Raw genomic sequence first — 144,179 nt, forward strand, 5'->3', positions numbered from 1 at the left:
TTGCTAAGTTTTCACCTTTCGCCATGTTGTTTACATAGATTACGTCATCTACGTGTATAAAATAGTCTACCTGTAGAATGTGGACTATCGTTGTTCACGTGTAAACGCACGTGTAAATCACTGCTGGTAAGCCCTTATTTTCGATTTCATACGACCATCAGTGGATTATTGAGATGGATGATGCCGTCAGATCTAGACGGTGAATACTAAGAATAGTTGTCATCACTTTAAAAGTTACCGGTAATAGCAGTGCCCCAACCCCCTTGACAACTAAAATTACCATGAGGCACCAGTCTTATGCAAGGTTTAATACAATTAAAGCAAGGGGCCTCCATGATGCCTTAGTGGTAGCATCATCGCTTTGTAATCAAGGAGCCATAGGTTCGATACCCATGGAGGGCATTGAACCGTGGTTTGGATCCCAGTTTAAACTCTCTATTAGTCCCGATTTAGCCTATCTGTGCATAAAATGTACTTAAAATAACAATTCGTCAACAATTTAACTAGGATTGCAACGCTGACCCGGAAATTAGTGTGTACAAAAAAGAATCCAACACCTTGCACATCAATCCCCTAGCGTATACAGGATTTATTTCCTGATTTTGTGAATAGCTGCGTTGTAGAGAAAACGAGATACGCTATAAAATATTTGAGAATTGCTACTTAAAATTTGATTTTCTCAAAATAATAATAATAATAAAAATCGCCTTTATTGGAGCGGGCGTGTTTCGGCCTCTAGGGCCGTTCTTACAACAGACCCTTGTCTGGAAGATTAGTACAATGGAGAGTACATTGAGAAAAAAATACATTGAGAAAGAAAATAAAAATAAAAACATGAAAAGGATTACATATCAATACAAATAAGAACAATTAATATATAGGTATATAAGCTTAGGATATATGTATAGATAATGAAAAAGAAAAACAGATTTACCTATATTTGTTGAACATATGTATCTAATGTTTGTTTTCGCTTTTGTTTTAGTACACATTCATATATATTCAGTAATCTGGAACAATGAAAAATATAATAATAATAATGAAGTGAAATAAAATTATGAAATTATAAGATTTATGTGCACACAGTTGCCAAATGTTACAATGCGTATTTTTATGAATGAAAAGTTGCTCGTGATTAGGTATTTCGCTGCCTTGCCAGTAGATACTGTTTGAGATTCTTTTAAATAGCTTATGGCTGTTGATGGATGTTAGGGAGGTTGGGAGGGAATTCCATTTTTTAGTGGCAGTTACGGTAAATGATTTTCCATAGGTGGTCGTATTATGTACTGGGACTGACAATAATTTCTTTCGTCGTGTTACATGTTCATGTCTGCTCGAATTTGTGTTCAGTTTTTCAAAGAGATATGCAGGCTGTTTGTTGCCTAGTACTTTATGTGTTAAAGTTAATAATTGGTATTTCGCAAGATTCTTGGTGTTAAGCCAATTCAAATTGAATAAGTATTTTGAAATGTGGTCCCTTTTTTTCAGCTTGTAAATGAATCTTATGCATGCATTTTGTAGCTTTTGTAGCTTATTAGTTATGGAGCTGCTTGCATTGTAAGCAACCGTGGCTCCGTAGATTAATCGTGATAAAACTAGACTCTCGCACAATTTTTTTTTAACCTCAATGCCTACAATATTTTTCAAGTGATGTAGTGCTCTAAGAGATTTGTTGGCTTTTTCCATCTGCTCTGAAATATGACCTGACCATTCTATGTGGGAATCCATGACAACGCCAAGGTTATTTACAGTATTTTCTAAGTTTAACGGATGGCTATTCAATTTGGGGAGAATCATGTTATCTGTGTTTTGGCTAAGCTTTTTTACCAGAAATTTCGTTCCCATTATGACAAATTTTGACTTGGTTGGGTTTAATTTTAGGAAGTTAGTTTGTGCCCATTCACTTATGGTGTTCAGGTCTTTCTGTAGTTGTGATGCTGCATTTGAGAACTCTCTTCTATCCTTGTATGTACGTATATCTGAGTATCATCAGCATATTGGTGATACTGCGCATGCGAGAGGTTCTTATGTAAGTCCATTACATAAATTGAGAAAAGGAGAGGTCCAAGAATGCTTCCTTGGGGAACTCCATTTCGAATGTTTAACCACCCAGAGGAACAGTCATTTTTGCCTCTGATTTGTACACGCTGCTTCCTGCCAGAAAGGTACGATGCAAACCAATCATGGCTTATGCCGTTAACCCCAATGCTGTGTAATTTAGCGAGTAGAACTTCATGGTTCACGCAATCGAATGCTTTTGAGAAATCAAGGCATACAAGTAAGGTGATTTTGCTTTCATCGATAGCTTTTTGTACATCATCAGCAACTTTCAGAATGGCTGTTGTGGTGCTGTGATTTGGCCGAAAACCAGATTGATGCTTTGGAAAACTAGATGTAGCTGTTACGTGTGTGAATAGCTGCTCGTGTACAATACGCTCTAAAATTTTCGACATTATGGGCAGTATACTTATTGGGCGCAAGTCATTCACATTTTTAATAGGCTTGCATTTTGCGAGTGGTAAAACGATTGCCTTTTTCCACGCTTCTGGGAAGATACCCTGTGCTAGGGAGTTATTTATTATGATTCTTATAGTATTTAGGCAAAATGGAAGTAATAATTTTAAAATGGTTAAGTTTATGCCATCGTCTCCACATGCTTTACTACGTATCCTGCTGAATGCCTTCCGTATGTCTTGAGATGTCACTCTAGTAAAGGTAAATGAATTTAGGGGTTTGAGGGTCAAAAATGTTTTGCAAATTTTTTCCAGGCCATCCTGGTTCGCTTCACTTTACGAAGTTTGTATAAAATAGTCATTAATGCTATTTGGATCTAGTATTTTTTCGGGAATATCTTGACTGACATATTTGCTACCTATTAGGCCATGTTTACGCAGGTTCGCCCACATTTCTTTCGCATTATTTATGTTCTTATCGATTGCAGATTTATAATAGTGAAACTTGCTATTTCGCACTATCCTTTTAGCTCTGTTTTTAAAGTATTTGTAGCTGAGAAGGCTATCGTTATCGCCGGTGTTTACGTATTTCAAATGATAGTAGTCCCTAAGCTTCCAAAATTCACGAACGGTGTTGTTTATCCATGGCGTGGGAGGCTTTGTAACTTGCTGATATCTAGTTGTTTGAAGTCACGGTAACGGACAAATTTCGTTTCTGATTTTTTTACACTATTATAAACTTCAAATACTGCATACACTGTATCATGATCAGATATACCTGGCAATGACTGTTGATTTACGTATAAAACCTTTGTCTTTTTAGAACAGATTATAACGTCTATTAGGGATTCCGACGTGGCAGTTTTCCGCGTTGGCTTTTTTACAATTTGAATGCCGTTTAGTTCTTTAATTATACCCGACAGTAATTTTGTATCCGGTTCTTTAGGTTTTAAAAAATCTGCGTTTACATCGCCGATACAAATATAATGGTCGTAGTTTACGAATGTAAATTGTAATACATCGTGCAAATTATTAAATGTGGTATAAGATATGTTTGGCGGCCTGTACACCAACACAACAGCTACTTTCTCTTTATTGCAACAAATTTCGACTACTAATATTTCGATTTGTTCGTCTAGTTTAAAAAAATTGTCAATTTCTATTATTTTCTTTGATATAAAAGCAGATTCCACCCCTGTTGCATCGAGTTCGATCTTTCCTTACTATTTCGTAACCATGAAGTTCCACAACGTTATTACTTATCCCGGGCTTTAGCCACGATTCGGTGATACCTATTACATCGAAATTAGCAGGTGACATGATATGCTTAAATTCATCGAACGAGTTCAGTAACCCTTGAGTATTTAGGTGACATATTTGTAAACCTCTGCTGAAGGCGTGAATGTCGTCTGCGAAGCCATCTGTTCTGGCTGAAGAGGGGGCCAATTCTTGGAATGCTGCCTCAACTCTCCCACCTTCCTCCAGGTCACTCCTTTCCGCGTAACGGTAAGCCATTGTTATCGGGGTGGGGGGAGGGGGATCTAGCATTGGACAGCGGACAGCGGACCGTCACGAGCAATGGTTGGTAGAAAGTGAACATTTTTAGATCGTGAGATATAGCAACTGGTTTAAGTACTTTGGAGACTGAAGCTACGTAAATTAGGTTTTTAAGAAGATAAAAAGAAAAGGAAAAATATAATAATATTGGGGCAAATAAGAGCTACTTTATAAGAAAAGTGAACTTGCAGGTGGCTTAATATCTAATAGTGTAATAATAATAATAATAATAATAATGATTATATTATAATAATTAGGAAATAGTAATAAGAAATAATGAATGGGATATGTTTTTCACTACTCGCTCTGGAACACACACTTGGGATACACCAGGCGCGGTTGGCCCTATAGCGCATAGGATCAGTGAACCCCCAGTAATATACGATAATCAACTCGAGAATGAACATTAAACAACGTCTTTACATTTTCACATTATTTCAATAAAAATTCTACACAATAAGTCATGTATTTGTGTCCGTAATACGGCGAACTCTTTTGCTGAGAAGAAGAAACCGCGAATCGGCCGCCCTGATACAGACCCTCAGTTGAACCCCCACAGGACAGCTCTTGCCATTGTGAAAGCTTCGTGCGGGAGCAGAAGCTCGAGGAGGGTATAGGACAAAATACATGGAAGGTGAGATTTGCAGAACCTATGTTCAACCCAACGGTCATGCGCAGTTCGTTCTCTCGCAGAAGCCGCGGGACAAGGCTCCGTTCTCGCTGCTTCCTCCCTTCCAGTGTTGCTGTGTGCGGTTCAAGTTTGAAGCGTACACATTACATATTCAATCTTCTCTTTGTATCATTTTTGTACCGAACTTCTTGGAATAAATGCAAGATTGTGGCAGAGATGGATGAGTGGAAACAAATAAAAAGCTGGAATTAGATGCAATGAATTAAAATAAAGGATATACACTACCAAAACAGCTCGTGCATGCATTCAGAGGTTTTTCCTTAAAGGTGGAAACACTTCGGGTTCGCGAAAGAGAAAGAATGGCGCGAAGACGAGACTCGCTGTCGCTCGGTGTCAAAGTCTCAAGTTCGTTAGTTTTTGAAGTGCTTGGATACTTGTTGGAAAGTATTAAGTGATGCTGCGAGTGAAGCGAGGGATGGACTTTAACTAGGTTATGTCATTTGATGCAGTGTAGGCGTTGCTGTCCGCGCAGGTAAGAAATGACCGATAGAAATGCACATAATTAACGTAAACAAACTTCCTTGTCCACTGAAAAAAAGCGTGTGCTGGTCGACCAGCCCCAAATTTGAACAAACCTGTCGCGTATCAATGAAAGGGTCTCAGGTTCGATTTCTAGTATGCACATGCCATTAGTTGCCATTTCCCTTTCATAAATGTAGGACCAGTTCTGATTAGTCGGCATGGACGTCCGGAAGGGGAAAAGGGGGCCGCCCCCATGGAAATTGAATGTAAACCAAAAATTATATATTACAGGCATATAATTTAATTTCAGTCACAGTAATTTTTGGTAATCATTATAAAAGCGTTGCAGTAACTTCAGACTGAAGGAGTGTTTTTTGCTCCTCCTGGGGAAAAAATATATTACTTGCCCCTACTTGAGGACGTCCATGATATTCCAACAAAACTCAACTTTTTTCATAAAGGCACAATTTATTGTAGTTTCAGCCCTAAATTTATTCGCACACCCCTAATACAAAACCTTATACTCCCAGATAAAAAAAAAATTCTGGACAATTCTTTTAAGCCCTCCCTCCCCTCATCCTTTTGTTAGGCGAAGGAAGTCTATTTTGCGGAAACTGAATATATGTCACATGACTTCAGTGAACCCCCGGGTAAATAATGCACGAGCCGCGCCTGGGATACACATAACTTATCACACACACTTGCAGCAACACTGATTAGAGTTCTTCGAGCGTTGTTACGTATTTCCTTTCCGTCTCTGTTTTGATGACGATCTTCCCGTCCTCAGTCCAAACATTTCGATTCCCGTACTTGTCCTTAGCTTTCCGTAACAGGTGGAGTCGTTCCTTGCAGAGGTCCTCAGCAATGGCAATGGGCGTTCCTGCTAGCTTCCTTCGGTTTTTCAGTATCAGTGTTTTCGATCTGTATCTCACGAACTTTACTATGATGGGTCTTGGATTCTTGGATGGACGTCCTACCCCGTGGGACCTGCAAATATGCTCCTCCGTGATGTTCAATTTTAAAGTTTCTTTGAAGAGATTAACCGCGATCGAGTCGGTATTCTCCCCTTCTTTTTCCTTGATGCCAAAGATTCTGAGAGATTGTCTTCTCTGATATTGTTCCAGCCAGTGGCGTAGCGTGATTCTATGAAAGGTGTAAGGTTTCATTAGATAAACCTGATCTGAGTATTGGATAAAGAAAACCCAAAGATATCTTAACGAAATAGAATATATTTGAATGTAAGTCATGCATGGGCATACTCAATTTCAAACACAAAATGCACACAATCTATGTTAACAATAATAGCATATGTATGGATTACTTAATGAAAATTCTCATTTATACTGTAACTCGATCCGACGATGCTTTAGCCTGAACACCTCAATCACGTCGTCGTAGAATCGGGAGTTCCTGGTCAATTTCGTAAGCAGCTCCTTTTCAATGGATATCAGTCCCAAGTCAGATTTCCTTGCCTGAGTCTGTGTGCTGCGTTGAAATGTGTGAATCCTCTTCAGTGTAGAAAACTACTTTTCCACCGACGAGCTTGAGGCAGAAACAGTGAGGAAGAATTCTGTTAGTTTGTACACTTGTTCAACAACTTCATTCAAATGGGTAGTACGCAGGTACTCATGAAGTTCAAACACAGTCTTTACTCGATATTCGGCTTCAGAATAAATTACCTGTAGCTCAACTTTCAACTGGTAGCAATTGACAAATTTCGCATACAGCTTAGTTAAGCACACAAACTCTTCTTCTGGAAAGGCCATGTCATATTTTTATTCTTATTATTCTTTTTCTTTCACTAAAAAGCCATTTGTGGAAAATGCGTAAGATACAATTTGCAAATGCAAATGCATTCGAAAATATTACTCATTATCATGGTTACGATATTTGCGCACATTTTGAAAAGCATATCAAGCAACTTAGACAAAGGAAAAGGTAAAAAAAAAAAAAAATCTGTAAATCATAACGCTAAGTATTACGCGCATGCTTTTAACATTACGGGCAACTGGGATGCACGCGCCTAACTTTGCGGGCGCTATCGGATCTAGAATTGCCAGACATTCCTCTTTTATCTTTAACTTCGCTGCTTCTGATGAAGGTAATATCCAACATTAAACCATCTCTTTGTGAACTTAATAGTTAGTTTACACATTTAAAATGACACCCGTTTTGTTAGCTACACCGCACGTCAAGCATTGTTGAAACAACACGGGAGTCGATTTTCTTGGTTTTCTTCTGACCGTGCAAACAGACGCAGCGGGGACAGAAATCTCGCCAGATAGCAGCACCCACTCGTAATGCGCATTACAGTGCGTCAGAATCGGGGCGCCCTGTCATTGGTTGATAAGATACTACGTAAGCAAACACACCCGCCATGGGCGAGTCCAAATCATTTCTTCCATTCACCCGCACGTAAGTCCTCTCAAGAGGCCTTACAGAGAAACAACTCGAATCAAAACAAGTCCTCAATTGTTTCGTTAAAAGTTCTACTTGAAGTCTGATATTGCTATGTGTGTTCAAGCGATAAATACGGGAATGAAATACATTTTCTTCAATAATTTCAGCTTGTAAGGTGGACTTACAAGCCTTACGTGGACACTACGCCGCTGGTTCCAGCTCAGTTGTCTTCAGCGTATGAGCGAATTCACTGTGATAGGCTTGTCCCACATTCATCCATTCATCCCTATTTACATTCCAGAATTGTCCCTAACTTCCCACAGTATATCAAACCAACAAACCCGTCTTAATTCGCCTAACCTGTAGCATAGGTAGCAATGGTAAGTGCCACGGACGAATCTTCTTCCAAATTTTAATTAGATTTACCAAAAATTACTCCGAACCGCTCTCATTACTTGATGATGACTCGCATAGATTTTTCGTTACCTTAAATGACCAGTGCGAACTAGAATTCCCCCCCCCCCCTTTCTGGAAGGGAAGACAGTCATTAGTACACAACATACATAATATACACTGGGAAAAACCTTTAGGTGGAATACCACACCGCGATTCAAAAATACCAGTTTATTGACAAAAAAGAGTATTAATCACTTTTAGATACACAGACGTTGACCCCCAATGATACTGACTTTCCGTCACTGTTCATGTAAATGTTCCACATAAGCAACTGCTCAATAACTTACAGATTTTCAGAAGGTACACCTGCACCTTTATGTATAACAAGCATATCTGAATAATCACTCAAGTTGGAATGTTCGTACAACTGCCATCCAACATTGACTTCCTTAAAAAAAAATCAGACGGATTTCAAGATTAACTATTACACGAAAACATGCCATCAAACAATTTGTCTTACATTTCAAAGTTGTCATTAACTATGAGAGGTTCCATGCCTCTACTAATACTTGTTTTAACGCTCGAGAAAAGTCACATGACCTAGAGCGAAATTCAACCTTATTTATTTTAACATACAGATATAAAAAATATCAACTTTTTCACAACATGAGTCCAAATGTTACTCCTTTCCAGTGATTTATAGTTCATCCAATCTTGAATTAGCAGCGTTTCAAAGAAATAAACAGCTCAATGCCCTTTGTTATGTTTCAAGATTTACGCGGAAAGTACGCGAAATATGGCCATAGTCGCACCAAACATATGCCGGCATGCGTAGAACACTAGGACGTGGATTTTTCAAAGTTCCAAATACAACCCTCCAATTGACATTCAGATATAAGTAGTATTTTGTACTCACATGTCTTCATACAATACAAACCATGTGACTAATGTCGCCCGTTGAAAATTCCGTTCATCTTCCCATCTGTTGGACGTTCGCCTTAATATAAGTACATGTACTTGATTCTCAAAGTATAGTGATTAAAAGGCGATAGGCTTAAGAATTGGCACTATCGTTGCATTCCCGATAACTTTCGATTCCTGTACCATCATCTTCTTTGACAGCCTTTCCTTCTGTTTACTTTTTTCCGGAAGTCCCCACCTCCAGTTTCCGTTCCCGTCTATCCTTTTTCTTCTTCTTCTATTTTCAAGAGATTTTATGCTCACTCCTTCTCCCTCATGTCAATCACTTTTCTTTCCAATTTAAGTTCGCATAAACGACGTAAAACCTTAAATTTATCACATAACTATTGCCGCAGCAATCATCACACCGACCATCAATAAAATGTTGTAATAATTCGTTTAAATACCTCTACCTGCTCTCTATGCACGCAGACATAGCAAGAGCCATCTATTGAGTAAAATCACATTATTTGTGACAGTGCCACAAACTGCTGCCACCTAGTGAGAAAATTCTGAAATGCTTCAATATACCGATGTACAGTTTACATCAAAATCTGTGTTTTTAACTTACTCCTTTTTAACCTGGACTTAAAAATAAAAATAAAACACATCATAAAAATAAATACAGTACACAATTAAAGATATTTATAACAGTATTCGTTATAATTGGCGCCCAACATGGGCAGAACCCATTCAAATTACCTCACACATCACACTACATCATTCGTACCCAGGTCTCTAATACCGGACCAGACTATTTACCAATTACAAAGATTAAATTACTTTACATATATCCAAATTACTCATTATACTGATCAAATTATTCGAGATCTTCCCCGAGAGTTGGGATTCTCAGTTCGTACCGGTCATTTCTTGCTAGAGCATCTCAACAAGCATTAATTCAGGAATGGAATATCCAGTCACGTACCGCTCCTCCGCAAGCTGATGTCCACTTGACTAATAGTCCGCCGCGGGCACTATCTAGCTTGAAACTCGCAACTGCGTTACCCCCTTCACAAAGAATCTAGTCAATTTTGCCCCTTAAGCTTCAAGGACCTTAAGTACCTGAGTATGCGTTCCCTAATTTTCGAAACAGAGGAAGAAGATCCGTGGCCTTCATTGAACCCATTGCAACCATACATAGACGGTGCACTACACCTCTCATTTCAAGTTTATGATTTAGTTCGCTTCACAGTTTAATCATTTTACAATACTTAGCTCCAAACTCTATCATACTCATAACAATTATTCTCTCAATTGTATAAAATCTTGCATTCCCTCATGTGCAAGAACTTCAAGTGCTCATATGACTTATGAATATTGAAGCACTGGAATAATTGAGAGGAAAGGAGCCAGACCACCGATCTCTGTGCTAGCCCACCGCATTATCTTCCCTACTTGGTTACTAACCCGCCGCAGGTCAGATTTTACTTGGCCCAACAGAGTCAGTAAACCCACTCCCATCCTTGTCTCCTAGACCTTACTCCGCATCATTTCTCAAGTGATCCTCTGACTTGACAAAGTCAATTACCACACGATCACGATCGTCTATGAAACCCGAATTCAACATTTTGTCAATCCATTTAAGTCGTTTTTCCTGAGAACATTTCCATAGTTTACTATTTTCTATGGATTGGTTCGTGATCCGCTCACCTGTGTTACAATCCACCAATTCCAAAGTAGAATTGTGATTGTTTACTATGCATAGGTAAGGACCAAGGAACAACTCGCAATATTTTTTAATTACCTTTTCACCGAAGTTCCCAAGAGCATGACTTTTGATAAAAACTAGATCGCCTTCCCTAATGATTGAATGATTTACCTTTTCCTGGTTGAGTTTTTGGAGCCTTTTCTTCCGTTTACCAGAACTAGTAAGATTTGCCATCAATAATTTAGCGTTCCAGGTACCATTGTCTGGTACATGATCTACTATTGGCGAATCGAGAATCCCCCTAGTCACGTTCAATCGCAGCTCTTCCGGAGAATATCCCGTTTGGGAAGAAATTGAACTATTTAATAGATGCAAAGCTTGAGCCACCCTTTCTGGCCATTTAGCATGATTACTTGAGCAGAGCACTCTCATAAGTCTGTTCAGCTCTGAGTGGTATCGCTCGACCATATTAGTACTAGGGTGATAAACCGGTATATATAAAACATTCACCCCCCAAGTTTTCATTGATTCTTGAAAGTAGTTTGATCGAAATTGTGGACCATTATCAGCAAAAATTCTTTTCGGTACTCCCAAATGCACAAAATAAACATTTACCAATTTATTGACAACAGTCTTAGCATTACTGTTAACTATTGGGTAAGCAACGAGATACCTAGTGGCCGAGTCCAAAATCGTGAATAGAAATCTCTCTCTCTTTGGACCAGAAGCAAAGGGTCCCTGTAAATCTACGAACAGGTCTTGACCGGGCTTGTCAGTGACATGAGTTCGGGCTTGGAACTTAGCTGGGTGCTTATTGGGTTTTGTACGTTGGCAAATCTCACAATCCTTAACAAAAGACTTGATATCTGACTTCATTCCTTTCCAGAAAAACAACCTATAGACTTCTGCCAAGGTTTTTGCCACCCCAAAGTGTCCCGCATCATCATGACAACTTATGAGTATTTTACCAATTAAGATAACCGGTATACATATTCTGAGCTTCTTATGATCATGGTAATCTCGTATGTATAATATTTCATCAAACAAGCAATAGGTTTGATCCCAAGTTCTGGAACGAGGATTGACCACTGAACCATTTCCTTCCAGGTAATCTATTATTTCCTTGAGTTGAGAGTCATCCCGCTGGGACTTAACAATTTCCGCATTGGATAAAACTATTTTTCCTGGAAACAACGCCTGGTTTTGATTTATTCGAAACACAAAGTTTGAATTATCCGGAAACGTGCGACTGAGCAAGTCCGCCAATTGGTTATCGGAACCCTTACAATATCGCACTTCAAAAGAATACTGCTGGAGTTGCAAAAACCATCTAGTGAGTCTAGCATTCCACGTGTGGGCTGACTCCAACCACGTGAGTGACTTATGATCTGATATCACCACAAAATGCCTTCCTCGAAGAAAAGATGAAAATTTGTCAATAGTGAAAAGAATCGCCAAGACTTCTAATTCAGTGGATGTATACGACTTTTCATATGATTTCAGTAACCGGCTGACATAACCTAAATGTCGTATCTCACCCTCATTAATCTGATAACAATATCCGGCAACTCCAATTAAGGAGGCATCCGTTTGTACAAAGAAATCCTTATTGAAATCTGGATAGTTTAAAGTGACTTCCTGAACTACCAATTCTTTTAATCGTTCAAATGCTCGCTCAGCCTCTATGGTCCATTGCCATTTCGTTTTATGTTTCAAAAGGTCATACAAAGGTTGGGCAATCATGGCAAAATTATGTATGTACTTGCTCAACCAGTTGAAGCATCCTAAGGTCTTTTGCAACTGCTTAATATTATAAGGCACAGGTAAATTTACTATACTTTGCACGTAAGCGGGGTCTTTCTGATAACCGTTTGTAGTAATTATGTGACCTAGGAACTTCAACTCCTGAACACAAAATTTACACTTTTCGAGCTTCAATGTAAAACCAGCTTCCTTCAATCTCGAAAGCACTAATCTGACGTGTTCTATATGCGAATCCAAATCCTTTGACTTTATAATTATGTCATCTACATAGATTACAGTGAACTCGTGAAACATACCAAGAACTCGATTCATTACATCCACAAATACTGCAGTACCATTAATTGAACCGAAAACTACACGTTTAAACTGGTATTGTACACCGTCAAAAGAGAAGGCTGTATACTTTCGGCTGTTCGGGTGCAAGGGCACCTGCCAGTATGCATTCCCTAAATCTAAGGATGTCAAGTAATTACAGTCCTGAAAGGATGATAACAAATCATTTATTTTCAAAGGAGAGATCTGCTTCAATTTTACGTGTTTATTGATTTTCTTCAAATCTACGCAAAGACGAATCCCGCCATTTGGCTTCGGTACCACCAACAAAGGAGAATGGTATTCCGAATTAGATCGCTCTATCACGTCCCATTTCAACATCAAATCAATTTGTTCCTTCACTTTCTCACGGTAAGCGTAGGGTATAGGGTAATTTTTCTTGACTATGGGACTATCAGTATTTAGCTCCATTTCATGTATATACTCTTTGCATAATCCGGGTTTATCAGAAAATACACCATCGTACTCTTTGAGCATATCAATTAGTCGAGACTTTTGTTCTATTGATAGCTCAACTGATTCCTCAAACTTTATTTCGAAGAGAGACCTATTAATTACCCCAACGTTCTTACATTCAGACACCTGCACATTTTTGACAAGTCTAGGTTCCTTCGGGTCACCCACTTCCTCCATTGGAGTGAATTTTAGAAAGACTCTGCCATTTTGGGTCTGATAGAACAACGCTTCCGAATCAAAATTCAACTCACCCTGAACATTGTATATCACATCCAATCCCAAAATGATAGGAACGCTCAATTTTTTCACTACAAGAAACTGTACATAAATGTCATAACCTCCTAAATTTACCATTACTTTAACTAGTCCTTCAACTGACTTAGTTTTCGTACCAGAATAATCCGACAACTTAACATTTGATGCTGGAACCAACCTAGGTCTAGAAATGAGTGAGGAGAGACCTTTCCATACATCCAGTGACATCAGACTCGTTTCTGCGCCCGAGTCACATAAGGCAGTCAATTTCTGATCTAAAATGGTAATTTGAATTAAAGCCGAAGGGCGGTTATTATTATTTTGTACATTAATAGGTATCAACTGTTTGTCAAATTCATCTAACTCCCCGTCTCCCGAATCATCTTGCATATTTACAAATAGTATGACAGGTCGCGTTACTTCACTCTCCCCCCCTGTCCTTTGTGAAGAGTGTACTGGTCGTTTCCCGTCCGTCCATTACCTATTTCAATCTCGTTGAAATTTGGAGAAGAATGAACCTCAGCTTTCACTTGACAAGTTTCCCTCATTGAAGTGTGACCTACCGGTTCACCCAACACTCCCAAGGATCTCAAAAAGTTTAACATGACCGACATTCCCTCCCTGGTCCAATGAACTTTGTCTACTCTACCACGAGACGGATGTCCAATGAATTCTTCAAACAACTCAAGTTTAATGCAATCCCTGTCATCAAAAAACAATGGAGAAATATTAAATACTTTTACATTATTACCATTATGTAATGACATAATGAAGTCATTGACTTCTTCCCAATTCCGCCACGCAGTAGAACCCTTTGAAGACATCAGTTTCGGAATAGGTGGCAATGTTAACAGATTTATATCCTTCGTCCTGCTAGACAGTTCTTTGACTGTTTCCACCAACCCCCTTTTTATTTCTTCCACTGATCGATATCTAAGTAAATCATTAGATCCAATCATAACGAGAACAAAATCAGCAAGTCTATGACATGACCTTAGTCTTTCATTCAACTGATCAATTGTTTGCCCACTCACCGATAGACCAATGTGCCTATTGCCATCTGCATCAAATGAAACTGGGTAACCTGCAAAATTTTGAGCAACCCTCACAAACATACTGTCACCTACGAGCTGTCTACCCTCAAAGATGGGGATATTTCTACCCATATTTTGATTACCTGCCCGCGGTGTAGAACCATTGAAGCGATTAGGAGGATTCATCTTGACCCCACTCACATCACCTCCCGCGATGTGAGTTCCGACTCGTTTCCCGAAACAGACTCTCTCGCTGAAAACGACGTAGCCTGAACTCGTCTCATACTACGCGGACTAACCTGAGGCTTCAACACATTCCCAGACGAAGATGTATTAGCATCTTTCAGATTCATTCTACCTGTGGTATCCTTCGCTTGAGATACCACAGAGACTCTACCCAAAGTATCACGGCCATTTTTGCTCTTTTGAGCATAACCCTGTTCCTTCTTCGTTCCCAGATCCCTCAAAGACTCATAGCTTTCAATGGCATGAAGTGCTTCTGAAAAAGTGGAAACATCCTGCATGACGAAGTGTTCCTTTAGTTTGTAAGGCAACAAAGTACCCAACTGGGCTACTAGATGAGACTCTTCCAAGTTGGGTTGTATAGATTTCAACAGCTTGAAATTTTTTGAGAAAAATTGGAGGACGCTTTCCTCTACTAACTTATTGTAAGGCGAATTAAGTATTCTAGTAAGGCAAGAGCTGCGCCATCTAGAATTCTCATAATGTGAAAGAAATCCCTGTTTGAATTCCACATATGAACAAATCTTACCCTTATTTTCCCCGTACCATACTTTTGCGCTGTCAACCAACAACTTAGGTACATAGTTAAGGTACTGGTTCTCATGAATCCCATATAAATCTAAGAGTTCCTCAGTTTTCTCCAAGAACTGAGACGGTGTCACATCAGAAACTATCCCATTAAATTTCGGGAATTTTAATAAGTCCTGCGGTTTAATGTGTACGCTGTTCGGACGCAACACTGGATGTGTTCCCCCACCCTCAGCCGGTACACTGCACTGTCGGTCTAGACCAGTTTCCTCTTTAGAGATCACATTACCCTCGTTTAACAACAATTTCTTGTGTCGCGTTTTCAAGTAGCTTTTCTTGTTTCTTTTACTGTCAAAGTCTTTGTAGACATCTTCCTTACACGACGTTCCAGAACTCGCGTAACCATTTTTAACCTTTACATAACTACCGACACCAATACGTGAAACGCTTTCTAAATCGGAGTCATCTGTAGCAGTAGCCTTATTAGCAAACTTCTTGTTCAAACCTCTAGTTTCCCCTCCCAACAATCTATTATCCGCAGTGTAACACGATTCCTTATTTGTACTATCTACACACCTGTTGTCCCACCGGGTAACAACTTCATTCAATTTACTCATCGTCCCTTCTATTGACCTCAAAGTAGATATTACGACAAGAGGAAGTGTAACCTCTTTTGACAAATCTTCCCCATTACCAGATCTTTGGTCTTTCCCCACTGCAAGGTCAATTAAATTCCTTTCCCTTTTTACACAGCTATCCACCATTGGAGTGTCATTAACATTTTTTGCGACATGGTCGTGATCAGTAAAATTAGTTAAACCTTTGTTTTCTGCAACTACACACATTTTTTGGGTGACCTCCTGCCTCAATGCTTGGATTTCCTGAGCATTGTCTAATTTGAGCTGCTCAATGTTTTCACGAACACCCTGTACCTCCCCTGCCAACTTGTTTAGCAAGGAGTCATATTTCTTTTCCACCCCTTCTGCTCTGGTAATGCACTCAATACGGTATTGAGCCACGCATTTTTTAATTTCTTCATTCCCATGTCTGACTTCAAGGATACTTTTATCGGTTTCAGCCTTGAATTGACACAATTTGGTCTCCAAGTTGCTGACCATATCCTTAGTTGAAGCGAGCTCACTTTTGAGAGTTTCATTATTCTCCTTGAGTTCACTCTTAAGTTCCTTGGTGGTACTCATGAGTTTATCAGCAAGTTCACCTTTGAGAGCTTCATTACTCTCTTTGATGAACGCAAACAGGGCATCGAGCGTCACTGGCTCATGTTCAGTGCCCATCTTTACCCACAACTGAAATTTCAATTTTTTTTTATTTTTTTTATTATTTTTTTTTTTTAATAAGACACCCGCAGCCACTTAGCCACTGAGTCTCATAATCTTATATGAGCGAATTCACTGTGATAGGCTTGTCCCACATTCATCCATTCATCCCTATTTACATTCCAGAATTGTCCCTAACTTCCCACAGTATATCAAACCAACAAACCCGTCTTAATTCGCCTAACCTGTAGCATAGGTAGCAATGGTAAGTGCCACGGACGAATCTTCTTCCAAATTTTAATTAGATTTACCAAAAATTACTCCGAACCGCTCTCATTACTTGATGATGACTCGCATAGATTTTTCGTTACCTTAAATGACCAGTGCGAACTAGAATTCCCCCCCCCCTTTCTGGAAGGGAAGACAGTCATTAGTACACAACATACATAATATACACTGGGAAAAACCTTTAGGTGGAATACCACACCGCGATTCAAAAATACCAGTTTATTGACAAAAAAGAGTATTAATCACTTTTAGATACACAGACGTTGACCCCCAATGATACTGACTTTCCGTCACTGTTCATGTAAATGTTCCACATAAGCAACTGCTCAATAACTTACAGATTTTCAGAAGGTACACCTGCACCTTTATGTATAACAAGCATATCTGAATAATCACTCAAGTTGGAATGTTCGTACAACTGCCATCCAACATTGACTTCCTTAAAAAAAAATCAGACGGATTTCAAGATTAACTATTACACGAAAACATGCCATCAAACAATTTGTCTTACATTTCAAAGTTGTCATTAACTATGAGAGGTTCCATGCCTCTACTAATACTTGTTTTAACGCTCGAGAAAAGTCACATGACCTAGAGCGAAATTCAACCTTATTTATTTTAACATACAGATATAAAAAATATCAACTTTTTCACAACATGAGTCCAAATGTTACTCCTTTCCAGTGATTTATAGTTCATCCAATCTTGAATTAGCAGCGTTTCAAAGAAATAAACAGCTCAATGCCCTTTGTTATGTTTCAAGATTTACGCGGAAAGTACGCGAAATATGGCCATAGTCGCACCAAACATATGCCGGCATGCGTAGAACACTAGGACGTGGATTTTTCAAAGTTCCAAATACAACCCTCCAATTGACATTCAGATATAAGTAGTATTTTGTACTCACATGTCTTCATACAATACAAACCATGTGACTAATGTCGCCCGTTGAAAATTCCGTTCCGAGTCTCATAATCTTATATGAGCGAATTCACTGTGATAGGCTTGTCCCACATTCATCCATTCATCCCTATTTACATACCAGAATTGTCCCTAACTTCCCACAGTATATCAAACCAACAAACCCGTCTTAATTCGCCTAACCTGTAGCATAGGTAGCAATGGTAAGTGCCACGGACGAATCTTCCAAATTTTAAAATAGATTTACCAAAAATTACTCCGAACCGCTCTCATTACTTGATGATGACTCGCATAGATTTTTCGTTACCTTAAATGACCAGTGCGAACTAGAATCCCCCCCCCCTTTCTGGAAGGGAAGACAGTCATTAGTACACAACATACATAATATACACTGGGAAAAACCTTTAGGTGGAATACCACACCGCGATTCAAAAATACCAGTTTATTGACAAAAAAGAGTATTAATCACTTTTAGATACACAGACGTTGACCCCCAATGATACTGACTTTCCGTCACTGTTCATGTAAATGTTCCACATAAGCAACTGCTCAATAACTTACAGATTTTCAGAAGGTACACCTGCACCTTTATGTATAACAAGCATATCTGAATAATCACTCAAGTTGGAATGTTCGTACAACTGCCATCCAACATTGACTTCCTTAAAAAAAAATCAGACGGATTTCAAGATTAACTATTACACGAAAACATGCCATCAAACAATTTGTCTTACATTTCAAAGTTGTCATTAACTATGAGAGGTTCCATGCCTCTACTAATACTTGTTTTAACGCTCGAGAAAAGTCACATGACCTAGAGCGAAATTCAACCTTATTTATTTTAACATACAGATATAAAAAATATCAACTTTTTCACAACATGAGTCCAAATGTTACTCCTTTCCAGTGATTTATAGTTCATCCAATCTTGAATTAGCAGCGTTTCAAAGAAATAAACAGCTCAATGCCCTTTGTTATGTTTCAAGATTTACGCGGAAAGTACGCGAAATATGGCCATAGTCGCACCAAACATATGCCGGCATGCGTAGAACACTAGGACGTGGATTTTTCAAAGTTCCAAATACAACCCTCCAATTGACATTCAGATATAAGTAGTATTTTGTACTCACATGTCTTCATACAATACAAACCATGTGACTAATGTCGCCCGTTGAAAATTCCGTTCATCTTCCCATCTGTTGGACGTTCGCCTTAATATAAGTACATGTACTTGATTCTCAAAGTATAGTGATTAAAAGGCGATAGGCTTAAGAATTGGCACTATCGTTGCATTCCCGATAACTTTCGATTCCTGTACCATCATCTTCTTTGACAGCCTTTCCTTCTGTTTACTTTTTTCCGGAAGTCCCCACCTCCAGTTTCCGTTCCCGTCTATCCTTTTTCTTCTTCTTCTATTTTCAAGAGATTTTATGCTCACTCCTTCTCCCTCATGTCAATCACTTTTCTTTCCAATTTAAGTTCGCATAAACGACGTAAAACCTTAAATTTATCACATAACTATTGCCGCAGCAATCATCACACCGACCATCAATAAAATGTTGTAATAATTCGTTTAAATACCTCTACCTGCTCTCTATGCACGCAGACATAGCAAGAGCCATCTATTGAGTAAAATCACATTATTTGTGACAGTGCCACAAACTGCTGCCACCTAGTGAGAAAATTCTGAACTGCTTCAATATACCGATGTACAGTTTACATCAAAATCTGTGTTTTTAACTTACTCCTTTTTAACCTGGACTTAAAAATAAAAATAAAACACATCATAAAAATAAATACAGTACACAATTAAAGATATTTATAACAGTATTCGTTATAAGCGTCAGGTTGTTGGCAAGGCTTTGAAGCTTTTTCTCATAATTTGATAATTTACTTTCCATGTTATTTATTACCTTGGCGTGTTCATTGTTTATTTCCTGACAGTTCTTTTCAAGGGCGTTGAATTCCTTTTGGAGGTCATGGACAGCTTCAGAATTAAACTCGATTGTGTCACTCAACGCTTTGATCACTGCAGTAGTTACCCGTTCGACTATTAAATCAGCAAGACATTTTTGAAGATATTCACTACTGATCTGAGCCTGGTGTCCGAAAGGTCACCAGCGCACACGGCGCCGGTTAATTTCCTCGGGCTTACCTGCAGCTTGCTGTCGGGAACAAGCGTGCCTCCTTCCCGTCTCGCAGCGTGGCTCGACGCGCCTCGTTGGGATCCTTTTCCACTCGGCATGTTTTCTTCTATATCTGCGCTTTCTACACTTGTAATCCCACTTCAACTTTCACACCACGAACAGGAATAAACACATAACGTCTAGGTAAACTTCTTGCTAAACATGTTTGCGTTGTACCCAGGTGGTTCAGAGATTGAGTCGGAGTAGTTTTCATAGCTGACTGGTGCGTCCGCCATCTTGCTAATATTGGAGGGAGGGTATGTAGCCCTTCATCAGCTTCTCTTTGGATATATCGGTGCCTTAAGCTTGAACAAGTAGGGAAAAGATCCGTCTTCCCCCTCCGCGGATCGAACCCGGGTCTCTCGCATGTTAGTCAGACGCACTAACGACTGAGCTACCGCAGCCCATTCCAACCAATTATTCCCCTATGTTAAAAAATAGAAAGTATTGTACATGCGCTGCTTAACAACGTAATTTCGGTCAACAAATTTCAGGAAATGTGTATTCATTTTCAGAACAAAATAATATTTGTGGGCTCATGTTCTATAATATAATCGCTTTTATGCTTAAATAATTACTATATCAATGTGTATCTGGCATTTTTTGTTTATAATATCGTATTTGTTATTAATGAAATGAAAAGCATTGATTATGCGTAAAATGCCTGGCCTTAGGCCCTTAGTACCCTTAGAAAAATAGGTGAGGCGGAAAGCGAACAATGTGGCAATGCGATAGTGTTTTGTCAACCAGTTCTCTCTTGCGCACTCCGTTTGTCTACTATTTGTGGGCAATAGATGGATTGCAGAATTTAAATCCAAGGTCCCTTGGTTCAATTCATACACAGTGCCACGGCAAGTCATAGTTTTTATTAATAGATTAAGAACAGAACATGTACGTACTCCAGCACATTTAGCAAAAATAAATATTAAAATTCAAGAAAATTGTAAATGTGGCAACAACAATCCTGATGCTCAACATTTATTTCTAGAATGTCCAATTTTTTCAGATCAACAAATCACACTTTACAAAGGTTTACAACGTTTAAAAATTCCATTTCCAATATCACTCTCATCCATTCTAACAGATTTATCCCCTTCATTAATCTGGATGCTGTATACATATGCTCGGAAATGTAGACTCGAAATATAAAGTGATTTTTATATATACTGCTGGACAAGAAAACGGACACCTTAATATTTGACATCTGAATTGCAATTACTTATGAATTACGCTCTCAGTTAAGTATTGAACAATTGAACATTCATTATTGAACATTTTCCATAGTTTTTCCGTTTTTTATTTATCTATTTATTTATTTATTCGTATTTACTTATTTGGAACACCTAGTAGGCTCAAAATTAATTTCATGCAATTTCGTTTTAATTTATTGATTTTCAATTCCTGTTGATGTTATTTTGTTTAATGTCTAGAGAGGCATGAATTTTGGTTCATAGTAACAGATATTATTGACATTGTCATTGCTGGTGTTTTTCTTGCAAGTGTATTGTAAGTTTGCTAGCTTGAAAATGAGACGTGAAGAGGTAGTAAAAGCAGTAGCTCTTGGTGATGATGGTCGTATATTGCTAGGGTGCTAAATATAGCACGAAGTACTATCCATGAAGCTCTCAGACGGTATGATGCAACTGGTTCCTATGGTAGAAGACCGGGTTCTGGTCGGAAACGATGCACAACAGCACGGGAAGATCGTTTCATGCGTATCATAGTCTTAAGAGACCGTCCTACGACTTCAAATATTATAACACAGCGTTTGAGGAAATGTTCATAGAGCTGTGGTTTCTTCACAAACAGTTCGTAGAAGACTGAATTAAAGTGGTTTATCATCTCGGTGGCCGGCTACAGGTCCCAGGTTGTTAGCATGTCACCGGAAGCGAAGACTGGAATTTGCTACACAACACTTACATTAAAATGTGGAGCAGTGGGAAAAGGTTTTATTCTCCGATGAGTCAAAATTCAACCTACGTTCATCAGACGGGCGTGAACATGTGTATAGAAGACCTAATGAGCGTTATGCACAATGTTATTTCGTTGAAATAACACCCTTTGGAGGCGGTGGTGTCTTGGTCTGGGGAGGTATTTCTTTACAAGGATGTACAGAGTTGGTTCTTGTAGAGAATGGGGCAATGACAGCTCGCAGGTATATTACAGAATGTTTGGCAGATCATGTAGTACCATATGCACCATTCATAGGCCCAGATTTTGTTTTTATGCATGACAATGCGCGTCCTCACATTGCGAATATTGCCACGGAGTACCTGGACGAAGTTGGGATTACGCGATTAGAATGGCCACCACAAAGTCCGGACCTAAATCTGATAGAGCACGTCTGGGATCAACTGAAACGACATAACAGAAACCGCGCAATAGTTCCAGAAACAATTGAAGAGCTAAGACGTGCTATTCAAGAAGAATAGCCCCTGACCGCCTTTACCCCCCAGGGTTTCCCCCAGGTACCCATGTTATTCGACGCTGGATGGGCGCCGGGGCCGCTTCCATCGTTAGAAAAGTTCCCGGATTTGAACCGGCCGGGGATCGAACCCGGGACCTTGAGCAAGGTAGTCAGACGCCTTACCGACTGAGCCATCGCGGCTAATTAGTATTATTTATTTTATAATTTGCTTAGGTGAAGGGAAAAATTGGTTCAAAAAGGGAAATATTGTCCCTTGGAAAGGGAAATTGTGACCTCATATTGTGGCAACACTGCATATGATCTGTTGCACACGTTTTCGTTGCGTTTTTCGTAGCCTTGGGTAGTGGTTGCTTGTTGCAACAAGTGTAACAAAGTATTTACCTCGGTTATTCGATTGTGTTGAACTGTTAAGTTATTTCAATGTGTTAAGTTATTTCAATGGAATATTCCAAGAGTTCATTTGTTACCCATGCACTGTTTTGTCCAGAATGTGGAAGTATTTTGCCATCTTTAAAGTCCAGCTCTGGTGTTAAATGCTATCGGTGCAACTTCAACGTAAGTGCCGAAGTATTCAGAGGGTACTCTGCCAGTTATACTATACATTTCAAGAATAAAGACTCTTATATAACGCCAGGGCGTCAAGAGAAGACTAATGAAGAAAATAAAAATGATCAAGAGGAAGGGCCTGTTGTGGAAAGACGATGTGCGAAATGCAACAACGATAAAATGTCGTATGCAACGCTACAGCTTCGTTCAGCAGACGAGGGACAGACTGTTTTCTATACGTGCACTAAATGCGGCTTCACAGAAACTGAAAATTCTTAACCCGGGTCGGACAAAAAAATAACTTTTGAGGCTCGCTTTTCAGGAGTAGGTTTTAAGGGTCTACCAAATGTGTACATAACGAACAATTAAAGATTTTTTTTTATCGTTCTATACGTTTTTCTCTTCTAGCATAACACCATCATAGTAATGTAGTGTAGATATGGCCCCATCTACTTTCACCAGGTGGTGAGAATAGCATATCGGTTTACTTTCACCAAGTTGCGAGAATAGCATACGGGGCTTAATTGAAGATGACTGTGTTTCCAGATTTGTTTGAAATTTTGTATACTTTCTACACGAGACCTCCTGAACACGAATTAGAATTTCCCGGTCACCTCTGTAAATTGAAAATTTCACGTTACGTTAGGTACACTTCAGCAATGCAGTTGCACAACATTTACAATCTTCACACTCTGCTGTCCTGCCGTTCTCAACCGGTCTTCCTCTTCAAGTGACAAACACACTGTGTGGCAACACTGTAGACAGCACAACTCAGTGGCTACATTCCACAAAACATGGCTTCCTCACTTCTTTCCGGAGAAATATCGCCATTACACACGTAATATCCAAATTTCAAACAGTGACCGGGACATCGTAACCTTTGATACTTTATCCAGAAAACTTATTTGGTTAGTACATTCTGTAGTAAATAAATCGAAGAACACTCCCGTCACCTTCAATTGCTCCGCATATGGGGCTATTTTCACCAAGTGGCAAAGCTAGCTTTTGAGCTATTTACACCAAATTTTAAAGTACATGTGCATAATCCACAACCTGTCGTGGCCTGCTACATGGATGTGTGTATTCTTTAGTTCCTGATGTTTACGAAGCTTACGTTGGTGTGCAATTATTTTCGTGCAGAAGACAAGTACTTTTTTTTCTGTATGCCATGGAGTTTGGAAAATATCGCACGGTGTTCTGATATGGACTGGTGCTGCTAATTTGTCACATGGGTATGAAGGTGTATTACGTTCCTAAATGCTTTCGTTGTTAGGTATAGCAGGTCACATTTAGGCTACTAGCATTAAAATTTTTTTGGTGAATGCTTCCCAACACTTCATAATGTAATTTCTGGTCTTAAGCATTTGCTGCTTTTCTCACTACCTGGTGACAATAGTAGTCACACCCATTTTTAATATAAAATAACTTCTTATCAAGTTCAACAAAACACTGCCAATAAATATAATAAAATAAGATAAAAGACAATGCTATGGTATGGTTCAGGTAATTATTTTGCTGGTTAAAATAGCATACATAATGGTATTCTCACCACTTGTTGAAAATAGTTGTGGTTTTTTTTTTCTTCCCGGAGCGAATTTACAATACCGGCAGTATCTTCAATTGCTTTCAAATTCAGCATACTCACTAATTTTGGCCTCGTAATCAAGAATCTGCAGTTAAAATTTGGCGGTCACGTTTAGAAATTGCAAAATAAGTCTAAAAAAGTCAACGGAGTAAACACCCTATTTTTTGCAATGATTAGCGTTTCAAAACTATGTTTATGATGACCCTTAATTTTAACTATGCTTGCCTAACCTAACCGTGAATGGTTCTTTGGGCAAACATGTTTTCCACCTTTACGCAAGATGCCATTTTCTCACATGCAAATCAACGCTCTCACTTATTGCACAACACTTGAGCAATGGTAGCAAGACCATTGTGTGTAAAGGAAGATGTCTTCATATTGTTTCCATGTTAGTGGATGGAGAATCATAGCGGTAATTGACAAGGTTATTTTGCAATTTCTAGACGTGACCGCCAAATTTTAACTGCAGATTCGTGATTATGAGGCCAAAATTAGTGAGTATGCCGAATTTGAAAGCAATTGGAGATACTTCCGGTATTCTAAATTTATACCTTTTTTTCTTCATGGTTCGATTTCTCTTTATCTCTTTTAACACATACTTCGGAGTTTTAGTTTACTTACTGCGTATTTGTTTGAGAATGGTTTTTCACTTCCATATTCTCCTATGATTTTTCTCTTGCAACTAGCCATTTGTGTACTGTCATCTAGGTTGCAGACTGCTGCTGCCTAGTTCACGTGTGTGGTGCAAATGAGCTTCGTAGTTTGGTTATGCAAGTCTGGTTTAGGGCTCTTAGTATTCAGATAACATCTAAATATTCTTTTTGTCGATAAATAGGACTAACGGTTCAGACTGTTTTCTGATATTTTTATTTCAAATTCTCCTAGCAGGAAGATTAATTATCGTAGAATTTCGGAAATCATTGGCACATGAAATTTGAACCTTCCTTGAAGTAATAAGCATTGTTTGCATTTTGAAAAAGATATTTATGTTAAGCAAAATAACTTAAAAATTACTTTACGCAAGCACGTGCACTTTCTATGGACAATGTATTTTCCGTTGACAACTGGCTGTAAGTATCGTAGACTAGTGGGAATTAATGTAGAAGTAAATCTGAACCTTAGTAGAATGCATTTAGGGACTATTTTATTGCTAAGAGAACAAAAACCTAACTACAAAAGCATATATTGAGCAAAATCGTAAGTAATTGCTAAACCTCCGCAGTATGTATTAACAGGAGTAAATCTATATCAAACCATGATGAAATTGCAATAAAATATAATAAACTTGTGCTAATAGGACTTTTCAGAACTGCAAACCGTGCTCATTGCTTTCAGATTCTGCAAGACTTTATTTGTTGAATTTATTTATTGAAATTTCCAGTACAGCAGTAGCCATTTTTAAACCAGAAAGAAACAACAGTAAAACAATAGACTAAGCTTAAAAACACAAAAGAAAGGATAACATAAAATAAACAAAAATAAAACAAGCCAAAAAAAGTACAGAGGTAAATAGATCAGTTTCACAAAAGCAATGTACAATTTTTTCTTTGTTGGTGATAAAGAATGAATATGAAGTGAATATATCTATTTGGTTTGAGATGATATTGAACTGATTCGGTAGCCTATGGAATAGTGAACGTTGTATGAGTGAGAGCCTGGGAGTTGCAGTGTGGAAAGTTTCCTTGCTCCGTGTTTTATGTCTAGGCACTCTGAGTGAGAGTTCGTGGAGTGGGATGCTGCATCTTAAGTTTCCATTTATGATCTTGTATAGCAATTTCATATCTGCAATGTATCTATGAGTTTCTGGAGTATTAATATGCAGATTTACAAGCAGATCTCTCTTAGGTAGGTGTCTCATTGCAGGCACTCTATATCGAACAATGGAGAGGAAAAGGCTGAGAACACTGTCGATCTTGGAGGTATGAGAATGGGAAGCCATGTTCCAGATTGGTGAACAGTATTCTAGAATGGGGAGTGGGGACACAAATGTCTTGAAGTAAATGGAAAGTGATTTCGGTGAATCTGTAAATTAGGCCTAACATACGCATTGCCTTTTTTGTGATGGTTGATATGTGATTATCGAAATTTAGTTTTGATTCTACCGTGCGTCCATTTCTATCTGCAGCCGAGAGATCGGGCGAAGCGTGGCGGGCGGCACTGACGGAGATGCCGACATTTGCAGCCTGAAATGCCCGCTTATTTTTATGGACATATGCAGACATTTATATAAATATTGCAAAACGAGCACTAACCTGTGTTATAAGAGTATGGTTTTAATTTTAGTAGCTTAGTGACTGTATGTGCCGATGATTTTGACATGCCCACCTCTTGTGAAACACGGCGTAGAGGTTTGTTTGGAGAACGTTCTAACGCTGCACCAATATCATCGAGTTTTGCTTCGGTTAGAATCCGTCGTTTTTGCTTAGGTGTTTTAAAATTTAACGATACAGTTTCTCGTAATTTAAGGACAAGATGTCTAACCGTATCTCTATGTGGAGTTGAAACGCATGGGAATTTCTGTACAAATTACCTACACACGTCTCGACACGAGTTTGTTTTCACGTAGGTACGTGTCATACATAAAAAAAATCTTTGTTCTAACGTGAATCTTGCGGCTGGCATTCCAATCGTCTCACTGACACGTCACACATACACACTACAATAACACAAACAAGTAACTGCAAGTAACCAAGAATAACACTCTTGCGCACAGTACGAAATTAACACGCTCTAGGTTTACATTGCTCGCCACTATATTTACAACTCTGTCTTCATCTAGTCGCGAAGGAACAAAGAACTCGAGCTCGGATATTTCGGATTGCAAGGAAGCTCACGAAAACCATTCACTTTTATCGGTTTCGTCTGCAGTGTAATCCTGATACAGTGTTGCACATTCGAAACCTCCAAACGATTCCCATGGCCACAAAACTCTTTCAAGGATATAAACTTAAACAGGACGTTACTGGTCAAAACTATGATTAAAATGCTTTATTATCTGTGGCTCTTAACATCGTTTCTATAGCGTATTTATTTGTGTATATAAGAGCAGAACTTGGATGAATTACAGAAGAACTTTTGCGTTTTATAACACAGGTTAGTGATCGTTTTGCAATATTTATATAAATGTCTGCATATGTCTATAAAAATAAGCGGGCATTACAGGCCGCAAATGTCGGCATCTCTGTCAGCGCCGCCCGCCACGCTTCTCCCGATCTCTCGGCTGCAGATCGAAATGAACGCACGGTATGAGGTTACCTAGATCTCGGTGTTGTGCTTCTTTTGCTAGAGGGAGGTTGGTGAGTGTATAATTGCCTTCAAATATGTTTTGTTTCAATGAAATTGTTATGTAAGAGCATTTAGAAAGGTTTGTGGACAGTTTCCATTGCTTACACCGTTCAGAGAATATGTTAATGTCATTTTGGAGAATTTGCATGTCTGATGGCTGTTTTATTTCTCTCATACTCTTTCAATCATCGGCAAACATGAGAATTGTGCTTGAGATGGGGGAATTAAAGAGGTCTGTGAGATCATCCTGATATAATACAAATAACAGAGGGCCAAGGACGCTTACTTGCGGCACACCAGATATAACAAGAAGCCAGTTAGAATGAGTTCCAGGAAGTATAACGTGTTGTTGTCTATTTCTTAGATAGCCTTTCACTAATTTTAACGTGTTTCCAGTGATGTTAAATCTGTTAGATAATTTATGCAGTAAATAGCGGTGATCCACTGAATCAAAAGCTTTGGACAGATCAAAGTAAACAACATCTAACTGATTACGATTAGTAATTGCGTTTATGGCACAGGATTGCATACAAGACAGATTGGTAAGGCATGAAGAATTTGGAAGAAAGCCATGTTGTGTTGGGTAATGTAAGGGGATGTGAATTTCAGAAGTCTATTTTTCAGAATTTTTTCATAGACCATAGCAAGTGTGGAAAGGAGAGAAATGGGCCTATAACATGTAGTATAGTTAGCATTTACAGATATAAAAATAGGAACGATGTTTGCTTTCTTCCATTGAGTGGGAAAGCAACTTTCAGAGAAGCACCTATTGTATAACATTCAAGAGGAGTAGCTAGTGAGTGAGCTGTTTTTGAAGGACAATAGTAGGAATATTGTCTGGTCCGGATGCTCGGTGAGAAGAAAAGGATGTAAGGAAATGCAAGACTTCACCTGGTTCTGTAAAGACTATAGAAAGAGAGTGAGAGCAGATAGATTTGATAGGCGGGTGATTTGAAACAAAATTATTTTGAAATGTTAGATTGGATAGTTCAGCTCTATCATTACCAGCAGCTGAAATGTCATTGCATGTTAATTCTAAAGGGATGCACTTGACTTGTCTCCGTGAATTTATTAATGTCCAGAATCTCTTTGAATTAGTAAGGAGTTCGTTTGTGACTGTGTTGACATATTCGGTGTATTTCTGTTTCATAAGGTCTTTACTATGCTTTCGAAGTGCTTTGAACGTGTTGTGTGTGTGGGGATCGGGGAAACGTTTCCATGTTTTGTTATGTAACAGATGCTGCAACTCTTTATCAAACCAAGGCGTGAACTTTTTACTTTTCATTGTTTTATGTGGCACATAGTCCTGAATCAGGGCATGAATCATGTCCGTAAACAGTTCAACAGCCTCGGTCACGGTCTCTTCGGAAAGCAGGTTCCAATTGAAAAGGTCAATGGCTCGACGGACAGCGTCCCATGGTGTTTTCTTCCACAACAGAGTCTTATGCCTGGGGGGTGCAGAAGGGGAGCTTCGCGCTTTCACTGGAATTTCGAAAATAGCACAAAGCGACTCGTGGTCTGGCCGAACGAGATTCAACGAGGGTGTGACCTCACAGTTTTCAAAAGAGGAGTGAATGTAATCAAGGTTTTTGTCATTCCTGGTGTTAGGCATATTGTGCTGAAGAAGACCTAGTCCATGAATAAAATTGTCTATGAACCAGTCTTCGTCTCCATTGGTTGGTATGCCATTCACAGGATTATTCCACTTTATACGCATATTAAAATCTTCACACAAAATAACTTCGTGGCTGGATAGAGATGCCAGAGTAGATTCATAGCAACACTCTGAGAGTTCTTTGGGACTCTGCCTATGAGGCCGATAGAAACAACCTACAAACATTTTTCTATGGTTGTTTGTACTTACTTCTACCCAGAGTAATTTGCAGTCTCGTTGTAAATCCAGTCGTATCTTGCTTGGCCACTTCTTGTTTAAACACACCATAACACCACCACTCCCACGCATTTCATGATCTTTGCGATAAACATTGAGCTGCTCATATATATCGGAATTTCAGCACACGAGATATCAGAATTGAGCCATGACTCACTAAGTTCATTAGTTCACAGTCCAAAAACTTGATAGTAAAGGTGAAATGCACTATCACTTGATGTTGTTATCCCTGTAGACGTCCCTGGTCCAGGTTGAAGTTCGACGTCTCCATGGAGCAACAGCAGGAGAAAGAGGTGCTGGAGTATGCACTTTATGGCGGAGGTCCCGGGCGAGGTTTTCCTCAAAGTGCCCTTGCACGTGCTTGCCCCTCGAATTTCTCAACAGCGATAGCAAAAAATCAGGTGAGGCCAGGCTGGCTCGGTAGCTCAGTGGTTAGAGCAATGGCACGATATGCCAGAGACCTGGGTTAGAGTTCTGGTCGAGCCTCCATTTTTCGCTGAAAATTTCTACGTAGTACATCTCCTGTGTGTGCCTAATCATCAATTCATTACCTGTTTCCGATCGGCCGAAAACCTGTCACTCATTTATTTAATCACTTTTTACACTTCGTACTTACCTGTTGTGCATTGCGAAAGATTCTCTTTAAGGTTTGATTTTGCTTTTCTGATGAAAATAATGTCCATAACAGTAATTATTGTTCGTCCTTTTTTCGCTTGCTTAAGACACAATATGCCAGGTACAGCTTCAGTAGCGTCGATGATCAGTGGGTATACAGTGTTTCCAACCTTCTTAACCGAAAAATGCCCCACGAACCATTCACGGATAGCCCCAAAAACCATTCCCGGATAGCCCCACAAAATATTCATGGTTAGGTTAGGCAAACATAGTTAAAATTTGGGGTCTTAGTAATATTGGGAATGTATATTTCATTTTTTCATCCTCTTGCAAAACAACCGCATCATTGGAAACACTGACAGGAGGTTACGTCATCAATATCCGGTTCACGTTGAGCAAGCAAGGAACAGCAACGGCAATTGTGCGTCGGGGAGATATTTTTCGTGAAAAACACATAATTTTCCACTCTAGCAGATTCTACGATGACAGAAAATACTTCCAAGAAGTATCCAAATGCTAAAAAAACTCATTCCAGTAAGTACTGTCTTGTGTAAAAATGAAGAAATCCGTATTCCGATCAGAAACTGTTACCCTTCAATTCATCTTTCTCCTATGAAACTTTGAAAATAAACATTAAACATTCAGAACTGTTACCACAAAAAGTGCTCCACTCCAGAGATCACATGTTCGAAGTATTTACAGAAGTAATTTTAGTGCTGACAGCCTAAACCTCACACACCTAACCTGACAATGAAAGCATTTAGGAATGCAATACACCTTCATACCAACATCATGTGGCACATTAGCAGCAGCATTCCATATCGGAACACCTTGTGGTACAACTCCATGGTGTGCCGGAAAGAAAGTACTTGTCACCTGCATGAAAATAAATTCACACTCACATAAGCTTGATACACGCCAATAACTAACAAACATGTACATCTGTGTAATGGGCCAGATGAGGTCGTAGGTCATGCACATGCACAGTTTAGACCCTAGCGAAGCTAGTCACTAGGGGGGGGGGGGGGGCAAATCCAGATAAGATTTTATATGGAATTCGAGTAATTTTCTCTCTGCATATCTGAATTGTCCGGATACCGAAAATCTGGATTATCCAAATTTTTCGAATTTGTACATTATCCAGACAGTTTAATCGTTTATCGATTTTAAAGGCTATCCACATTTTCGTACTTTGCTGTATGGATTTTGTATAAATCCTTCAGCATATCAGATAATTTGAAATCTAGATATTGGGTATGTGGATTTTGTGGGCCTGGGAGCAACCCAATTTTCGATTGATTAATTCCTTTTTTTAACTTTGATTTCTATTCATGTCTGTACACAGATACTTCACTCATTGGGATTACTTTCTTCATGTTTTGTGGAGAATAATTTGTATTGTGATGATGTGTATTGTGAGCAACCATTCATTTCACATTGTCTTGTATATGAACTGCTGATGCCATCCACATGTTATGCTTCAGGCCTCTTAACTGCATCTTGAGCTGTTTTCTTATTGAGAGTTCTTAACATTACAATGCCCCTACATGCCTTTGCAGTTTGGTTAGACATGTTACGGTTATGACCCTTAGCATTAAAAGAACTTCTCTGTGCTTTTGTAGTTAGGTTAGGCTAATATATGAAATACGCAACAGAAGTACATGTCCAAGATGGCAGTAAACAAGGAAGTGCGGATGTTTGTGTAAGCTATTTTTAAATCATAATTTCTCTGATAAATATTTCTTTGTGAAATTTTGAACTTCGAACTTCTTTTGGCCGATGCAGGGGCAGCTTTTTTGGCGTTTCCGTATCCATCATGAATTTTCTTCTCATTTCGAAAAACCACTATTGTCTAGATATTGTCATTAGTTTAATAAACTTATGTAGTCATGCAACTATTGATAATATATAGTTAATAGTGAAGCAAATCACATGAAGATTTATGTGAATATTTTAAAATGTATTCTAAGCAGATGTAATTTTTTGGATTTCGGAATACCATAGCAGTTTTTCGAAATGAGATAAACATTTTAAAAAAGTGCCCTTGCATCGGCCAGAGGTCCAACAGAGCTTTAATGGTCCTTTAAAGCTTGCGAAAATTATTAAATATTTGATACAATTACCAATATAACAAATTGCTTATAACAGAAATACTCCCACCTCTTGCAAAAATTGGTCATTTTGGTGTCAAATTGTGTATGTTATTCTGGTAAATTATAAGGGAGGAAGTGCTAATTATCTGTAAGACGAGTAGCGGAGCAGGAAGTGATGATGTATAGACCTTCATACACAATAATTAGATGCTGTTTCATGGAATAACAAACTAGCTCCTATATTTTACACAATATTTTGACATTTTAACTGAAAAAAACTGGAGTTACTTCTCAGTGTGTGTATGGATGTATCATTTTGGATGTGCTTGTTGTTCAGTTTACAGGTTCTCTGTACAGATACAGAATATTCAGTGAGGAGGTTGCACCTAAGTAGGTGAGGAGTTACAAGCAAGCTCCTGGGGCCTCCCCGATGGGGTAGTGTTAACGCTATCACCTTGTAATCAAGGGGTCCCAGGTTCGATGCCCGTTGGAGGCACATGCACAGTCCGTGCTTTCCAGAATTCACCAGCGGGCCTCCCCCATGGTGCAGTGGTAGCGTCATTGCCTTGTAATCAAGGGGTCCCGGGTTCGATACCCGGTGGAGGTACAAGTGGTTCGGATCCCACTTTAAACTGTAGGTTCAGTCCCGATTAGCCTTACTGTGCACAAAGTGGACTTAAAACAGCAACTCAAACCAAACCACCAGCGTGCATCAGACTGGTTCATAAAAAATGACGTCAAATTCGGTGAAATCCGGAAAGCTTCATACCGCAAGAAATGGAGGCTAGATTCGGAATGTGCATGCATATTCACATTTATTAGGAAGAAGTCACTGAAGATATTTCATGAATATTATATACTTTCACTTAACGACATCTCATTTTGCATGTGCACTATGAATTTATGTGGAATATTTTTGTAAATATATTGAATATTGCGAATGGGTGCTTTCCTGCATGTTGCTGCCATCGACATACATTATTTCACTTTGCATGCAAGTGAAGGAGCAGTATTATTAAAAAATGTCAACAGTTTCTGCCTGCATCCAGTTTATTCGCCTTCCGTATAACAAAATTGGTGTGACATTCCGTACTATTGCGTACAGAATGCGTGTCATGAATCAGAACAAGTTTCAGTAGAGACAGCACCATTTTGATTCACCAGCTGCACCACCTCTGGAGGCTGGTGGAAAGTGATGATGTCATGGTTTAACCTGGTGAAAGCTTTGGTGCGCCCTGATGAAATATGGATCTCCGAAACGTGCATCAGCCCGTTTTAACATTCAAGTTTTGGGGACTCCTTCCCTGATGTCGGCCTCATGTTGCCCCCATCTTATACACATACTTCTTCCAGTTTGTCCAATGTACTCTTTGTCACATTCACATTTAATCCTATATACGCCTTTGGCTTCCTCAGAGTTTCCTTTCTCTCCTTTTTATATTCAGTGAAATATTTCTCCATATTCCGTGGGGCCTTCATCCCACATCTAATCCCATACTCTCTTACTGTTTTCTCAATTTTCTCGGATAACCCTTTAAAATATGGGATCCTTACAAAACTAAATTTCTCTTTGCTTTTTGATTTTCCCCCTCTCCCTTTTTTTCCTCATTCTTATCTTTATTCATCTTTCGGTTGATGATTTTTTGCACCTTCCTTTGTATGCGTTTCATTTCATGGTTCTTAAATCAATTTTTCCTTCCTACTTCCATTATCCATTCCTCTTCCCTTACCTATTCTTTCTCTCCACTACGTAGTCTTCCTGCTCTAATAAAGAAGTTGAGGTATACTTTCCTTTTAACCTTACTCGGATGTTCCGATTCTTTATTGATGTACAAGTCCCCAGCTAATTGTTTCTGATATAACCCCCTTCTTATTTTCTTACCTGTCTTGGTAATACTGAGATCTAAGAAATTTATCATCTACAAGGTTTTCTCAAGTGAATTAGATCCGTTCGTCCTGTGTCCCCAAATATTCAAATACCTTATCCAACCCTTCCTTCTTCCCTATTATTAGAATATCCCGTAGTATTTCATTCCATCTCTTACCTGTTCAAGAGCCACCTTCTTTCTGTAATGCATAAAAATGCCGGCGATGATTCCAGATACCGGGTTACCCATTGACAACCCTTCCTTCTGCTTAAATACCTTATCATTTACATAGAATTAGTTGTACCCTGTTACTAAAAAGAACCACCTAACATATTCCCATGCTATTAAAATGTCCACCCCTTTTTCTAACAACCACCTCTGTAGACAATCCATGGCCCTTTCCCTGGCTACACTCGGGTATAGATTAACGACATCGAAACTGCTAATTTCATCCCCTTTACTAAGTTCTAAGTTTTCTATGTTTTTTTAAACTTCCAATGAATTCCTAATGCTAAACTGTGTAACTTCATTTACCTTCCTAATCTGTTTTACTAATACCTTGGCTAAACTGTATCCTGGATGTGCGTACATTGCGATTATGGGTTTTAAGGGGATGCCTACTTTGTGTGTTTTGGGTATGCCAAATGCTGTTGTAATACTCCCTTCTTTAACATCCTTATTGAGCTTCTTTTTACCTGCACTTCCTAATGTAATACTAGTTTCTATCACCCTCTTAACTTCATTCTTAATTTTATTGGTCGGGTTCCCCAAAATTTCCTCGAAATAGTCATTTTCAAAGCTCTCCTTCAATTTCCTGTGATACTCTTCCCTTTCTATTACTACCATCTTGTTCTCTTTATCTGACCTAATTATATTTACGTCATTGTCCTTTACCCATTCTTTACCTTAAATAATCTCTTTCTAAAGTCCTTGTTCTTTTTCTCTTGGTCTGAATTCCTATCCTCTTTTCTTACTTTCTTTACATTTTCTTTTCGAATTTGCTGCTCGATTATATCGTGCATTTTCTGCCTAACTTCTTTCTTGTCATCCGTATCATCTAAACACCCCATGATCTTTTCCGCCGCCATGACAAATTCCTCTTTCTCGATGTTTTCACTTTTTATAGCAAACTTCTGCCCTTTTTTTATAATTTTCATTACATCTTGCAGTAGATTATATTTTGTTAAGTTCAGAAGGTTATCCTCATGTTCCCCCCAATTTTTTCCTGACATCTTAATCGTCCGGTTATTAAATTTTGTATAGATTGTATTATACAGTGAGTAACTCGCACAACACGTAAAAATAACATTTTATAAATACATTCAGTATTAACATTTCAAGAAATTAAAATGTGGTTTTTAATGATAAAACTAATTGAATATTAAGTTTTTATGATGTTATCTGTTGTAATTTATGACACTAAGTACTAGAGTACTGCCTTCAACAACTTTTGCTCGCTCAAACTCGATCGAATCTCCCACACTAGAGCATGATTCACTCGAATATATAGAATATCATTCATTCATTCATACTTTATTGGTTTTAGCTGTTATACCAGCTCTACACCAACTGTCCTAAAAATATGTCATGCATGACACTGTTACACAAATTACAAATTTTGAATATATACAGTTTTCTTATACATAATTTATCTACATCAATCATATAAATTTAAAATTGATAATAAATACAATTGTTATATCTGGTGACTATATCAAGTTACACATTTTGAATATTTACAATTTTCATATGTCTATATTAATATCATGAAAAAATCTACAAATGATAAATACAGTTGTTACATCTGGTGAAATATAACATGATTAGCATCTTCCTGATCTAGATTGCACTTGCACATAGGTGAATTTACTAAATTAATTTTATATAAATGGTGGTTTAAACGTATGTGACCTGATCTCAATCTTAGTATTAAAACTAAAAACTTTCTGGGTATATTAAATGTATAAAACCACGGAGTCTTATTGTTTAAATTTAGTACATTTTTATATGTAAATTTTTGTTTGACCCATATCTCCCAATCTTGTTGAATTTTGTTTTTAACTCTTGGTAACATATCTATATATGATAATAATATATTCGTTCTGTGATCCATAATTCTTGCTTCTTTAGCATTTTTATCTGCAAGTTCATTATAATGAAACCCTGAATGTGCTGGTATATATGCAAAATGAATTGTCCTTTCCTCTGTAGTTAACTTTTTTTCAAATTGTTGTTATAGGTGAAACTCTAGTTTTATGTCCTTTTTTAAGAAAATTTATTTTTTTCCAAATTGTGTTTGTTTTAACAGATGGTGATAATGATTCACAGAATTCTTCCCATGCTTGCCTTTTTGCTTTATTAAAGATACGTTTTGCTTTAGCAATTACTTGTTTTAAATTTATCCAATTATTTGGCAAAGGTTGTTCAGCAAATATTTCAGACAATCTTATTCTTTCTTCTTTTGCATCTTGACACTCATCATTCCACCAACTTATAGTAGGAAAGTTGTTTTTATTATTAATTTTCTTCCGTTTAGCTACAATATCCATTGCGTATGTTATTAATTGTAAATAACGTTGACACGTTATGTTTTGTTCCTGCTTAATATCTTCCATTGAGATATAAGAGTCCAAAATTACAGAATATAATTCCCAATCGATGTTTTTAACCTGGCACCTTCTAATTGGTAATGAATATATTTTAGGTACTGAGTGTGCATCATTTAACAGTGTAATGAAAATTGGCAAATGATCACTACCCCTATTCACAAAATCTACTTCCCAAAACAATTTATTTATTATATTATTTGACACAATAGTTAAATCTATGGCTGTTGGTGATTTACCATTCCATGGATAATGAGTAGCTGACCCATCGTTCATGAAATGTAATGATCGATCACTAATCCAGTCCAAAATACTACATCCTAATGCATCTCTATAATTACAACCCCATGCTTCATGATGAGCATTCATATCACCTGTGATAATGACATTGTCGTGGACATAATATAATAATTCATTAAAGTGTGTTACTTTAATATGTTGAGATTTATAACTCGATGGAATATAAATTGAAACTATTGTACACTCTAATGTGTTCATCTTAATTTTCACTGCTATTAATTCTACATTAAATAATTTTATCAACCCTAATGATTCTCGTAATGTTACTCTCTTAAATTTTATACTTTCATGTATATATAAACCTACACCTCTTGTATCTTTAGTATGTAAATTAGATATTAACTCGTAATGAGGTATTTGATAATCCTGATGCTGTCTACCACGAAATTCGGACAAACTCAATATACCTGGATGATGCTCATCTATAATTTGTAATACTTCTAATCTTCTAGCTTTAATGAATTTATATTCCATTGCACTATAAACGACATACCTATTTATCCTCTTTTACAAGTTTAACTTTCTGATAATATTGCAATTATCTTTCCTATAATTTGTTGCATTGAAATTAAAATCATCTGTTTCTTCCTGGAATCATTTAAATCACGAACTGATTCAATCATGTCTGGTAAAAGGTCCAACAATGACTGATATATTTCCTTTTGTCTACAAGAAACTGATTTACGATCCGAATATCTTCTGCAATTTATATTGTCCATATCTTGTTCTTGCTTACTATAAGGGGATTCTCTCAAATATACTGGATATTTGTATTTTATTTGTTCTTTTTCTGTGTCTGATGAGGATGAAGAATCCACATTCACATCCTTTTTGTTTTCTCGTGGGAGTTGTACAATACGTCTTGTAGCCGTTTTCATAATCTTCTTTGGAGGTGATGTAACAACTTTGCTGTATTGTACTCTCATTTTTTGACCACTATTCTCTTTTGATATTTTCTTTTGTTCCGCCATTTGAGTTACAAAACTCGCACAATAACTCTCTCTGCCCTCCTTGCAACTATCACTTGTTGGTGCATTCTTCTCATTCACATAACTCTTTTTGATGGGAGGGAATTCCAGTCCGATTCTTCGAACAGTTTCATGTTGAAATTGATCCATAAATGATTTAATTTTTTGTTCACATCATGTATTTCTTTAAATTATTTCCCGTCACCATACCTTTTGCTTCATAGTATGAGATGTTTTTCTCGGCCATAATAATTTGAATTTGCTTTTCATCCTGATATTTTGAGCCAGCACATTTTGTTGCAAGCGTTATGATCTCCTTTGCAATTTATACATGTTTCACTCATTTCGCAGTTTCCTCCGTGATAATCTTGGCCACATTTATAACAATTTTTTACCCTTGCACTGTTGACCTGTGTGAGCAAATCTGAAATATCTATTACATTGCAACACTGGTTTCACACGTGGCACTACCTCAACTATTTGTTTTCCAACTGCTATGTATTGTGGTAAAACTGTCCCCTTAAAAGTTACACATAAGACTTGAGTAGGTTCAAGCTTAAATGACCCATCATTCCGCCATATTTTCTTCTTCATTCTTTCCATCTTAGTCACTAGCACTGGGCTTTCTATACTGCTTTCCAAATACTGCATTTCAAATTCTGTGGGTATTCCAAACACAAGGCCTTCCTTCTCCACTAAAGATTTAGGAATTCTGGCATTTACTCCTAACTTGTCTAATAACACTTTATTTTTCACAAAGTTATTAGCTTCTTGTGACGTGTTGAATAATGCTCGAACTCTATTTCGTCCACTTCGATCTACATACTTTACTTTCACATTATTATCCATCAACATATATCCAACTTTAACTGGATGCAAATTTCCTAACTGTTGGTTTCTACTTTCTATTATCACTAAATAGGGTTCGTTGGCACCTATGTCATACTGGTATATTTTTTCTTCATGATTGGTAGTGTGTTCCATCCTAGAACTTTTGTTACCTATTTCATTTTGTACTGTATTGTTCTTTCTTTTATTCGGCCCATTTACTTTGTGTGAAATGTCCATAACATCATTTACATCATTTTCTTCATGTTTTGAATCAGATGATATTATATCAATATTATCACTGGTTATAGTATTATTGCATATAGCACTATGTCCGTCCTCAACAATATTGCTTTCCTTTTGATCCATTATGATAAATAAACGAGACAGTTAAAGCACATCTCTAATACAATCCAAAGGGATATTGAACGTCTTATATTGTAATCGATTTGATTATTATCAATCAACTTTTGTCCTTTTCTATCACAATAGATAATAATCTAAACACTACTTAATCTTACTACACAAGTCCTTCAATTAAATCCACATAACATTCGATTCAATCTAGCGAATAATCTTGCTTATTGAACCAATATGCCATTTTTTCACTCGAGCCTGGCATTGCAGACTCTTCTGAATCTATAGAATTTCAAATATCATTTCAATGTAACAATAATCATACAAATATGTGTAAAATTAGTGCTTGTAGTTTCAGCCCATAATCATCTATGCTATGTATTGGTAAGATAGACTAAATTACAATTTAATATGGAGATGATGACTATGAGTCACTTGAGTTTCAATTTCACTGCGTCTTTCACTTCACTAAGCATATTTGAAGGCCCACTACCACAGACAAATTGCTGTTGTATGTGAACTACTGGGCTTCGAGCATATACAGATCGTTTGCCTGTTTGAGCGAAGAAACCGTAAATTCCGTAAGCCATCTAGCATCATCTGTGCGAACTATTAGACAATTGAGCAAAAAAGCCTCGATGCTGCACTCTACTATTTTTTTTTTTTGACCCTATCAACTGTTAGTCGATTTTGGTCATCTTTCTGAGTTTTTTGCAAAATGTATTTAGTTCACTATACACATATTTTTCACAAGAATGAATATATACTGTTTGTTAGATTGTCAAATTTCATCTTCTTGCACGTCCATACTGTGTTGCAATGATAGGCTAATTGAGCAGATGAGGATATTACATCATTAGTGCTACCTGGTGGCAGAACCTCCAAGCTAACTTGAGCGAGCTCACCTTTATTTCTATTGACCCTGCTGGCCTGAAAGTATAAAGAAAGTTGTGCCTTGTCTGTAGAGTGCAGTGGCAGATTTGGACTATTTTATAATATGGAATATAAACTACAGTAGCGAATGTGGTGAGATATTTAAACTACATACATACTTACTAAATATTTTATTGAAGACAATATTTTTGTTGTTTTTTCTTTGGTCCTACTTTGTTTTCCACTAAACATCCACAGGATTGTGCTCAGGAATCTGAGGTTGTAACTGCAGTCTTATGCAGAACACAACATGCAAATTGTCGAAGTTTCTAGTACAATTTTTGGGTGCATGGTTCAATATTAAATAATGTGTTTACAGAAGTGAACTTTCTTTATTATGTATAATAACTAATAATGTACGTTACAATATACATTAACCTAATTAAATATTTAATATTGGAAATTTAAAGACGGTACATTAAGAATATTTGCATTATTTTGTACAAGACTTGATAGTTTAATCAGTAATGTAGCCAGCAAAATATGAGTGAGTGGATAATGCAAAATATATATTTTCCTTGCGCAGTACATTCATCATTCCTTATATATTATGTGTAAGATCCATTCACTGAATTAACAAAATTTTGGAAGTTTATTGAGATGCAATAAGAAGCAGAATTGCTGATGAAATTTAATATTTTATTGTGAAATCTACAACTTGTCCTCTTTCCAGAGATACATAAATTTTCTCAAATTTGTTTTTTTCTGTAACAATTTTTTTATAGTAAAAATAGTGCATGAAACTTACTGAAAACCTATTTTGGTAAGGTAATACAGAAAAAAATAATTAAATTAATCTAAAAACTTTCTATTAGGTTCGAAATTTTTACTAACTGCGGAGAGCTTGTAAAATATTCCTGCAATATGCATATAAATTATTCAATGCTATTCTCAAGAGTATAAACAAAACTGCAACATAGTTTGACATACAGGTAAAATTCAGCAATGAAAAAAAAAACACTACATGATAAGAGGTTGGAATTTGAAAGAGGTGTTTGCAACACACATGCACAAGAGACACTGTGCGATCACAGCCCATCCTTCATCACAATAGAATTTTAAAGTTTTTTTTACCTTGCACAGTGAGTCCAGTCCAGGTTATCCTATCTGATAATAAAGTGGATTTTAAAGGAACTTATAATAATTTCAAGGTTAAAGCATTATATCCACACACAGTTTTTGCTATTATACTGTAATATTAAGCTCACCCTGCACATGAGCAAAAGTTTAGTTTAACAGGGTATCTACCAAAATTACAAATCCAAAATTTTTGACTTTTTCAGGACTTTTTCTTGACCTTTTTTTCTATTTTTCTTAACATTTATTTAATCGCCCTCCCACCTACTTACTTTAGTTGGAAATTAAGCAAATATATATTTTTATCCAATTAAAAATTCCTACCTCAAGGCCGGTTAAGATGAAAACTCAAGCTGTACTTTAACAAGAGATTTAGACTTGCTTTAGTTATTAATGCATGTAAATAATGCTTCAGATTTCACCCTCGATGGGGAATGGCCACATTACTTTATATAATATTTTTACAAAACTTCATTCATACAAGCATGTAATTGTTAAGAAACGCTGAACAAATCTTAACCAAAATTCAATACAATTTTAGATTTCCAAATATTCAATTTTATGAAATCCAAGTAAAGGTATATAACAATGTTTATTTACAAAAAAAAAAAAAAAAAAAATTGACCCCAAGCATAATTTTTTGACTTTCTTGACCTACCTGTTGATTTCTTGACCGGTAGACACCATGTTTATCTAAACCAATTCTGTCCTATATAAAGACTTTAGGGAGTTTGGTTGATGAATACAGTTTTTTTTTTTTTTTGCTAATTCTAAGTAACTTATGAAGGGAACTTTACTCATGCACAAGTCAAACCACATAGATTGAGTCAGCAAAATATTTTACTTTCAAGAAAAGGAGTTTATTTTACTTCACTTTTCTGCTCCTTTTGGCTAATCGCGGAGATGAGGATGATGGTGGTAAGATAAGATGGATCACAAATAAATACAGACGACAACACGAAACAAACCCCACGTAAGATTATATTGGCTGAGAGTCCAAATGCCAGAACCTTGCTAGTGTGCCAAATGCCTTAATATATAAAGCAAATCTAATTATCTTGTTAAATACAGCTTCAGTTTTCATCTTAACTTACCTTTTGGTAGGGGTTTTTCATTAAATAAATATTTGTTTTCTTAATGGCTAATTTCCAACTTTACCTAAGTAGGGGCCAAATAAATAAAGGTTAAGATAAAAAAAAAGGTAATGAATTTTGGATGTTATTTTGGTAGACACTCTGTATAAGAGAAAGCAACATGGCTGGTAGTTGTACTGATTATGTGGCATTTGGATTTTGTTTGATACAATTTTGTTCGTGTGACCGATTCAATTATAAGAAATTAGTATATCACATATAAAAGTGTAAGCAAATTAGTTTAGTAGAAGCAGGAAGGTGGCCACGGTGGCTCAGTTGGTAACGCATCTGACTACCATGCTAAAGGTCCCGGGTTCGATCCCCAGCTGGTTCAAATCCGGGAACTTTTCTAACGTTGGAAGCGGCCCTGGTGCCCATCCAGCGTCGAATGACATGGGTACGGGGGGAAACCCTGGTGGGTAAAGGTGGTCAGGGGCATGATGCTGATCACATCACACCCACTCACGACCGGATCAAGAAATTGTGGGGCATTACCCCCACACCCCCTATATGCCTTCATGGAGTGGGGAGCACTTTACGTTGTTTTTTTTTAGAAGCAGGAAGGTAAAGTTCTCCTTGCTCATTACTATAATATTTCATGTCTCTTGGAAAGAAGAAATGTCAACAATTACAATTACATTTCCAAATTAATTAATGGTAAAATTGATGTACCATATTTTATCTAAAATTACATTAAAGACACGTCATTATGTATTCCGAACTAACTGCTCTGCAATTTCTGTCACTTCTTATTTTAGACATAATAGGTATTTCAATTTTCTTATATCCCAATACGGCCATAATCTACTGGAGCCCAGTAACCTTTATTGTGATAATAACATGTGTAATTTTACTTTTAACTGTTTTTTTTTTTAACATTTTTTGTACATTTTTTTTGCATTATACTTTTCAAATTTGTATTTTTCTTTATTTTAACAAAATTGGTCTTCTCACTATATTTTTCAAGTAGTACACATTTTCATTTTTTTAAAAATTGTTATATTGTGTATACATAGTGCGGCAATTTGAAATTGAGACTGGTGCTGTAGAAAATATACAAGTCTTCATAGAAAGTTACGTACCTTGGATCATTCAAAGTAGGACCCTCCTGCATCCACACATCGCAATGCCTATCAGTGCATAGAAGGATTGCTGGAATTCGTTTTGTGTAACCCCTTTTTAAAATCTATGTCATAGCCTTCTTGATTGTTGGTACATCATAAAAGTAGGAACCTTTCAGTGCAGATTTTGGTTTAAGAAATAAAAAATAATCACTTGGAGCCAGATCCGGTGAGTAGGCAGGGTGTGACAACACAAGAGCCAATTTAGGATCAAAAAGTTCTTCGCAATCACAGTCTTGTGTCTTGGGGCACTGTCATGAAGCAGACGCCAGCTGCCATCATCCCAATACTCGGGCCTTACAGTGTTATTCCATGCACCAAACGTTTCAGTACCTCAAGATAAAATGCAGCAGTAACAGTCTGTCTGAAATTTCAGTCTTCAGTAATGGTATCCTCACTTTCTCAACCAATTTTCGTGTTCTCACCATCCCTGTTACACCTGGATGCTCGTTGTGTTCAATTGGCTCCCGTCCTTCACTGAAAAGCCTGAGCCATTCAAATACACGCGTACAGGATAAACAATTGTCCCTATAGACTTGCTAGAACATGTCAAACGTTTCCGCATCAGTTTTACCCAAGAGTGCACAAAACTTGATGTTTGCTCTGTTCCATGTTGAAATCACGATGCACTTTTACGACACGTGCCCACATTCAACAACGCCACAAGCGGCAATGTCGGTCAAGGTCAACGAGCTCTGTGTTGATTGTTTGTGAGATACCCGTTACTTGTTCGCACCACAGAAAGCTTGCACAGTGGCACCACCTACCGAGAAAAAAAAATCAGTCTCGATTTCAAATTGCCACACTGTGTATGTCATATGTCATCACAAACTGCTGTATTAGGCATGTACGCTGTTTTTCAGCAGTAAAATCAAATAAATCAAATCAAATTACACTATGCCATGAAGGCACATATGTAGGGCCCCACACATTCACAACATCGGCCATTTCTGGAGGTGATGTGATCAGCACCACTCTCCAGCCACATTTACTTCTCAAGGATTGTGCATGGGTACCCATTTATTAGATTCTGTGTGAACCTCAGAGCCGCTTTATGCAGGGACAAGGTCGGATAATCATGCATCCCAGAAATTGAACCCAGGTCCCCTACGTCACAAATGGATGCCCCAGGACATAGGTGGGCAGGCCATGTGGCACGAATGGGAGAGGAAAGAGGAGTTTACAGGATTCTTGTTGGGAAACCTGATGGTAAGACACCTGTAGGAAGGCCAAGACGAAGATGGAGGGACAACGTTGAAATGGACCTAAAGGAAATCGGTAGGGATGGAAAAGAGTATATAGATCTTGCTTAAGATAGGGACAGATGGAAGGCCTGTGTTGCTGCAGCCATGAACCTTCGGTTTTAAAAAGGCTAGAGAGTTAGTTAGGACTGGACCACTGCAGGTATTAAATTAGTGGAGATATATGAAATATAGACAATTTTATAATCAGTTGGTTTTGATTTTGTTTTTTAAACCTGTTTTCGCAATTTATTTTCTATTTCGTTTCACAGATGGACAAAGATCTGGCAGAACCAGTTAAGAAGGCTGAAAAAGGCAAACAGAGATGTTCAGAAAAGAGTGAATCAACTGGTCGGGCTTCAAAGAACAAGAAAATCCAAATGCTACCTTCTGTGCCTCATTCATCAAAGTAAGAAACTTTCTTTTATTAGTGTAGAGTTGCTCATTCCTAATTCACAAAACTAAAGGAATATATGGCCGTGATACTTGACTATTTTTTGTACTCTTTTGAAGCAAAATGTGATGATGGCTCGCCTGCAATACTTGTTTTGGCTGAAACATGGGAAATAAATTAAGCATATGTCCTCCTGCAAAGAAACCAAACATTAACATACAAAAATATACGATATGAAAAGAGTTTCCAAAATTTCACAGTTGCTACAACTACTTTCAAAAAATGGAGTGAGAAGCCTTTATACCACTCGTATAACAAGCAAATGCAGCAACGTGGTAATAATATTCTTTAGCATAGGTTTGCAAAGTGTTGAATATTGAAATAAATAACTTGCATGTGAATTTTTTTTGTTTGTTTTTCAGGCAAGCAGATGGAACCACTGTAGAAGTTAACACAATTCTGAGGGAACAAGAAGAAAAGGTACTACAAGGGTTACATAGTACTGTCATTAGAATGCTGCCAGTTTTGTTTACAGATGCTAGCTGTATTGTTGCATTATTTAAAAATGAGAAATATGCACCATTTTAAAATAGCATACAAGATGATGAAATAGTTTTTCTTGTATGTACGCATTGCTTGCATTGTAGAATTATTTCTCGTGTAGTCTACGGTTATTACAAGCATAAAAACACAGTTTTTTATTGTGACATTTCAGGAGAACACACACTCCCTTCATCAGACATTTATTTTTAGTTTGACTAAAGATACAGTTATAACAATGGTTAACCATTGTTATGCTTGTAATAACCGTAGACTACAAGAGAAATAATATGGTGAAATGTCATTAAAGCCAATGTCATGAATATAAGCCACACCTTAACTTTTCACAGTTGAAATTTGGATAAAAAGTACAGCTTATTTTCGAGCCATAAAATGACATAAAATGATCATAAAATGATTTTTGGTCCCAGTTTTCAAGATTATCTTAGATTATGTGACTTGAGAATCATAGCACCCAATCATAACTATAACATAATCATAGCCAAAGAAAAGACTGAAGTAATTTTAAAGGAATCAGCTATCAGCACTGAATCTGTGCTCTATCACAACAGTATTTATATTCCTCTTGTAGTTGTGTGCCTTTGTTTATTATATTAGGTAACAAAAAGTATAACAACAGCAGATTGCATAATCTAAAATAATAAAAATAGTTTACTGCATAAGTAATAACACATGCTAGAACATTACCAATAATCTGTAACAAAAGATTATGATTTCTTCCAGAAATTTTCCTGTCCCATTCAGGAATTAAGCCAACTGCCTTTCACCTCTATGATATTCCCTGGTGCATGTAGTTTGTGTAGTTTAATGTTTCAACGATGTGGAAAAAAAACATGAAACTTTACCTTCACAGGGTTGTAGTATGTCCCGTACCATTTCCTAACGCTTAACATAACTTCTTTAGATTGATTGATTGATTGAATTGCTTTATTTTACTTCGCTTTTCTGCCACTTTTGTCTAATTTGCGAAGATGGGGATGAATGATGATGATATGATGAAATTGATGATTGGACACTCACAAACATACATGCCCAGGCTGGGATTCGAACCCAGGACCCCTTGCACTGTAGCACGATGTGCTAACCACTCTGCCACGGGGGTCGGCATAACTTCTTTAGAAAATTGAAGTTTTTAAAATGGAAAACATAACAAAACATACTCTAATGTGAGAGATAATCACATATTTATTCCAGGAGATAAAAAGTAATTAATTAATTTTTAGAATTAAATTATATTGTTACATTACACATTAATTACACATGCCATGAATCTACTCACAATCTGAATATTTTAGACCTTATTTTCCTGCAGGAAGAAATCTCTGGATAATTAAGTTTGCTTTGCTAAAATAAGTAGCATCATGTGCAAAAAAGTGCTAAATAGTTAGATAGTTTCCAACAGCTATGAATGTGCACTTCAAAGATGCTTCGAATAACATCTCACAATTTGAGAAATTTATCAAGTTTTCAGAGGAGCAGAGTTCAGAAACACTATAAACCCTGCATGGCATAATAATAGTGTTCCTCACACAATTAATAATATAGCATTCATGTGAAGCATATATGAAGGAAGAAATTCTCTAGATAACTTAATTGGGAATCTGTTATGATGATTGTTTCAACAGTTTTTCACCCGAGTCACTATTAATAGTTCATTTATATTTTCGACTTGTATTTAATTACATTTATTTATTTTTAATCTGTGTTGTGCTCTTTAATGAACATTTGGGAACAGAATGAATGCATGATGCTTATAAAGCAATGATTAATTTCTCTATTTTTTTTTCAAGGCACAGTTTCATGACCACCAACTGGAAGAAAAGGAAGAAGTGACGAAAGCAGCAGGGCACCAACATGTCCCCGTTGGAAGTCACAGGGAGGAAAGGTACGAAACATTTACCTTGCTTGCATGTGTAAGTGCACAATACAATGGCTCTATTTGAAAGTTATATTATTTATTGATTTGCTTTATTTTACTTCGCTTTTTCTGCCACTTTTGAATGATGATATGATGAAATTGAAACATCCATGCCCAGGCCAGGATTCGAACCGAGGACCCCTGGCATCGTAGTGTGATGTGCTAATCACTCTGGCATGGGGGCCGGCCCGAAAAGTATAAAAAGCAAGCTTGAAGTATGCTCTTCACGGAAGTGATGGCACCTAGTGTAGATCAAAATGCCAATTAAACGAGTAATCGAAACTGTAGCTTGCAGCACGCGAGATTACAGTTTTCTTTACTAGCCTTCTGCACTCATTCACTTCTTCAAAATTATGAAAGTCTAAAGTCAGCCAGATATTGGTTGTAGTTCTTGTAACATGTGCAAATCTAATTACAACAACTTTTAAAAATGCTATGTGATTTCAATGGTGAAAAACAAGTGTTTAAAACTTGGCAAAAACAATGTCTTGTTAGTTTTATCTACCGATCGTGTTTGGCGCTGCAGTCGAAGTGCAATTTGAAAGATTACCGCTTCCAGTCCAACATTTCGAGACTGAACCGTGAGACCATTTTCAAAGGGTGTTCGCTTAAAGTATGGTCGTGCACCTTTTGGACACGGCCAATGTAATGCTAAACATACAAAATGTCACATTGGCAGACCTTCATACTTTATAACCGTTTCTTCCATATTGATGCAATTAACCAAACTATATATTTTTCTCCCGGATTATGAACCAAACCTTGGTGACATAACATTCTTTTGAAGGTCAAAGCTTACCAAACAGCTTTTCATGGGTCAATGCAAGAAATACAGGTCCGTAGGCAGGCAGGGGCCAGGGGGGCTCAGCCCCCCCTGGAACTGCCATCAGCCCCCCCCCCCCCTGGCACAGAGGTCAGCCCCCTTGACATTAGGTAAAACTATTTTGTGTAATTTGTTTGCAGTGAAAAGTGAAAATGTAGACAACATAAATTATTTTGCTCACAACTTTGGTGAAGGATAAATTCAGGGAACATGAACAGCAGCTATTAGGTACATTCGTTCATCTTAGTTATAAGAAGAAGTCTTAAGTAGCGGCAAGTATTTTAGGAGATTCTCTTCTCTAGACTTCAGAAAGTTTATTCACAGGGGAGCTTCTTTATCTGTACCTTCGGGGTGCAAGGGGCGATTATTTCACGTAATACACCCAATTGTCAACCTCACTTCCACATAGCACACTGGACTGCTTTTTTGTAGACTAACGAGTCTCTGGCGACTGACCCTATGGCCAGTATAATTCTGTATGTTGTCCCTATATGTGCTCAGTTCCTCTTTACAGCCTCAGCTTTTAACCGGTCAGAATATTTTAAGATTTTAGTTATGCAACGTTGCAACTATGTTATTTGTTATAGTAAGGGGATGGACTCCGCATAACGTGACGGGTGCAAAATAGCCTAAGTGCTGACGCACCCAAAATTTTAAATTTCAAATTCAATCAAATTATCTGTACCTTCGTTACCCCTGTTGAGACCTCCCATTTATACAGAAATCTGTGACTTTGATCTCATTATGCAAATTCGCTCCGCATCTGCGTCAAAGGTTAACAGTTCCCAAGTTTTGGGAACGAAGGGGAGTTTTATTGTGTCGGCCGGGGAGTGGAATGTACACTAGGCACTATGATTGAATATTGTCCATCTTTTCTTGTTTAATATAAATATCTGTATCATCAAACGTAGTACGGAGTGTGTAGTAAGGGATGATTTCAGTAGTAGTCAATTAACACCTCAAGTGATATTTTAAAATATATAGAAAAATGTAGTATTTGTGTGATATTTCTAAACTTTATGTAACTTAATGACCTCCCTCACCCACACACATAATTTACCTTCATTTAACACTGTTAAACTTTTGAAAAATGGACTTGATATACAAAGCCCCTCCTGATAACCCGTGAGCCCCCCCCCCCCTCCTGCCTAGAGATCAATTCTGGCTACGGGCCTGAACAAATACCATCACATATCTGTTTTCTGACTTTCTCCAATGATGTCTGCTGCTGTTTCTTTTTAAGTACCAGTCAGTCATAATTAAAGTTGCCCTCCTCAGGGCCGTACAGAGATTATGGAGAACATGGGGAAGCTAATGCTGCCAAAATCTGGTGCACAATGAACAATATCCCTGGAAATGCTTCATGCACCACTGTCTTTTGCTTCCAAAGGGTCATTCACCTTGACGGCATGCATATTGGACACTGATGTACCGACATAAACTAAAAAAAAAAGTTTTGCGTGTTGGACTTCCGGTTATTATTTCAGTGCCACATTTCCACCTCGTGGTGAAAATTACGACAATTTATTCTCATCAGCATTCCCATATGGTCTTCATTTTTCAGGTTTATTAAAAGTTAATTGTACTTTTCTTAACGTTCCGGGAGCTGAAGAGCATAGCTATGAGTAATTTTTATGATTTCGCAACCGTACCAGTTACAGTGGAATCCTGATTTTACCTTCCTAGATTTTACATTTTCCCGCATTTTAAGTTTTCCAGCTTGGTCCCCTGAAAAAATGTAAAAAATGAGGTACTGTTGTACTTAGCAAAATATTTTTATTGGGTTGAAACCTTTTTCATTCTTCCCCCTCCAAAGTTAAGTCCATGTTTGATTCTGCCCCCTTTCCCCAAAGCTAGGTCCCTTACAACCACTATTCTTTCATGGAATATGCTAACAAGGTTGACTTGTTTTATTTTAACCTATTGTAGCTATCTGGTAGAGTTAGAAACGTTTGCAACCATCTGCTGGAGGTACGAGCCAAGTGACGTCAACTTCTACGATAATGAATTAATTTGCAGCAGCATTTCAATCAATCATGTGTTGTGGTGCTAGCAAATGGAGAAAGTGTTTAATAGTATGCCAGAGTAGTCTGTGTGCTATACTTATAGTTGGCTGTCTAATGGTTTCCCTATTAGAATGCAGATAACTAACTAACTCTCTAGCATTCTTAAACCCGAAGGTTTATGGCTGCAGCAACACAAGCCTTCCATCTGTCCCTATCCTGGGCAAGATCAATCCAATCTTTTCCATCCTTACAAATTTTCTTTAGGTCCATCCCAACACCATCATTCCATCTTTGTTTTGGTCTTCCTAGAGGTCCCTGATCCATCTTCGTCTTGGCCTTCCTAGAGATCTCTGACGATCAGGTTTCCCTACAAGAATCCTGTAAACTCTTCTTTCCTATCGCATTCATGCCACATGGCCTGCCCATTTAAGTCTTCTTGATTTAATCATTCTAATATCTGGGCATCATTAGAATGCAGATATGCATAACAAATATTCTGATTCAAGTATTAACATATCATATCACTGAAGCTCTATGTAACTATATATGTTTTGTATCAATCATTCTCTGTTATATAGAATGGACTCTCTTTAATTTGAATTACTTGGTAATTTGAAGGGAAGTTTATTCCTCTTGATATTATCTTTAATGATACATGTTTTTATTAATTTGAATTTCACGTAATTCAAATTCTTTTTGTACCCCCTTGGAGTTCAAATTAAAAAGTATCCACTGTAGTTTTTATTATTTATTTTTAGAAACTCTTAATTTTTGTTCAAAACCTTGCATGTATATTTCATTCCTTGTTTTCAGAGAGGCCGAGGAGCCATGTGCAACTGGAAAATTAAAAGCTGGGCGAGGTTTCATACAAAGAAAGGTATGGGGCATACTACAGAGCATTCCCTGACATTCGCTACAAGACTCGGCAGCAAGCTGCCCGGCATCAGCGCTTGCCTTTACCAGTGAATGGGTCAGCGATAGTCGCTAGAGTCGGCTATTAAAATTTCATATTGTGTACTAACCTTGTCTACAGAAGGTGTTGAAAATTATGTTCCCCTGCTGCAACACATTCCTGGCATCTCCGAAGGAAATTGGCATTTACACGTGCAAGTTTGTCTACTGTAATTCTCCAGACTTTTCGTACAATACTCTCTTTTAACTTACGGATGGTGTGCGGATTGTCTTTGTATACTTTATTTCCCCATTTTTCTTTCCACCTTTATTCAGAACTGACCCTTTTACTCTAAACTTTTTTACGAGGTTTAATATAAGTGACTGTCACGGACCCGTTCACCGGGAAAGACAAGCGCTCATGCCGGGCCGCTTGCCGCCTAGTCTCGTAACGAATGTCAGGGAATGCTCTGTAGAAGTAGAAACATATATATGTACTGCTGGAAGTAGTATTTGATATGCTGCAAGATGGAAAAAACAAACTTTCATTCTTGTTCGTTTGTACCAGGAACTGTAGATGTTACTGCTCTACCAAGAAGAGAAAGACCCTTTGGTGGCTATCATTGAATTTTCTACACTAAGGGAGCGTGGGTGATGCAATCAGTTGCTTACCATGTAATCCTGCCCCTGTGTTGCCCAAATGTGTGGTATTCTTCAACACATCATCATGCACAGTGAGAACAGAGATGTATAATATTTAATGTTAATGTTTTATTATTATTATTATTATTATTAGAAGTGCCCGCGGTGGCTCAGTTGGTAACGCGTCTGACTACCAAGCTCAAGGTCCCGGGTTCGATCCCCGGCCGGTTCAAATCTGGGAACTTTTCTAACGTTGGAAGCGGCTCCGGCGCCCACCCAGCGTCGAATGACATGGGTACCTGGGGGAAACCCTGGGGGGTAAAGGCGGTCAGGGGCGTGATACTGATCACATCACCCCCACTCTCGACCGGATCAAGAAAGTGTGGGGCATTACCCCCACACCCCCTATACACCTTCATGGCGTGGTGCTAAGCACAGGGGAACACTTTACTTTACTTTTTTATTATTAGAATGAAGCAAGGTAGGGAAGTTATAAATGTAGCAATGTAGAGCTACTTAGACACAAGTGAAGGTTGAGGGCCTTATGCCAGAATCCCAGCTGATATCACACAGTTGTTCTCTTAGTTTTAGTGTTAGGTTTTTAAGACACAGTAAATAAATTTTCGAGCTCGACTTTGCGAACCACCAAATGCCCCCTCGGGACCCAGCAGTGGTTCGCACCCCATAGGTTGAGAAACAATACTCTAGAGATAAATGTGGTGTATAGAAGGACCCTACAAACTACTTGCATGAAGTTTTAGGATTTTGACATGCATAATTGAAGCTTGAAGAAAACAACTAATTCTTCACCACCCAACCCTCATTGACTGACTGACATTAAGCCACTAAGAGTGGCATAGATGTTATTAGTATCAATTTTTTATCATGAAATTTCCCTATTGATATTTAACAGGGTGGAGCATAGCCCACTGTGGCCCACCTTTGATGCTGTCATTGCTTCTGATCTATCAATTGGAATCTATAATCACCACACATTCTTCATGAGACATGGCTGTCATATTTTACCCAGGGTAGCATTTCAATTCTGTCCCCTCACATTTCATATTAATAGCCTCTAGAACTGCAGTGACATTACTGAAATATTTTTGTGTTGAAACCAATAGTAAGTGTCCATTCTTCCAATTTCAGACAGTAAGTTTATCAACAAGAAAATTCAGTGTAACTACACAAATGGGGAGTTTCATCAATGCAGTGAACAAGAAATTTAGCCAAATTGATAAGAAATTAGGCAGGTTTTTTGATGAGCTTAACTTGAGAGTGGATAAACTGGAAGATCAAGTTGGTAAGTTCATACAATTTGTTTATAAAATATGTAGACTTAATATGTAAAATATGTAGAATGTGCAGGTTAACATTTTGAAATTGTTTAATTGAAATTTTATCATCAACCTGCTGCACATCAGTGGTGTGCGATGACATTTAAACTAGGGTACGCAACAGGGGCCAACCGAAATGGATTGTGGGGGCCAGAACCCCCCCCCCTCCCTGGCCATCATGTTATTCCGAAAATAATTTCTTTTAGCAATTTTATAATGGGAAATTTCTCATCCTTGTATCAATATCCAAATGTAACGAGGTAAAATATATGTATGATATTTTATATATGCAAATATATTCTGATAGTAGCTACGTAGAGTCCAACAATTCAACTTCGATTATGTCCTTCATGCAGTGCGATGAACATTGAACGGGAAGGAAATTCATGTAATAAATTTCATAAATCTCAGTATCCTCTACTATTTCACAACACCTTTCGCAGAGGAAATCAACGAATAAGGCCAACAATAAAGTTTCACTGTTATTCTACTCAGTCAATCACTCTGTAGAGATATTTTTTCTTCTTCTCAAAAATCAAGGTAAATGTCTGTTATATCGGAGACACATTTCTATCGGATGTTTTCAGTTTTAAATGGTTCGTACTTACCAATTGTGTATTGCGGAACATAGTTGAAGGTGCCATTATGCTTTTTACACGAAAATAACTTCGATTTTTCACATTATGAGTAATTCTTTTGGGTCCTTTCTTCTGTTGCGGAACATACAATATGGTGTGCACAGCTGTGGATCATCGCACGTCGTGCTTGTGTTTTGTCGATTTGGAGTGGGTATGCAGTGTTTCAACCTTCTTAACCGAAAAATACCTACTTTCGTGTTCATTATGTCATCACAAAGCATTGACGGAGAGCCCCAAAAACCATTCACGATATCCCCACAAACCATTGATGGATAGCCCCAAAAACCATTAACGATAGCCCCAAAAACCATTCATGATAGCCCCACGGACCATTTCCGGCAAGGTTAGGTTAGGTAAGCATAGTTAAAATAAATAAATAAAATAAAATTCTCGTAAAAAAAGGCACGTCTGGAAACACTGGCGAGACCGCGTGACTTTTGACGCTCACACCATCTGCAGGTACATAATGGAAACAACAGCATAATGTTGTCGCTTTGCACAAAATACAAGTTTATTATATCAAAAGTGCTTATTTCTTGTTGTGCAGCATTCTACGGTGAGAAAATACCTCCATGAACTTTCGAAATACTACAGAAACTCATTTCCGTAAGTAGTTTCTTCTGTAAAAATGAAGAAATGTGTCTCCGATATAACAGACATTTACCATCACAATCATTTTCCGTCATTTCAAATTTCATGTAATAAATTTGATAAATCTCAGTATCCTGTACTATTTCACACCTTTCACAGAGGAAACCAACGAATAAGGCCAACAATAAAGTTTCACTGTTTTTCTACTCAGTCAATCACTCTGTAGAAATATTTTTTCTTCTTCTCAAAAATCAAAATGCCTAATATACTGCTTACCATCCTTCACAACTCCTCCCTGAAACAATTCTTCCAACTCAGGAACAGACCTCCGAAAATCCCTTCTCCAGAATGTCATCAATAACTCCCGGTCCCCCTATTTTATCACTTCACAGCACCGACAAACAATAGAGATCCTGTAATGTAAATAATATGAATGAAACACTCACTGCAAATTTCACACGACAGAAGAAAGCAAAAGTCAACCTCCCACGGTATGTTGTGTCTGGTCCCGCTATGCCCGAAAACCACGCGTTCTTGTGGACGAATGAATCGGAGTTGCCAGTCGACAAAGTATTTTGTAGAAGGGAGATAATTAAGGACAAGTAGAAAATACGTCAGCATACATCACAGAACACTTCAAAAACTAAACTACCGTACATCACTTTGCAATGTCTGCCAGGAAGGTTCATTCGAATCCCATTGTAAGCATTGTGTTTTATTATGTTTTTCTTTTATCATTCATTCATATCGTCGGGTCAACAATCAACACCCATGCTATGGAACTCAAAGGATATGTTGATCCCGAAAGGAGATAAACAGATACTCTCATACTCTGAGAATTGGGCGAAAGTTGCAAATTGTTAACATATTTTCCCCTCGACACAGTGACAGTCCATTCTGGTCCTCACCTCCCTATACGAAAAAAAACAACTTTAACCTCACATAAATATTTTATATGTGATAGTTTACGCATATATTAAATATGATCTTCCACCACTACATATTCTTGCTCTCCTCTCTGATTCCTGTATCACTTTTTATAATGTATTTTTATTGCAACCCAACAGTGATCTATCTAAGCGTGGCTGCTAAATGCTAGTAAGCTAAGCATTCCACAAAAAAAATATATGTTGACTACTGCCAACACTGCATACGCTGTCAGAATCTTGGGTACCCTTGATGTTTTGAACTGGGAAAGAAGTGAGAGAGAGAGGGTAAGTGTGGGCAGACCCAAACATGTGGTCGGGGCTTATATGAGCCAATGGGGTTACCTTCCGAATTTCTAGGGTACCAAGCAGAAGAAACAGCGTCTTTCTGCGGAAATCGGCAGGAACGCAGATCGGGTGAGTGCCGAAGTCACAATCGGGATCATTCGGGACTGCCTTCAGGAAGGCAGCAGCGTGTTCGTGGGGAAATTGGAATTTCTTGCAGTGGAACTGCTTTCGGAGCGATAATTGTTGAATTTTCATGTTCGGGGAAGATGAAAAAATGTTTATTTTTTCTTATTGTGTTGTGGGTACGCAGTGCGTACCTTGCATACCCCGAATGCACGCTGCTGCAGCACATAACATACATTTTTTTATGTATTTTAACATGCATGGCCCAAATTAAATTTAACAACCTTTGTGGGAATGTAAATTGCTATGAGTGAGGACCAATAGACAGGGGAAGGATTGTGGGGGTCTATGCTAATCTCATTTAAAAAAATAAAGTGTTGAATGCAGGAAAAATTGTAAAAGTTATAATCGTTAATTTCAATTTTTCCTTTTCGTTATGTTAATTCTCTGCGGTACTCTCCCAGCGCTGACAATGACACTGAGATGGAGTCGAATGCTTGGGGCAGACTTTTAAAGTGTCTTGTATCGTGTTGTTTATTTGTTTTGTGTTTTTATTTTTAACAAGAATGTTGCCGGCACGTGAAGTAAGAAGTTTTTTAATGTCAGAGTAAACTCTCTTGGGGAGCATTTAGACTAAAGCAACAGGCAACAAGTGATAAGCTTTGGAAGCAAACAGTCAGTAATCAGTGGAACCATTTGAAAGGAAGTGACACGACAAGCTGCTCATGTTTCTTGTTGCTTGCATGTTGCTTGGACTGTGCCATGTTCTCAATGGTTTGTATCATGTCACTTTGGTCTGTTGTTTGCGCATTACTTCTCACTTACCCTTGTTGTCCCTTGTATGTCAAATGCCTGTAAGTCAATACATTGCAAATCATGTGCTGAAAGTGCACTTTCAGATTATATTGAGGTGAAATAATTTTATTTCAGATATTTTGGACAACTTGACTAAAGAAGAACAACTTCGTACAGAATCTTATGAGTACCTTCGACAGGTAAGTACTAAGGAAGCTAATTGTATTTTTTGATGAAGGATAGAGTTGTTTAAAATATGCTGTAAGACCGAACTTCCTTTAACACTTTTTTGAATAAAAATAAAATAATATTCCTACATCACATGTACCATGTGTGGCTATTTTTTTTATAATTGATTGATTTGGAGTTTTAAGTCCGCTTTATGCACAGTGAGGCTAATCGGGACTGGACCTACAGTTTGAAGTGAGATCGGAACCACTATGTGCCTCCACCGGGTATCGAACCCAGGTCCCCTTGATTACAAGGGGACGATGCTACCACTGCGCCATTGCGAAGGCCTATTCTTTTATAAATCTCTATGTTAGAATACATATATTTAATATTATTGTCCTTTGAAATATGCACTAATCATTTGCTTCCCTCAAGCTATGCCGATTTTGTGCAATAATTCAAGGTGAAAGTGTTATATTATTGAGCATGTTTTTATGTGTATAAATATGCTACATAAAATTTGAACCAACTGAATACTTTCAAAAATTGAAATTTTAAAATCTTAGAAGCTCACAGTTTTCTCCAACATTCTATTTGTATACATATGTATACAAAAACTTTATATTTTGGTTCTGAAATGTACTTCCATGTAATATATAATTTATTTTACTTTTAGAAGCATGCCTCATCTGACAGTGACTTCGATTTCAATGATGTCCTTGGATGGCTATATCAACCAAATGTAAGTATAAGCAACTCAATTAAAAAAAAAGATAAATTTTAAGTATGAGGGTAATTTCAGAAAAGTCATTCTCATAAGTCATAAATAGGACTTGGAAGTTGATGAAAAAACGTTTTTTTAATTTTTTTTTATTGAAGACAGTGCCAACCCTGATACTAGTCCATTTCCCTTCAGTTAGAACCAGAAAACATTGATTTTTTTTCATTTTGTTGCTACCAGTGAACATATTGTTGAGTAATCACTTTTTTGTAAATGATCCTCATATAATTTCATGTTTTCCAAGTGAAATTTTCATAATTTTAAAGTAATAATTTGAAATTGTTTTTACTAAATCTTGCCTTGCACCTTAAAATCATTCACTTCAAGATGGAAATAATTAGTTTGAACAATGAGTAAAATTTCACGTACAAGGTGTTCCAAAAGGCACCATCCATTTGAATAAAGGAAGACCCATGATTGAGGAACATATTTATTGTACAGCTCGAGAAATATATCATTATGTCCATGAATTAATGAACATGTCTACTTCTGTCCAATAAAAATCCATTATAATTTTTCTTGTATGTACACATTGCTTGCATTGTAGAATTATTTCTCTCCAAGGCTGAATCTCGCTCTGTAGCAAATAAAAAGACTTTTCAATTCAATTCAATTCAATTGTACTCTACGGTTATTGCAAGCATAAAAACAATTTTTTTCATTGTTGTCACATCTCTACCAGATGTGAAAACCACAGGAATATATAATATAAGTTGTTCATGCTCAAAGGATTATGTAGGACAAACAGCAAGGAAAATGGCAATAAGATGGCAAGAACTCATAACTTATGGTTGTGCGAATTACTCACAATTACGGAATAACACATATTCTGAAATAATATTTAAAAATACTAAATCTTATTGTACTTACGATTGGTGAGTATATATATTATTTCCGAACAACGTTTCGGGAAACCACTGTTTCCTTCATCAGGTTCTATTTTGACTATCGGAAACACTCCATAGCCATGTCAAGTCGATTCAAAACCCAAGAAAAAGGATATAGGTATGACTCTGGTAAAGGAGGAATTTAGAAAACTTGCCAAAACCTGTTAAAACTGCCAATACCATGCTACCATTCGGCGAGAAGGCATTCTGAAGTTGCCTCAGGGAAGTGAAATGGCGTGCGCCTTTTTAACTCTCGTAAGTTGAAATACTTCTTTTAGATTGGTTTTTTAATGTTTGTGGTTTTAAATAGTAGCGTGGGAATGGCAGTTTTAACAGGTTTTGGCAAGTTTTCTAAATTCATCCTTTACCAGAGTCATACCTATATCCTTTTTCTTGGGTTTTGAATCGACTTGACGTGGCTATGGAGTGTTTTCGATAGTCAAAATAAAACCTGATGCAGGGAAGAGTGGTTTCCCGAAATGTTGTTCGGAAATAATATATACTCATCAATCGTAAGTACAATAAGTTTTAGTATTTTTAAATATTATTTAAGAAAACGTGTTATTAAGATGGCAAGAACACGATTTGGACATTATAAATCTAAACCCAAGAACAGGCTTGTCAGCTCACATCATCAAAGAGAAGCATTTGATTGAAAAGAGAAGGGTTTTAAAAAGAGTGACGGGAAACATAGATTTGAATGTCTGGGAAGCTTCGTTCATTGGAGAACAACACTGGAATAAATTAAATAATGAAAATGGTAACATAGACCCACTATGGAGTTTTGTTTTTCACAATTGGAGTAAGCCAATATCTCTAAAATTTAATGTAACGGAAAACATGAAGGAACTCTATAAAAGCAAGGATGATTTTGAATTGCCTCATGATATTTGGGATTCATAATTTTTAAATACAAAATAATGTGATCAAAATTTTTATCTGAAATAAAAATAAAACGGACTGCTTGTTTTCAGTTAAGTTGCTATATTACAACAATGTAACATTGACAACATCCATTATATAACTGATTTTTTCTTGTTTAAAAATTTTAAACCATTGTTATATCTGTATCTTTAATCAAACTAAAAATAAATGTCTAATGAAGGGAGCATGTGTTCTCCTGAAACGTCACAACGAAAAACGGTGTTTTTATGCTTCTAATAACTGTAGACTGCAAGAGAAATAAAAATCCATTGTTTAATGTAACACCACATAAGATCCACACATGTCAAACTACAGCAGTGTGGCAAAACCTGAGCTGTCTCACCCTACTGTAGTGTGTGATTTTTTTGTAATGTGCTGGTGAACAATGCTTGTTCACATTTCAGGATTTTGAAGTGATGTAGCATTGTGATTCCATGATAACTCATTATTACTTATCTAATGCAAATAACAATAAGGAATGGACTTAGCATATTGCATTTATAAAAAAATAGCGTATAATGTACAATATTTAGATACGTTAACATGTTATACAAATCACCCGCAGGATTTTTTCTCAGGGGGCATGTCATAGAAAGTTTTATTATTATTATTGCTATTATTACTACTTTTATTGTTGCTATAATTTTTATTATTACTATTACTACTACTACTACATGTTTTTTTTAATAGGAATAATTGCTGTAGCTTACGGCCTGTAAGTTACAGAAAACATTTTTTGTTCTAAATTTTGCTAGAATTTCACCATTCTATTTACATTAACTCTTTCCAGAAATCTCAGGGGGGGGGGGGGCTTGATGTTATAAAATATTGTTCATGATGGACATAGTGTTAACATCGTCTTCTTGTAATCAAGGGGTTCAGTATCCAGTGGAGGCCACTTTAAACTATAGGTCCAGTCCCGATTAGTCTATCTCTGCATGAAGTTAACTCGAAAGAAAAACTTGAACTCAAGAAACTGATTCAGTGGTCTACTTTTGATCTTGCCACCAACGTTCCTCGGTTCAAATTCCAGTGTGGGCATTGGAATTCTTTGTGAGCGTCCCTTCATTTTCATCGTTACGATATTGTCACTTATATTCATCCTTGTGATTAGTCACTGCGTACATAATATGACCCCTGATAACAGTGACACATGGTGGAAGCATCAAGATTTTCTCCTCCTGTCCCAAGAAGTCCTTGTAGAACATGTATATACAGCAGGTCCCGGGTTCGATACCCAGTGGAGGCACATAGTGGTTCGGATCCCACTTTAAACTGTAGGTCCAGTCCTGATTAGCCTTACTGTGCATAAAGTGGACTTAAAACACCAACTCAAATATATAGCAGGATGGATTAAAATCATCATTTTTATTAAAGAAATCATTTTGGATGATTTTTTATTTAAATGTTGTTTTTTTTAAAAAAAAACATGCTTAAAATTGTTTGTATGTTTTTGGCACTGTAGATATCTTTTTTAAAGAAAGGCTCTTTCTGGTAAATAACGCTGTAAAATATTTGAACAGTTTGATTAAAGTAATTTAATATATATATATAAATATACACTCCTTGCAAAAAGTTTGGAATACTGTTATGTTAAACAATAGGTGAAGGAATGCAACAAACAACACATGGTATCTGTCTGCTGGACGTTCTCATCTTTTCGCCAACATATGCCACCGTGCCTATCACCAATTGCCTAATATAATAATATTCCAAACTTTAATTGAGGAGTGTACATTTTTCTATGTGTGATACTGCAATGGAAATGTTTGTTGAGTGTTAATAAAACTGTAATAATTTCAGTAACTTTTCTTCCAGTGAAAATAATACATTCTGGATGTACTATATAATTGTAACTTACATTTCCTTTCGTATAAGCTTCAGTCAATCAGTGCATATATTTGGTTTCCTTTCTTAGAGCCTAATTAGCACTATTCAATGATTAATGTGCTTTCACCAAAAGTGATTCCGACATTTACTAATTCCTTATTCTATAAATTATTCATTTAAAGTGATTTAAATCAGTGATTAAAAAGAACACCTGATTTAAATCAAACCATCTTGATATGCAGACACCATACCAATGCCATACTACATGCTTGTGAAGATCTTCCTTCAGTGTTGGAGACAGTGGAGTATGTAAGGGGGGGTTATGGGGTTTAAACCCCCCTCTTGAGCTTTTAAAATATTATGAAAAATGCTGTAGAAAAAATTTAAAATGGCCAATTTATCACAGTCAAAGATCTGCGACATTACTACTACTTCTACTAATAATAATTTGAATTATTATTCCCATGCAGCACAGAGAAAAGCATAGCGTTTCAAACACAAGCATCTTTCAGAGTGAATGCCTTGAAAATAAAATATGACTGCAACTATGATTTAAAAAAAAAAAGTTGTTTTGTATCTCAGCTGCAACAATGTTCAATGAACATGTATTTTTGTATTTTTTGTGTGAACAATGAGCATTAACTAATAAAAGTTCTTGGTTCGTTGTAAGCGGCTAATATATAGACAAAGGCCAGACAGACAAGAATACACTGTAACCAGTCCGCCTTCCCATTGTTTACCGCAGCACATTTGAATTTCTGAATTCAATTGACAACAATCTTAACTATTGTAAAATGTTTTGTTGGTAAGAACAGCGAGACAATCTAGATGTGAATTATCGGGAACAAAGCTGGAAAAATTACAACAATTCCAGGAATCGATCACTGATCTTCTGCGTGGTTGTCAGACGCCCTACAGACCAGACTACCGCAGCTCCTGGGATGAGTTAGATACTTTAATTATTCCAATTTATTTTAATATATTTTCTTGTTTTTATGGATTTTTTTCACACTTAAAATGTGTCACCTCGTTGACTAGACAATTATTTCGTAACAAAGAAACAAAAAAAAATGCTCCTAGAATTTGTTAAAAATCAAATCACTAGAAACTAATTTCGGTCTATTGCTTTCATAAATACTATATTTATGTAGATCTCTACTACTTAATAATAGTACTGGTATTAGTAGTATTATTAGTAATAAACCAACTAATTAGTTCATTATAAGTATTATTAATTAATTATGAGTATTTTTATTTAATTAAAGTATAATAAAACAATGGTAATGTGAATTTGGATAAAGTTTTAGAAATAACCCCCCTTGATGAAATCCAGCATACACTACTGGTTGGAGAGCACTAATTACAGCAGGTTTCCGGAAATTTGGAAAGTTCTGAATGAACTCTGAAGTGCAATCTTATTTTGATGACAATTTTATGCACCTTACATAATAGTTTTTTCCCTGCGTGTTAAGTCTCTGAGCTTCAAACTTTACAGATAGCCTAACTACCTTGCATAGAATATATGGTATTGCACTGTAGTATTCAGTTTAGGAGTGTTGTGGAACATTTTGTAAGTAAGGAAATGAACCAAAACAAATATGCTGCTGTAATAAATTATATATTTTTCTCATACAGGAACAACCACGTACCGAGTGTGTGAAACAGCCAATACATACTGCAACAGAGTATGTTGCATTGCAGCCGGAACCAGCCAAGATGCAATCAGAGGTATATATATCACATTTGGAATGTATTCAGAACTATTTTGTGTTATAACTAATTTTCATAATTGAGTGGTTTGGGAGTAAAACTTGATAATCCACACTCAGTTCAAACATGAGATAACATTAGGTGTAGTTGCTGCACAGTCTTTAGGGAGAGGGTCCATGGGTTCCACCCCAAAAGACTTGGCAAGTAAATAAATTAAATAATAAAAATATACTTTTAACAGCATTTCTTTTATTAATGGTTATTAATTTCCTCTGAACTTATTGGAAGGCAAGGATGGCTTTGAATGACAATACCAAAGATTTATGCTTGCATACCACTATTTATAATATCCATAAAACTGGATCTAACATCCTTTTTTGTTATTCAATAACAAAGTCTGACATTAATTTCCTTCCCAGGGCAGTTATTTTTATACAAATTTTGTCGATCCACATGTAAGCTACAGAGCATTCATTCCCTGACATTCGCTACGAGACTCGGCAATAAGTTGCCCGGCATCAGCACTTGTCTTTCCCAGTGAACGGCTCCACAACAGTTGCTAGAGTCGGTTATTAAAATTACAGTTTTCATATTGTGTACTAACCTTGACTACAGAACGTGTTGAAAATGATGTCCCTCTGCTGCAGCACATTCCTGGCATCTCCGAAGGAAATTGGCAGTTACACGTGCAAGTTCGTCTACTGTAATTCTCCTGATTTCTCGTACAATACTCTCTTTTAACTCACGGATGGTGTGCGGATTGTCTTTGTGTATTTTATTTTTTAGATTTACCCATTTTTCTTTCCACTTTTATTCGGAACTGACCCTGTTACTCTAAACTTTTTTACGAGGTTTAATATAGTGGTCCTATGTGGAACGGGAACACCAGGAAATTTCGTTGCAAAACGTCGTCGCACTTCTCCACAATTCCTCTTTCCGAAGTAACACTCGACAACATAAATCCTTTGTTGTAATGTAAACTTTTGTGGTGCCATATTAAGCCACAATCTTCAACACACGGACACGACACAACACAACTTCCAAGGGAGGATTATACTGGTGTCAGTCTGCAACATCAACAGAAAGGAAAAGAGAGCGAAAAAACAAACTGTAGCGTGCAACTGTCGCGGACTCGTTCACCGTGAAAGACAAGCGCTGAAGCCGGGCCGCTTGCTGCCAGGACTCGTAGCGAATGTCAGGGAATGCTCTGTAGATAATGAATATGTGCTGTCCTATCTATATTCTTGTACAGTCTTTTTACCTATTGGTGTAATAATAACAATACAATATTATTTTTTAATATAATTAGTGCCTGTGAACAAGGTCTATTCAGTAGCCCCTCCTCGAGCCATGAAATTTTTTGATGCAAACCTACAAAATTAACATGGATAATTTTTTACGATTTTGCAAGAATTTAGATTTTGTTCTTGTATAAATGAATGGGTTGTTTCTGGATAGAGGCAGACTCCAGAAGTCTGCAGTCTACTATATTTAGTAATTTTAGTTTTAAAAACATTTATGCGAAGCTACTAAATCTTCCAATTTGGTCGGGACAATTCACCATATTTACTCCCTGTTTTGACTTTTTCGAACTGCAGTCTTGATGAGAAAATGTCCTATTTTTGTGGTTAATTCACATTCAGACATGTTCTTCATTACAAGGATAATTCCATAGCGTTGGTGATCACATTCAGGGTACGAATTCCCATAGCGGATTCCCACCTTCCCACCAATGATGATGTTCTTCCAAAAACTTTCCGAGGGTAAGAGTTTGTGTTCTCTCTCTGTCTCCTCCTCCTCCTCCTTCTTCTTCTTTTGTAACAGCATGGGGTAAAAACGTACTTCTACAGTCATAGATAATTTTTTTAAATTATATCAAATTGGGCTAGTAAGAAATGGAGCTGTAGCTGCAAAGGTGGTTGTAATTGTCACCCTAGGCCCCTGGAACATAGAAATTAGACCGACCTCTTATTTCTCCTCCATTTCTCACCTACTTTTGCCGGGAATAAAATATTGCATTTACATTGCTGTTTTTTTGTTGCATAACTGAAACAATGAACCTTAGATACCAATGGCCCATTCCGTTCAGTTAAAAGAAACCTACAAAAACATGAGACTACTTCTGAAGTAAGTGTATTGGCTATTCGAACCACAAATGGAAAATCTGTGGTGATCACAAAGTTCTGGGGCTTGTGCTGGGAATGCAGACTGGTTACACAAAACATTGCTGTTTCTTGTGTCACTGGGACAGTAGGGTAAGGAAAGAGCATTATGTAGTGAAACAGTGGCCATTGAGAGAAAGCTTCAATCAGGGTGAAAAAATGTGTCGCATGAACCACTTGTGGACAAAGACAGTGTGCTGTTACCACCGCTCCATCTGAAATTGGGCTTCATGAAGAATTTTGTGAAAGCAATGGACAAAGATGGCAGGGGTTTTCAATTTTTACTGTCCAAATTTCCTGCGATTAGTACTGCAAAAATTAAAGAAGGTATTTTCATTGGGCCTCAGATTCCTGACTTGATGAAAGACATAACCTTTGAAGAGTTGCTGACAGATACTGAGAAGGCAGCTTGTCTTGTCATCAAAGATGTATGCACAATTTCTTGGGTAATGTCAAGTCTGACAATTACAGGGAACTGATGGAACACATGCTGGACTGTTACAAGCCTATGGGGTGCAACATGTCTTTGAAAATACGTACATTTCCTGCATTCTCATTTGGATTTTTGCCCGCCTAATCTCAAAGATGTGAGTGACAAACATGGTGAGCGATTCCCCCAAGATATCGCTGACATGGAAAGACGATATATGGAAAGATGGTCTGCCTTTTGGCAGATTACTGCTGGACACTCCTACAAAAAGTTTCACCATCCACCCACAAACGGAAAGTTTCCAGGACACGTTTCTAACTTGTAGGTACATTTCAAGCTTATTGCAGCTTTCTCGTACCTTTTTTTATGTTTTGTAATACAAACAATTAATTTTTTTCCATGATCTGCATTTAATCCAGCTACAGGATCCTCCTGTACTGTAATGGAGTCGTTTCCAAGTGTCGCGAAAGTTACTACTTTGTTTTTCATGAATTACAATATATTGCTAACTACATGAAATATAGGCTAAGTGGTACACGTGGCATATCTTTTCCAGAAAAATTGGTATGTGATGGAACATTTCTGATCTCATTTTTGTAATCAGCGTATTTGATTTAGTAAAGAACACCTTCTTTCATCTCGGGGCAAGACACAAAGTTCAAATTTGTTGCACTGTGTAATTAGACTCTGCGAAAATGTCTCATGGCATTTTTGCAGAGTCTGTCAGAGACCAAAATGTCGAAAAAGTATTGGCTGGTATCGGTAAATACAAGGTGGCACAATAATCAGTTTACCCAAGAAGCACATTGATAATAGTATACAATCTTATCTCGAGATGCTGCAGGATGTTGTGTTAGTTGAACTTGAAAACAACCCCACTTATTCAGATCACTGTTTTGTATTGCAGCAAGATAAAGCTCCTCCACATTATGGACATGATGTTAGATTTTTTTTATATGACACATTTGAAGAGTGGCTAGGACGCTGTGGTACCATTGATTGGCCTGCATGTTCTTGTGATTTGATGCCATGCGATTTTGCTTTGTGCAGAATTATTAAGGATATGGCATACTCATCATCACTGGCAGATTTGGATGCACTGAAAGACTCAATTATCATTGCGTTTCATGTCATCAACAATGATACAAGTTTACTACATCGTATTTGCAAATCTGTTGTTGATCGTTGCACACAATGGAGGACACTTAGAAAAAACCCACTGAAACTGGAATTTTGTGTATCTACTTGTATTTTGTATGCATACTTGAATTTTGTGTGTGGGTAAACTGACTTTTGTACCACCCTGTAAATTCAAATCAATACTGGTTCCACTGGTATTCACCAATCCTGATTCATCGGTTTTGACTCAGCCCTATAAATAATAAATTTCATTATTTCATCAACCAAGAAATTATGTAATAAAAGAAACGCCCCTGGTAGCTCGCCATGTATTATCAAATGTGGGAATGCAGCAATCTCTGTTTAATACAATAGTGTGGTTACAGTGTAACATTTTCCTCTGTATGCATTAATATAGTTTTACAAATGAATCATGCTAAATCAAAATTATTATACAATGTTTTTGATTTCACAGGGTGAAAAGCCATCAAAGGTTAATGGACAGATAGGACAGTGTGCCCATACCAAGCGAACACGCAAACATTTCAAGCACAAGGTAAGGCTCACTGCACACTGTGATATACTCTGATCACGTTCTGTTGTCATGGACAGCATCATGAACTCTCTGTTGCCTCCCCGATGGCACAGTGGTAGTGTTGTCACCTTCTAATTAAGGAGACCCGGGTTTGATACTCATGGAGTCACATAGTGATTCGGATCCCATTTTAAACTGCAGGTTCAGCCTCAATTAGCCTTTCTGTGCATAAAGTGGACTTAAATCACCAACTCAATCAATCAACCATGAAAACTCTCTCAAATATTGTGGTATTTCCCATCTCCAAGGCTTTTTAATAATGGGAAAATAGGAAGAAGAAAAAAAACAAGAATCTGTACAGTGCCCACACGTTACCTAATAAAATATCATATGTTGAACTGTGGTTCTTGAGGGGTTTAATTTCTAAACACACAATAATTTACTATTATTATTACTAATCAGTTCAGCACAGAATACATATCCCAATTATGTTGATCATAATATACTATGTACAGAAAAAAGAAAAGAAAATATAAAATGAACATGTGTATACACAATATTTACACTAATTTATGCACTTGTTGATGTATTTTTTTCTTCAGTGCACTAGATGAATCTGTAAATATATCAAATTCTACAGTTTTTAATAGTTCGCTCACTGTGTCCTGTATTCGCACTGCAGGTGAAAACCTATGCACATTGACTCTTGATCTTATAAAGAGAGCTTGAAGTAATGCTGCAATTTACAATTAGTGCTTTACTTACATTCTCCTTTCCCAACACTTGATTAGTGTCTGTATTCATGCATAGCTAAATCTGCATGTGCAACAAATAAAGTAGAAATACAATAAAATATACATGGGTTGGAAATTTAATAGTCACAACTATTTATTCTCAAATGATACAAAAGGAATAAACTGTGAAACTTTTACAGCCCTTCAATTTAGCCACCAGCATTGTGTACAACTGTTGCCATCAATGTGGAAGTCGTAGTATTTCTGTAGCAGTTTTGTTTGAATGGAGCAGTCTATTGCCTGAAGAATTTCTGGAACAGTTCGGAAGCTTCATCTTAGGGATCAAATCAAAGTCACAAAAGCTGGAAGAGCATCTTCCAGCCCCATCGAGCTAACAAATTGCATTACATGTGCCCAAGCATTGTCCTGCAAAATGATGGGAGAATCCAGCAGAAAGTGTCACCTAACACAGGTCGTGGGTTATGTTCCAAAAATGAACAGTAATACTGCACATTGACTGTCTGTCCTGGAGGTATGGTGAGAATCACCAGAACTTTCACATTAGTTGGGTTCTGACTACACAACTTTAGATTGCCAATTCCAACGATACTCTATTCGTCTCCTCACTGCGCATGCTCCTAGTGTTGGAAGGAAGAGTCCATTTACTGGGAGGTAGCTTAGGTATCAAACTAACATGTGGTATAAGCGAAAAGCACCAGTTCCGTTTCGTGGCGTATATACAGCAGTGTTGTCACTATTAAATTTCCAACCCATGTATTCAGTCCCAAGGAAATTCAACATAAAATGTCTTGTTGAAAATTAAAACTTACATATTCTGATTGGGAAAAATCTGGGCAATAGGGCAGATGTCAAACTAATTCTTTATCAGTGACTGGTATTTCCATATGAGGCGTGAAATTACATGAATTTTACTTTCAATTTTTCAGAAAACTACAGCTAAAGATGACAAAACAAAAGACACCTTATGCAATTCTTTCCCTGTACAACCATCTGGACAAACTGCAGAGGTAAGGAAAGAGCTTGCATTTAGCTACTGATAGGTAAAAAGGAGGAAAAGCAGTCATGATGGATGCAGTAAACACTGTTTTACTATTGTGTACAAGAAATTTCGGGTAGGGGCATGCATATTTTGTTTTTGATGAAAACACAAAATGTGAAATAACACATTGTAATCTCAATTTGTCATGTTTTTGAAAGCCGTACAGTGCATTTTGCTATCATGTTTTATCACGAAATGAACTGCAAAATGTGAAATAAACTCTTAAACATGAAATTTAGGGTTTATTTACAGACACTGCACCTTTAGAGGCCTGAATTATCCTTTGAGTTATGCAAATCGTGGAAAATTGATTCTGTTATAAATATGTGAGAAGCAAAAATGGACTCCTTTACCCAGGAATAAACTTAATATTCTGATAACTATATAAATATGCTATTAGAAGTGAAATGTTAATTTTGTGTAATAAGTATAGTTTTTAAATCAAATTTCGGTTTTTATTCACTATTATTACACCGAAATGCCATTTTATATACTGCTTTTGATCCCGAAATATGGTAAGTTTTTCTACCGAAATCTTGATAGTTTATTCACCATAAATACATGGCTCCAGCAATGCAGAAACCCAAAATTTCTTGTATGCAATAGGAAAAGTAGTATTTTCATGCAAATTATGAAATTTATGAAATGTTTTATGAGTGACTACACTAAACCTTGAGAAAATGCCCTGCATTCATGGTTTCCCATACTTGGAAAGTAATACAGTTTCATTTATGTCTAAGGTAGAGTTCACACTCAAGTGGCAAAGTACGTGTGACACATGTCTGTTTAGAATGATGCACTCGGTTGAAACCTTTCACAGCATAGTGTGATAGTCTGCATAAACCTGCACTTGATTGAGCCATCTTGGAGTAACATGTGACATGTATCACCTGTCACTCCACTGTGAAATCTGTATTATAGTAAAAGTTTTACAAGGTAAAGAAAATGAAGTAAATTTTTAGTTGTCTGATAATGCAGGTTATAGTATATATTTTTTTCCAGTTTGTTGATGTGTTTATTCATCTTTTCATTATAAAAGAATGAAGATTTCGAAGGTTTTGTGAGATACCTTCACAGGTGAAGTCCAGAAAGGACTGCCCCCTTCCCCCTTTGATGCACCTGTGGATGCCTTAACCATTTTTATTGGGGTTTGTTGATTTGATAATTCTCATTGCATCTCTTTCTGAACATTTGAATTTTACCTTATGTTGAAAGGTTTTTTTAGGCTGTGTCCGAAAGGTGTAACACCATACTTGAAGTGAACATACTTCAAGTTCAGTCTTGAAGCCTGGACTGGAAGCAAAAATCTTTTGAATTTCACTTCGACTGCAGCGCCTAATACAATCAGAAGATAAAGTGGCCACTCTAGGACCTTGATAAAATTCAAGTATAATTCCCAGTTTTCAAAGCGAACTTTCGAAAAATTCAAGGGTACAAGATGTTTTCTCTCTTTCAACCTTATGTATTACTGCCTCTCACCACCCACACATAGACATACACAAATATATTAACAGTATAAAGGGTCTATATGATTCCAATTTATCCAAAAATCTAATTCAATTCAATTAAACGGTGTATATATATTTAATTTAGGTGCAGAGTTTACTTTTGACATTTCACATACTCAGACTCGAAATACATCTAGAAACACAAGTCACAAATGTTACAGGATATGCTATTAATCTACGAAAAATTGTTGATGGTATAACAATTTCACACTCTAATTTACCAAATCAACTTCAAGGTATCTTACAATATAAGTACTTAAAAAAAATACTATAAAAGTGATTACTTACGGTTCGTCAGTGTATGTTTTATAGAAAACACAACGTTTTGAGACACAACTGGTCTCTTCCTCGGGTGCACTTCCTGGTAATCTGAATTACTTCATGCCTATGTCAATTTACACAAAAGAACAAGGAATAAGGTGATAGTAAAAGATCATGGTTAAAAAAGGTATTTGTTAAAACTGCCCTTTGTGCGCATAAAAACTCACTTTCTCACATTGCCAAGCATGAACCTCAAACCTAAAAACGACCATAAAAACATGTCTCCCATTACACGTTAAAACCCCACCTCAAGCAACGTTGTCTACATGGTAACTGTATCTTGCAATAATCTTCCGTCTGTCGTAGATTGTTCTGCAATGGTCACTAACAAAGCAAACGGATTGAGAGAATTCTGTTTCATTTTCCACACAGCTTTCTTTTCTTTTCCTTCCTCGATAAAAATAAAACTTAAACTGTGAAAAGCTTGCCTCAGGGCATTAATAAATATGTATAAATTCAATGGAATTGGGGTTAATAAAAGTTGCCATATTTTATGTCTACGGAGAAAAATTCATGCATAATTCTCGGAGCCAATAATTCACGCATAATTCCCGGTGAGTAGCCACCCTGCATAAATACTTATTTTTCTCCATGATTTCAAACAAGTGCACAAAAAGCAAACAAGTGTAGTAAAAGAACTTGCAATGTCGCATAATCCATGCTGTGCGTTTGATTGCTTGTTTAATTGGCACTTTCGAACTGCACTAGTTGACTTCCCGTCTGACAAGATGAAACTTCAAGCCTGCTTTTTGGACCTTTCAGACACAGCCTTAGATTTGAAGTAGAGCTGTGACCATCCTGTATATTACAGAAACAGCAATCTGAGGTATATGTGAATATATTCTAGGAAAGATCAAGGCATAATGCATGGTATAATACAGGGTTGGGCACAAAAAACCAGCCCACCTCATATCACTTGGTCTGAAACGAAACTTTCCCGAGAGTAGTGGAATGGGGCAAATGTAGAATAAATAATAATTTGAGAATGTCGGACAAGATGAGGCGGGTCAGTTTTTCATGTCCAACCCTGTATTAGCGTAGTACAATGTAGAAAAACATTAAAAAAATATATAAACTGAGTTTTCTTGCATTCTGCAGCTACATTTGCCTGCAACCGATAAATCAGTGGCTCATCCGTTATTTCAACCTCCAACAGCTAACAAGGAACATCACTCAAGACCAAAAAAGGAAACAAACAGGGAAAAGGTAAGAAGCTCACATAAATTCTCTTGAAGATTGACAAAGACTATGCAGAAATGTCCCCATAAGGTTTTGCATGACAAAACACTCCTCTCTTCATTTGTTAGATCTAAGATATCAGAGTTGGAATATTTATTCAATTTCTGCTTAAAATTTAGTTTATTTCTTTTATTTAACCTTTGGTGGGCAGATGGGACGTGGCAGCAATTAAAATGCTATTTCTTGAAAACTACACAGGATATTTCAGTTCTGCCATTTTTGTTTATTAGTATACATATGAAGTACGACATACCCCCACACCCCCTATACGCCTTCATGGTGTGGTGCTATGCACAGGGGAACACTTTACCTTTTTTTTATGAAGTACGACATACTCGAATTACAAAACAATATATCCATTGTTACTAGAGCCGAGCCGATGCATCGGTATTGGAAAGTATCCGTTGGAATTCATGTACCAATACCAGCTGATATGTTTCCGGCATATTGGTCTTCCACGGAGGTCCACAAAAATGCCACACCACATTTTCGTGGAATGTGATTTTCCTGGAAATTATGCAAAATTCAAACCACTTTTATATTTTGCACAAAGAACTGTATTTTTGATTACATAGCATCTACTTTAATACTTGGATGTAATTCTTGAATATTCTAAAGCAAATTTCTTGTTAAATTCTTGAATAAAATTGGAGAAGAACATTTACACACCAATATTGATCAATATTTTGAACAAACTGTAATTGTTGCAATTATCAAGTATCGGTTGGAATCTAAAAGAATCAGCATTGGTATCAGTTCAAAGTTGTATCGGCTCGGCCCTAATTGTTACTATTATAAACAAGCAGCATTTGTTCTCCTCTTGGTATCATGAGGTCGATTTTATAAAAAGGGCTATAACTCCTCAAGCCTTTTTCTGATATATTTCACTTTTACATATAATAAGGAGAACAGAAGAACATTTTAACAATGTGCGACAATTAGATGACCCAGGGGAAAAGGCCCAATGTTTGAAATTTGCCAAAAATTATGCAACATTTCCGAATTCTGTAATTTCCATTTTTTCAGAGTTGTGGCACAGGCATTACATATCTTCAAAGAGGGGTCTTTTGACGTGCATCCCTTCAAATTTGGTCCAGGCAGTGTCCATAGAGTTGCTAGAAGCAAAATTCCGGATTTTTTTCCATGAGATGGCAGCACTGCCACTCTTATACACTGTTATTAGTTTTATTTCCCCAAGAAATATCAGTCTGTTTTTAACAATACTTTGTATGGTTGTAGGAATGTACCAATGCTACATACTATGTTTTTTCATTCACTTTGGTCTATTGTGAGGCGCCACAGGGACGTGCAATATGCAATTTTTTTGAAAAATTTCAATTAACATTGGGAGGTAAAGTAAAGTGCTCCCTTATGCTTTGTATCATGTCATGAAGGTGTATATGGGGGTGGAGTTAGGGCTGCACACAGTCTTGATCATGGCCAAAGGTGGGGCTGATGTGATCAGCACCATGCCCCTGGTTGCCTTTACCCCTCAAATATTCCTCCAGGTACCCACTTTATACGACACTGGGTGGTCATAGGAGCCACTTGAACAGGTGGAAAAAATTCCTGTTCTCCCCCATGGGGGATAGAACCTGGGTCTCTCGCATGATAGTCAGATGCCCTAAAAACCAAGCTATCGTGGGTGGCTCAATGTATAAAGTTCATGCCTTGTAATTCTGAAGTAAAACAAAACCGATTTCATTTCTCTACAATAATTTGTTTTTTGTACTTTGTGCCAACTTTGTAAGGATCCTGTCTGCAGAGGGTTTATCCTAATGCATCTTACTTTTAAGGTTAATAATTGCAATACATTGTGTTCAAATCACAAATAAATGAAGTTTTCTACCCGACCATCTCAGATTTTCATGAAATTTGGTTGGATGGTAGAGGTCTGAAGTAACTTACAAGTGTAAAATATTAGTCTGCAATGATACACCATATTCATACAGCAGGGTTGCCAACTATATAAAATGACAAATTTATGCAGGTCAACAAAAAACTTTCATTATTTTTCTTCTAATTGTGGTAAGACTTCCATCTTGAACTTGTTTTGAAGCTAAGGGAGCATAATTTTCCGTGAAAATAGTCTGTCTTACATGAAAATATTGAAATTAATTTCAAAGTTACATGATGTGACCTTTGACCTAGAATACCGTAAAAAATATATCTTCAATTTTGGTGGGAATAAGGAAATGTTATACAGTTAAATGTAATCTCTGTTTGGTGTAAGTTTCATTTTGGGATGGCTTTGAGAACACTAATAAAACAAATCTGTGAGTAGTATAAGAGTCATTCCATATGAAATCAACACAGCCCACAATCTGACCAACTCTGATTTTCATGAAATTTGGGGAGTTGAAACTATGCATGGAACTTAGTAACTATGGAAATTTTGAGTCTCGTGCTTCTTGTAATTGTTAAATTATTCTAGGCCAATGTTCGCATAAATTGCCCTTTTTGAGCCTGGTTAGCTGTACTAAATGTGTTGTAACTTCGCCCCTATTTCACGTAGGAAGATCAAATAAAGCTTATTGTACAGGGAATTGAACAAGCTTTCCAGTGATATATTATAACAAGCCTACCTTTTGGATAAAGATATAATTTTGACACGGAACCTTGACCTTGGACCTTGAATACCTCAAAACATGTCATCACCAAAAATCGTGAAAAAAATATATTTGGTCCCTCATGCCATACTCTAAAACATATCAAAAATCATTCTGGGACTGCCTTCAGATGGTCAATATCACGGACCTTTAGTGCATGCACCATTCTCTCCAAATGTTTCTGAAGGTAAAGATCCTCCTAAGTTGTTAGATCTGGGGAATGTGCAGGCCTTTTAATACATCCCAATCTACCTAGAAATTTACCATGAAGAAATTGCCACAATGTCCACATAGTATGGTCACACCCTGTTCTGTTTCAAAACTCTGGAAAAGTGCCATATCCCACAAGCATGGATGAAAAACCTGTTCACTTAACAAATCCAAGAAGTCCTCACCATTTAAGGTTCCGTTGTTGAATATGGATTAACCATTCCCGTTCTCCATACACTATACCATATCATTAGCTTACGAGCAACACAAATTCGGCTGGGATCTGTCTACTGTATTGCATATTCTTTTTATTAACTTCACCGTGAACATAAAAATTAGCATCGTCACTGAAGAATTTTTCATTCAAAGGAAATGTCACGTAATTGTTTGAGATACTTTTCCCAATATTCTTCACTATTCAACTATTTGGTGAATGTTGCTGATTAAAATCATATGCAATGGTGTGTATACTTCTTTCTCTCCCGAGATGGCAGTGTGGTCTCTATGAGTTCCTAACACGTTAGGAGCAGTGGCGGCGAGTAGGGGGGGGGGGGGGGGCAACTGCCACTTTTCACCACTTTTTCCTCTGCACTATGCTAAATATGTCTATCATCAGTGGTATATAAGATGTATATGAATATATTGGAAAGAAGGCTGAGAAATATCATAGAGGGAAAACTTGAAGAGGAACAAGCTGGATTTAGACCTGGGAGACAGACTCAAGATCACATTTTTATATTAAGAACAATGATGGGGAAAATGCTGGACAAAAATAAAAGAATATACTTAGCATTTCTAGACTTGAAAGCGGCATTTGACTCGGTACCTAGAAAATATCTATGGGAGACATTAGAAAGTAAGGAAGTACCTGAGGAACTTATTAAAGCAATAAGAAGTGTATATAAGGATGTAAAAGGAATAGTAAGAATAGAAGGAAACGAGTCTAAGGAATTTCAAATAGAAAAAGGAATTAAACAGGGAGATAGTCTCAGTCCTTTACTTTTCATTAATGTAATGGATGAAATAACTAAAATTTGCAAAAGAAGAACCCCAAGAGTACAAATAGGATATTGGAATATGAGAGTAGTACAATTGCAAGTACTGCTATATGCTGATGATATAGTCTTAATTGCTAGCAGTGAAGAGAATTTACAGAGGAGCGTAATAGAATGGGCAGAAGAACTTGCGAGAAAAGGGATGAAGATTAATATTAAGAAAAGTAAAGTTATGCAGGTGGCAAAAGGAGAAAAAGATCATGAAATAGCAATTAGATATGGAAACGAGAACTTGGAAGAAGTAGACGAATATGAATATTTAGGAACCATCATAACAAGTGATGGTAGGTGTGATGAAGAAATCCTAAATAGGAAAAGAAAAGCAAATACAGTATATTTTCAGTTCAGTAAAACAATAATGGGAAAGAAAGAAGTGGCAGTAAAGACAAAAATGCAGCTATACAAATCAGTATTGGTCCCTACATTAACATATGGAATGGAAAGTTTACCACTTCAAGATAAACATCTGAGTAAAATTCAGGCTAGTGGAATGAAATACCTGAGAAGAGCTGTTAATAAGACTAGGAGAGATAAAGTGAGGAATGAAAGAATAAGAAGAGAAGTGGAACAGGAGTCGCTAGAGAAAATAATTGAAAAGAGACAGCTAAAGTGGTGGGGACATGTAATCAGAATGAATGAAGACAAAAAGGTAAAGCAAATTCTAGAAGTAAAGGTCCAAGGTAGGAGAGGTAAAGGAAGACCAAGGATAATGTTTGAAGACAGAATGGAAAAGATTGAAAGAGAAAGGAATAAGACAATAAATATGATGAAGAGAATGATGAGAAACAGACAGGAATGGAGGAGATGGATCGAGGCAACCAACCCTACGCTATGATGGCAGAAGGGAACTAGAGGAAGTAAGTAAGTAAGTACTATGCTAAACCTTATCTACAAATTGAAATATACTGTATTTGCCCCCCAGTTTTGGCACCTTGCCCCCCTGGTTTTGGAACCCAATCGCCACCACTGGTTAGGAGCTTTGTTTTTAACACATCAAAAAGGTTACAAGGTTGCAGTAATAACTTTTTGCTGGTTAAATATATGTTGGAAAACTTTCGTCACTTCATTTCTCGTGAAATTCTAGCCTGATTTGATATATCACATCACCGCCTTTCCTTTGAAATTTTTGCATTGAATTTAATATGGCGGGCAACAATGCCGGACCTACGCTTGACACACACAGCTAGGGATCTCCCTGTGCCTAACATATTTCTTTCATGACCAATTATACCCAGGATAACTTTTTGTACATTTTGTAGGGAGTGTTAAGGGACACTTGACTTATCATAGTTCATGTAATGAGGCATTTATCAGTCACATAGTTACACATATTATTTTGTATCTTCTGATCCCATTGCAGTCCCAGAATGATTTTTTGATATATTTTCGAGTATGGCATAAGGGACCAAATATATTTTTGGTCAAGGTCACGTGACAAAATTATATCTTTATCCAAAGGTAGGCTTGTTATATATCACTGGAAAGCTTGTTCAATTCCCTGTACAATAAGCTTTATTTGAGCTTCCTAAGCATAATAGGGGCGGGAGTTACAGCACATTTAGTATAGCTAAGTGGACTCAAAAAGGGCAATTTATGCAAACTTTGACGTTGAATAATTTAACAATTACAAGACAAATGAAACTAAAAATTTTCATAGTTACTATGTTCCATGCATAGTTTCAAGTCCCCAAATTTCATGAAAATTGAAGATGGTCAGGTTGGAAATTGCACATATTTGTGTTGATTTGGCATGGAATGACTCGTACGCTACATTCAGTGAAACACCTCCTTTTAGTCTGTGTCCAGTGTCTTTAGGACGTAAATTACATAGTTTGTTACATATTTGCTGTTATTTCTGGCAGAAACAAACTTTTACTCTAATTCTAAAAATTAAAGGAAATAATTGGAGCTTTCTAATTCATTGAAGATTTAAGGTAGAGCTCTATCAAACAGAAACCATAATTTATCAAATTTTCTGCTCTTTCATTTTGATTATCTTCACATTTTCGAGATATTAATCTTTATTAATTTCCAAGGTAAATTTTTGGCACCATTTGATCAAGATGATGGGAATCTTACAGGTCACTGTGTGGTAAATTCTTCAAAATCAGTTTCATCATTTTTTTAAATTTTTTATTTTTATTTTTTTTACTATAGAGGCAGTTGGTTTCATTTATGTTGCAATTAGTTCCCCAGACTAGGCGTCTCGCTAAATGTAATCTAAACAACTGTCAGATTGGTTTAATTCCTGTTCCAAAAGCCATCCCAAAATGAAACTTACACCAAACAGAGATTACATACCTTATTACCACGAAATTTGAAGGCTAAATTTTATGAAAACTATGCTCCCTTAGCCTCGAAACAAGTCCAACATGAAAGTTATACCAATAAAACATATAAAAAAAAATTGTTGACCTTGTGAACATAAATTGACATTTTTACATAGTTTGCAACCCTGCTGTATGATCACAGAGGGCAAAAACTTTACACATGTAGGTTCCTTCATATCCTTTACCATCCTACCGAATTTCATGAAAATCTGAAATTGTCAGGTTGGGAACTGTGATGATTTGGCATGGAATGACCCTTCTACTACTTCAATTTCCTTTCAGGTGTAGAGTACATTTTTAAGAACTGCAAATTCTAAATTAGGTTTTTTAACTACAACTACAAGATCAGACATGAAATCTTCAAGTGTGAATAAGAAAATAAACCTTTTGTCTATGATATTGTTTTATTTAATGTGATTTGTAGTTACTGGTAATCAGTCAACTGTTACCATATTAGTGGAAAGTAATTACCATAAAACAAATTAAGGGTAAGGGGAAAAACGAGGAATGTCACAAAACTGGTTTTAGGAAAAAACATTTTAATACTAATCTTTCTACACATTTCTCATTTCATTCCAGTGAGTGGTGTACAGTTGTTTAGTACCAGTTCCAACCAACAGAATGAGCTGTAAACCTCAAAATCGAAAAAAATTGACATTTCTTGTTTTTTCCCCCCCATACCCTTCAAATGAGCCAACTGGTTACATGCCACCGTTTAAGTAGTAGACTATTAGCTGTAAGTTAGCATACCCAGTCTTGTTTTTTTTATTTTTCCTTAGATACCTACAGGCTGAAATGCACTATGTGTTGCCTAATTCCACAGCGATGACAGAGGCTTCTATTGAAAAGCTAAGGATTGAAGGTTGCTCATGGCCTTATAGGTATGCAACACATGCAGTGTAGGGACAGCATTAGCACCTTGGGAAATACATGGTAACAGAGTATGGACCTGCCTAACCTATCCACGTATGCATATAATAGCTTAGGTTTGGTTCTGTTAGCATGCATTTCAGTCGTTAGTGTCACATTTTTACAACAGGTGATGTAAAACACATCCATATCTATCAAAACACTGAAGTTTTGAATTTTTAAAATCATAACAAATAATTCATGCTCTACATAATGAGTTTGGTTTCTTTTATGTTACTTTTCACACAACATGCTATGAAGCCAGGGTCTCGGGTTCAAATCCCAGCCTGGGTATGGAATGTTTGTGTCATTTCATCATATCACTCATTCCTATCTTCGCAAATTAGCCAAAAGTGGTTTAAAAAATGAAGCAAATCAATCAATCAATGTCACTTTTCTCCCACTTTTGGCTAATTGTGATGTGATGAAGGGACACAAAGAATGCCCAGGCCAGGATTTGAACCCAGGTGCCCTTGCATTATGTGCTAACCACTCTGCCAAGGAAGTTGGCTACTTCTTGTAATAAAAAGCAAATACATTTTTTTCAACAAAATAAATTCTGCAGAGATATTCTATATCCTCACTGCCGCCCCTGGTGTTGTTGACGTTGAACTATCGTTGACACATAGATGTTCATCAAAGCTTTTGTACTTGGAAGAGGTGACTTGTTCTGATATGAAATTGCCTTCATGATGAGGAAGTAGACGATTTCCACAAGACTGAACATGCTGAAGCCAAGAAATAGTCCCAGTAGGCCTCCACAGCTTGCTACAAAAGAGAGATGATCTTGTCAGGGTGGTATGCATACAATCTTCATACAAGAACATTTATATTTAATATTTAGCACAGTACAGGGGCTAGAGAGTAATTGGGATTCCAAAAGTAGTTCAGTTAAAAAAAACAACAACTGATGAAACAGCAGTTCAACCTATACTCAGATCCTTAAGAGCTTGGTGCAGTGAATTTTTGTGAAGTCCGGAGGGCCCAGTTCAGTCAAATCTGGTCTCCTCACCTCCTAGTTGGGGCCATGGGATATTTCACGATGAAAAAGAAAGAATGGTGTCTCAAATGTAACCGAAAGCTACAGCACTTTTCTTCCCTAGAAAAAGTGCAAATGCCATGATGGGTCTCTTCAGGGCAAAAGATTCTGGCTCAGGTTCAAAACCTGGCGAAGACACACAGTGATTTGGACCACACTTTAAACTGTAGGTCCAGTCTCGATTAGCTTATCTGTGTATAAAGTGGTCTTAAAACAAAAGCTCAACAAAAAAGATTCTGGACGTAAACTATTACTGCATTTGAATGTCTGAGAAGGACCCATTATGACACAGGTAAAAAGTTTTAAGAGAAAACTAAACAAGGGAAGGCTAAGGTTTGGAACAGTGAATGTCAGGACACACTTGCAGGTGGGAGATTGATTACAATTCTTTTATAGTAATTTACTTATAACAACACTAAGAGTTTGTCTGAGCTTTTGTTTCCATCTGTGAATCATCATCAGAGGTCGTCGAGAGAGAATGAAGGAGAGACAGCTGCTTGTGTGTTGCTTTAACAAGTAATTTACTTCTTGCAAGAAATGGAGAGAATTCACAAAACTAAAGTAGATATATAGACTTTATCCTCAACTCATTGATAAACTCATGAGATACACTAAAAATCCCATGCTTTCAACAACAGACCTCCATAAGTTCAAATGGTCCAACACTCACTATTTTAGTCATGTATAGTCATAGTAGATAAATAGCAATTAATCTGCAAAAATGGCAAAATGTTGATGAAAATATGGGCTAAATGATACAAATTCTGTGGCAGAAGTCAGGAGATACCCCCGTACACCTCCCTCCCCTCAGACATAGGGTGTACTGTATGGTACTGACAAACTCTCTCAGTGTGTAGAGGATTTCAAGACTAACACCTTTTCTAATAGCGCTCGTTCGTTACGATGCTACAAAGCCTCAAACAAGCAGCATTTTCTATCCTTGAAGTATGCAGCCTAGACATACAGGGCCTCCCTGATGGCATAGTAATGCCATTGACAGTTTGAATTTGACTTTATATTAGCCCAAAAATTACTGTGCAATACTGCAGAACCTTTAATGATTGAAAATAAAAATTTAATGTGACCTACATGGAAGATTTACAGATCAAATTGCAATTGATAAAAGAGGATATGAGAATTCTTTCCCTGCCAAGTACCAATGTGAGATGTAAATCACATGAAACGCAAGTTATTTATGTACCTAAATGCCAGGAAACTGCACTTAGTTATTAATGACAATTTACTAACTACAGTTTCACGGTGTACAAGTACTAAAGGTTGTAATTGCTGGTATGAAACCATCATTACCGTATCAAATTTTCGCAGAAATGTTAATGAATCAATTACTGTGTGTTAGAATTGATATTTCCCCTTTCTCACCTAAATCAGATAAAACTAGAGAAATGAATGTGTTAAAGCAAAGTATCGAAGTTCACAATGATACAGCATTACAATAATAGTAACAACAAGTTAATACACTAAAACATAATACAAGAAGTTGCTCAATCAAGTTATGACGCACTTAAAAAGTATCTCATATACACGCATCTGAAAAAGTGCAAAAATTGGGACATGACATTTTGTGATAAGGTTGATGATATTATCGCTTGTACTATGTTATCTGGCAGAAAAGTACATTACACTGCCAATTATGAATCTGTGTGTCATGACTGCACACATACTGGTCAAGCTTCTAAATGAGACCCAACGAGAAAAACTTACTGAGAAAATTTGTTTGTCTTAATGTCCTCTACACGCTACGAGTTTCTTGGTGTTGCATACTTTCACATATACAAACACAATGCATACCATTTATGATAATTATGACTAAGGCTCGGAAGTTGATGACCTAAAAAAGCTAAAAAATAAAATGACCTTAAAATTATGACCTATTAATTGTAAAAAGTGACCTAAAGATAATTTTCACTCTTAAAATGAAAGCTTGTGATTTTTTTTTACAAAAGAGTAGTTTAATACTTATATAAAATCCGTTGCTTGGTGATTCTAACTACCAAATAACAAAAAGTAGCCTTGAGGGCTAAAGTCTACTTCACGACTGCCAGCCACGCTCCCACATGCCTCAGCAGAGATGGGCAATCATCCAACCAGTTAGGGTGTCACTACATGGTCACCACGACAAATCCTCAGTCGTTATTGTAGGTTTCAGTGACCAGATTAAACTACGAAGCAAAGGGCAAAAAGCAATTAAGTGCTAATATAGTTTTATTTATTTTTACTTCAAGAAGAACAAGTTTTTTTTTCTGTATAAGTCATTCACTTCCTTTCAAAGTGGACCTAGTCGGTTACCATCTAAAAATACAGTTGTGTTTCGCGTACATCAGATTATATATAGTATATACAGGGTGATTCTAAAGGTAGGGTACAAACGAAAAACCACAGATACCTCCCATGAAATAGAGACGAAAGTGCCCCTTCCACTTTGCCGAGAGATGCCTCTGTGAGGAGCTAGACAACGCCGAAAATGTGTGAAAATGAACTTCACACCGCTGTACAGCCAGTACCAGTGAAGATAGAAAGACGAAACAAAAGAAGTCAAAAGGAACACCAAAGTCACCCATCCGAAAAACATCAGGTGGCAGCTGCATGGGGTTCCACAAAGGAAATAGGAGTGTCCCGCAAGACAAGTGAAGGGAAAGGGTAGCGATCGACAACGGTAGGGACAGAAGAAGCAATGAAGCATGAAGTAACAATTGCACAGCAGGAAAAAAACACCATGACTGAAGCAGTGCAGTCGAGAAAAGTAGTGCGAGGTTGCAGAACCACGGGAGGACGACATAGGATGAAGAAACACAGAATGCAAGCAAAGTGGTCCGTGACACTCGACAGGCAACAGACGCGTACATGGTTTGGGGCAGAAATGGCAGCACTGGTGGTGCAGCGCATGAGGAGTCCTCAAACACAGTGGGGAGACACCGCAGCAAGAACAAAGCACAGTGCAACAAAAGAGAAAGAGGACCGGACAGGGAATGGTACCTGCCAAGGAGACAACAAATGCGGGATGAGGAATTCCCCGTAGCAGCACCAAGGGGATGTCGCAGATGTCGTTCGCCAGCAGGACAAACACAGCAACTACGGACACAGGAGGTTTATTGCCACGCAAATGTGGACTTACAGATAGGAATAGTACGTAGTACATAGTCGTACCCCGGACTGACGTTGTTACAAAAGTTGCTCAAATTGACAACCACCACATTCAATGCAGGCATTGCAGCGTCGCAGGAAATTTTGGCGAACCCTGTCAAAAATCCCTGACATGGTACACACCTCGGCCGATGCTGCAAGTATCCTCGCTACCAATGTTTCCTGGTCAGGCACCGGGGTCTCGTAGACGAGTGTTTTCACATGGCCCTACAAGAAGAAATCCATTGGTGTGAAGTCAGGCGAACAGGCGGGCCAGGGGACGGGGCCCACTCTGCCGATCCAGCACTGTGGGTAGGTATGGTGCAAAAGGTTGGCACCCATAAGGAGGGGATACCCCTCAGACCCATCATCCCCATGTATGCTCATCCAGGATATGGTTTAGCTAAAGAAATGATTAAGAGGATGGGAAAAATGAATATGGACACTCCGTATAGCGTCAAAAACTCTCTTATGGTCAAAGAAACTATTGAGAAACTCACCATAGGAGAACGGGACGTAATCTGTAGTTTCGACGTTATTAATCTGTACCCCAGTGTCCCCCGGGACAAAGCTGGGGATTGTTTGTATAGATGGTTGATTGACCAAAACGTTGAAATCTTGGTCGCCTGGGAGTATGTCCGGTGGTTTTTTCTCATTACGGGGTACAATTACTTCTACGTTAACGATAAAATCTTCCGACAAAAAGAAGGGTTGGCCATGGGCAACCCCATCTCTGGCCTTGTGGCCAACATCTTCATGCACTACGTCGAAAAAGCCGCTATAGAGCATGTAGGGGGGAGGGGGGAGGTAAAGTATTATGGGAGATACGTAGATGACATCCTCATCATAGGGAACGAAATCAAACTTGACAGCATTTTCGACCAATTGGGGAAGCAGGACCCCAGGATTGGGTTTACTAGGGAAGATATGGCCAACGGAAAGATCCACTTTCTTGACTTGTGCCTTACTAAAACCGGACAACGGATCGTAACCGGGGTCTTCCATAAACCGTTAGCTGGAGAGTTGTACCTCCATAAGAGATCCCAACATTCGAACAGGACTAAATTAAATGTTTTTCTTAACTTTTTCATTCGCGCCGAAAGACTGTGCAATGACGAAAAAGAGAAAGAGAAAGAAGGGGAATGGATAAGGAAGGTGGGGGTAAAGAATGGGTACACTATCCGCGACCTGGAAAAAGTAGCTAGGAAAGCCAAAAGGATTGTTAGGCAAGAAACATCGCAAAAAGACAAAGAGAATGAAAAAACTGAGATAAGAAACGGTGAAAAGAACACATTTTTTGTCGGGATCCCGTATTTTAAGGGGGTCTCAGAGAAAATTGAAAAGTCCGTGAGGGGTTACGGAATAAAATGCGGTGTAAGAGCGCCCCGGAGTATTGAAAAGCACTTTACGTCCTATAAGAAAGGGAGGGGGGATAGGCGCAATAACCCTGAAGAGCGGAAGGGAGTATACAGGATAGTGTGTGAATGCGGAAAGGAATATGTGGGACAAACCGGGAGAAGCATGCAAGTTAGGTGGGGGGAGCATGATAAGGACGTAAAGGAGGGCATACCCAAAACTGGATTATCTGAACACATATTGGTTAACCGACATAAGATTGCTAAAAGGGAGGTTATTAGGGAGGTTAACAATAAATTGGACAGAAACGTATATGAAGCTGCCTATATATGCGCGAAAAATTGGAACAAACTTAATAGGGACGATGGGAATTTAGAAGACGGCTGGGTTAATTTCTTTAAAAAATGGGATAAAGCCGCAGTGATTAGGGACGAGATGGGCTTCCGTGTTACTCCTGAGGTTAGGAAAGCCGCCGAGGTGGAGGTCGACTTCTCCTTGGATTGGTGACTCCCGAGCCCCAGTTCGGAAAGATTGAGGAGGGGAAGTTCTCTTTCCCCTGGTACGGGCCGACACCGTGCATTCGCCTACCCTGAGCATTGGTCGGCAGTCCACCGACTTCAGCCTAGGATGTTCATTTGTTTTTATAGTATTGCGCGGTTTTAGATGTGTAATTTATATTCTTTTTTAGAAAGTGTCCTTCAAGCAACTTTTTAACCTAAATCCTTAACCTTCACTTTCACGACGAGGCACCATGTCAGGTGTCTGAATAACATCGTTTCAACCTGAGGAAGGAGGTAGTGTAACCTCCGAAACGTAGTACGAAAAATCTCATACTCACACACGTAAGTTGCTGATTTTTAATCTTTTAGCCTAAAGTTTATAATTCATTGTGAGTAATTCGCACATTACCAGTATGTTACATCAAAATGTGCAGGCGCTCCATCCAATTGAAACCACATGCAATGTCGCACGTTGAGGGGTACATCTTCTAGCAGCTCTGGAAGGACTGATGCAAGAAAGGTGCAATAGAGGCGGCCATTTAAACGTGGTGGCAGCAGGTATGTACGATAATCTGTTCATCGATGATACCTGCCCAGATATTCACTGCAAACTGGGTCTGATGGTGCACCTCGACTGCTGCATGAGGATTTTCATAATCCCACACATGGCTGTTTCAGCAATTGAAGATGCCCTAACGGGTGCATGATGCCTCGTCCGTGAAAAGCACATGGTGCAAAAAACGGGGATCATCGGTACAAAACTGCAACAGTGTTGACAATTCCACACGTCGTTGGTAATCCCCAGCCAGCAACGTGTGGACTCACTGTGGATGATAGGGATACAGCAGATCATCATGAAGGACATGCCACACTGTCGACTGGGTGCTAGTGGACGGTGTGTTGTCCACGCGAGCAAGTACGTCCTCCTCGACCATCATGGTGCGCACATGTCTTGGGTGACTGACATGATGGCCTGCACGTAACACACCCGATTCACCAAGGTATGGTGCACGTTCGAAAACAACCTGCTGTCGGGGTGGCGCCTGTCCGGATACCGTTCGCGATAGAGGCGTGCAGCTGCTCGTCCATTGCCATCTGCAAGGCCGTAGACAAAATGCATGTCCCTCAGTTCTACAAATGTGTAGCGTTTCATGTTATGGTGAGGACAGTGCCAATTATGGAATACTGTACTCCAGTGCACAGGTGGCACACACACACACACACACTTGTCACAATGGCTTCGAAACAACGTACTCAACTGTCGTATGTCAAGCACACCACCACCGCACCGGCTCTTTCACTGACACGCTCCCTGACGCTGCATTTCCAATCTGGCACTTTGTACGCAGAACAGACGCCTGCAGCCCACATGTCTGCATGGCGCTGTGGTACAATCAGCTGACATTCCCGAGCCACCCGTGCCTGTGCTCTTCACTACCTGACCACTGCCGTCAGGTGGGGCCATGTACTCTGGGGGCTTGTCATCGTGGAACACATGTAGCGTCCTTCATTCTTGCCCCATTCACCCACAACACGTACTTCGTCCGTCTTGTTCGAGCCGACGGGGAGCACTACGTACGATCGTGTGGTGTTTGTGTACACCAATGTGGGGTGACCCAGCAGTTGAACAGACGTGCATACCCCTACGTAGCTTCATTCCACGGCTGTCCCATGCAGTTTGTCTGTACAGCCTCACTCGGCCCGGTCTCACACCCACACGGCAGTGTGCGGCAGCGGTGGTGCAAGGCCATGGTTGGTTTCGGAGCGGTAGGGTGCGGCCGAGGAGGGACTCGAGTTGTTCGGCTGGGGTTGGGCTCGGAAGCAAGCAGCCACGTCAGGTCTGGGGACGATAGACCTGGTGATCGGGCTGGACACTTTCCGACCTCGTCCATTGGTGTCGTCCACCGTACTCCAGCAGCCTTTCGCCCCTCCCACCCAGCGATGTGCCTCCGGCTTCATTTCTAAGAGGCTCTTTGGGCCCCATCACGATGTTTGTAACAACGTCTGTATGGGGTACGTGGTCCTATCTGTACGTGCACCTTTCATTGGCAATAACCTCCTGTGCCCGTAGTTGCTGTTTGTCCTGCTGGCGCACGACCTCTGTGTGACATCCCCTCGGTGCTGCTACGGGGAATCCCTCGTCTCGCATTTGTTGTCTCCTTGGCAGGTACCATTCCCCGTCCAATCCTCTTTCTCTTTTGTTGAACCGTGCTTTGTTCTTGCTGCGGTGTCTCCCCACTGTGTTTGGGGACTCCCCATGCACTGCACCGCCAGCGCTGCCATTTCTGCCCCGAACCATGTATGCGTCTGTTGCCTGTCGAGTGTCACGGACCACTTTGCTTGCATTCTCGATGTGTTTCTTAGTCCTATGTCGTCCTCCCGTGGTTCTGCAACCTCGCACTACTTTTCTCGACTGCACTGCTTCAGTCATGGTGTTTGTTTCCCGCTGTGCAATTGTTCTTGCATGCTTCATTGCTTCTTCTGTCCCTACCGTTGTCGATCGCTACCCTTTCCCTTCACTTGTCTTGAGGGACACTCCTATTTCCTTTGTGGAACCCCATGCGCATACGTTGTGCAGCTGCCGCCTGGTGTTTTTCGGATGGGTGACTTTGGTGTTCCTTTTGACTTCTTTTGTTCCGCCTTTCAATCTTCACTGGTACTGGCTGCACAGCGGTGTGAAGTTCATTTTCACACGTTTTCGGCATTGTCTAGCTCCTCATGGAGGCATCTCTCGGCAAAGTGGAAGGGACACTTTCGTCTCCATTTCATGGGAGGTATCTGTGGTTTTCGTTTGTACCCTACCTTTAGAATCACCCTATATACAGGGTGACCTGTAATTAGATGTATTCCCTGAAAGGGGTTAAAGTAGAGAAAGTTAAAAAGTTAAAGTACAAGAAATAATACTTCATTCATCTTCATGTGAATGGAATCAATGAATAATACAATTAAAGAACATTATATGTCTTGCTCAAAGTGGGCACCTCCATTATGAAAGCAGGCACACAGGTTTTTACGGACATTTGGTCTCGTAACTCGTGATGTGATGGTGTCCTTGATGTGTTGACTAGCTGTTAAGATCCTCTCCCTGAACTCTTCTTGCGAGTTTACCGGTGTCTTGTAAACTAAGTCTTTCATCTGGCTCCAAATGTAAAAGTCGCAAGGTGTCAAATCGATTGGGGGATCGAGCTGGGCAGCCATCATGCTGGTATATCATGTCACGTCTTGTAGCTACAGGCACATCCTCCAACAACATTGCCATCCCGTTCCTCAAAAAATGTTCATAAGTGATGCCATTTAAGATTTGGGGCAGGAAAAATGGCTCGATCAAATGATTGTTGATGACGCCCATCCATACTTCTGCCTGTGCGTGCGACAGTGGCTGGATGAAAATTATCCAAAGAAATAGATTGGCCGAGGTGGCTCGATTTCCTGGCCGGCTCGATCCCCCGATTTGACGCTTTGCAACTTCTACATTTGGAGCCACATGAAAGACTTAGTTTACAAGACATCAAGGACACCATAATATCACGAGATAAGAGGACAAATGTCCATAAAAACCTGCGTGCCTGCTTTCGTAACGGAGGTGTCCACTTTGAGCAAGGCGTATAATGTTCTTTAATTGTATTGTATTGTTCATGGATTCCATTCACATGAAGATGAATGAAGTATTATTTCTTGTACACAAATGTTAATGTTAGCAACATTTGTACCTTGTTGGATAGCTGATGACACAAGGAAGTAATTTAAGTAATTTGTACGCTTCGTGTCATACCATTTTTGTTATTAATACCTTGCCAAGTAAACTAAAGAGTGCATTTTTTTATCATCACTTGTAAGTTTAGACTCACCTGTTACTTATACAAGGGTCACTATTTATATTTTGAGCCTAACAATGAAAAAACAGGAATTTGGCATTGAAAACTGCTTTATTGTTTTTCGAAGTATTCTCCTTTATGGTCAATACACTTTTGCATTTGTTCGAACCATTTGTCAAAGCAGTTTTTCCAATATGGTTTTTGAACGCATCAACGGCATCTTCCGCCGACGAAAATCGTTGTCCACCCAATTTATTCTTGGCATTCGGGAACAAGAAGAAGTCATTGGGTGCCAAATCAGGAGTGTACGGCGGATGACCCATCAATTCGATTTGTTGACTGTTCATAAAGTCGGTTGTTAGACGAGATGTGTGACAGCTGGCATTGTCTTGATGAAGAATGATCCGACGGCGTTTGTTTGTTTTCCGTATTTGACCGAAGACCTCTGGCAAACAAATTGTTGTGTACCATTCAGAGTTGACCGTTCTACATTTCTCTAAAGCCACAGTTGCCACATGACCAGTTTTCCCGAAAAAACAGGCGACCATTTGTTTCGATGTGCTTCGAGCGCGAACAACTTTTGTTGGATTGGGTTCATCTTGAAACACCCATACAGTCGACTGCTGTTTACGTTCTGGCTCATATGCATATATCCATGATTCGTCACCTGTTACAATCTTATATACGTCTTTTGAAGCACCACGATTGTATTTATTGAGCATTTGTTTGCACCAATTGACGGGAGCGTCTTTTTGAGTTTTTGTCAAATTGTGGGGGTTCCAATAAGAACATACCTTTGTCACAGCTTAATGATCATGTAATATTTTATATATGCTTGTGGAACTAATGCCTATGGTTGCCTCAATCTCACAGTATGTCACATGACGATCTTGCAGTATTAGGTTTTGCACAGCATCAATGTTTTCTTGAACAACATCTGATTTTGGACGACCTTCGCGAATCTCGTCGGTGAGCGAATGGCGGCCACGATTAAATTCGTTATACCAGCGAAGTGGCACAGTGGCAAAGGATGGGGCTTCATCGCCAAATGTGGAAGTAAGTTGATCGATGCACTCTTGTCTTGATAATCCACGTCGAAAATGTTCACGAGTTAATTCCATTTTATTGGTGTCATGCAATCTCCAAGGTAACATAAACAACACAAATGAAGCTATTGACAAAACATTTCAAGTACGTTATGGTCAATAATGCCAGACGATTCCGTGCAAACGTCAAATCGCGCCTAACTTCAATCAGTGTTGCCAAGGCTCAAAATATAAATAGTGACCCTCGTATGTGATTGTTATTTGGGACAAACTATTTTCCAACCAACCACTTATTTGTTAGTTATCGGAAGGAGCTGAAATATGTGCCATACAATGAGCTGTCTTTTCTCAATTCTTATTTATTAATGTGGAAAATTGTCATTAAAAAAAAAAAAAAGCAATAGAAATTCGATTATCTCAAAAACTACTAATTTTCGGATGGGATATCATATGGTCAAATTTATTGCAATTTGCCTCTACTTTAACCCCTTTCAGGGAATACATCTAATTACAGGGCACCCTGTATACCTATATATTTATTATTGTGTCTAAAACCACAGATTAAAGTGATTATAGTGGCCAGCAAGAGAACCTTGAAGAAGGCTTCATACAAAATATTTTAAATTTGTTGGCAAAAATAAATGTACCACAAATTAATTATTTAATTCATTGCCAAACATTCCGGTTAAAAATAATATAGAGCTTTTGCGGTGGTTCAGTCAGTAACGTGTCTGACTACCATGCTAAAGGTCCCGGGTTCAATCCCTGGCCTGTTCAAATCCGGGAACTTTTCTAACGAGGGAAGCGGCCCCGGCGCCCACCCAGCATCGAATAACATGGGTACCTGGGGGAAACCCAAGGCGGTCAGGGACGTGATGCTGATCACATCACCCCCACTCACGACCGGATCAAGAAAGTGTGGGGTGTTACCCCCACACCCCCTATACGCCTTCATGGCATGGTGCTATGCACAGGGGAGCACTTTACCTTTTTTTTAACCATTGACCGTATTATGGCAAACCTGCTAAATAGACCATGTCAGGAAATTTAAATATATAAGTTTACGTCAGCAAATGCATTTAAAATTTACGAAACAACAAAGGAGAAGAAAAATAAACAAAAATGTATAAAATGCAAAATAAAGCCAGTGCTTTCTGGTTCCAACTTAAGGGAAATGGACTGATATCAGGTTTAACATTCCTTTCAAGGCTCAGAAAAAAAGATGATTTGTCAACTTCCGAGCCCTAATTATGGCCCTCCTGATCTTTTATGGGCCCGCCACTTACAATGACAACTATGAGGAATATATTTTTACAAAGTTATTTTTCCTAAATACCTATAAAATCAGTGACAGTGTACAATTCCCCACGGCGGTATCCTAGAAATTGCTTCTCTTTGAAGAAGAAAGTGACCGTTGCATAATCCTTGCTGGAAACAAAGATATTAAGGGTTATTCACAATTGTCCATGTTGTGACATTGAAAAGAATTTATAATATACCATATAGAGATGTGTTTTGTAGTCTGGAGTGAGTATGCAAAATACACTACCACAAAGCATGCTATAAATTATTTTATCACAAATAGATATACATGGTGTTACACTTCCTTTTCTTGAATTTTACATTAACCTAATAAAAGATCTGCAACTTGAGACATGTAACTTGAAATTAGGCATTGTCTATAGTGGAGTGCGTGGATGTAACCGATTGGTTTATTTTACTTCGCTATTCTGCCACTTTTGACTGTGAAGATGACGATGAGTGATGAAGGGACACTTGCAAAGAATACACATGCACATGCACAGGCCAGCCGAACCTGGGACACCTGACATGTAGCATGTTGTGCTAACCACTCTGCAACAAAGGTTGGTTGGTAGGCATTCTCGTCTTTTCACCGACATCACCGTGCCTATCACATACTACCAAACATAATTATATTCCAAACTTGTGCCTAATATATCAATATTCCAAACTTTTTGTGAGGAGTGTATATAAAAAGGGATACATTAAATTTCGTATTAATGTATAATGTTTTAGATATGAATGGTATTATGCTTTCATTTAAAATAACATTTTAAAGTGGAGTCTAAAAATAAACCATAGTCATTTTTCATTTCCTTTTTTTAAAGGTAAAATACAGCGAATAATCTTACTATCCGTTTCGGTGATATTTTCCTTGCAATGGTTTACCACATTGCATAGCTTTCTGCCACTTGTACCTGGCTTCACCATTTCACTGACACTCAATACTGTCGTCACTGTCACAGAGTTAAGTTAAAACTCTTCTAAAAAAACTTCACAATAAAAGTCTAAATCTAGCAGATAAGTACACTTGCTACCCAACAGGCATGCCACTTACAATGCCTTTGTTGCTGCGTATGCCCAGATTGCATTGTTTCAACAATCACTACAATGTACTCCCAACACTCATGGAGGGAAGGGAAGGTAGAAGGCGCTTGTTCTTTCTTTCCTCTAAACCAAACTTTAACGAGAAGACTTAAGGAACAGCCAACTGGCATAATTCTTTTGACACATTAAACTCTAGTGATTTTTGGAACGTGCCATTAACATGAAACAGCAACAATATTAAAAATAATAAAAGTACAAACCTTATTCTTTCTGGTGTGGCTATCAATCCTAAGCCAATGAAGATCATCAACCCTTTATTTCTCGGGTACGTGTTTGTTTCCACAGAGTAGTTGATCTCTGCACACCCTGGTAAGCAATCACAGGGAACCTTGCTCTCTTTATTTCCGGAGGACAATTCCTCTTGGAGCATTACAGCTGAAAAAGGAAGAGTACACCTTTTGTGATTGCGATAATATTTTATAAATATGGAATGTTTTTATTTAAACTTTTCTGTAGAAGTTAGCGTACATACTACACTAGGAATGGGCAACTCGAATGCACTTGTGCAGCTTTGCTAATCCTCTGTGCACTCAAAACTGCCCACCTACACAATGCACCTCAAATGTTCATGCCTCGCTCATTCTAGTCCAGTGTTGCCCATGTATGTGCAAATTGTGTGTATTATCGGTTCCCATGTCTAATGGAATGATGCAAGGTGTGGCAGAAAAGTAAGGTGACTGGCAACATTGCACACGAATCGAGGATGCTGCTGCCTTCCCCTTCACAAGGCAGTTAGGTTAACCCCTGCCCTTGAATCAGTACAACTTTGAACTTGCTACAGTTGCTACGCGATTGTTGAGAGCATCTGAAAGTTGTGTTTGTGAGGTGCGTTACAAAAATGGACTGGTAATAAGTTTGAGCAACGTTTTAACATAAAATTCTGTGTAAAGCTTGGTGAATCCGCTACTGTGACTTATAAAAAGTTGCAAAGGCCTTATGGAGAACATTCCCTATCCAGGGCACAGGTGTTCAGATGGCACAAGCCCTTTCTAGAAGGCTGAGACCAAGTAGAAGATGAACCTTGTGCGGGAAGACCTTCAACCTCAAAAATGGATGACAATGTGGAAAGAATGAGGTCTCTTGCTAAGTCAGATTGTTGATTGGCATTGAGAATGATCAGTAATTTAAATTTGAACCAGTTTATCGTCCATCGAATTTTAGCACTTGGATGCTGCACCACGACAATGCCCCAAGTCACACGGCAGTCTCCATCAATGAACTTTTGCAGAAAAAAAACATTCCTGTGGTTCCGCCGGATCTATCCCCGAGACTTCTTTTTATTCCCCCATCTGAAAAACAACTCGAAAGGATGCCATTTTGGTACTTTGATAATATCCAGACGAGCGTAACCTATGAGCTGAAGGTCATTCCAGCACTGTTACGAACAATGGAAACAACACCTCTGTTGCTGTGTAGCTGCCCAAGAAAACTATTTTGAAGGGGATGACCTTGATTTGTAACACGAATATTCATGGTTAAAAGAAAATCAGTCTCATTACTTTACTGCCACACCTCTTATGTGAGTTATTTGTTGATTGAAAATACCGTAATCTATAAAATTTTATGGGCATTATTATTATAAGCTCTGGGCATCACCACAGTTATTATCATATCATTATTATTATTTGTTTCACCGATTGAAATATTTTTAACATAATTTGAAATCCTCGGCGAAATCTGTACAATCTTTAGTATCTTACTTTATGCTTTCCCTATTAAGATACTGTCTCAGCACACACGAAGAAACAGAAGTTGATTCAAGGAACATGGACAACTTTAGCAGGGGAGATGCTCAAAAACAGCTTGAGTAGAAACATAAATTTTCTAAAATTGACAGATCTAAATTCAATAACATTTCAGCGTGTTTTTCGCTTCCTGGACTGCCAAACGAACTATTTATCGTACAAAAGTTAATCTTATCCATTATTTCCGTTTACGTGCCTCCCCGATGACATAGTGGTAACGTCATTGCCTTGTAATCAAGGGGTCCTAAGTTCAATACCCAGTGGAGGCACATCCCACTGGTTCGGATCCTACTTTAAACTGTAGGTTCAGTCCCAATTAGCCTATATGCACATAAAGTGGACTCAAAACACCAATTCAAACAAACAACTACTTTCGTTATTTTACTTCATTTTTCTACCTCTTGGATACTTTCAACGATGAATGGTGAAATGAAAACTGGGGTATGCACAATGATACATCCACAGAGCTGACTCAGTGGACAAGGACATATGCTAGCAAAGTATCCAGGTACGAGTCCTGTCCTGGTCTCAATCATTCTCATCGTTCCTATTAGCCAAATGTGACAGAAAATGCATATTTTGATACTACCTTGCCACTCTTGTATTTGTAGTGCATTGCACTGACCACTAAAATTGGGAATTAACGTCTATGCTTAACCCCACTCCCTTGCTACCCTTTCAAGACTACATTAGCTGGACCCCATGGCAGAGTGGTTAGCACATCATGCTACAATGCCAGGGGTCCCAGGTTCGAACCCCGGCCTGGGCATGGATATTTGTGAGTGTCCATTCATCAATTTCATCATGTCATTACTCATCCCCATCATCGCAAATTAGCCAAAAGTAGCACAAAAAGCGAAGTAAAATAAAGCAAAGCAATCAATCAATGAAGACTCCTTTAAAAGACTACAAACAATCACCAAGGTAAGTCTTTACAAATTTGTATTATAAAATGTATTACTTTTCTCCTGATTTTAGTATGGGAAATTATTTTTCCTATAAAATCATAGACATAAAAATGAATATTTTACACTAAGTGTAGAAAACACTGTTAATATTTAATTTCATAACAAACGTGGTGTGTTAGGAAAGTAATGAGACTGATTTTCTGTAAACGATGAATTTTATTATTTTTACAAATCAAGGTTATCCTCTTCAAAATAGTTCCCTTCGGCAGCTACACAGCAATGGAGATGTTGTTTCCATTGTTCGTAGCAGTGCTGGAAGGCTTCTGCTGGAATACCTTTTAGCTCGGATACGCTCTTCTGGATATTATCCAAAGTATCAAAATGGCATCCTTTCAAGTGGTTTTTGAGCAAGGGGAATAAAATAAGTCACAGAGACTGAGATCCGGCGAATAAGGGGGCTGAGGAACCACAGGAATGCTTTTTTTTTTTTTTGCCAAAAATTCATTGACGGAAAATTCATTCATTCATTCTCCATAAGCCCTTTGTAACTTTTCATAAGTCACAGTAGCAGATTCGCCAAGCTTAACACAAAATTTGATGGCACAACGTTGTTCAAACTTTTGCCAGTCCATTTTCGTAACGCACCTCACAAATACAACTTCACGTCAGACATTCCCAACAATTGTGTAGCAACTGTAGCAAGTTGAAACTTGTACTGAGTCAACGGCAGAGCGTTTACCTACCTGCCGTGTGAAGGTGGGGGCAGCAGCATTGCCGGTTCGTGCACAGTGTTGCCAGTCTCATTACTTTCCTAACAAACCATGTATATCATTACTTGACTTTGGGATATTGGTGCAATGGATGTGAAACACGACTCACTAAGCACTAACATGAAATTGAGTTATCTGCATTCTATCCCAAACAAGATGACTATTTAGCTACATCACAAGATCAATCTTTCTTTAGGATTACAATAATGTTTACCTAAGATAGTAAAAATATTTGTCAGATTAACAGGGGCGTGATGCTGATCACATCACCCCCACTCACGACCGGATCAAGAAAGTGTGGGGCGTTACCCCCAAACCCCCTATACGCCTTCATGGCATGGTGCTTTGCACATGGGAGCACTTTACCTTTTTTTTACCAATGTTCCTGTACTTACATTCAATAGAGTTGTAACATGATGCTTTGGATGCTGTACAAATGGGCATACCGCTAGTTCCTGCAATATAGAAATATTAAAAGATATATTATCGCAATAAACGATGCAATTACAGAAAGATGAAAAATTCTTTAACAATACTAGAACTATATAATTTACACAGTTTAACTAAGAAAATAGAAATGTAAGTGAATAATGAATAAAGTTACTGTTTGGAAAAAAATATTGTCAAAACTTTATTGATATATAGAAAAACTGTTATTTTCCTTATGTACATTATTACACATTTAATCATAGTTTTACTGTAATTACCACGATAAGTATGTTGTTCAAAAAGTATGCAAGCATATCTTATAATTGAACATTCTCATGTTAATATGTTAGACAATATTTTTATATTTGTCAATAAAATTGTAATAAAATTATGTTATATTTATTATATTTTAAACTGATAATAGTGCATCCTGGATTGTGTGTTCCTAAGAAGGTGTTACCGAAAGGAAAGCATGGTCATAGATAAGGAAAGAGCTTAGCTGGTTCAAACAACTAGTTTCTTACAATAAATATTTTATATTGTTTATATAATAAATAAAGGCCCAAAATTGAACATTGTTTGAAATTAGTTACATAATAATTTCATGTTAGTATTATTGGGTGTTGAAATCTGAATCCATCCTAGATTGAGATACAAGGTAAGTCAATAGATAAACAGACAGAGATATAAGAACAATGCATGTTGCTAGTAGAACATAGTTGACAAAGGAATCCAAACCAATTTTGAAAAATCGTTCTTCTGACCTATTCCTGAACACAGAAATGCTTACTGAAGTATGCATTAATCCCAGGAGGAACAATTTCAGTGGAAAGTCCCTAAACCACTCATCCCCCACAAACTTTTCCCCATGGCGAGATGGAGAAAGGTCTATGCGCTGGATTATTTTAGGAGTGGGAGTTAAGGGAATATTACTATACTTGTTCTCTTGGGAATACCACGCTTCCAATGACACAGAAAAACACATGAATGGAAAGAGGACACGTTGAAGTTCTTATTTGTTGTCCAAAAAGTCAAAAACTTCCATTTGACTAGTCGTAACTTGAAGATGTTGCATTTTCTTTTCTCCATAAGGAATGCATGAGATTCTGTAAATACTTATTCATCATATTTTTCAAATATCGTCACTAGCTTAATTATAAACTTGAGAAAGCTTGCACTTGCAACATGGGGAGAAATCAAGGTGTTGACAATTCTATAAAAACAAAATTCCAAGCAGCCCCGGCACCCACCCAGCATCGAATAACATGGGTACCTGGTTGAAACCCTGGGGGGTAAAGGCAGTCAGGGGCTTGGTGCTGATCACATCATCCCCACTCACGACCGGATCAAGAAAGTGTGGGGCGTTACCCCCACACCCCCTATACGCCTTCATGGCGTGGTGCTAAGCACAGGGGAAAACTTTACCTTTTTTTTTTACCCTGACTTTTCCAGGTTTTCCACACCAAGAATTTAAGTTTTCCATATATTATGGAAAGCACAAAAATTAACCCCTTTTCCTGTAGTATTTAATATACAATTTCTACTGTAATTTCCAGTAATACTCAGTATATCAAACTGAAGTATATTTTGCCACAACAAATTTAAAAGTTCTTGCTTTTCCTCATTTTCTTTGTTCAAAAATATACTACTACAAAAATGTTGATTTTTCCAGAAAAACAGTAAATTTCCGACATTTTCAGAAAAAGGAAATTCCCTGACTTTTTTAAAGGTTTTCCAGACTCTTAGACTCCCTGAGAAATTCATACTCTCTTGTATAGTCGGGGTTATTTTTACTAGTAACATTACCCATTCCGATGACATTGAAATAAATGCATGCCTGGTGCGAAACTGTCACTCTTTGCCTTAATGAGTGGTGTACTCGTGCATGTGTGTGTGTGAGTAAGGACGGATTTAGGAGGTTGGCGCATGGAGCTCTGACTTGTCATGAGTATGTCATTAACAAAAAGTCAGCTATAGTATGAGGGGCATTCAAATTAAAACCGAACACCCGCTACAAAGTGACAATTGAGTTTGTTTTATTCAAAAGTAATTGCCACAAGTGTTAAGACATTTATCCCACTGGGAGACGAGATGATCAATTCCAATCTTGTAGAAAAAGGTAGGTCGTTGACGTATCCACCTCACCCACTGTTGCACTTCCTCGTCCGAATGAAACCGACGTCCACAAATGTCTTTCTTCAGGTCACTAAAAATGTGGAAGTCACAAGGGCAAAGATCGGGGCTGTACGGAGGATGTTCCCAGCCAAATGTCTGAAGCTTATCCCTCACCAGATTGGCAGTATGGGGACGGGCGTTATCATGCAAAAGGATGATTCCGTCCGACAGCATTCCAGGGCGTTTTGACTTAATGGCACATCGCAGTTTCTGCAACGTGTCTGCATAGCGCTGTGCATTGATTGTGGCTCCACGCTTTAGGAAGTCGACAAGCAGAGGGCCCTTGCAGTTGAAGAAGAAGCTCAGCATGACCTTACCAGAACTCGTATGGACAGCCTTGAATTTCTTTGGCAGGGGAGAATCAACGTGTTTCCATTGTTGGCTTTGCCATTTGCTCTCGAGCTCAAAATGGTGGCACCAAGTTTCGTCCCCTGTGACGATACGTGACAGAAATGCATACTCTTCCTCGTGGTACCGCTGCAAATGACTCAGACATGCAGTCATTCTGTCAATCTTTTGTCCCTCCGTCAGTTGATGCGGAACTCATTTTTCGGAACTGCAGGTGATCTTTGATAATGGCATGCACAGAGCCATGACTAATGCCAACCTGAACACGAATTTCTTCCTCTGTGATTTGTCGGTCTTCCCGGATCAGACCATCGATCCTCGCAATCACATCAGGCGTAATGGCTCGATGGGCCTGTCCTAGGTGCGGATCGTCTTGCAGTGATGTGTGTCCTTCGCGGAATATCTTCTGCCACTCGTGCACACTTGTCAGGGTCATGCAGTGTTCGCCATACACTGCAGACGTGCAACGATGAATTTCGCGTGTTCTAGCACCCTCAGCTACCAAGAAACAAACTACACCTCCATTTCCAGTGCTGGATGAACACACTTATCACTATGCTCACCTCCTGAGCAATGACAAAACAACTGTGTGGACTACGCATTTCTCCTACCCTACAGATGGCAGTATCGATATGTAACAACAGTGTTGCCAACTTTTGCGGGGAATGTGTTTTATGGTGGGTGTTCGGTTTTCATTTGACTGCCCCTCATACTATCATGGCAATATGCATGAAGTAGGTTGAAGTTGCAAATTAGCCAAATAACCAATCGCAGTACATGTAGATGAAAAATAATACCTTTTATTGGGCGAAGTTCTGAATTAGGAATTAAGAAAAAGAAAAATTAAACTGTACGTTAACAAGAGAATTAGACTTGCTTTGTAATAAATAATGTTCCCTTCCATGTAGTACACCCTGCATTTGGCAGACTAGTAAGGCTCTCTCATTGGACTCATGGCCAGTATAATCTTCTGTGGGGCTCCTGTTGTCATCCCTACATGTTTGTGACCATCTCATCTTAGAACCATTCAACCTCATCTTCGCAATTAGCCAAAATGCAAAATAAAATAAACCAAACCAATCAGTCATTTTGATAGCAAAAATCCTTGACCACAAATGTAATTTCTTTACTCCTTGACCTACTTGTTGATTTCTTTACTTTTTCTTGACTTTCATGACACCCTGTTAATAACCACAATAATTATTGGATCAAGTTTTTTTTATTTTATTTCTTTTGTAGTCTACGGTTATTACAAGCATAAAAACACAACTTTTTGTTGTGACGTTTCAGAACACACGCTCCCTTCATCAGACATTTATTTTTAGTTTGATTAAAGATACAGTTAAAACAATGGTTAAAAATTTTCAACAAAAAAGAATCAGTTATATAATGTATGTTGTCAATGTTACATTGTTCTAATATAGCAACTTATCTGTTTTATTATTATTTCAGATAAAAAAAAATGATCACGTTTTTTTAAAAATTAAACAATTCAAGTCAGAATCATTTTTTCATAAATTCATAATCATAAATTCTTTTTGGTTAATCTAACTAATGTCTGATGAAGGGAGTGTGTGCTCTTCTGAAACGTCGCAACAAAAAACTGTTTTTTTTTTATGCTTGTAACAACAACAACTACAGACTATAAGAGAAATAATTCTACAATGCAAGCAATGCATACATACAAGAAAAAGTATTCATGTTTTACAGGGAGTTTCTTTTTCTTGGGATGGAAGGGATATGGTGGTCCTCAGGCCCTGTAGCACCCCCATAAATGTGCTACTAGCAATGTATTAAAATAGACTTACGTGGCAAGAAAAATGCAGTGCAGTTGCAAATGTCCATGGTGCGGTTTGACAGACACTCCATCTGACAATTCTTCCTGCTGTATTTGGTGAAGAAGCGTAGAGTGCGTTCGGTAGCAAAGTAGCAATGACGCTTCTGAACGGAGATACTCATCAGAGACTGATCACTCGTGATCACTTTGGCTTCCATGCCAACGTCAGTCTGATGATTTAATGGAACCCTCACGAAATTCTGACTGGACCTTGGATACTCCATTGGACTGTGAAATATTATCTTGTAAAAAAACAAAAGTTAACATTGTGGTGGTTGTGCGGGAAAAACTCACACATCACTCATCGTGCAGATCACTATTGTGATTCATAGAATATTATTGTTTTAATCATTACTTGTCAAAATTTATCTGGTTTTATACCGAGAATGTTTTTTTTTAAGTATTCTGGTTCACTTAACAAAAAAATTATAAGCTATTTCACTCAATGCACTACAGGAGGAAGGACATTCTAAATCTAGTACATTGCAGTTGAATGTGATTAATCTACACAAAATTATGTATCTTAGAATCTTACTTTTGCTATTTTCTTTCCCATAATTTCGCAAAGAGGTTTTTGGTAGTCTGGACACAGCCACTGCTTATATTTATAACAGATTTTAGAAAAACTGAAATACTACGTATCCGAAAACACTCCCGTCAATGGCCGCACAGATCAGTTTTGAGCTCCAGTCAAATATGGGCTCCAATACAAAGTCAACAATGAATAAATTTCAAATAACAGCTGAATGAACATAGTCCCTAGACTGTTTATTTATTTATTTAGAACACACAGGCACTTACAATGTTCATAAGCATTATGTAAACAAGAAAATTATATAATCCATATAAAATGATTTGAAAAATATGACATTTCAATTTACAACGTACTTATAAACATGACTGATTTCATAGCTACATTGCTTGAATTAATGCACTTCAAAGTTATATTTGAATCTAAATTTCAGAGGTATTATTATATACATGCAAATAGCAGTAGTGTAATGGAGATATTGAGTAATAATTTGCACATACTGTATAAGACACAAAGGTAAACATAGAACAGAGAAATTAAAACAGTATTTTATAACAAATAAGGTAAAAAATATAGACAAAGTCTAATTTAGGGTGAGATTATCAACATAATGCGAGGCCCTGGGTGAGATTAGAATGGGAGGCCCCATCTCAATGTGATTAGTTTGTTTGATTTAGTTTATTTTACTTCGCGTTTTGTGCCTCTTGGCTAATTTGCGAAGATGAGGATGAGTGATGAAATGATGAAATTGATGAATGGACATTCACAAACAACCAAGCCTGACCAGGATTCGAACCTGGGACCCTTGGCATCGCAGCGCGATGTGCTAACCACTCGGCCACAGGGCCGGGCCAATCTCAATGTGAATCGATACAAAATATTCAGGGATGTGTCAGCAATTTATCATATTTAAATAATGATTATTGCTGACGAAAATTATAATTAATAATTTCACTCATGTAGCCATGCTAGCTCATTCATTAGGGTGTCTGACTACCATGCAAGAGACCCAGGTTTGATCCCCGGTGGGGGAGAACCGAGACTTTTCCAACCTGTTCAAGTGACTCCGCCACCCACCCAGCGTTGTATAAACTGGGTACCTGGAGGATACTCTGGGGAGTAAAGGTGGCCAGGGGCATGGTGCTGATCACATCACCCACAGCTCGGTTGAGATCAAGAAAGTGTGGGGCCCTAACCCCACACCCCCTATACGCCTTCATGGCATGGTGCAAAGCACAGGGGAGCACTTTACTTTACTTTACTTTTTTTTTTTAAAAAAAATTCACTCCCCTAAAAGTCTTTCCCTGAAATCTGAAGCTGTAGGTCAGGCCCATACCCAGTGGAAGTGCCATGGGGGTCATGACCCCCCTCCCCCCCTCGATCTATGAAATATTGTAATGTGAAGATATAAAAATGTACGAAAAGAACAGTGACGATTTTTCAGATTGTGTACGAATTTAGATTTCATCCTTGCATATATGAATGGGCTGATTGGGGAGAAAGGCAGGCTCCAGAAGTCTGCAACACTGAGTAATTTTTGTTTTATAACCATTGATGCAAGGCTACAAGACATCCTGATTTAGTCGGGACAGTCCATTCTTTTTAATCCTTGCCCAGACTTTTTTCAAATTGCAGTTGTGTTGCGAAAAGATTTCGTCTTTCCAGCTGTGTGTTACGCTCCTGATTTGACGTATTCATTCAAAATATAACGTTTAACTACACTAGTGTGGCAACAAACATAAATCCTTTCGTCATGTGATTTTTTTTGTTGATAAATCCTGGCAGGTGTGCCCACAGGGGGGTTTTATGGTGCAGGTTGTGCCATCGAGATTGTTGGGGGGGGGGATTTTTCCCTTCAAATTATATAAAATTCAACATTTATATCTTTTCCAAAATATAGGTAAAAATTTTATGCCTTAAATGCACCATATTTAATCCATTAGATGAAGATATGAAAGTTGATTGATTGATTGATTTGGTGTTTTAAGTTCACTTTATGCACAGTAAGGCTAATCAGAACTGGACCTACAGTTTAAAGTGGGATCCGAACCACTATATGCTTCCACCGGGTTCAAACCCGGGATACCTTGATTACAAGGCAATGACGCTAAACCTGCGCCATCGGGGAGGTCCAAAGATATGAAAGTGTTTAGGGCATTATCGAAAGGGGCTGGGTTCGAACTCCTATATATTAGGCCTTAATTGACACACGGGTTCTGAGGGGTATTCTGAATTAAACTTTGGGGTGGGGGGGAGTTACCAACTGTAAGTCTTAGATTATGGCGAGTGCTTTAGTTAGAGGGGGATTGAGCATTAAATTCAAGGGGATATCCAATTCTTGTGTATTACTATTGTCTTAGACTGTTGCGGAAATTCTGGTGTGGAGACTGAGAATTAATCTTTTGGAGGAGGCAATATCTACTCATCAATATTAACAGTAAGTCTAAAATTGGCATGGAAATTTTGGTGGTAGGATTGAGTATGAAATTTAAAGGGGGATATAGAAAGCTCTTGATAAAGTGTTAAATCTTAGATTGTCAGGGATTTCTGTAGTGGAGAGAGAGTTCGAACATTACATTTTGGAGACTGTATTTAGCGATAAGGCATCCACATGTTTTTGACCCCGAATGTGCCAAAGGAAAAGCTGGAAAAGGAAAGGACTAAATATCTCTGGATCTTAAGAAAGTATTGACACCCCATTAAATTAATATTCTTCAAAGCCTGCAAAGAAATAGATGTAAAAATTTTCTTGCTCGCTTCGCTCGCAATAATTTGTTCCTACGATGTGTGTTTCGCACTTTAATGAGATGAAGATGAAGTTTTTATACTAAAGCTGCGTTACAAGACAAGCGATATTCATGATTGATTGATTTGGTTTTTTAAGTCCACTTTATGCACTCTTAGGCTAATTGGGACTAAACCTACAGTTTAAAGTGGGATCCACGCGGTATTCTTGATTATGATGAACGATTTTAGGGGTGGTCTTGAGTGATGGCACCCCTGTTTAGGGTGGAGGGACAGATCAATTATAATGTTCAGTAAAGCTAAGAAAAAAGTTACTTTCGGTAGACACGCTGTCGTAATTAAATATTTTATGGGGATTACGATATGGTTTAAGGGCGCCAATGATATGATTTGGGGGAAATGCATGACATGATTTTTGGGGGGGGGGGATTGGCACCCCTGAATCCTGGCACATTAAGGTTAGTTTATTTTCTATCTTAAACCAGTTGTCTATGAGATCATAAATATTACTATCACCTGATCGTATGATGCGGTCAAATGGACACACGGGAAAGAATTTCCGTTTATTGCTTTAATTTTGGACATTAGTATAGAATTTAAAACCAGAAAAACAGAATGTTGAAATTTTATTGCCCACAAAAATTAGACTTTTCCATATTTTTTCTAACTGCCATTTATTATATTTCTTCGTATCAACCATTTGGAATGCAAGGCCCCTTTAGGCACGAGGCCCCAGGCAGCTGCCCACTTTGCCCACCCATTGCTAAGTCACTGATCAACATAACAATCTTAACACGTTAACTGCTGGATGAAATTTTCAATATTCACTGACAGCGCCGTTAATGCCATTGCGTAGTGTTTCTGTTGTAAAATAACTTCAATGTTATAAAATTTCGAATTTGGTTTTTATTATATCGATAAATCGAAATTATAGTGTGTCGGTCCCATGGGACCAACGCGACGCCAAGAGGAAAATATTCATTCACTGCTCCACTGGCGATTGAAAAGCAACAATGAATTTCGCGAAAATGCATTCTTTACTTTGAGCTTTATATTTGACCTACTTAGTGAAAAGTATTCTAAACAAATTGGTCTCTGAAAAAGAAGGCCGAAAAACAGCAGCGAATAAAGTGAAGAAGGTTGTTACTTTTTGTGAAGGGTGTGAAAGTAAACCACATATGTGTATTCCTTACTTCAATAAAGTTCACGTGGAGTCATCACAGTTTTCAAGTGTTGACTGAAACTTTTCAAAATTTTTCAAAAGTTTTGTGAAAACATTTGCAATTCAGTAGTGTAACTCATTTCGTTTACAAAAATATGAATATTATGTACTGTATGTGCTGTATTATATTTTTTCCCAAAATATATACCATTGTATGAATACATGTTTAAAATGTGTGCTAAAGATTATCTAGTAAGTTAGTGCATATTATAAAAAATATAAAATAATACAACAATATAAATAAAAAATTAAAAAAATAAAATGAAGCATATATTTCACATAATAGGTGAAAATAGCATAAAGGCAACAAATGCAAAATATTGTACCCATTCTTATAGGGATGTTACATAGGTGCAAATAGCCTCAGTGTTGATGCACCAATACCACTGTGGGGTGTAAGGGGTGCTCCTTCCACGTAGTGCACCCAATCGTCAACCTCACTTCCACGTAGTGCACCCTGGGCTTGACTGACGAGGCTCTGGCGACTGGCCCCATGGCCAGTATAATTTTGTTTGTGTTGTCCTGTGTTTTGTCCTTATTTGTGCTGAGTGCTCCTTTACAGCCTCAGTTTTTAATGAAAGTCAGAACATTTTAATATTTTATGATTTTAGTTATGCAACGTTAGAGTTGTTATGTGTAACGATAAGGGGCTGGCCCCCGTATAATGTGACGGGAGCAAAATAGCCTAAGTGCTGATGCTCCCAAAATTTTAAATTCAAATTCAAATTCAAACCAATACCACTGTCTAATTATATATACAAATACCACAAATAAATTAAAAATAAATAAATATATTAAAATGCTGTATTTAAATAATGAGCGAAATCAGGTTACTTACCTATAAGACGTTCTAAGGAATATACATGCTTCATATCAACAATAATAATAAATATAAAAATAATTGGCTTTGCTGCTTATAAGTTGCCAAAAATACATGTGCCTTTGGATTCTAGGGCACCGTGCTGGGCCTTTCCAAAATGAAATATGCTTGCACGAAGGATCGTTGGCCTGCCAGACTGATTCGAATTAGACGTTACATCGTCGGTCCCATGGGACCAACGTGGCCTCATAAGAAATCTTGCTGTCGGGCCCATGGGACCCGCACGGCAGTTAACGTGTTAATGGTGTCCTGGTTATATACAGTTTTCAGAGAATACATGATTTTCAAATCTGAATAGATCGATACTAGGATTATTACTAGATACTGAGTTGAACAACTTGCATAACCTCCTCAGGGGTTCCATTTTTGCCGTGTTGGTTCTTCCTTGTGAAGATTGTTTCTGGATCTTAACATAGCGTTCGGAACATAAATGTTTAGTTGTTAGTGTAGAGCTGGAGAAGATATTTTTCTGTTGACAAGTTGAGATAGGAGCGAGTGACGGAACACCAAACAATCCATGCATGTTATCGAATGACTTCGGATATTCACCATCGAGTTTAAATAACAAATTACCTCAGAAATTTATTTTGAAGTTTCTCTATTTTGTCAATTATAATGACTAGAGGGTCCAAAATAACCGAGGCATATTCAAGTTTCGATCTAACAAACACATAGTACAGCAAGAAGAAAGTTTCCCTTTTGTGAATTGGCTGTCTATTCTCATTAGGAATTCTAAATTTCAATGGGCTATGCTGAGGATGTGCGTATGTGTGATTCAAAGCTTAATGATTGGTCAAAAGTCACTCTTTTTAGAATTTCCACACCAGAGATGTTATGTGAGTATTGTATGAGACACCAGTTACGCGTAAATTACACTACTTTAAATTTTTTAGGGTTCAGACTAACTTTATTATTCTTGCACCAATTAAGTAATTTCTCAAGTTCTTCTTGCAATTGATTACTGTTACCATTGTTTGTGATTATTTCAAATATTTTTACATCGTTGGCAAAAATTAGTTTTCCAGAGTTTGGGAGCGAGCACATCTGGAAAGACGTTAATGAAAATTAAATATAATAAGGGATCAAGGTTCTATCCTTATGGGACCCCTGAGTTAGCTGCGTAATAAGAGGACTTGTGGCCTTGGTACATGACATATTGTTGACAATTCTGTAGGTACGAAGTGAGCAGCCATATGAGTGGAGGTGAAAGGCTTATGTTGGCTAGTTTCAGCATCAAGGTGTCATGGTGAACCGTATCAAATGCCTTTGAAAAGTTGGTATATAGAAAGTCAACTTGTCTTTCATTATCTGTACTAAATGAAATATAATTCATTAGTTCAACAAGGTTGATGACATTGAGTATATTTTGATAAATCCATGCTACTGAGCAAAGTGGATAGATTGGATTGAGTTGGTGTTTTTAAGTCCACTTTAAGCACAGTAAGGCTAATCGGGACTGGACCTACAGTTTAGAGTGGGATCCAAACCACTATGGGCCTCCACCGAGTATCGAACCTGGGACCCCTTGATTACAAGGCAAAGATGCTACCACTGCACCATCGGAGGCCCAGCAAAGAGGATAGGTCTGACGTGAGAATAAATATGTTTGCATATTATTTGCTCTAGAAGTTTTGCAAGAGCCGATAGCATTGCAATTGGTCTGAAATTAGATATTTCTGCCTTATTAGCAGCTTCCGGAATTGGACAGATTTCAGTTGGTTTCCAACTTGCAGGAAATTCTGTTATTTTTAAGGCTAGTTTGAAAAAAGCGTTGAGTGAGAACTTAAGCACTTCCGAACATCCTTTAATTCCAGGAAGGTAGACTGGGAGCCAGGTTCAAGAGTGTTGCAAAACTGCAGTAGCACGTGAAAATATATTCGAATGGATCACTATTGTGATCTGCGGAACCACTGCAGTGTTAATAAAATAAGGGAACAATTAGTTTTTATTAGGGATGAGCTGATACCATCGATGGTGTTACGGATTTCCACCAATACCACTTGAAAATTGTAATAGAAGTTGTTCCAACTTTTGATTAATATTAGTGGGTGAGTATCCAATTATAGGCATCAATTTACCAGAGTTTTGCTTTAAAATATTTAAAAAAATATATCAGAATATAAAAACACCTATCATGTAATCACAAAATAGAGTTTTGAACAAAATATTGGTATAATCAATGGAAACATCTAATTTTGCAAAACTCCGGGATAATTAGGCTCCGTGAAAATGTCATGTGTCATATTTACAAACTCTGCAAACAATCAAAAGATCGGAAAAGTATTGGCTGGTAATGGTACTGATACATCGGCATTATTATCGGCTCGGTCCCCACATTGATCCAAGTTTTTACCCTAAAATACCAGGAGCTTCAAGCTAAAAAGTCACAACAGTCACTACTTGAAATCAGAGTCGTATAGTGCATTGAAGCATTGTAAGTAACGCACTTGCTGCTTCGGCCAGATAGGATCATTGCTCTCTGCTAACCAGTGCCACGCCACAGTATGTGAGTACACTAATTGTGTAAGAATGGTTACAGATTCGAGAACTTCACTTCATTGATTGAAATCAAGTTCACATTTACCATCAAGAAATTCCTGGTGACACTACCATCGTCGAGAACAACTATGATATTGGTCAATTAGTTGGATGTACAGTCATCCACAATAAACCTCAACTGCTCGGTTCCTTACCATGTGTGTTACCTAACTTAAGGGGATGGGCTTTTCGAATGGGCAACTCAAAAACTACAACTCCCTCTTGCAATAGCCCCATCTAGTTTGCTGCACTCCTTTTGACTCTTTTGCACTCAAGTGTCTAGTTGGTTACAAAATGCAACACAGAGTTCTTTACTTCGTTAATTTGGCGTCACATTGTATATCTAGTGTTTGCATCGTTTGCATTACATTCTGCAGTGTGGTGTATGTATGGTGACCAGATTTATAAAACAACAAAATGGGGCATTTTTCAATTTCTCCGAAGGAAAAAAAATGGTATGGTAAAATATACACGTTGAAAACTAAATAAATACTGTTTAAGTAGATTACATAATATTGTGCTATGCACTGCACTAAAACCAAGCAGTCCTTTAAAATGAGAAGTCATTCATTGATATTTTACCGATGGATTTCTTCAGTACAACCTTCTATTGAAATAACATTTTGTAAAAATGTAACCACATGCGAGATTTGTTCATCTTAATTAATCAACATAGCCTTCAAAGTTTCTACTGAAAGACAGTTCTTGTGAATTATCAGCATGCCATTCATGTATGGTTCAAATTGGAATATGGCATATTGTTGACAATGAAATGTGAAATAATTTCTACAATGCCCTAGTTCATAGTAATAGTAGAGAAAGTGTATTGTTGCAGTAATTCTATCCCGGTAAGTCGCTGTCATAAAAAGGGACATTTTGGCATCCTGTTTTATGTTCAAAAGAAATCGGAACAGACTGAAAAAAAGGGACTGTCTAGTCACCTCCAAATGGTAAGGGCTAACCAAAATGTGTACAGCATCTACTTGCTAGCATGCATTTCCTTGCACCAGTCAGTCCAAGAAGTAGCTTAAGAGAAAACCCAAGTTGAGAATTCCTACTGACACAATACTCTGGAGTACACAATTCTAAAATTTTAAATAGAAAATGTGTTGATATTTTTTATTTTTCTAACTTCTTTACTACATAATTCTGTGGGAAAGACACTATTTTGGCAACTTCACAAAAACATGCAGTGTAACTAACATATATGCACAATAGTCACAACTGCAAACTTGAAAAGAAACAATTTTATCAAGTCTGGTCTTTACTTGTTAAGTACAATTCAACCAAGATGAGAAAAACCTCAACAAACTCATGAACTAAAGTGAACATTTATTTCTTTTCACATTTTTTTTGCCAGATTTTACCCTGTATGATGACGTCAATACTTGGCACTTGATAAAAGTGATGACAATGTGTTCAAGAACGCCACATATTTTGGAAACGCAGGGGCAGGATAATATGGCAAGCAGCTGATTGCATCGCACAGTTAACTCAGGTTGAAAATTCAACGACAGCGCCACAGGGTTTTTCTCATCTTGGCCAAGCTCTACTTCGAAGCGCATAGTGGCCCTCAATGCACCACACTTACCTTGAAGCCCAAATATTGAGAGTCACACAGGTCTGGCCCACGAGTGTCCACATTTAACCAAAGTACCAGTCCATTTTCAGGTCCAATTTGTGACAGGCTTCTTGGATACGGACTTTTGTGATTCGAATCCACAGTCTTGTATCCTTCTTCAGGTGACCAATCAAACTCATTTGTAGATTCCACGTCAGTGCCCTGTTTGAGGTACGATCTGAAATCAGAACAAAACCAATGATATTGTAAATTTCATTGTGTGTGGCTCTCTAATGCTGCTCATTCAAATAAATCACTGAATAAATTACCGACTGAGCCACCATGGCCAACAGAGAAAAATCTATATTATTTGCTAATTGACAATAATTTTAACAGGTCGCCACAAAGTTCATTCTTTACCAACTTTTATCTCTTGTTGCTCCATCGCTGTTCCTTTTTCCCCCCATGTTCCCCAGCGACCTCTATCCTTGCCCCCTCATAAAACCCTGGTTGCTTAAGAAAAGAACGCCACTATTTTTTTTTTTATTAATAAATACTTGTATAACCATTTATAGTTTACATTAATCACAAAAGTTAGACACATCCCAATACATATTTCTGGTAGCAAATATAGAATATCAAGAGTTTCATCTTTCAAATCATGTGTGCGTTATACTTTTTGTTGCCTGTCAGGAAGAAAAAAAATACATCTTTGCGGAAAAAAAAGTATCAGCACAGATCGAGTGGAGTAATCAAGTTGATACTCTGTGCTTGTATTTGATTTGTAGTCATTCACTTCTACATTATGGGGACAGTCTCTGTACTTTTATGTTTGCACTTCGTATATAATCATTACATACAGCATTCTAATTTTATCATATATTTTTGTAAAGTTGAAAACTGCATTATAATATGAATTCTGTGACAATATACAAGGGTGAATCAAGAAATAAGACAACAAAACAACATTAATCAAATGTATTGTGTATTGTAAAGGGTGTTCAAATTTCAATGTTACTTTTAATTGTGCCTGTTTTTCTCTTTTTTGTAGGAGAAGCAGCAAGAAGTTGTGTGAGTTGGGAAGGAGGGACCTTGTGGTGAGTGAAAATGCAATGCTACACCATTGAACAACGTGTCTTCATAGTGAAACAGTATCACAAATGTGGGGAAAGCTGTGCAGAAGTTGGTCATAAATTCCATACAAAATATGGAAGACAAAGTTGTCCATCAAACATGCAAATAAAGAGAATCTGTGCCAAGTTTGAAGAAAGTGGTTCAGTGAGGGATGAAGTTAGTCCAGTACACCTTCGTCGTGGTCGCTCCCAGGAAAATATCGCAGCCGTGAGTGCAAGTGTTCAAGAGTACCCAAACACATCAATTCGTCCCCGTTCACAGCAACTGGACATTAAAAAAAAACACCTTAATCAATATTTTACACAAAGATTTGCATTTAAAGGTATACAAAATACAGTTAACCCAAGAGTTGAAACCAAATGATCACACACTATGTGGTTAATTCGTGGATTGGGCCCTAGGGAAAAAAAGACAATGGCAAATTTTTCAACAAAATCATCTTCACTGACGAAGCCCATTTCCACCTGGGTGGATATGTGAACAAACAAAACTCCCGGAAATGGGGTACAGAAAATCCACGGGGAGTATTCCAGAAACCAATGCATCCACAAAGAGTAACAGTGTGGTGTGGGTTGTGGGCAGAGTGTGTGATTGGTCCATATTTCTTTGAAGATAGTGCTACTGTCAATGGAACTCGATATTGAGCGATGATTACACACTTTTTGTGGAATGCATTGGAAGCCATGGATGTTGCCACCATGTGGTTCCAACAAGACAGTGCCACTTGTACACTGCGACCGCAACAATTGATCTTTTGCGTGAAAAGTTTGGGGTGCATAATTTCATGCAGAGGGGACATAAACTGGCTGCCTAGATCATGTGATCTGACACCCCTAGATTTTTTCTGTGGGGTTATTTGAAAGAACAAGTCTATGCCAACAACCCACAAACAATGCGGGACCTTAAAGACAACATTATCGCTGTTACCGCGGCAATAGACGTGCGTTTAAGTACAAATGTCATTGAAAATTTTGATAAAAGACTGATTGCTTGCCGCAATTCCAGAGGGGGTCACTTGTCTGACATCATCTTCCATTGTTAACCGCAACATATGTTCTTTCATTCCAATATTAAAGTTTCCACTTTTCCATTCTTTTGTGCGTTTCTTTAGCAAATTAAAAGTAACATTGAAATTTGAACACCCTTTACAAATACATTGTTTAAAATTCGGCCAACAGAGGCCACCACCTCTAATGTATAAAATCAAGAACAGTGCTCTCATGTCAGTGGTATTTGTTGGGCGAGAAATAATAAAAAACAACTTCCTGAGTGCTAAAAACATAACATAATTCTGATCTTGATTTCTTCTACTACAGAATAAACATGGTGGTTACAGAAGTGAAAACTTTGGGATGCTAAACACAGTAGAAGGAGAGGGAAGGAGGTGGCACATATTAGTGACCCATCATATACCCAAGATGATATTCTCCTCTTGGTCCACACAGCAACAGCTTTACGACCTACAATCAAAAAAGCCATTTCTTGAACCTGAATTGTACTGCACATTATATACGATATAATTGTTTGTCGCTTCTTCCCCATCAAAAACCAGGGTGTGCATTATACATGCATGAGCTTATACATTCCTAAATACAGTATAATTATAAATGTTGTCGAGAAACTTACAACATTTACTTACACTGCATCCGTGAAAATCAGATGAAGAGGCATCATGTTGAAGGTCATACACAAACCGTCCTCTGTAACTACTGGCCAGAAGGATGCGTGATGTAGGTTTTGTCCCATGAATGTCGAAACATTGATAAGTGTGAAGTTAGTTGTGTATGCTGTCTGCAAGTGAAAAGATAAAGAAAATTATTATATGATTCTCGATTACATTTATGCACAACCATAAATGCATACAATACTCTAAGTGTTTCACAGTTTATGGTTTTTCTATGGAGCAGTACTTCTATAAATATGTTAACTAGGGAGAGATAGAGAGAGAGAGAGAAAGAGAGAGAGAGAGAGAGAGAGAGAGAGAGAGAGAGAGAGAGAGAGAGAGAGTGAGTTGAGTGTGTGTCCCAAAATAGTGTTTACACTCTTTGAACGTTAATACCAGCAACACTAATAACAGCAAGTAGAACAGATAGACAAAACAACAACAGCAAACATGGTTTCCATGGGAAGGAATGAACAGGCTGTGTCAATCGCATGTCATCTAGTGTCGTCTTTGTGGCTTACACATTCTTCACAGTTCCCCAGAGGTAGAAATTTAACGGTGCTAAATTAGCAGATCTGAGTGATCATTCGACACTTCATACGCTCCTCAAAAGATAAATTGCTTGCCTCTGCCATTTTGTGTTCACTAATCCCTAACTCCTGGCAGGCTGTGATGCTAAAAGCAATGGAATGCCTACATATGCTTACACACACGCAATGTAGACATTACAGTTTCAAATACAAAAAGTCCAGTAAAGTTATCTTTAATAGTTTCTCTGTTATTAACATTCAAATAGTGTAAACACTATTATGGGACACACTGTGTGTGTGTGTGTGTATGTTCATAAATATATGTTATATATATATATATATATATATACACGCATATACATGCCCATTTCCTACATTTCTCATTGTAGAATCATTGGCTTGTCGATGAACAATAAATTGAATAATCTCCACTAATATCCATAACATTTCTCCATACTGTTGCGTAGGTTAGATTCTGTGAGTAAATAGATGAATGTGAGCTCTCTAAATTATTGAAATAAAGAATTAGAAAATGTTCATTTGTTGGGTTAAAATATACATATCATAATTTTTTTATATAATTTTTGCTATCATTTAAACCAATTCAAGTAGCACAACTACAAAAGAAATGAGGATATTAAAAGAAAGTATGGATTCTTTTTTAAATTTTAGAACTCAAAGATGTAGATCTTTTACATGTCAGGTTCTAAAGTTTTATTAGTTGCTGATATCACTGTGCAACAGTCATTTTGCATCTGAGAAGCGAACATCTGTTCTTTACTAATTTTGGTGTGCTGATTTCTAATACGCAATCTGGTTTTCACCTACACATACAAGTTCAGAGATACAACCCAAATTACAAGGTAGACTTACTTCAAATTCACATTAAATTTGCAATGCAAGTCGCATGAACTTGCAGTACATTTTCAGAGCAACTCTACAAATTAAATGAATTTTTTGCATTTCAGTTGATGTTTTAACACCACTTTATCCACAGTAAGGCTAATCGGGACTGGACCTAAAGTTTAAAGTGGGATCCGAACCACTATGTGCCTCAACTGGGTATCGAACCCGGGACCCCTTTATTACAAGGCCGCCATCAGGGAGGCCCGACTACAAATTAAAAGCAAAGGACAAATTACTAACTAAGTTGTAACTGTAACCTGCAGCTAACTTGCACGACAAGTCCCAAAGCTTGCTCCAAGTTAACATGAACACACACTGAACACGGCACTTGCGAGGCAGGTGTTAAAACTCTGTTGACCTCAATCTTGCTGGCAACTACCACAACTCGCAGCAGGAAATCCAAATCCCCCCCACACAGAACCCAGTCACATATTAGACAAATATTTCAAGTTAGTTCCAAATCTAACCACAAATGACACATGTAAAACTGACAGAATCTACTGTGCGTCCAATTCCTAGTGAGGCCGAGAGATCAGGAGAAGTGTGGCGGGCGGCACTAGTGCAGATACAGACATTTTCGACCAGTAGGCTAACGCCCCGCTTAAGTTTACACTCGAAAGCGTTTTGCTTCGCTCAGAATCATTTGGAGGTTTCGAATGTGCAACACTATATCAAGATTTCGTTGCAGACTAAACCGTTAAAGGTCAATGGTTTTAGTGATTAATTGCAATCTAAAAGCTCCGAGCTCGAGTTGTTCTTTCCTTAGCGACTACAGGTGCCCTGGACAGAGTTGCGAATAATAAACTAATGAAATAAACAAATTATATTCTAAATTTATTATTATTATTTATTTATTAATGCAATTCGAGTGCATGTCCAGCACAACAGTTACAATACTGAAACGCACAGTTATTGTATTTTATTATTAACTTTTGCAAGAAAAGACTAGAAGTTAGCAAAAAATTACTAATAATGTTTAGGGGAGATGCGGGTAATGGCGGTCACCTGAGGGAAACCTTTTATTACATCCAAGGAAAGCTACTAAATGTCTGCACAAAAATCGCACCCCATACTGCATTCTGTGTACTACGAAACTACCTAGTCAAATTCATCGAATTCTTTCTTACTTTTTTATCAAAAATAAAAATCTTAACAAACTGCTTTAACCGCAATTCCCAACACATGCAGGTAATAACGGTCACTAGGTTCCTGGTAGTTACAGTCAGAAAACATTTTGTTCTTCAATTTTCAAAACATGTATTTTAATTTTACTCATTACAATTATGATCTATATAAGAAATTACTTGAATTTATAGATATAAAAATAATAAAAACTTTGTCTCTGTAATCAAAACTGATAATCAACAAATAAAATTACGTCTTCTAAAGAAAAATGTAATGTCCTTTCGGAAGTTTTCAAATAATATAAAATAAGTTTTGAAAAAAATAAGTAAAAATTAACCTACATAGAAGAGACAGAAATGAAAATAAGTTTACTGACAACATTCAATGACACTTTTTCATACAAGAATCACACACAAAATCTGCAGGATCTTCATAGCCACAACACTCTGAATGAGCACATATGCCACACTCCCTGCACCAATACCACATTTCATTATTCCTTCCGAAATCTTCACAATAGAAACACGTCACATACTCACCATCTGAACCATCGGCAGGCAAATCATCATCGCTGTCGGCATCACAGAGTGCTACTACTCCCAGATCTTCATCCGACGATGACACAAGTGATTCTTCATGAATTTTCTGGCTACGCAGTTTTGTTCTCCTAACCTTAGTTTGAGTTTCTTTTTTTCTTTTCTGCACAATTCTTCAATTTATTCTCCTTTTTTTCCTCTAATATCTTCTTGATAGGTGTTCTAGTGATGATCTCAGAATGTTGTTTCCTTGGTCCACCTTTTTTTGCTTCTTCATGGACGATGGAGGTTGAAGGAATAGGTGAAATATTTTCGAATGGACAAGCTACTTCTCCTGAACTTCGACCTGCTGGTGGTGTAGAGGGAGACTCCTTGTGTTGATTTGGTGTAAACTGGTTCGGTTCACATATACGAGGGTGGATCATTAAGTATCGCACAACAATTTAAAAGAAAAAGAAGTTCAATAGGTAAGACAACCTAAATTATACACATTGAAACCACATCTTTTAGCTACATTTCGACATAGGAGCCAAGTCTTTCAACACATTTTCCCATTGTGGCACTAGTTTCAATATACCCTGTTCATAGAACTCCGTCAATTGGGAATACAACCATCTGCGCACAACCGATTGCTCTTCTTCATCGGAATTGAAGCGTTGGCCACCTAGGAATTTCTTCATTTGGCCAAACAGATGGAAGTCTGAAATGTTGAACCGCCCTGACAAGGTTCTGAGATGGATCCGGCGGTCGTTGAGAATTGCCTGCTCAATGGCTGTAACATTCCGTTCCGTTGCAGTTGTTACTGATCGCCCGGAACGTGACGAGTAAACAAGGTTCACACGGCCTCCTTGAAAGAATGTGCACCACCTGGAGATGTTGCCACTGTCCAAACAGTCTTCCCCATACACGCCAAACATTTCCCTGTGAATTTCACTAGGGTTTTGTCCTTTCGCCCACAAAAAACGAACTACATCTCTGTGTTTTTCACAAGTTGACGACAATAACATGCGCGCCATCTTTGTTAAGTACTTCACGTTTCTGCCGTAAGAGTTACACCTGATCGAACAAATGTAGTCTCTAGCGCAAACTTCAAACTATGCATCTGTAAAATTTCAACGTCCCAGCCACAATAGCATTGCGGGAAAAAATTGTTGTGCGATACTTAATGATCCACCCTCCTATATCTTCAAGAGATCTTGCTACGTTGTCCTCCTGAACATTAGAAGTGCATGGCTGGGAGGGTTCAGCTCGTTGTTCAGCATTGGATTCAGCGTGGAACACAGAATCTTCATCTGAGAAGACATTCCGATCCAGAGGGTAAATTCCTGCCGTTCGGAAACCTACTTGAAAGCATTGCCTGTGTTAATAAAAAATGAATTATTTTGAAAATTAATTTTTTTGAAACGAAAATGTATAAGTACACAGAGTTTTACATGATTCCTAAATATTTGGTCAACCAAACTTAAAAACAGTAGACACTAGCCTACAGCCATCATACCAAATATTACACTTTCTGGTTGTTGCAGGGAATTACGGTCACATGCAGGGAATGTCGGTCAGTGTGACTGGGATTCCCTGCACTGACGCCATTACAAAACAAAAATCGAGGTTATGACAACTATTAATATTTTCTCACACTAACACCTCCACATCATAGAGCACAGTAGAGGAAGTCAGGGAGTTCTGGAACCGAAAATGAGGCTCGGTGAGGCTCGCCTTAATGGATTTCTCTCGTAAGGCATGAGCCTCATTTTCTGGCAGTGTTGCCAGCTCCTCACTCGAAAAAATCACCAAGGTTTTTTTTTGGGTCTAACCTAGCCTAAAGCAAGGAGCTGGCAATTTTGCTTGAGGCTCGCCTTAATAGTTTGCTCTTGTAAGGCATAAGCTCTATTTTCTGGTAGTGTTGCCAATATTTTACTCGAAAAAATCACCAAGGTTTTTTTTTGGGTCTAACCTAGCCTAAAGCAAGAAGCTGGCAATCTTGCTTGAGGCTCGCCTTAATAGTTTGCTCTTGTAAGGCATAAGCTCTATTTTCTGGTAGTGTTGCCAATATTTTACTCGAAAAAATCACCAAGGTTTTTTTTTGGGTCTAACCTAGCCTAAAGCAAGGAGCTGGCAACCTTGCTTGAGGCTTGCCTTACAGTGCATAAAGCAAGAAGCTGGCAATCTTGCTTGAGGCTTGCTTTACAGTGCATAAAGCAAGGTTGCCAACCTACTGGTATTTTTGCCATAGCTTTTTACAAAAAAGAGAGAGGAGAGAGAGAGGGAAGAGTTAAACAACCGACAGCTGCCAACATTTACCTACAGCTTTTTTTTCTTGGTCTAACCTAACCTAAAGCAAGGAGCTGGCAACCTTACTTAAGACTTGCCTTACAGTGCATAAAGCAATTTTTGCCAACCTACTGGTATTTTTGCCATAACCTTTTACAAAAAAGAGAGAGGAGAGAGAGAGGGAAGAGTTAAACAACCGACAGCTGCCAACACTCACCTACAGCTTTTTTTTTTCTTGGTCTAACCTAGCCTCAAGCAAGGAGCTGGCAACTTTGCTTGAGGCTTGTCTTACAGTGCATAAAGCAATTTTTGCCAACCTACACACACTAAACAAGGAGAGCCGGCAACAAACACGCACTGTCGTAAAAGAGAGAGAGATGGGTGGATGGTAATATAGTATGTGTGTGCGTGTGTGCGTATAATATGTAGCATTATTAACTAGAGTGTGTTGGCAATTTACTTACAACTAAAAAAAAATAGAGATGCCAATTTTGCTGTAAGATGAAGAGAGAGAGAGATTTATGGCTGGCAACAGTGGTGAGCGAATGCACCTTATTGTAATTTTCCAACTCCGGCAATGTTTGTATATCGTGATTTTTGTAAACCTCTCTCGGGGGAACGATGTGCCACACACACACACACACACACACGCGTGCGCGTGTATTGTGACGCAAGCAAACAGACAAAATAATAATAATTGTTGTTTTTTAGGATTCCTGGCCCCCATAACCCCGCCAGGAGTGCGTGGTGCCCAACCAAAAAAGTAAAGGTTTTCCCGTACGGCTTTCGAACGTAAAATTGATTGACGTGGGGGCGAATCTCTTCGGGGATGTTTTTCAATTTGTATATTTACCTGTGCATACTATTTATTATTAATTTAGCCGTGTTCTGTTTGACGTCTATTTCGAGCAGTTTGCCCGGCGGTAAAGTCTTATCGTTTTTTAAATTTTTTGATTTTTTTTACGCAGGGCCATGATCTTGCGTATGCACGTGGCGTTGAGCGTGTCTCGCGAGAAATACATGTGAAGATCAGCTTCCGTGCAGCCGGTGTGGGATTCGTGACGCCGCGATAAACATTAACTTCCGTACCGGGCGGAACGTCCGTTCCGGCGGCGTGGAATTCGCGCCTCTCGACAAGGGGGGAGATTTTTCGATAACTCTCTCACTGTTTCCAACGTACTTAGGTTTTTTGATAGACGACAACGACGGAGTCATCAATGAGTAAACATCTGTGAACTCGGTGAACAAGTCAATTTTTTTTTTCAGTACGTCAATATTTTTTTCTTATTTCTTAGTGAATGGGTTATGGATGACTTGCAACGACGAAGGCCTTCTAGCAACACGTACTTAGCTTATGCCTCTTCCACCGAATATTCAACACAAGAGGGCTGTGTTAAATATACAGAACAGCGATAACAAGTGTTTTTTTTGGTGTATATTGGCTGCACTGCATCCTGTTTATTGCAAAAATAATCCACAGTGGGTTGGATATTACAAACAATACGAGTCCGAGTTTTGAAAGTGTAATGTCTGGCATCGAATACCCGGTGACTATTTCTGATACATCAAAATTCGAAACACGAGCACGAGATGTAGAAGGAAAACGCTTAATTATCAACGTGTATTCCTATACGTTGGATAAACATGTCGTGCATCCCCGTCAGGATAAGCGATGTCGACGATGATGATGCTCGTGTGATTAATCTTCTTCTAATTTCAAACGACAGTGTTCACTATTACTGTCTCAGGAATGTTATGCTTTTTTTTTCTATAAAAAAGAGAGATTTGTGTTGATTGTTTGGTTAAAAAGAATTTCCTAATTATTTGTTTTTTTTGTCACAAGAATTGTTTGAATTTCAAACATTCCTAAGTGTTTGCTTAAAGATTGATGCATTAACCTGTTAAGAATGTCACATTAATAATACCGGCTCGGAAATGTCATGTCCTCTTCCTCTATAGAAGGTCATATAAATGTGCTAATTGGTTGGTTAGGGGGGATTTTTTTATTAGTAAATTGAGGTTATAAATACGTACGTATAAAGGTTTTGCTAATATGGCATGCTAAAGCTTAGTACTTGGTTTTCTCAGAGATTCGAATTCTATTAGGTTAAACAGCATAGAAATTTCACAGCAAGAATTCTCATATTTACTGACGATATTCTTAACAACCTGTGTTTTGATTCCACTACAAAAACTGTATACAAAATATGCAGTCCCTAGAATGAAATGGATGAGGCTTATGAACCTCGACCTATACAGTTGTACAACCTGGCAATGAATAGATGTTGTTTTTTATTAAGCATAGCAGAGTGTTTTCGCTTATTTTAATATCAGGCAACAATGTTAGAAAGTGGCCCCAAGAATAAAATTTAAAATCACTAATGTGATATGAATTTTTTTACTTGTGTGTATTTGAATATGAAAGTGAGGTATTTTGAATAATTGAGGGGGGGGGGCAATCACAAGTAAGCTTGCAATGGTATTGGGAGGTGTCACGAGTTCAAATTTTAGACGATTTCTGTTAATCTGCTAAGGCGATATCAGTACGAAAAAATTTGTAAAAAAGAATTGGCTAATGGCAACGATGAGGATGAATAATGATAATTATGATGAAATTGATGTGTGGCACTTAGAAAACAAAAACTTCAAAGTGTATTGCACCAACAGCTACAATTGTCCCCCTCCCCCCCAAAATACAAGGCAGTTAACAGAGGTGTGTATATTTGTTGGTTTACGAGTCTGAGGGCTTAAGTTAGTATATTCACTATAGCTATACATATTAAAAAAATGAAATGACCTGAGCAATAAAATATAACAATACCGATTCTGGCTTTTTGTCGGATGACGTAGTGGTAACGTTTGTTGCAATCACACCTCTGATGGTGTATAAAACTTAAATGTTTTGCATAACATGAAATATTGTTAATGGGAATGTGTTGTTTCTAATGTTAAATATAGAAAGCAGATAACAAGAAAAAAGAAGAAAAGAAATAATGTTGCAGGTAGATACGGAGCCTCAGCCCAAACACATATATGATCAGACAGGATGTCAACGATGCATTCATAACTAACATGTGATTATTCAAAAATTGAAATAATACAGTGGGAAACAACTAACTAACTAACTCTCTATGTTTTTTTTTAAACCGGCACGAATGAGAAAGGAATAAAGGAGATTTTTACAGGAATCTTGTTGGGAAACCTGATGGTAAAGGGCCAAAACGAACATGGAGATGAATCTAAAAGAAATCTGTAAAGATTGGAATAGAATATATATAAATTTTGCTCAGAATAAGTACAAATTGAACTGTAACTACGAATTTTCAGAATCAAGAGTGCTAGAGAATTAATTAATTAATTAATATTTAATATAATGAAGGTAGTAATATAGTATTCTTATTGAGAAGAGAATTTCTAAAAAACTTATTTTTCCTCGTACGTTTACTAATAGCAGTTACATTTGACATGTTTGACTAATCGCGAATCAACGTACGGAAGCCGTTGGAAGCAGTTTGAAGACTGAAATGGCTATGGAAGGACACTTATTATAATGTTAATATCTTAGTATAATGTTTTGAGAATTGCTTCTCGATAATGTTTGGTATATAATTTAATCTGTTGTTAGATAAAATACATAATTATCAGAATTTAAGGATGGAAAATATGAAGAGCGAATGAATGATACGTTTGACTAATCGTGAAGATAAGTATCACAGTACGTTTTATCGTTTCTTATATAAACGTTGAAACGTTTAAGAACGTATAAGAACGTTTACTGAAACGTTTCAACGTTGTTACCCTGAGAACAAAACTGAGAGCAACGGGCGGTGTGGGTTTTTTTGCCTGGAGTCGTCGAACAAGTAGCAACTGAGGAGATTGAGCGGTGGATCACAATTCGATTCGATCAGCTTTCAGCGGAACTTTATCATCAAAGACAGACAGGTATAGTCCATTCCAACCATGTTGATCTAGACTTGTAGGTATAAATCCAAATGTTCGTGTTTTGCTATTTCCAAGTGTGTAGTTAGTACCTCTTGCTCGTTACTATTAGACTTACCATGAAGAGCGAGTGCTCAAATCAAGAGAATGAATAATACCTCGAGTTGCATCACCCACCTCAATAGTTCAAGGTTCTTGGTTCGATCTCACGAACCTCGGAGTTCGTTACGATATGCCTCCAACGGGCATCAACCCCGGGACCCGTTGATTATAAGGCGACGACATTACCACTATGTTCTCGAGGAGGGCCCTTACCCTGGGACAGTTCCTAGCACTGTGTAGTCCAGTGGTTCCCAACGTCCTCCTTCTCACGGCGCACTATAGTACTTTGTAGTAGATCCCGCGGCACACTAACGTACGAGTTGGTCACAGTGCGAGTGGTGACTGACGTTAGAATAACATGGCACAATATTTTCCCTCCATCACTGTCGACAATTATGATTGGGTGCGCAATCCATATGCTATGCCCCCAGCATCAACCACCGAACTTCCTCTGGAGAAAGAAGAGCAGCTCCCAGACCGAACACTTCAACTGAAACATGGTGTACTACCACTTACCAAGTCTTGGATGTTAGCAAAGAATGAGTACCCACCAATAGCAGCGGAACCAGTTAATACCCTGTCTAGCGTAAGACGCATTCTGAAGGGTGCACAGTGGAAAGTGTATATTCCAATACTGCTACACGCGATCAACGAGGACGAACCGGATAGTAGGGTCGAATACTGCGAATGGTTTGAGCACATGGTTCGCGAGGATAGAGAATTTGCAGGGACAGTTGTGTGGTCTGACGAGGCGCAATTCAAACTTAACAGTACTGTGAACCTCCACAATTGTGTCTACTGGTCGCCCGTCAATCCTCACGTTTATATGGAGAAGGCGGTGAATCTACCGGGGGCTTAACGTGTGGTGTGGTCTGTCATCGCGTGGTTTGATTGGTCCCCTTCTTCTTCGAGGGTACCGTAACCGGTGAGGTGTATCTCGAAATGATTCAGTCAAGGATTCTGCCTGCCATCCGAACCCTATTTGGCCATGAAATGTTTTACCTGCAGCAAGATGGAGCCCCCCGCCTCACTATCATCGCGATGTCAGGTCGTACCTGGATGACACACTCCCCGAACGGTGGATAGGTCGACGCGGTGCTATTGAGTACCCACCTCGGTCCCCCCTGATTTGACACCAGTGGACTTCTACCTGTGGGGGACTGTCAAGAATGATGTGTATCGGCAAAACCAACTACACTCAACGAGCTACGTGAAAAAAAATAGCATAATGGCAGCACATGATGACAAACAATCAACACAAATCTCTCTTTTTTATAGAAAAAAAAGCATAACATTCCTGAGACAGTAATAGTGAACACTGTCGTTTGAAATTAGAAGAAGATTAATCACACGAGCATCATCATCGTCGACATCGCTTATCCTGACGGGGATGCACGACATGTTTATCCAACGTATAGGAATACACGTTGATAATTAAGCGTTTTCCTTCTACATCTCGTGCTCGTGTTTCGAATTTTGATGTATCAGAAATAGTCACCGGGTATTCGATGCCAGACATTACACTTTCAAAACTCGGACTCGTATTGTTTGTAATATCCAACCTACTGTGGATTATTTTTGCAATAAACAGGATGCAGTGCAGCCAATATACACCAAAAAAACCTTGTTATCGCTGTTCTGTATATTTAACACAGCCCTCTTGTGTTGAATATTCGGTGGAAGAGGCATAAGCTAAGTACGTGTTGCTAGAAGGCCTTCGTCGTTGCAAGTCATCCATAACCCATTCACTAAGAAATAAGAAAAAAATATTGACGTACTGAAAAAAAAAATTGACTTGTTCACCGAGTTCACAGATGTTTACTCATTGATGACTCCGTCGTTGTCGTCTATCAAAAAACCTAAGTACGTTGGAAACAGTGAGAGAGTTATCGAAAAATCTCCCCCCTTGTCGAGAGGCGCGAATTCCACGCCGCCGGAACGGACGTTCCGCCCGGTACGGAAGTTAATGTTTATCGCGGCGTCACGAATCCCACACCGGCTGCACGGAAGCTGATCTTCACATGTATTTCTCGCGAGACACGCTCAACGCCACGTGCATACGCAAGATCATGGCCCTGCGTAAAAAAAATCAAAAAATTTAAAAAACGATAAGACTTTACCGCCGGGCAAACTGCTCGAAATAGACGTCAAACAGAACACGGCTAAATTAATAATAAATAGTATGCACAGGTAAATATACAAATTGAAAAACATCCCCGAAGAGATTCGCCCCCACGTCAATCAATTTTACGTTCGAAGGCCGTACGGGAAAACCTTTACTTTTTTGGTTGGGCACCACGCACTCCTGGCGGGGTTATGGGGGCCAGGAATCCTAAAAAACAACAATTATTATTATTTTGTCTGTTTGCTTGCGTCACAATACACGCGCACGCGTGTGTGTGTGTGTGTGTGTGTGTGGCACATCGTTCCCCCGAGAGAGGTTTACAAAAATCACGATATACAAACATTGCCGGAGTTGGAAAATTACAATAAGGTGCATTCGCTCACCACTGTTGCCAGCCATAAATCTCTCTCTCTCTTCATCTTACAGCAAAATTGGCATCTCTATTTTTTTTTAGTTGTAAGTAAATTGCCAACACACTCTAGTTAATAATGCTACATATTATACGCACACACGCACACACATACTATATTACCATCCACCCATCTCTCTCTCTTTTACGACAGTGCGTGTTTGTTGCCGGCTCTCCTTGTTTAGTGTGTGTAGGTTGGCAAAAATTGCTTTATGCACTGTAAGACAAGCCTCAAGCAAAGTTGCCAGCTCCTTGCTTGAGGCTAGGTTAGACCAAGAAAAAAAAAAGCTGTAGGTGAGTGTTGGCAGCTGTCGGTTGTTTAACTCTTCCCTCTCTCTCTCCTCTCTCTTTTTTGTAAAAGGTTATGGCAAAAATACCAGTAGGTTGGCAAAAATTGCTTTATGCACTGTAAGGCAAGTCTTAAGTAAGGTTGCCAGCTCCTTGCTTTAGGTTAGGTTAGACCAAGAAAAAAAAGCTGTAGGTAAATGTTGGCAGCTGTCGGTTGTTTAACTCTTCCCTCTCTCTCTCCTCTCTCTTTTTTGTAAAAAGCTATGGCAAAAATACCAGTAGGTTGGCAACCTTGCTTTATGCACTGTAAAGCAAGCCTCAAGCAAGATTGCCAGCTTCTTGCTTTATGCACTGTAAGGCAAGCCTCAAGCAAGGTTGCCAGCTCCTTGCTTTAGGCTAGGTTAGACCCAAAAAAAAACCTTGGTGATTTTTTCGAGTAAAATATTGGCAACACTACCAGAAAATAGAGCTTATGCCTTACAAGAGCAAACTATTAAGGCGAGCCTCAAGCAAGATTGCCAGCTTCTTGCTTTAGGCTAGGTTAGACCCAAAAAAAAACCTTGGTGATTTTTTCGAGTAAAATATTGGCAACACTACCAGAAAATAGAGCTTATGCCTTACAAGAGCAAACTATTAAGGCGAGCCTCAAGCAAAATTGCCAGCTCCTTGCTTTAGGCTAGGTTAGACCCAAAAAAAAACCTTGGTGATTTTTTCGAGTGAGGAGCTGGCAACACTGCCAGAAAATGAGGCTCATGCCTTACGAGAGAAATCCATTAAGGCGAGCCTCACCGAGCCTCATTTTCGGTTCCAGAACTCCCTGACTTCCTCTACTGTGCTCTATGATGTGGAGGTGTTAGTGTGAGAAAATATTAATAGTTGTCATAACCTCGATTTTTGTTTTGTAATGGCGTCAGTGCAGGGAATCCCAGTCACACTGACCGACATTCCCTGCATGTGACCGTAATTCCCTGCAACAACCAGAAAGTGTAATATTTGGTATGATGGCTGTAGGCTAGTGTCTACTGTTTTTAAGTTTGGTTGACCAAATATTTAGGAATCATGTAAAACTCTGTGTACTTATACATTTTCGTTTCAAAAAAATTAATTTTCAAAATAATTCATTTTTTATTAACACAGGCAATGCTTTCAAGTAGGTTTCCGAACGGCAGGAATTTACCCTCTGGATCGGAATGTCTTCTCAGATGAAGATTCTGTGTTCCACGCTGAATCCAATGCTGAACAACGAGCTGAACCCTCCCAGCCATGCACTTCTAATGTTCAGGAGGACAACGTAGCAAGATCTCTTGAAGATATAGGAGGGTGGATCATTAAGTATCGCACAACAATTTTTTCCCGCAATGCTATTGTGGCTGGGACGTTGAAATTTTACAGATGCATAGTTTGAAGTTTGCGCTAGAGACTACATTTGTTCGATCAGGTGTAACTCTTACGGCAGAAACGTGAAGTACTTAACAAAGATGGCGCGCATGTTATTGTCGTCAACTTGTGAAAAACACAGAGATGTAGTTCGTTTTTTGTGGGCGAAAGGACAAAACCCTAGTGAAATTCACAGGGAAATGTTTGGCGTGTATGGGGAAGACTGTTTGGACAGTGGCAACATCTCCAGGTGGTGCACATTCTTTCAAGGAGGCCGTGTGAACCTTGTTTACTCGTCACGTTCCGGGCGATCAGTAACAACTGCAACGGAACGGAATGTTACAGCCATTGAGCAGGCAATTCTCAACGACCGCCGGATCCATCTCAGAACCTTGTCAGGGCGGTTCAACATTTCAGACTTCCATCTGTTTGGCCAAATGAAGAAATTCCTAGGTGGCCAACGCTTCAATTCCGATGAAGAAGAGCAATCGGTTGTGCGCAGATGGTTGTATTCCCAATTGACGGAGTTCTATGAACAGGGTATATTGAAACTAGTGCCACAATGGGAAAATGTGTTGAAAGACTTGGCTCCTATGTCGAAATGTAGCTAAAAGATGTGGTTTCAATGTGTATAATTTAGGTTGTCTTACCTATTGAACTTCTTTTTCTTTTAAATTGTTGTGCGATACTTAATGATCCACCCTCGTATATGTGAACCGAACCAGTTTACACCAAATCAACACAAGGAGTCTCCCTCTACACCACCAGCAGGTCGAAGTTCAGGAGAAGTAGCTTGTCCATTCGAAAATATTTCACCTATTCCTTCAACCTCCATCGTCCATGAAGAAGCAAAAAAAGGTGGACCAAGGAAACAACATTCTGAGATCATCACTAGAACACCTATCAAGAAGATATTAGAGGAAAAAAAGGAGAATAAATTGAAGAATTGTGCAGAAAAGAAAAAAAGAAACTCAAACTAAGGTTAGGAGAACAAAACTGCGTAGCCAGAAAATTCATGAAGAATCACTTGTGTCATCGTCGGATGAAGATCTGGGAGTAGTAGCACTCTGTGATGCCGACAGCGATGATGATTTGCCTGCCGATGGTTCAGATGGTGAGTATGTGACGTGTTTCTATTGTGAAGATTTCGGAAGGAATAATGAAATGTGGTATTGGTGCAGGGAGTGTGGCATATGTGCTCATTCAGAGTGTTGTGGCTATGAAGATCCTGCAGATTTTGTGTGTGATTCTTGTATGAAAAAGTGTCATTGAATGTTGTCAGTAAACTTATTTTCATTTCTGTCTCTTCTATGTAGGTTAATTTTTACTTATTTTTTTCAAAACTTATTTTATATTATTTGAAAACTTCCGAAAGGACATTACATTTTTCTTTAGAAGACGTAATTTTATTTGTTGATTATCAGTTTTGATTACAGAGACAAAGTTTTTATTATTTTTATATCTATAAATTCAAGTAATTTCTTATATAGATCATAATTGTAATGAGTAAAATTGAAATACATGTTTTGAAAATTGAAAAACAAAATGTTTTCTGACTGTATCTACCAGGAACCTAGTGACCGTTATTACCCGCATGTGTTGGGAATTGCGGTCAAAGCAGTTGGTTAAGATTTTTATTTTTGATAAAAAAACACTTGAAAACGAAAATCCCCTCTAACTGCGTCGAGAATTCGCATACAACTGAACCAATGGCGAGGGTGGTGTTGATCCAATCCCTGAGTAGATAGCAGCACTAGTTGGGAGTCTCCGCTGTCCTTTCCAGCTGAGAAAACAGGGTGGCTGCGATTCCCAACTGACCGTGATTACCTGCCTTTCCCCTACATTGATTACATTAAATTATAAAATTATAATTTTTGGAATTCTGGATGATTATATACAGTTTCATTTTTTAAATATAGTCAACACATGTAAAAAAAGGTAAAGTGCTCCCCTGTGCTTAGCACCACGCCATGAAGGCGTATAGGGGGTGTGGGGGTAACGCCCCACACTTTCTTGATCCGGTCGTGAGTGGGGGTGATGTGATCAGCATCACGCCCCTGACCGCCTTTACCCCAAAGGGTTTCCCCCAGGTACCCATGTCATTCGACGCTGGGTGGGCGCCGGGGCCGCTTCCAACGTTAGAAAAGTTCCCGGATTTGAATCGGCCGGGGATCGAACCCGGGACCTTAAGCATGGTAGTCAGACGCGCGTTAGACAATTATGATTTTCGAAACACGGAAAATATTTTCATTTGATTTACTCCGGTGATGTAGTGTCGACTTTAGAGCCTATTCCCTCGTGTTTGCGTCCAGTCTTTTCACTTTACTGCCTTAATTCACTGCTTTTTCTCTATCGGATCTGTCTGAAAACTATGTATAGATACCCGAGAAAAAATATTTGTTCCCAACCTCATGTTGTAATCAAAAGCCACATAATGATTGTAGCTTTTTCTTAACACACACCTTTGAACTCCATGTTATTCTATTAAAAACCGGAAGTAAAGTTCCCGCCCGCGCCAAGAAAGCACAGAAATGTAAACATCCGGTGAACAGCCCCCATAGGGTGGTGATTTTCGGCCACCCTGTGTATCCAAAAACTGTGATGTGGTATGCAATTTTGGAGGTAATTTTTGAAATCAGCTCACGCAAGTTAGTAAAGAACACCTCACTTCGTTTCTGACGTGCGAAGGAAGTTAAAATTTGTGCTTTCAGGACAGAAAAGTTACAGACGAAAAAGAATCATTCTAACCTCCTGTAAAAACTTGTGTAGTGTGTCCACATCTATATCATCATCATCATTGTCGTCATCTTCATCATCCTGATCTGAATATGGACAAATGAGAGCTGCGTATTTCCTATTTTCCTTGATGAACCTGCAAACGTGTGTGAAAAGGAACAAGAATAAATAAAATAAGTTAGCGTGTGTAGCTACTATTGTATAATGAGTTCAATCTGGTGAGGATACCTAAACCCACGTGCGTACCAAGAAACCCCAACAATTGATATCACAGACCTAATTATCTCCCTATTTCCATAACTTCATCACCAATGGTTTCTTGGATGACATGCCTGGTAACATTGGTAACGCTGACAGGAGGGTTACAGTACGACAAAACCTCTATCATTCTGAATTGAACAACTAAATAAGTATACATCTCTAAAGAAATACGATGTTCACCTTATATTGTATATTTTGCCTAAAATGTGAGGATTCTGTGAACACCTCGCTCGGTTGTGATAAGACCAAACTCTAACACCCTTCCCACTTTAGACAGGAGAGGCATTCATACGTATACTCAGAATATTCAACAAATTATTATGCAAGTTTGTGTATTATAATATTTATGACCCAAGGCCATACAAATAGGCACACATCATGAGATCCTATTTGAAGTTGCAAGAGTTAATGATCCGTAGACTTTATCCTCTAGATGATTTTCAAATTAAACACACCGGACAAAATGTGCAAATGACCCTATTACATCCCCATCACCACATCCATACTATGTCATTATGCAATCAGATATGTACTCAAGTATTTACCCCTGTTTCAGCTTATGCCCAGAATGCACGTGACGCCTCCCACCTGGAAGAGATTCTTACAGATTAGAGCACAAATAGGACATAAATACACACTGGGTGATACAATCTTTTGGAGGTTAAAAGACAACTCAAGTACATATGTATTATATGCGTTTATTATTGACAAACAACGTGAAATTTATCAAGCGAAATTCTTATAATGTATTTCACAAGTCAAAATCATACCACATGAGATGTCACACTTTCGACTTCAAATACTTATGTACTCTATTGTACCTAAGTTATGATAATGTTCATGAAAATCAACATTCAACATGGTTCATAGAGTTGGGCCAGAATACCATTACTAATGTTCAAGTTAATCTAAACTGTATAAACGATTATCTTGTTTTTCTCTGCTGTTATGACATATTTTTCCACATTAGTGTACACATCAAACCAGGAACCAGAAATTGCTTATGGTTCCAAACTACCATGTCCAAATGCTACAACTTATGGCTTGATTTAATTACGTATACAATGTTCATAGCTTATGACTTTACTTGTCGCAAATATGTAAAAATACTTATGGCTTTGACTGTACAAACAAATGTTATTCAAGTGTTAATTACGCCGGAATGATCACATACATTAGGACCAGAATTTCCAAATACACAATTGACCTGAAATCATTGTCGTTTAGAAGGCGAATGAATTATATATAATCTTTCATTCGTCATTCTGCCAAATAAAGAGAGGAAATAAAATCACAATCATTCACAGTATTCCAAGCCTGAGAACTATAAACTAATGACGAATATACAACATGAACTTGTAGCCTGTGTTATGTTTCAGTCACCAGTTAGCAATGCATTATCGAACATTAATGCAATATCACATGCCCCGAAGCCTGAAATATCCGTTGCTTCGAACAGGCCTGCTTTAGACGAAAGCATTTTCCTTAGCATTTCTCTTAACATTTATGCCATGACCAAAAACTACCGTGTAAAGTGAGAAATCTTATGGCATTTCAGATGCCATGTCATATTTCATGGCATTTCTCAAGGATAGGCTCGGTCCGTAGCATTTTTCGTAGCGTAACCAATCAGAAGCGACCTCTAGGTCACGAATGCAGTTGTAATGGCGGCCGCGTGAGATGTAAACAACGTATCACTTCACACTTTTAAACGACAATATCTATTCAACCGAGAGGAATAACGTTTCGTATGAAACAATATTAGGTACAAAACAATGGCGTTCCCTAAATATATACTGTACAACATTTACTGTGCACGTATGGAAGAATATTTTAGTTATTTCAATTGTAAACACCCTGCACCGCCCTGCACTCAGCACAGATGGTGTAACTCGACGTGTCTTTCGTTGTGTACATATCAGTGGTTTCCAACTTCAAAAGGTCCGAGGGCCAAAATTGTATCCAGCAGTTGTTTGGCGGGCCGCATCTTTTTTTTTTTTTTGGGGGGGGGGGGGATTAAAAATTACAAGAATTGTAAGTACTGAACTGACAATGTAGTACTTTCGCATGACCTAAATTTCTGAAATGAGGCAATAAAAACTATGTAATCACAAATCAAAATTGTATAATTACAATATATTTCACAAAAACCCAATACTTATGGATAAATTGAAAGAAATTAAAAACACACCATACAAAAGAGAATCCTTCATAGTAAGTGTTCAATGTGAAAATTGAGGCCGATCTGCTTCTTTTATTAAAGTTGGAATGTCCACTTCAATTTCTGTATTTGAAAGTCTCAGAAAGTGAAGCTGCGAAGAATCTGCCAGTCGGCTTCTGCAGCGGTTCTTGATTAACTTAATTTGAAGAAAAAACACTTTCACACGTGTATGTGCTGCCGAAAATCGATGTCATTCTTTACCCAAAACTACGAAGGTTTGGAAAGCGTTCCTTTGAAAGGTATTTGAAAAACTCTGGCTCCTTTTCCTGGCTAGTTTTAAGGAACACATCGCCTTGCAAATCACACAATTCAAGTTGGAAGGAAGCTGCTTGTTCTTCGTTGTTAACGCCAAGAGGATTGCTAAATAGCTGGATGCTGCTTTTAAGTTCTTCAAAATATTTAAATCTGGAGTCAAACTCATCCATTATTTATTTATATTTGCACTGAATTCAAACAAGTCCAGTGTTTCTTCATCTTCTGCTAGCCGCCGACAGCTTGGAAAATGTTATTCCTCTCCAAAGTAACGTTGAAAATCTTCAGTTTATTACGAAACCCATTTATGTTTCCTATTAAATCTGACACCAGCTGGTTTCTTCCCTGCAGTTTCAAGTTCAATTCATTCAGATGACCTGTGACATCTGTTAGAAACGCCAGATGTTTAAGGAAGTCCATACTCTGAAACTGAAAGAGTGAAGTCTTCGCGGAAGTAGACGAGTTCATTCCGTATAGCAAAGAGGTGGAAAGCGGGCGAGTTCAGGGTGGAATGCATGGTGTGAAAAGAAAGTTACGTCACTTTAGATTATTCTCATGATCATTATTGACTGTAAAATCAATTCTACCTCTGATATTGTCTTTCTTCACAGAGCTTGCGTTCCTTCAGTAAAAATAGAACGTATTTTAATAGAAATACATAAAATAAATGTATTTTGCAAACTGGCTTCGCGGGCCGCAAAAAAGGCATCGCGGGCCACATGCGGCCCTCGGACCGCCAGTTGGAAACCCCTGGTATATATTATACATTGTAATCGCAAAAGCTAGCCGAAAAGTTACATGAAATGCTTCCGTGTAAAGTACTATGTGCTATGAGATTTTGGAAGCATTTACATAGCATTTATGGTAGCAAAAATGTTAAAGGAAATGCTTCCGTCTAAAGCGGGACTAATACAGTGGCGTGACAATATATCGATAGCCCCTGGAGAGATTACAATGCGAAGCCCGCATCCGTTCTTTAAATTTGAAATCTCAATGTGAATCGATACCAAATCTTCAGGGATACGTCTGCAAATCATCATATTTAATAATAATAATAATAATAATAATAACAAACTACTCGCGAAAATGGTATTGAATAATTTCAAATGTCTGAAATCTGAAGCTGTAGGAAGAAAGGAAGAACTGCAAATATGAGTTCTTGAGTTGAAAACAACGCAAGCATTTAAATGCCTTACACTTGCATCGTGGCAGTTGGAGGTACTATATTTTTTGTTAACACATTTCCATCGGGAGTGCAAAGTGAAGAGAAACAAGAAAAGACAATGTGTTTTTATTCAAGAAAACAATTAATTTGTAAAAATGTCGAAGCAAGTTATCGTGAATTTTTGCACACATGTTTTACATGAGAAATACGACAATACGTTTTACTTTTTTCGGGCCCCTCTTAGACTTATGGCCCCGCCTGTCTGTATGTTATGCCCCTAATTTCACGTATTCATCCAAACTATAACATTTTACTAGAATTTAAAGCCAGATAAAAACAGGATGTTTTAATTTTATTGCCCACACAAATTAGCCCTTCTCCATCTTTTTTCTCAAATCTATTTATTACATTTTTCGCGTGGGACGCGAGGCTCCGGGCGGTCGGCCACTTCGCCCACCCCTTGCTACGCCACAGCTCTTATAGATGAACTTGAATTCTAACCAGCCGATAAAAAAAACGGTACTTCAGAATAAATTATAAATGCTTGAGTTTATCTGCCTAAAAACACCGTCACTACGTAAGACTCATTGATCATTTAAACCAGTAAAATATTACACATATTTGGTATTAATAATACGAGGGTAGGTTGATAAATTCACGGCCTCCGTCCGCTATAAGACGTGGACTTGCCCAACAGTGCTGGTGGTTTTATTCAACACATTCTCCTCCTAACGCAATGCACTTTTCACATCGCTGCTACAATGCTTCTAGACCTTGCAAATACGTAGAAGTCTGAAGATTGCTCTGCAAACCAAGCATCTGTGCAATTAATGATGGCATCTGCGCCATCAAAATGCATGCCCTTCAGAACAATTTTTAATTTGGGAAGGAGATAATAGTACGATGTGCCAAGTCTTGGAAATATGGGGAATGCTCCTGTATATGGAACTGCAGTTGCTCCAGTTTCTCTATTGTTTGACGTGCCTTATGGGCGGGCGCATTGACATGCAGAAAGATTACCCCTTTCGCCAGTTTTCCGCTTCGCTTTTCCCTGAGTGTCGCCTTCAGGTTGTGAAGCAGAGATACATATACGTGGCATTGCTGGTTGCGCCACATTGGAGGTAATCGGCAAGCAGGACGTCCGAGAAGACCGTGTCGTCATCTTTGGTCATCTTCCAGCCCAAATTGCCCACGTTTGATGGAGCCCGAAAAAGAAAAGTTCTAAATATTTGATCCGGACATGATTTTGCGTGGTAGGTTCATAAATTATGAGCATTTAATTGATGGAGCTAGTTTGCGCACTGGTGCGCTCGATCCCACGTAGGCCGCGAATTTTTGAACCTGCCCTCGTATAAAGAATTCAATAAACGGTTTTTAAATTATCTGCTTACCTCTCCTGTTCGGTTAAATTCTGCGAGTCCTTGAATCGAATCCGTCTCTCATTACACACTGTAATCGCCGGGAAGGCAAACTCAGAGATGGGTGTCTGGGAAGCTGCGAAAGTAAAGATCACAGGGGATTCCCTCCACTTGTCCCACACGTTTCCAATGAAGAGGCAGCACGTGGCGAGGGACACTGTAAACGCTCCGAACCAGAACACCCTGTGTTATAAAGAAAGGATTTAAGGCGAAGAGTGACAGTTTTGCATCAGCTATGTACTTATTTCAATATCGTCGGATGGGCACTGCTACTGAAAAAAAAACATAGAACAAGGGAGTATGAATTTCTTCCCATGATGCAAATGGAGGCGGTTTTTTAAGTTCATTATTATGTCAAAAAATATGATGAATAATTACACTGGTCAACATGATTTTTTTCACAAGAAAACTAAATGCCGGGTTTGGTGTATTTCTTTACCCTGAATTCAAATATGTAATTAGAATAATTAGATTTTGATTATTGCTTAACACTTGGTTTCGGCCTGTAAGCATATATTTAGTTTTCTCTTTGTCAACTTCCAAACTTATTTCTTGAAAAATATTTTAGCATTATTCTTAATTGTATTTATATCATCCCCTAATAAGTCTACATCGTCTGCATATGCTAAGAACTGAGTCACACCGTTTAATTTTAGTCCTTCGTTAGTTTCTTTTACCTTCCTAACAGCATATTCTAAATATGAATATAAATGGACAACGAAAGCACTGTAAATAGATAGTCCTTTACAAGAGGAGTTGTAACAATTTAGTGGGATTTCCATGGCTGCCCACATGGAGGGTTAGGTTAAGAGATCACCTTTGGAATTAGGAATAAGTGCCTATGTATTTGCAACCTTTTTTTGGGGGGGGGTCTTACTTTCAATCTTCTCTATTTTAGCACCTCTTGCAAAGCTTACTTCCTCTCTAATTTATTATCTATTTCTATCTTTTCTGTTTCGTTTTCTCTTCTCTCATTCTCTCTCTGTGTGTATCTATTTCCTGTCATATCTATTCCTCTCTCTTGTCTCCCTCTCTCCCTCTTCCTTTCTTGATACAATTTTACCATTCGAATTACACAGTGGCGTGCATAAAATGTAAGCTACCGAAGCATTGCTTCGGAATGCAACAACGTAACAATATATAATGTCATTATAATCACACGATTATTCAATAATACCTAGATAAAACCATTCCATTTCTTCGCTACACAGAACAAGTACTAGCCTCTGCAGGCATGGCACTGAGGTTGATTTTAAGCGATCTCCCTATAGCATCGGTTCAGTAGTGGCAGACAGTTGCGCGCAAATTTCAAGGTCACGGGCCGTGTGCGTGAATTTCTGCTTCAAACGAAGCTAGCATCGGACAGGGAGTTAGTTTATTCAATACAGAAACAGAGAGTGTATCGGAGTGTTTCAACTCGTATTGTTTTCGGTTTTCCTTAGTTTACGGGTTGGGTTTGCCGAATGTATGTGAAAGTGTGTGAAGATACCAGGTAGTATCTAGTAATATAGACACATGTCTATTCATTTATTTATTTATTGAGAAAATTCCAGATACAGCACAGGTGGCCATTTTACACTGAAATTATCAACAATGAAAACGCAATAATAATAATAATAATAATAAGCAAAAATATGTTAAAAATAATAATTAAAAGTAACAAAATAACACAAAGAGAACCGCAAATTGACAAATAGCTTTTGTCCAAGCCGTTTTCTGCCCGTTCTTTCTCAGAAAAAATGATATAATTAAAAATGGAGGTGGTTACCAAATTTGCTTCCCAGGAGAGAAGGACTGAATTTCAATTCCGTTGATCTTGCAGAGATGATCTACCGAAGTATCAAGGGTGAGTTGAAAGCCAGAAACTAGTTATTTTCTTTAAAATTTGGCTTATAGTAAAATTGATATTAGGTCTAATTATGTCAATATTTATTCTTTTAATTTAAACTATTACCAGCTGTGATTTTTATCAAAGCCTGTCCCTTGATTTACTATTGTTTACTTAAAATATATATGCCTATATTCAGTGCTTTGGCTATGTAAATGGTTACCGCACGCCACTGGAAATACATGAATTTACTGCAGATATTTGAGAGGGGCAAGCCCCTGCGGGCGGCCCTGGCTGTAATCTGCCATGTTTGCAGCTTTAAAAACCAAGTAAATGGTTTTGGGGTAAGTGTCTTTGAAGCTAACTGTACCATGTATGAATACAAAGTTGTAGAGAATGACACTTACTTGCTAAGTGTCGATACGTTTTTTGCAGCTATGTACTTAAGACCGTGAAGGGTGGTGTTCTCACAGAAAGCCACGACGATGGAAGAGAAGGCACTGAAGCTACTCCTAAATATCTCCCTCGTTGGTCGGAGTTCGAAACCACGCGGTGTTGCGGGAGGCAAGCGTCGTCTTCTTTGTAACATTGCGGATAGAATACCTGAAAAAATACAAAGGCATCTCTCGTTTTAAATATTGTAAATATTTCGTCAGAGTTTTAATGTTAATTTTATGTAGGAAACTAATAATTTTCTTCTTAATGTCTCTTATTTTTCTCCCCTCCACCAAGCTTCGCAAAACACTAGTTTATAGTATAAGTAATCAAATTCTCAAATGTGAACAATACCACACAGAGTTTGTTTGAATCAAGATGAGGTGGGCTGCATATGAATTCCCTTATGTATATTTAATGATATTATTTAATAAGTAACTTATTTAATGGCAATATAAGCACACTCCAACAGTACATTTCGGATATGCCCCCAACTCAAAAAATCCTGCGTATGGGCCTTCGTATACCCCATTTATGCATTGCTGGCTGTTTTTAATTGCATTGTACTCCTTCAACTCAAAGGACATTTTCAAACCTGCAGGTCGAGTAAAAATCTAATATTACAAGCGTGACCACAATACCTGTAAGAAACCTTAAGGTTTCAAGTTGAAATTCCTATAGCTGCTAGATGCGACAAGTTAACATTGCTTACGCATGAGCGCGTAGTTCCAGTGTCCTTGCGTTTCTTGTCAATCAGCCATCTCGAATCTACAAACATATCTCGAAGTCTTCCATCACAACAATGACAAGCAGCATTTTGAGAAATGCTTATTTTAAACCTATCTTCCCATTGTGAAGTATAAATTGCAAGTTTTCGCGAAACAAACAATTCGATAACGATCGCAGGAGAGAACTAATTTCAGTCGCATACACAGCGTTCAAAAATATTGATTACAATACAATAAACAGCAAGTTATTTCTGGCAAGTGGACTGGAGTAGATACATGCAAGAATATACGCAAAGCTTTCTTCCCCTACTCACTGACAAGCTCATCAATATCGTAAGATTTCTTCAATGATGGGAAACAATTACACTGAAAACCACAACAACAACAATAATATTTACTCTCTTCAGTTCTGACTACGTAGACATTCAGTATTATAGCTGTGTATTTTAACAAGATATATAGGAATCGATGTGCATAAAAATGGCAAAATATTGACGCAAATATATTCTAAAAGTTACAAATTCTCCGGCAGATGACAAAAAATTTCCAGGCCTTCCCGTTGGCGCAGTGGTAGCGTCGTCGCCTTGTAATCAAGGGGTCCCGGGTTCGATATCCGGTGGAGGCACATAGTGGTTTGGATTCCACTTTAAACTGTAGGTCCAGTCCCGATTAGCCTTACTGTGCATAAAGTGGACTTAAAACACTAAATCAACCAACTAAATCAACCGACAGGAGATATCCGCACACATCAGGCACGTATCTAGAAATATGTTTTGGGGGGGGCTCCAAACCAAGTGTCTCAGGAATAATAACAATAATAATAATAATGTTTTAATTAAAATAATTATATTATATCAAATTTATACTAATTACAATACATAAATTAATATTATATTTTTATTATACGAATAGATAAAAAGACTGTATAAGAATAGAGATATAACAGCGCATATTCATTACGTAGCTTACCTTTAGTTAAGATTGAAATAACGGCAATGAAATTAATGTAAAATAGATGAATAATTGAATATTTATAGAATAACAAAAATGATGTCACATGTAGTTGGAGAAAAGTAAGTTTCCGATTAAAAAAAAATCAGAGGAAATTAATAACCATTGATTATGCAACAAATGCTAATATTTTCATTACTTAATTTTAGTACTTGGAAAGTCTTTCGGGAGGTCCGGACCCCTGGACCCCTCCTAAATACGTCATTCCTGTCCCTCAAAGCTCTATGATCCTAATATCATCCTTGTCTTCCAATAAATTAAGGAGGAAATTATAAAACAAATGCTAAACGAGTATATTTTCATTATTCAATTTTCGTACTTAATAGGTCTTTCGGGGGTGTATGAGGGGGTCCAGACCCCCTAAAAAGCAATGCATCACCAAAAATGGAAACAGCAGAAAGGCGACGCGTCCTTTCACGAAACCAAGTTCAAAAAATTGCGAAAGAAACTCCAAAAATGGATTAGCGAATCATATCATAAGTATTTATTGAACTGCGAATTAAATATACAACACGATCCCCGACACTTCTGGTCTTTTGTCAAAAACAACAGAAAGAAAACACAACCTCACCCCACTACTTACTTAAATAAACGTCTCTTAAGCAATAATGAAAATGCCGAAGCATTCGCACATTATTTCAATTCAACTTACAAACAAGCTAAATCTACCTACAAAGCAACCTTCCTCGTAGACAACAACAACAAACTGCTGGATGCCCTAAATATCAGTGAAATTCCTCTCAGGGACGTTGAAGAAGCAATAAAAACGCTCAAACCTAAGAGAACAATAGGCCCAGACGTGATTCCTCCATATGTAGTAAAGGGCTGCTCAGAAAGCTTAAAATATCCACTACACTTCCTACTTAACATATTGCTTTCAACATGCACTTTCCCAGATAAGTGGAAAGTCTCTGAAATATGTCCCATCCCAAAGGCTTCCGACAAGACCGAAATCAACAATTACAGGCCGATATCTCTAATTTCCGCTGCTGCCAAAATATTCGAAAAAATCTTGTACAAATATATATACGTATATATAGCCATCTTCACTCAGTTCTTTCTCATCAGCACGGCTTCGTTTCGAAAAGATCAGTGGGAACGAAATTGGTAGAAATTTCCGACTCTGTCTCCACCATGTTAGACAAGCAAGGACAGGTAGACGTCATTTATACAGATTTTTCCACAACAGTCGACCTTGTTGATCACGACATTCTTCTAAAAAAGCTCCACCACTATAACCTCTCACTGCCTCTCCTAAAACTCATGTCTTCTTATCTCAAAGGCCGCAAACAATACGGCAAGTACTGTAACAGCTCATCCTTGGAATTCCAAGCCTGCTCAGGAGTCCCGCAAGGCTCGAATCTAGGATCCCTACTGTTTTTGGTGATGATAAATGATCTCCCAGAGAAACTTCAACACTCTGAAACAATTTTGTACGCAGACGACTTAAAGATTTACAAAAGTATTACAAACAATAAGGACGCAACCGAACTACAAAATGATATCAATTGCCTCGCGAAATGGTGCGAAGAGACTAAATTAGTGCTTAATCTTAACAAATGCAAAATAATGACTTTAGTCGCAAAAAACGTCCTTATTCATATCGTTACACAATCAATGACCACATTTTGGAGAAAGTAACTAAATATAAAAACTTGGGCGACACACGGACCGAATAATAACCGGTACCCAGTGGACATCTTTCTAAGCACCCTAAAATTTAAATCCGAACTCCAGACATACTTCAGAAAAGCGCAAAAAAACTATGATGTAACAGTACACGTAATAGTTCCGTAATCACGAGTAGAACAAACAGGATGCCCATACAATATGCATAATACCACACACATTATTAACTAAATAACATTATATATTTTTAAGTCAACCTTTTATAACACCATTACGCCTTGTTTCCATGATTATGAAAAACTAAGTATGCTGACCAAAGCAGTAATTTATTTTATTAAAAACATAAACTAAACGTAACGTTTCAACCTTCAATTTTTTCAACCTTTTGTATTTTTATCTTTTTTAATGTATTTACTACTATATTCATCTTCTCTTAATGTAATATGAAAGGTGACGAGCAAAAACGTTAATCACTGAATTGTTTTCTCTCATTTTTATCACCATGCCTTAACTTCGTTCAAAGTCTGTATCTTCTCCTAAATATTTTAAATCTCGTACAATGTAAATTTGTGTAATCATTTTGTTGTTTATGCAACATTGTATATACTTGTACAATACTTGTATACCTTAATAACAATGGTGTATATACGTATGTTTGTTTGTGTGTGTGTGTATATATAACTTATAATTATGTAATCACAGAGTTATGTATCAATCCTAAATACAATTTTATATATATTCATGTCATGAGAGAGTAATGTATGAATTATATGTTTGTGTCAATTACTCATATTATGGTATGTACAACACTATAAATGGGCATTTGCCTGTAGTGTGAAGTTCTATAAATAAATAAATAAATAAAAAGCCCTATGATCCCAATACATAATCCTTGTCTTCCAATAAGTTCAGAGGAAATTATACAATATAACAACGGATAAACGAATATATTTTTCATTATTTAATTTTAGTACTTGATAAATCTTTTGGGGGGCGGACCCCCTGGACCCCCTAAATACGTCCTTGGCACACATATTTCTCTCAAATATTTTTTACTGGCACTGCATGTATCCAAACATCTTTTGCAATAATCCTCAATGCAATAGTCGTAAATTTTGGGTAATTTTCTGTAGTGGCATATGACTGGCTACACCAGTGAATACAAACGCACACAAGCAATCAAGGATCTGAGCGTATGTTGGACATCCGAAATTAGGGCACGTGCGATATCCACTCGCAGATATCCAAGTGGGAAACACAACCGAGAGAACACAAGAAACGAAAAAACCTTGGGGCATCGTTCTGTTTTTATATATACCTCTTGCGTATTATTGTTCCCGTTTCCTTTCGGGGAGACGTGCCTCGATTTCGCAGCCTCCAATTGGTTCTTTCCAAACGGTCACCAAAGAAGCGGAAGAACGAGGAAAGGAGCTTCCCGCGAGGAACGTCAGATGGCAGCAGTGGCGCAAACCTCGTGGGAAATCATGAGGAGGTTCTTGGTTCGTTACGGAGCAGTTGCTGAAGGGACGAGTTTTTACGGTTTTAACAGCGTCTGATTCCTTTGTCTTTATTGCAACTCGAAACGAACCACGTTGATTCAACAATCCTCGAGAACTAGTGGCGCGTCTAGGAGTTTTGTGAGAGAATTATTTATACCTTTCCCCCCTTTTCTTAGGAGTTCGGGTATTGTAGATGGTGGCCTTGTAATTAAGGGGTGACGGATACGATTCTATCACGTGGTAGCACATTCCATAGTGGTTCGATGAGCCTATTTGAGAATAAAATGGACTTAAACAAGCTTTGACTAATTCTAGTTGTCGACATTTTGAAAAAACAAATGAAAAAAATACGGTTCTTTCCAAATCAATGTGTGATTCTGGAAGTGTTTGGAATGCTGATCTCGGAAATGACATCCATCCCCCCGCGCCTCAGGTCTGGATTTTTCCCCATGTCACTAAGTTCAATCAACCCACGAGCTTAATGCTAATACACCTTTTTGGAGCAGGCCTCATCTCAAGGAAGGTATCAACTCGGGGCAAGCGCCGGCACCTACCGTCCTGTTGGGTGAGAATGAGTCAAGGCAAGAGCTTTTCCAGCTCCCCCAAAGATAGGAAACACAAAATTTCTTCACTCCACCCACACTATACAACATTGACTTTTGGACATTTTGTGAAGAAAATTTTTATGGGAGATTTCGTAAATAAAACTTAAGTAACCAAAGCCAATACTTATATCATTGTGTTACTTGGAAGGTTGATTAAATGTTTACAATTATTTATTCATTTATAGTTCAAACTTGGAGGATTTGTTTTGTGGAAAATCAATATTTTTCAACCATCTAAACAGGGCCATCTACTGGAGAAATGATAGAACTACATATTTCATTGTGAAATTAAGGCAAAAAAATAAAGTGGTCCCCTGTGCTTTTGCATCACGCTATGAAGGCTTATAGGGGATGTGGAGTTAGGGTCCCACACTTTCTTGATCACGGCCGAAGCTGCTGGTGTTGCGATCAGCACAACGCCCCTGGCCACCTTTACTCCCCCGAATTTCCTCCAGGTACCCACTTTATGCGATGCTGGGTGGGCGCCGGAGCCGCTTGACCAGGTGGAAAAAGTCCCGGGGTTCGAACCCGGGTGAGAGACAGTACTCTGGCGTCCACCCAGCGTCGCATAAAGTGAGTACCTGCCTAGTAACTGTTTTAGAAAGATGTAGACTTGATGGGTAAAAATGAATTTAATTTTTAGAACTATGATTCCGAAGTTATTCAGAAACAAGAGACAACCAAACTCATGTGGACCAGTGTTGCAAATTGTGTTTGGATGTAACTAGTTACTTGTAAAGCAAAATTACTATAATTGCAAGTTGTTGATATGAAGAAAAGTGGCAGGTCTAGTAGAAGAATCGCACTAACCGTAAGTGGAATGAAAGAAAATATGCTTCATGTTACTTTAGCTGTAAGCACAATGTTCTCTGCAACAAGGAAGAACTCTGCAATAGTTTGAGTGGAATGACATACCTGTTATTCCTTGGTCATCCCGCAGTCCAGAGAATCTGTGGAACACTATTGGGGAAAACAGTCAAATATAAGCCTATAATTGTGATGGAACTACGAAAGAGCTTCGCATTGATATAGTCTGATATAAGAACAGTTGAATGCAGTAAAAATGCCGAAGAAGCCGAAAGCTCTTTGAAGGTTGGTGATGGAGTAATTGAGTATTAAAACTGTCAAGAACATTTCTGAAAAAAAGGTGCTTGTGTCTCAGTATGTAAAAATTTCATGGAACGTTTTTAATTAAGATTTAATCTAAAGAAGTGTGAAAAAACACAGGTGGCCGTAAGTTTTTTAGAGATTCTATTGTTGGATGAGTCCCCCTGTTCCACTTTCAACGTAAAGAATAAATGCGAGGCAAATACTTTTAAACGTTCCCTAACTTTCACGCTTTATGATGATAACAGCGCTTTCGCAACACCGGCGCATTAAGACAAAGAGGCAGCCATTTTCTTTTACAGCTTCCTCCTGTAGATGTCACCACTGGTAGCTCTGAAACATGAGGGTATCGTATGGGTTTCAGTGTTACCAACCTATTATGTTACATTCATCAGTGACTTGGACAATGGTCGTATACATAACTATTTATATTAACTGCGCAATCAATGAATCACTATCGTAAAATCGGTCAAGTGAATGCATGTTTGTCAATTCAATAAAGCGATTTTTCTGAGTGTTTTGTGCCGAATGTGTGACATCTGTTTTCTCATAAATACGTACTTTATCATTCCATTACTTTGTATCGAAACAAGAATCATTTAACAACATATGCAATATCGTGCAATATCCATGCAAAAATTTACTTCTGAGAACATTGGTACATTTTGAGAGAGAATTTGTTAAATTACAAAATAA

General features: G+C 38.0%; 2 protein-coding genes across 2 annotated transcripts; one reads left to right on the plus strand and one right to left on the minus strand.

Annotated features, from left to right (window-relative positions):
- The first annotated feature begins 40,156 nt into the window (after positions 1-40,156).
- On the plus strand, positions 40,157-78,675 carry LOC145999232 (uncharacterized). The gene is made up of 13 exons (XM_083136433.1): positions 40,157-40,251; positions 45,003-45,139; positions 45,547-45,604; positions 47,476-47,570; positions 51,246-51,309; positions 53,115-53,268; positions 56,799-56,863; positions 57,511-57,576; positions 62,892-62,984; positions 67,153-67,233; positions 68,894-68,974; positions 71,934-72,041; positions 78,561-78,675. Exons 2-13 carry the CDS (start codon positions 45,003-45,005, stop codon positions 78,564-78,566), a joined length of 1,008 nt encoding a protein of 335 aa, XP_082992559.1. The 5' UTR covers positions 40,157-40,251; the 3' UTR covers positions 78,567-78,675.
- A 1,092-nt stretch (positions 78,676-79,767) lies between these two features.
- On the minus strand, positions 79,768-100,929 carry LOC145979652 (pickpocket protein 28-like). Its single transcript, XM_083112618.1, has 5 exons — positions 100,677-100,929; positions 96,312-96,371; positions 92,694-92,868; positions 91,421-91,512; positions 79,768-79,955 (listed from the first exon to the last, which is right to left on the minus strand). The coding sequence occupies exons 1-5, from the start codon at positions 100,927-100,929 to the stop codon at positions 79,768-79,770; spliced, it is 768 nt and encodes a 255-aa protein (XP_082968744.1).
- Positions 100,930-144,179: the final 43,250 nt, after the last annotated feature.

The sequence above is a fragment of the Lepisma saccharinum genome, chromosome 1, assembly GCF_977018435.1.
Source record: "Lepisma saccharinum chromosome 1, izLepSacc3.1, whole genome shotgun sequence".
Taxonomy (NCBI): Eukaryota; Metazoa; Arthropoda; class Insecta; order Zygentoma; family Lepismatidae; genus Lepisma; species Lepisma saccharinum.

Coding starts and splice junctions, on each gene's coding strand:
- LOC145999232 (XM_083136433.1), top strand. CDS start 45,003: ATGGACAAAGATCTGGCAGAACCAGTTAAGAAGGCTGAAAAAGGCAAA. Junction 67,234..68,893: donor GCAAACATTTCAAGCACAAG/GTAAGGCTCACT, acceptor TCAATTTTTCAG/AAAACTACAGCTAAAGATGA. Junction 68,975..71,933: donor CATCTGGACAAACTGCAGAG/GTAAGGAAAGAG, acceptor TGCATTCTGCAG/CTACATTTGCCTGCAACCGA.
- LOC145979652 (XM_083112618.1), bottom strand. CDS start 100,929: ATGGAGTATCCAAGGTCCAGTCAGAATTTCGTGAGGGTTCCATTAAAT. Junction 92,869..96,311: donor ATGTTACAACTCTATTGAAT/GTAAGTACAGGA, acceptor TTCCTTTTTCAG/CTGTAATGCTCCAAGAGGAA. Junction 91,513..92,693: donor GCCACACCAGAAAGAATAAG/GTTTGTACTTTT, acceptor CTTTGTTTCCAG/CAAGGATTATGCAACGGTCA.